The following is a 117,710-nucleotide window of genomic DNA, read 5'->3' on the forward strand; positions in this document are numbered from 1 at the left end:
TACTGTAAAGGAAAACATCGAATAATTCTTTTGAATAAAGCCAAGAAAATCAATAAATTAAATAATAAATGTGAGAGCGTTTCTACATACACCGAGACTGCAGGTCAGAGATGGCTGTGAGAGAATTGACAACCGGTTTCTCACGCAGGTGTGTGTAGAAGCTCTGAAAAGCGCCGAGACGAGACTTTTAAAATGATGTTTAAAACAACCATTTTAATCGCTAAACTGAAGTCAAAAAAGTTTCTTTTACTTTTTAATAATATTTCTACAAATTTTTCAATTTTTTCTCAGCTCCTTCGTTCTTTGCAAGCCGAGGAGAATTCTCTCACCGAAAATGCTGTCAGTCGCTGTCAAAGCATGCTTTCAGTTATTTTCTCAGCTGCATTCTCGGTGTATGTAGAAACGCTCTGAAAGAAGACATGTTGAAAACGCGACAATCCAGATTTTTTGTTGAATAAGTGCAACGCGCAAGAAGTCGATCCGCACATATGTAGGGGAAGGTAGGTAAAAACGGACACTGCGGGTAAGATGGACACTTCTCATAAATGCATGGAAAAGGTAATTTTCGTGTAAATTCAACAATGTAGAATCCTAACTGAAGGTAAAACAACACATTTGAGAAATTAGTTAAATTCACGAACAAAATAAAAATTTCAATCGTGCGCACCTTTGTGGATCTAATTTGATTATTGCGGATCTTAAGCTCTGTATCTTGCATTGTTTATATTTTCGGAAGTTTTATTACAAGAACGATTTGTCATGATGGTAAAGCAAAAAACTGGCGAAAGAACGAAAGTGAAAGCAATACAAAATCTTGTTATCTGATGGTTTGAATATCCTGACACCATAGCGGGAAAGACGGACACTTTGTCATAGGGAAAGATGGACACCGAATTTGTTGAGTTATTTTACTTCTTATTTCTTATATATTATTGGTGATAAAAATATTTCTTCAAACACCTTAAATAAGGGTATTTTGAAGATATAAACCATTACGCAACTAGAAAAAGTAATAAATAAGCGATAAATGACACCGGTCAAAATAGCAGTCATGCGTTATGATATTACTCGCTCGACGCTGATGAGGTTCTTCACGAAATCCAATATTTTGTCACGACTTGGACAACTTTGATAAAAAAAAGATTAAGTGCAGATATCAAATCGTTCAGGAATAGATGAGAGATTCTATGGGTTTACAGATATCAAAAACTTCAATCTTCAATGTAAGAAATGGCTGGACCTATTAACAAGTCCCTCAAATATACTGTGGTCGCGGACTTTCCGCGGAATAATTTCCTATAGCGAAGTTTTAAATTGTTGTTCTGTAAACTGGAGCAACCTCCACTGTTACTGCCCGATATTAAAAAAAAGATGACTTAGATTCTGCATTCTACATTCTATTAGAAGCGATGCTAACAATTCCTAAATTCACGGCTGAATGAATCGTCGTTGCAATTGGCCAAGAATTGGTTTATAAACGTACCAGGACGTGGAAAGCGATGGAATTTGTTAAAATACTGTAAAACTCTTCGCTTTCTAACCTTTTCTACAGGTGTCCATCTTACCCTTCATGGTGTCCATCTTTCCCATATCAGGTGTCCGTCTTACCCGAACATTTCAAAACTGGACGAAAAAAAACATGTTTTTCATTCTTGAAAAAAAACGCAAAAATCAATGGAAACTTAAAAGTTTCAACACATTTTCTGATAAAACATGAGTGTAAGATAATGTATGCATATTTTTATGGTCGTTGCACCTATATATCCTTAGATTTTGACCATTTCCCTTAACGTGTCCGTCTTTACCTACCTTCCTCTAAACGACGACAAAGGCTAAGCGGGACGTCGAATAAGCAAGAACGTAAGATATTTAATAAACCTCGTTCTCTTTTGTTTTAACCTTCAACCAGACAACACGTGCGTAAGAATCCTCTTTGAATCGACAAATATTTAACAAGTTATGGGCCCAGATCCACAAAAATGTCCGAAATCGTGAAAAATACCGGAATCGAACGACTGGTAGGACGAGAGAACTGGTCAACATGGAAATTCGCTGTGCAGACGTTTTTAGAAGTCGAAGACCTGTGGGACGCCGTCGAGCCTATTGTGAAAGCCGACGGAACAGTAGAGGCCGTGAATCCCGTAAAGGATAAGAAAGCGTGAGGTAGAATCATATTGCTGTTAGAACCGCATAATTATTATCATGTGAAAGATACACGAACGGCTCAAGAAGCGTGGAAGAAGCTGTGTGACGCGTTTGAAGAAACGGGCTTAGCACAAGAAGTTGGTCTGCTTTACAAGCTAATTAGAACCGACTTGGAGAGCTGTGGATCTATGGAACAGTATGCGAACAAAATGATTTCTACATGCCACCAATTAAACGCGATCGGTTTCACGATTGCAGAACGATTTGTTGGTGCGCTTCTCCTTGCTGGGTTGCCTGAACGTTATCAGCCGATGGTGATGGCATTAAAGAATTCAGGCACAGCTAAAAAGGGGGATTCGGTGAAAACGATTCTGTTGCAAGAGGAAGAAGATTCGACGCATGAAAAAATATGTGTCGTGAAACGTGATACACACAAGCTACCCGTAAAGAACCAGCCTAGAAGATTTGATCACAACCCAAGTGCCACAAATCCACTAAACGACCACTAAACGGCTTCTAAACGACTCAAGTTCTCTACCTAAACGGAATATAGAAAGACTTCGTTTAGCAGACGGCAAACGACTCATGCATTCTAAAAATAGAGAAAAAGCTGGTGGCGCTATCTGTTGGTGGGATACCCCAACCAGTTGAGCTTCATCGCTTGGAGGAGAGCTTTCTCATTTCCGCTGTACTGTTGTATGGTTTCGCATTGAAGTTATGCATCGCTAGAACTAGAACGGCGATACGATTGTTTAAATACTAAACTCCAACGGAAATCACCAGCACTGAAGCAAGTGAGATTTGAGTAATGGTCGTTGGTGTTGATACCCACGTATCTGACCACACGACCATTCATGTAGATTTTTGCTCAGAAAGTGAGAAGGCTATATAGGTCATGATTAGATGAAACTTGTCGAAACACATTGCAAGAAAAGGATAGCAATATAATGATGAGTTGTAATACGCCATCTATTGATGAAACCAATGAAGCTGTGGAGCTTTCATTTTTTTTCTATGGATATTCAATTTTCCAGTCGTTTAAGCCTAATCTGTGGCGCTTGGGAAAGGCCCTAAATGTTGGAAATGTCATAAATTTGGCCACATCGCTAGACAATGCGATGATCAATCTAATGCAAGATCGAATGCGTTTGGAACGGTTCTGTTAAGTGTTGGTGAAGGTGCAGAGAGCGATTGGTATGTGGATTCTGGTGCCACGATGCATATGACACGTAACCTCAAACTCTTGGAAGCCGTGAAAGATAGAAGCGGAACGGTCCTGGCTGCGAATAATAGGACCATGCAGGTCAAAGCATGTGGCACTGCAAAACTTTATCCGGCTAAGAGTAGAAAAGGGGGTATTCTACCGGTTCACGATGTTCATTATATTCCCAATCTTTCGATGAATTTGCTGTCGGTGTCACGAATAGTGCAAAAGGGGAATACAGTCGTGTTTGATAACGAAGGATGCCGAATAATGAATAGTGATGGCATTGTTATTGCGACTGGTGTGATGGAGAACGATTTGTTCAAGATAATCGAACGGAAATCGTTTGAACGAAATAAGGTACTGGCATGCTCAGATCATTCGATGGAAATATGGCATAAGCGGTTGGGCCATATGAATGCAAGCAACCTGAGAAAGATGGTCAATGGTGTCGTGAATGGTATGCGAATGAACGGAAAAGATTCGATTGGTGATTGTCGGATTTGTCCGATGGGAAAGCAGACGCGGTTGCCTTTTAGTAAGAGTGGAACGAGAGCTGATGGATTGCTGGAAGTAATACACTCGGATATTTCTGGACACATGGAAGTGTCATCATTGGGAGGTAATCGTTATTATATAACTTTTATTGATGATATGTCGCGACGAGTATGGGTGTACTTTTTGAAAAGCAAGTCAGCTGATAAAGTGCTAGAATGCTTCAAAGATTTCCATGTGAAGGCAGAACGTCAGAGTGAGAGAAGAATGAAAGTGCTTCGAACGGACAATGGCAAAGAATACATCAATGCAATATTTCAAAAATATTTACAGAAGCATGGCATACGGCATCAGACAACAAATGAGTACACGCCGGAACAGAATGGCATGGCAGAACGTGCAAACCGAACAATTGTGGAATCGAAGTTGCCGAAAACATTCTGGGCAGAAGCTGTGCAGACAGCTGTATATTTGATAAATAGATCGCTGACCAATAGCCATGATTTGTCACCAGAAGAGGTGTGGAGCGGCAAGAAACCGGATATTGCACATGTCCGGGTGTTTGGTACGAAAACGATGGTACAGATTCCCAAGGTGAAGCGACAGAAATGGGATCCTAAATCAAAAGAGTGTGTGCTCGTTGGATTTGAAGAGGACACCAAGGGGTATCGGTTGTACGATCCTGCTGCAAGGTGCATGATGAAAAGTCGCGATGTCATTTTCATCAATGAAGGTGGTGATACAAATGCGCAGATTCCCGAGCTAGATAGCACAGTGTTGCTTGATTTAAGTGAAGTACAGGGAAGCATCCACAATGATGAAAATGATTTGGAGCTGTTAGATGAAAGAATGCAGCCAGCTGCTCGCGTGCTCTCTCTGCAGTAAGCCGCTCTTACTGCAGTTGACGAGCCGTGAGCGCCTGAGAGCGATCGGTCGGGGTGGATCGTTCGGCTGCTGCGCGAAGAGCAGAGGACACTTCGCATCGGGGCAGCGCGGCGTACACAAGTTAACAATAAAGCATCCGTTAAGTTTATAACTGTATTTATGTTCGTGTGTGTATTGTCCATTCTCGCATATATCACCTTACGGACGTAAAAGTGGCGACGAGGATAAAGTTTTATAATATACCGCTAGTTTGCGTGTTTTTAACCCAATTTTAACGTGTGCATTTTATCTCGTGTGTCAATCGGGACCTTTTAACGTGTTCGTCTATTCGTATTGTGTGATCGCGTATCGTATGTGCGTGTGTTAAAATTCCTTCACCGCGTCGGAAACGTCGAAGGATGGAGACAAACGAGGTGAACTCTGGTGACGCTTTTGGAGATGCCGATCAACGACGATTGTCGCAAGGCCGTGTTCCCGTTCCTGTCCAAGCCGCGCATCCAAGCGGCCTGCTGCAAGGAGTTTTCTCAACCCAGGAGCAGTATAGTGGACGCCGGGAAGGAACTGCATTCGCGCCGCCGCCATCGCTGCCAGGTCCAGCGCCATCGTTTTTCACTCCAGCGCCATCGCAAGCGCCCGCGCCATCGCAGGCGCCCGCGCCATCGCAGGCGCCCGCGCCATCGCAGGCGCCCGCGCCATCGCAGGCGCCCGCGCCATCGCAGGCGCCCGCGCCATCGCAGGCGCCCGCGCCATCGCAGGCGCAACGTCTGGAGCAGCATGATGACCCGATGCTGAAAACGTTAAATTTGCTTCAACAGCAAATGGCCCAGCAACAGCAGATTCTGAATGAGTTTTTGCAGCAACGCGTTCTAAGTCACGGCGCTGCAACAACCAGTTGTAGTCATGAACAAATAATTGATTCCTTGTCTCGAAATATTTCAGAGTTCCGGTTCGATACGGACACGGGAATCACGTTCAGAAACTGGTACTCACGCTACGTAGATTTGTTCCAGAAAGATGGTGCTAGGATCGACGATGCTGCGAAAGTCCGGTATTTGCTGCGGAAACTGGGAGCTGCCGAGCATGACCGTTATTTGAGTTTCATCCTACCAAGCCGCCCGTCCGATTTTTCGCTCGAGCAAACGGTGGAAAAGCTGTCAACCCTCTACGACTACCACGAATCGCTGCTGAGTAAGCGATTCAGATGCCTGCAGTTAGTGAAGAAGCGGAACGAAGACCATCTAAGTTATGCCTGTCGAATCAACAAGGCGGCCGTTGAATTCGAGCTCGGCAAGCTCAACGAGGAGGACTTCCAGTGCTTGCTATTCGTCTGTGCTATGAAGGACGAGCCTGATGCAGACATACGAACGCGCTTGCTGGCAAAAATAGAGGACCATAGCATAACGTTGCAACAGCTAGCCGCCGAATGCAGTAGATTGGGAAATTTAAAAAAAGATAGTGCGATGATCGAGATACCGGGAAATGATCGAGTTTTGGCAGTGAACCTGAAAACGCCCTACCCTCAGAAAAAGTTTCCAAATGCCTCAAAAGCGAATCCCAGCAAACCATGTTGCCTCTGCGGAGGTACACACTGGGTGCATGACTGCAGATATCAAGCACACCAGTGTACGATCTGTTCCAGAACGGGACACAAAGAGGGTTTCTGCAAAACAGCAAATCGCCAGAAGTATAATAAGCCGAAATATAAAAAGCAAGGCAAAACGCAGACCAGAGTGGTTACGGTGAACGTGCATAGTGTTCAGAAACGCCGCAGATATGTCACTATTGCAATGAATGGCACGCCCGTCCGTCTGCAGCTTGATACGGCATCTGACATCACAGTCATTGATCGTGAAACTTGGAAAAAGATTGGCAGTCCGACATTATCACCACCAGCAGTGGTTGCACGATCAGCTTCTGGCACTAATTTGGCACTAGACGGGGAATTTGTATTCAAAGCCAGTGTAGGCAATCAGACCAAAGAAGCTACAATTACTGTTTCCCCGACACGTTTAATGCTTTTAGGTGCTGACCTCATCGATCTTTTTGCTCTTTGGTCTTTACCAATAGAAAATTTCTGCTGCCAAGTACGAGGTACTAAATACACGTCGCAAAGAACGTGGCAAGAACGTTTTCCTAAAGTATTCCAAGGAACCGGACTTTGTAAGAAAGGAAACGTCTCTTTTGCTATAAAAGAAAATAGTCGCCCTGTGTTTCGCCCTAAACGACCAGTGGCTTACGCCGTACAAGAAGCAGTAGACCGAGAGCTAGATCGGCTTCAAGCCATAGGAGTAATAACTCCAGTGAAGTTTTCACAATGGGCAGCACCGGTCGTTGTAGTAAAAAAAGCAAATGGTGCCATTCGCATATGTGGAGATTACTCCACTGGCCTCAACGATGCGCTACAGCCAAATGATTACCCGTTGCCTTTACCGGATGACATATTTTCAAAGTTGGCCAATTCAATAATTTTCAGCAAGATAGACCTAACCGATGCTTTTCTGCAAGTGGAAGTCGAGCCGCAGTACCGCCCACTGCTTACAATAAATACGCATCGCGGGTTATATCATTATAACCGCCTTCCACCAGGAGTTAAGGTCGCTCCAGCTGCGTTCCAGATGATCATGGACAAAATGTTAGCCGGTCTAAATAACGTTTCTGGATACCTGGATGACATTATAGTCGGGGGCACTTCAGAAAAAGAGCACGACGAGATTTTAGCCAAAGTATTCCAACGCATTCAAGACTTTGGATTCACGATTCGTGTTGATAAATGCGCATTTAAAATGCAGCAAATAACATATCTCGGACACGTAATTGATCGTCGTGGACTAAGGCCTGATCCCGCAAAAATCCAGGTTATCAAAAATCTTGCTGAACCAACAGATTTCACCGGTGTTAGATCCTTTTTGGGTGCAATCAACTTCTACGGGAAGTTTATACCAGACATGAGAAAGTTGAGGCATCCTTTGGATAATTTACTCAAGGCAAATACTCCATTTCATTGGTCGTCGGAATGTAAACGGGTTTTCAGAGAGTTTAAGACGATTTTATCGTCAGACCTACAATTGGCTCACTACGATCCGCAAGAAAAGATTGTGATCTCGGCGGACGCATCATCAATTGGCCTTGAGGCAACTATAAGCCATCTGTACCCCAATGGTCTCAGACGTGTAGTACAACACGCTTCTCGTGCCCTTACTGAGGCAGAACGTCGGTACAGCCAGATCGATCGAGAGGGACTAGCGATCATTTACGCAGTAAAAAAGTTCCACAAAATGATTTTTGGTAGGCATTTTACGCTTCAGACTGATCATCGACCTCTACTGCATATATTCGGATCGAAAAAGGGCATCCCAACATTTATTGCTAACCGTCTTCAGCGTTTCGCTCTTACTTTGCTGGCCTACGATTTTAACATTGAGTACGTGCGCACCGATGATTTCGGAAATGCTGATTTGCTCTCACGACTCATTAACACGCACACCAAGCCAGACGAAGACTGTGTTATAGCAAGCGTGAACTTGGAAGAAGACATTAAATCGGTGGCAATAAGCGCGCTTGATTCACTACCGCTGAACTTTGCTGATCTCGCCAGATAAACAAAACGAGACCCACTTCTGAAAAAGGTGTCAGTTTACATCAGCGAAGGCTGGCCCAGAAACGCAGCGTTTACCGATGAGCTTGCTCGTTTTAATGCCAGGAAAGATGCACTAACAACCGTAGAGAATTGCATTCTTTTCGGTGAGAGGGTGGTAATCCCCAAAAAGCTGCAGCAAACTGTCTTCAGCAGGTGCATCAGGGCCATTCAGGAGTGCAGCGTATGAAAGCGTTAGCTAGGAGCTTCTTTTATTGGCCTACAATAGATGCTGACATCGAGGAATGGGTGAAGACATATCACCCATGTCAAGCAGCTGCCAAATCACCCGCACATTCCGCTCCGGTACCATGGCCGAGGGCAGCAGGCCCATGGCAACGTTTACACGTCGATTTTGCGGGCCCACTAGACGGTGATTATTACTTAATTGTCGTAGATTCGTTTTCTAAATGGCCCGAAATAATCCGTACCAGTAACGTTACAGCGAAAGCTACTATAGCCATGTTACGCTCACTTTTCGCTCGTTTTGGAATCCCGAAAACGTTGGTATCGGACAACGGTACGCAGTTCACCAGCGAGGAGTTCGGACTATTCTGCGACCGCAATGGCATCGAACACATCACAACAGCCCCCTACCATCCGCAATCTAACGGGCAAGCTGAAAGATTTGTGGACACTTTCAAGCGAACAGTCAGAAAGATATCTGCGGATGGTACCTCACTACAAGAAGCGCTGGATACATTCCTACTAGTATAAAGAAGTTCGCCAAACCCTTCGTTAGGAAATGCTAAGTCACCGGCGGATTTCATGTTGGGAAGGCAAATGCGCACAACTTTAAACCTGCTCCGTCCACCAAGTCCTGAAACCATTAGTATGGAAAACGAACCGAAACCAAGCAGACAGTTCCAACTCAACGATCTAGTCTATTTTAAACGCTTCGCAGGTAACGGATGGAGATGGGTAGCTGGTACAATTGTTAAGCAAATAGGTCATGTCATGTATATGATTGGAACGGATGATCAGAAAATGTTTAGATCTCATATTAACCAGATACGCAAGCGCTACGAGAGGCATTATCACGTTCCGGCTTCGGTCACCCATCATAAGCTGCCGATAGATGTTTTGTTGGATACCTGTCAGCTAACACCGCAACCATCTACTGGCACGTCCCGCATACCACCACAGCCAGTCGACCCCGAGCATGTGGACATCTCTGTGTCCCCTCATCAGCCGTCATCCGAGACCAACGGTCCTTATGTTCCCGCTACATCGCCAGCGACATACACACGCCCGACGACACGACCTGTTCCATCGTGTGATTCGGCCCAGGTGCCACGACGATCTTCTAGAGTTAGAAAACCGCCCAGTCGGTTCGACGTGTACCGTCGGTTTTAAAAAGAGGGGGAGATGTTAGATGAAAGAATGCAGCCAGCTGCTCGCGTGCTCTCTCTGCAGTAAGCCGCTCTTATAAGCAGTATACTGCAGTTGACGAGCCGTGAGCGCCTGAGAGCGATCGGTCGGGGTGGATCGTTCGGCTGCTGCGCGAAGAGCAGAGGACACTTCGCATCGGGGCAGCGCGGCGTACACAAGTTAACAATAAAGCATCCGTTAAGTTTATAACTGTATTTATGTTCGTGTGTGTATTGTCCATTCTCGCATATATCACCTTACGGACGTAAAAGGAGCATATAAGCGACAGCACGGCGGGAGATATACCATCACATATCAACACGAATACTCCATCTACCAGCATAAGTGAAGTAGAACCTCAGGTGTTGAGACGCAGTAAACGTCAGCATAAGGTTCCAGAAAGGTTCAACGATTTCGTGATTGGCAATACAATCACACCTGGTTCAGTGTCGTCTGACGAAAGCAGTGATGATTATGAAAGTACAGAAGGTGAACCGGAAGGGGTTTCTGCTTTTCAACAAGAATTGTGCAGTGAGGAACCGAAGAATTATGCAGAGGCAATGGCTTCCTGGGATGTGTGGAAGCAAGCTATGGCTGAAGAGCTCGAGTCAATCGAAGCTAATGACACATGGACGCTAGTAGATTTGCCTCCAGGACGTAAAGCGATTGGGTGCAAATGGGTTTATAAGCGCAAAACCGACGCAGATGGAAAGTTGTACCGATACAAAGCACGATTAGTTGCTCAAGGGTTTAGCCAGCAGTATGGGAAGGATTACGATGAAGTGTTTGCGCCGGTAGTTAGGCAAATGACCTTTCGTAGTCTGATGTCAGAAGCAGCTAAGAAGAACTTGGCGGTGAAGCAGTATGATATCAAAACCGCATTCCTGTATGCAAAGCTGGAAGAAGAGATTTATATGCGGGTTCCATGTGGCCTGAATGCTGATGGAAAGGTCTGTAAATTAAACAAGGGACTTTACGGACTGAAGCAGGCGGCAAGGTCATAGAATCAGAGACTGGATGAGGAGTTGAGACGTCAAGGCTTCAACAGTTGTTTGGCGGACAATTGCTTGTATCGAAGGCGGCATCGAGGAAGCTGGTGTTCCGTTCTCGTTTACGTTGATGACTTGATCGTGACGGGAGAAGATCCCGGAATGATATCGTCGTTACTCGCGGGACTGCAGAAGTCATTCGAGGTAAATGTTATCGGTGATGTTTGTTTCTTTTTAGGAATTGAGATAGAAAAGGACAAACGAGGCGATTATTTCCTGAGCCAGAGGAAATACATAACCGATGTGATCGAAACTTGTGGCTTAGTCGACGCGAAGATATCATATATCCCTCTCGACCCCGGTTACGTTAAGCGTGAAGAAGAAGAAGTAACGCTAGCAAGTAACTATGACTACCAGAAGATGATCGGTAAGCTACTTTACATAGCGTTAAATACGAGGCCCGATATCGCAGCAGCAGTTTCAATTTTGAGTCAGAAAACGATTAGGCCCACTCAAAGTGATTGGAAAGAGGTTAAACGGGTGGTACGATACTCAAAGGGTACAATCGATTTTCGTTTGCGGTTGAGCAAAGAAGGCACAAAAAATGGAATTATAGGATACTGCGATTCAGACTGGGCAGAAAACAAACAGGATAGGAAATGCAACAGCGGATACGTATTTAAAGTGAATGGTGGAACAGTTAGCTGGGCATGTAGGAAACAAAGTTGCGTGTCACTTTCTACCACAGAAGCTGAGTTTGTAGCATTATCGGAGGCAATTCAGGAAGCGATTTGGCATAAATTACTTCTTAAGGAGCTCAACGATGAGGCAGAGGTTTTAATATATGAAGATAATCAGAGCTGCCTGAAATTGTTACACGGAGAAAAGTTAAGCAACAGAACGAAGCACATCGCTACGAGATATTACTTCACCAAGAATCAGATCAAGGAAAGAAAGATTAGTTGTGTATATTGTGCTTCGGAAAATATGATAGCAGATCTCCTTACAAAACCCTTGCCGAGGATAAGATTGCAAAAGTTAGTTGCAATGATAGGATTAGCTGGATATATTTAGGAGGAGCTAATTCATTAACAAACACGCGTTGAGGAGGAGTGTTGAATAAGTGCAACGTGCAAGAAGTCGATCCGCACATATGTAAACGACGACAAAGGCTAAGCGGGACGTCGAATAAGCAAGAACGTCAGATATTGAATAAACCTCGTTCTCTTTTGCTAAAACCTTCAACCAGACAACACGTGCGTAAGAATCCTCTTTGAATCGACAAATATTTAACATTTTTTTTATATTTCTTTCTAACCATAAAACAGACTAAAATATGATAGTTTAAACGTACTCGAGAACAGACGTACCATCAAGGAGACAAACATAATGTTATCCTAACCCCTTCAAGTAGGGCCATCTGGTTCTTTTTTTACTTGCATTTTTTAGCAGTCAATTACTTCAATTCATTTCGAACCTGTAACGGTTAACTTAGGATTACAGCATGCACGTATGTCAAGCTAGACCAACTCCGAGAAGCGTAGGAAAATTCTACATCCATTTTTCTCACGGCCGTAAAATTGTTAAACCTAAAAATCACTCAAACGCAGATGCGTTAATAACATTAACCAGATAAAGAATTCGTAAGGCAATAAGTTCAAGTATTTGTCAATGATGCGATACATCCGGAACATGCACCACAGAATTCAATTGTTAGGTACAGTCACGCCAAAAAGGGAAAACCACAACGCCTACAATCAATGCAACAATTTGTTCTCACCAGAGAAAGCAATAAGAAAAAGGGATCACATTTCCTTCAGGATAACGCTTGACATAAAACAGAACCAGCAAACCTCTCAGAAGAATGCGTAGGCGTGGCGAAAAGGGAAAAGGCTAGCGACACGAACATATGCGTAAAAGGAAGATAAAATAACCTTCCCACAATAGAAGAATAGTATATAAGAATTCATTTTGAATCTGAATAAACACTTGCTATTTAGATCTTAAAGAGAAAGGATCGGTGTGTCAGTGTCGGAAGTTCTTTTTTCCTCGTCTTTAAAAGGTGGTACTGCCAGCGCGTTGGCAACGGACTCGATCAATCGTCTGATCGAGCCAAAAAAGGTTTTGTAAACGCCTCGAAGTTTTACAAGACAGAACAATACTCTTGCCTTATTAAGCCGAAAATACACGGACCAGAATTTCGCGGCCGCGGAATTCCGCTTGCTGGAAAATGTATGGATATAACAGTTCGGGAAAGTTGCTTTTGGCACTTACTATATGGGTTTGACAGCAGGCGTAATTCCGCGGCCGCGAAATTCCAGTCCGTGTTTTTTAGGGCTTACACGTACGAGAGGCATTTTTGTGCCAAAGCCTAGGTTTGACAGATAAATGCAAATCGAGAAAATACAACATTTTCATCCGTCTAAGAAGGCCTTTACAGTAAAAATCTACTATGGAGCAAATCGGATTTGAGCATGCCGTATTCCGATTTTCCGACTGTCATCTATCTGTCAAACCCTGTTTGAAGGATAGATTCCAAAATCGAATGACAGTATTTTCCTCCGTCTAACAAGGCCTTTACTTTCCCCTTTTAGCACATAACAATGTTTATTCAGGCATACCAAAGAAAATCTTATGTGCATTAGAATAATCTGTCTACAGGTGCTAATAGTGGTAGCGTGACATGTCAAATTAAGTTTTAGGTTTTCTATATACATGCAAGGACTGTGTAGGAACGAGGCTCCGTATTGTAGAACGATTGACTAGTAGCCAAAAGTTCGTTACAGGCAGTTTGACATCTAAGAGCCCTTTCCGATTCTAATTTTATTTGTGATTAAAAAGATAAATCGGCCTGGTTATTGCAAGAAAAATGTTAATTGGTTCATACATTTTACAGGACGAGTATGTTTGCCTGTAGTAACAGTAAATGTTTGAGAGAATCATGAATTTTCAAGGGCATTCTGCTGGCAAATGGCATCCAAGATGGCCAATCCGATTTCGTCTAATATTTGACCTCGTTCCTACACTGTCCTTGATATACACGGTTTAACTATTCAACACAAGAACGACGGGCATTTTTTCAGCACATTAACCGCCTCGTGAGTCAATACTCGAGACTGCGGATTTGACTGCGATACCCTGTCTTAGGGCCTAAAACATTGGCGATTCCACAAGTCGAGAAAGAGTGCTTTAGTCATGGCATTGACTAACTCCCGCGGTATTGAGTTGTACCGGCCTTGTATTTGTAATAACTTCTTGAAAGATTAAGTTTTATCCTTAAACCCAGCTGTGTCAAACTCAATTCATAAGAGGGCCGCAAGTACAGATTTTCAGTGATTCGTGGGCCGCAAAGTTGAGAATAAAAAATATACCTCAATAATCATATAAAATACTGTTTAAAATCATTATTGTTAAACAAATTGACTTTTTGTACTCCTTGCTTCAAATCTGGAATAGTTTCTTATTTACAAATTTGCTATGTTTTTTTTATTGTGCACTTTTTTATTTAAAAAAAATGTTTAATGCACTTTTAAAGTCACATGCGTTGTTTTCATCCTTATTATTAAAATAGGAAATTTCTCATTAGTCGCGGTCTAACACGGCACTTCTGTTAGAAAATATCACTCAACCACACTTTTTTACTGAGGTAGGGGAAGTCTACCAGCTTGTTGCGGAACTTTTTCAAGCCATCCGAGCTATCCACCGCTGGATGAATAACAAAAATATTTGCATGCAATTTTTTGATAGATCAAAAGGAAAATTGTAAAAAAAACGTGTTTAAACATTATTTTTCGCTAATTTCTAAGTTTGAAGGGGTATATGGTGGTATATGGTGGTATGGTGGCATTTCTTATTACAAGAACCCGTATTTTACGAATATTTTTGTTAAATTACGATAATTTTATCTGACGAAGATTCGTGGTGTGTGATCCCATAAAGATTGGCAAATCTTGTTTTGCACTTGAAGGGAGATGATTCGCGAATTGAGGTATGGACTGTGTGAGCTAATCTATTAATAAGCTATGTATTGCAGGGCTTTGGCATTTCGATTATTTTAATCCTTAATCTAAATCTCTTAGTCTTAAGCGTAATCATATCATTTTGGTTTAGATTTTTGGGGAGGTTCAAAAGTACATTAATTCGTCTTGCAAAATGTGGGGTAGACAAAATTCCAACTTGGCTACAATCATATTTATTAAAATTGATGGTGGCATGATTATGACAAAAAAATAGAAGTGGCTCCAATCCAACATCAATGATGTAACATTATAAGGTTGGAACCGTGCAAATCGGAGAAATTCGGAGCCGAATGAATCCTTTACTCGGCACTCGGGCATTGAGATGGTCAAATTCGATGTGACCGACCGGATCCATTTCTCACTGTAGATTAGCCGCTCCGTGCAACAACCGATGACTCTAACGGTTCTGAATGGTTTTAAACGGCTCTATAGGCTTCGGACGGCACCGAACGGAACTTTTGGTTTGATTTGGCCCGATTCGAAGTTGCTATAGCTAAGATCGAAAATGGTTTTGAGCCGTGGATGCGATTCTGACAATCCATCATTAGTTGTTGCGAAGTTCCCAAGTGTGTGTATCAAGTTATTTTCATTACTTTTTCGTTGGTAGAAGGTCGCAAATCTATTTTTCCATATAGAATGTGCAATCGAGTGTGCACAATACTATGCTAATATTCAGAATTTAATCGAAACATAATACCGACTGAGTTTGCGTTCAATTCAATGTTTCTTAAGGGTCTCGATTGTTCTGTACGATTGTGTAGAATAAGTTTATGAGATGTTATGGGTACATTCATGTTAGATTCGAAAAATATGATCGAATCTGAATCTCTTCTAAATCTAAATGATTGTTCTTCTCTGGAAAATTAAATACACTTCGACAAATCGTAATAACAGTTTTTTGGTTTGGAGTGATTTTAGCAATTCTCAAAATATTCTCGCGGGCCGCATTCAGCATTGACGAGGGCCGCATGCGGCCCGCGGGCCGCCAGTTTGACATACCTGCTCCAACCGATAGATAATTGGATTTCCCAACGAATCATATTGTTTCTTACCAAATTTAACTCTGTATATAACTTTCATTGACATTCTCGATCATTTCACGTTAACGTCTGTGGGAAAGGAAGGGATTATAATATAGTATGTAAAAAGTGTAAAATATGGCTGGAAATTTTATTCACTTGTTGGGAAATGTAATAACCTAGCTTTTGATTATAAAATTTAATCTCTCAAATTATTCAGAAATAAATATGAGCTAAAACTAAAACCATCATTGTAATCTGCATGTAGTAGAAGTATGCTTGGTACATTTAGTACACAATTTAGCATACTTGTATGTTGTACCTTGAGTTCTCAATCGTAAAATTCATTAATAGTTCCGAAAGCATCTTGAGTTATGTTACTTAACACATTTTTTTATTTATTCGCACCATCTATTTTCAACGATTGATTTTCGATCATTAGATCCTTTGATTACTCAGAATAAGAATAGATTTCCATTAGATGATTTCATAATGGACAAGGTTATTCAATCAATTTTACAAGAAAATTTCCAATTTGAGATTGATCTTTGCATGTTTCAGTATGAAATCTAATTCCAGGTAAAATACCATGGCAATATAAAAAAAAAAAGATGAATTGTTTGGATCTAGCTCGTTATCTCATGGGATATTTCTTCACGTATATACACCTCCCTTTTGCTTATTATACATGCCATTAGAGTGATGTCTCCAGCTATGTTAGAGTATGGAAATAAATTAGCGACAGTTTTCCAGCCATTATCGGATCAGATATCTTTAATTCCATTTTTTTTTTTTCATTTAATGCATTTAAAAACTATTTACAATCTACTCAATAAGACAACTGCATGTGAGATGCGTTATAGTAGTTCATTTGTGTGTGACAAAGGTTTTGAAACTAAGTGCACGCTCGATAGTCCGCAACTTTTTAATTCGCTCTTTTGACAACTAAATTGGTGAGATGAAACACAGCTTCGATCAAAAGTGGTGAAATATGGTACAATGATAAATCCCTCTCTATTTTTTATAATATTGGCATTTAATGTAAAACGTGCGTATGTATGAAATATAATAATCAACTAATAAAACGCTCAAAAAATGATGTAAAATAACACATCAATACAACATTCCATAATCTGCTTTCAATCAAGTGCTAATTTCCGAGCGTACACTTTCCCCCTAAGCAGATTTTTATTTATACAAATAGTTTCAAATGTCTGGGTCTAATATTTTTCCACAGCATCAATTGTGTATAGTGCGTCAAATGTGCATATGACGACCCACGTGTTTTTAAATTAACCAAATTGTATAAAATAGTATAGCCAATTTCTATAAATCATTTAATTCAAGGAAAATTAGGCGTACCAAATTGATTGCAAAAATATCAGTTTTTATATGAATAACAAATGGTTACAGTAGACACAAATTTAATTATTTGCTTGTTATTCGTATCCCAGCGGTATGCGTACATGAGCACAAATTAATATGGTTCTGTTTATGCACAACTATGATACTGTATTTTAAAAAAACTAAAATTAAAGAAGACAAATCGACAGTTATGAATATACTAGAAGCTCAAAAAAGATGCAGATAGAGTGAGACAGAATGCACAAATAAGATATTTCTATTCAAACATCCTTTTTTGTAAGAACGTTACTTATTCTATCCATTATCAATTAAATTATTATTAGTTGAAATTACACAATTAGCAGTTTTTTATTCACATTATGTATATACTTTTCTAACTTTATCTCTCTAAGAGTAGAGTAGTGACCCACCATTGTTTCTTGTGCTAGAGAGATTTACTTGCACTAGAAGTAAAACATTTCGGTAGAGTGTAGATAGCTGCACCTATACGCTAGCTATCTTTTTTCTGTTGAACACACTCAAATGTTCTTCACAGTAATGATCAATAACCTATCTGAGTTCGTCTGTGTTCTTTATGTATCGTAATTAATAATAGGCTATTATAAAACAATTAAGACGGCAATTCCTGATTTATTTTCCTTTCTTTGCATCACACATCATTAATTCAGTGATAATACACGATAATATGTAGACGCAATCGACCGTACACGATTTGCTAAATTTGTCGAGCTGTACTGCGAAAAAAGAATATATTAAAGTAAAAGTTTGGTAACGCGGCAGAAGCTTTCACAATCTCTTCAACTTTCCTGAACAATTTGAAGCCTAATTTTTTTCACTCTTAGAAAGAGAGCAAATAATTCTATTGCACCATAGCTGCATGTCCAGAAGAAAACGTGTCGAGTGATATAATCCAAATTATGTTGCATTAAATTAATGTAGATAATTAATGAGGAATAACAAACAAAAACTGCGAAGCTGACCGCGACTAATAACATACTTGTTGAAAAAAAAAACATCGTTGACATCAAAATTTCATTCGTCAGTAATTGTGTACCTCCAGTTAGTAAGCCATTAGCTCATGCTCTTGTTCCCTTTGCTAGATTTACTCTCGTTGAGGAAATATAGAATTTTTGTTGATTTCCTGAACTCTATTGAGAAGCAGCAGATATTCATTTTCCTACTTATTTACTTACTCTTGCAAAGTTTGAGAATTGCTGCAGTGATGAACCAATGCACATGCAAAATCAATCGCACGCTGTACGCCACGAAAATTTGTAGAGTTGAGTGCATTGGATTTTACATTTGTCACTGAGAAACGGAAGGACTCTTTTTACCGCCCTCCGGACCACCTGAACCGGCGTTGTTTACTGTACTTCCGCCGCCTCCTCGATCCACCTGCCATGAAGTAGGTCCTCCGCTCATTGGACCTCCATCATTGTGGCCGCCTCCACCTCCGCTGCCGCCGCTAAATGCATTATGACCATCGTGCTCAAGATTGTTCGAAGCGTCGTATTGCGTGTTTTCAAGCCTAGTGATCAATCGTTCATCTTCATCCCCAAACTCACCTCCCATAAGAGATGGTTCACCCACCACCATGACATCCTTTGCACAATCCGATGCGATGCGATCGCACACATGACATAAGGCAGAAACATAGAAAATGAAATAAAAATAATCATGTGCATTAGAATTATATTACCTTATTAAACTTATAAAATTCTATCTTCTGGCATATCACAATGAAAAAAATCCAGAAAATCAACTCACTACCTGAGACGCCAGAGAAAAATTTGGGCCCGGTGATCGCTTCTTGCTGGGAACTTGGGGCCCGGTGTTCCCAGCTCCAGCACCAGAGCTAGAACCTTTACGTTTTCGTCTCTTATTTGCTGGACGTTGAGCATCTAAATTGAACGTGAAGAAATATTAAATTAGAATGTTTTTTAATAAAAACCTACCAAATATTAAATGTACCAGTATTAGCACAAGCGCGACTGGTCCATAGAAGACCATCAATAAACTACGCAACGCTAGTGGAAAAGTGAATGTATTTTCCAATGTTTGAAATTAAAAAAATAAGTCACTGAGGCCAGCGGTTAAGTTTTCTAAAAACATTAGAGTTAGGGTTAAACAAATTTATATAATTTATGATTTACAGTTCCAATTTAATTTTGTAATATCTGCGACCAATTGATACATCCATACTAAAATAATCAGTATGTCCAGTAATGGGAGATTCGACCCACATGGTATGGTACCTGCCATGTGATTGGATCGCGCTCTCGTTTTATTACGTATCGGTATAACATGAAAGTTGAATTACATGCTTCCTCAGTGTAGCTCGATGTGCTCAGTATCGTTAATAAGAATAATATTTTGAATAGTATTATTAAGGCCCATATCTATGAAAATGTTGCGGGAACATTTATTGCAAAATCGTCTGGACGAAGGTTGTGGGAACATTTTTCGGAGTTGTTTCCATATCAAAACGAATAGAAAATAATTTCAAGTTAATTTAAAAATGTGTTTGTGAGCGAATGCGTGCACAATTTTTGAAATAAACAGAAAAATTCCGAAATGAACAAATGTTGAAGCAACATGTTCATAGACCCCGAACCTAATGCTAATTAATTCTTCTATGAATATGATGTGACCCTAAGAATATTCTCTAGGCTGCATATGCGATTTGGCAACATCAATTCTCTAAGTAGATTTTTTAAATGACATTTTACAAAAATATTGGTCAAAAGAAGCTTTCATTGATAGTTTCATAGCTTCAACACTTTCATTAGTTTTAGCTAACCGTACGACCACACGGGGTGAAATATACAGCGAAATGAACTATTTATTATATATACCTGGTGGTCTCGTCCCATATAAATTGACTACTAATTTGTATATAAAAAAAAATCCTCCCTTGGAAGAACGGGTGAAACAAATTTACATATGAACCGATCACTTTTCTTAGCAGAGCACAACACACGTAATAGACATTGATCTCCTCATTGAATATATTAGTTGCGTGAATAAAAAAAGATTAAAATTTGTTCGGTTTGGTTTAGCTTACAATTTTATGTGTTTTGAAGAACTTTTAGAGCATGGAACCAAGATTTCAAAAGTGTTTGTGAATTCGTCAAATCGCCAGAAAGCTTGTTAGCATAAAAAGTTTTACCCGTGCTGTAAAAAAGAGACTTTCAAATTTGGTAATAAAAACATGCTATGAAACATCTGGTCTACATACACTTTAGTTCCGCTTCAGTAGATACTGTTTTTGATTGATTATCGAAAGCGGATGATATATCTCCCCCAACCCTTTAGCATTAGCTGTCAGATATTTCACCTGTCAGATAGCTTATTTCACTGTATATTTCACCTCGTGTGGCATTACAGTTAGATGAATATCTCTCTAAACTGACGGTCCCTTGAAGATTCGTCTTAGGGCGGAAATACACGAACCGATATCTTCGTGGTACTGCGAAATTCGCGCCTTGTTTATAACAGTTGTAGAACAGCTGGGCTGTCAAATCTTGCGCGTCTTCAATTGCGCCTGCTGTTTCGCAGAGATATCCAAACTTCGATATTGTTGAGATTTTCGCAGTAGCGCGAACCGATTATTTTTACTTTTTCTGGAGGATTCGTTTCAAAACTCGTGTCGAGATACGTATGTTGTATTTTTATTTCATCTTGGCACATTCAATCGTCAACACACCTCGGAAGAGCCCGTAAACGAACCGCGATTATCTCGCCTGTCTGTCAAAGTTTTTAAAAAAATTGACAGTACCAGCCATACGCAATTTTCACAGCATCGCGAAAATTTTGGTTCGTCTATTTCCAGCCTTAGAGAGATTTCACTGAAATGAGCTATTTGTTCTATATTAATGGTTTATTTATTTTGAGATACTTATAAGATAGGTTGCCTACATATAAAAGTAGAATGTTCGAACCTTGTCACATTATAATGGACTTTTCTATTATTATTGGCATTATAATGGACACAGACTATGCATAAAGAAGTACCTCCTTTCTTACCCGGCGGTGCGACCATCCGTTGCCATTTTTGGAACAATGTCGTTTTCAGGCAATCCCGGGGGCTTAGTGCATATGCTTTATGTCTAGACATCAACTCCTGCATTGGTTCCAGTATCACACACAACTGACGAATCGTAATGGTTATCACCAAAGTTGTTGTTCATAGCATCAATGAAATAGGGTGAAAAAGAAAAACGTAAATTGTACAGAATAAAATAAGTTTAAAAATAATTTGCTTCTGGTTAGGCCAAAGCGTAAACATTAACACTAAAGTTAAAGTTATATGTGTCACATAAGAATATTGATGTTGCACAATCAATTACCACAATTATTATTTCATGAGACTCAATTCTTTGTATTTTTACGAATTAAACAATTTTTACAAGGAAACAAATTGTTTTCTTTAACTGTGCATTTAGGAATACAATTATACCGCTGCAAGACACACCTAAAAACCACCGCAACGACAACTGAAAAGTAACGCTTGTTATTGTAAACAAACAAAAAGTGGGTTTTGTTTTCCTCAATTTTGAAGAGAATAATAGGAATACTTCGATTTAATTTGTGTTAAATTGATATTTGGCAATGCAGAAGCATGCTTACAGCAATTTCGTTAGGTTTTCGCTCGCCAACGCGTGGACCTGTCGGACCGGAAATCGGTCGATCGAAAAAAGAGCGTACAATGCGTTACATTTCATCTGTAATTTTTTTCATCACGCTTTTTTTCGGTGTGTCTGGCAGTTTCCTTACAATTTCGTGCCATGAAGCGTGAAGAAATAGTCGAAACCAACATGGTGGAATTTGATGAAGCACTTTAACGCGGGCTTAATTCGTAGAGTCCCAGTGAAATTGAACGTGAATTTTGAGTTTTTCTGGTATATTTCAACTAATTTTTATTAGAATATAGCTTATCGTATACCAACAGAAAGGAAAATAATGGTATTCGGGGAATAATGAGGAAATGAATTTAATTAATTATTTTAGCATGTATAATAGTCTCAATAGTTGAGGTATTGAATATCTTTTCTTTTGGTGTACTATAATCTATATTCTGATAAATATTCAATGAAATGTATCCAAAAAACCAAAATTTCATATTCACTTTCACGCGAAGTCTCAAGTGACCTTTACTTGTGTGCTTGCACATCCTGTACGGTGCGATGACATTCGATGAAATGCCATTTTTTTACACTTCGTGAAAATATTCACCGTGAAACAGATTATATTTGTATTCGACTATACGTCGAATAGCATCGCATTCCATCGATTTTGGCTTCATGCTGCAGTGCTCGATGCAATTTAGCATACCGCCTAAACGCATGGTAATCAGCAATATAATTTGTTATTTGTGTTTACCACTTCTTGAATTGTAATCATAAATTTAGTAATTAATGTAAAGTGCGCTTCTTCTTCTTCTTCATTAGCACAACAACCGTTGTCGGTCCAGACCTGCCTGTACCCACTAGTGAAGTGAGCTTGGCTTTCAGTGACTTATTGTTACCATAGCAGGATAGTCAGTCCTACGTATGGGAGCACTGTCTATTCGGGGCTTGAACCCATGACGGGCATGTTGTCGTGCAAGTTGACGACTGTACCACCAGATCGGCAGAGTGCGCTTATCGGCAATTAATTCACTTATGTTAGTAATGAATGTAAATTCAACCAATTATTGGCTGTTGCTTCAACCTGACAACATCCTTATAGCAAAAATGCAACTAAAAGAAATATAGGTATTCCTAAAGTAAAGGTAGGCAGAATCCGAATTGAATCAAGTGGCATATAGGAGTTCATGTAAACATCACCACTCACGCGCAGATAATTTAATGTTGAATTGGTGATTCCTTGTCTAGTAATGTTCTTCGACATCTGTTCAAGCATTGCAGGATCTGGTTGAGGACTGTGGAGAGCAATTACTGATCGGGGTATCAATTCTCGATGGGTTCGAACTGCCATGTGCCAAGATTTTATCCGCATCAAATCATCAAACGTAAATTCCAGAATAAGTCTTCCTTCAGTGAGTACCTGGGAAATAAATCATTGTAAAATAAAATCTTATTAGTGCATTTTATGAATAGTCATATTTTAAGAGGGTGCATCACTAATAAAAATTTAAAATTCGAAGCTGTATGTCCTTGGTGTACGATAATGTACCCGAAAAAGTGTGCCACAGTCTTGCGATGCAAATCCGCAAATCCCGATATCGTCTACCTTTTCACGTATCGTTCCGCAGTCCTACGATTGACTCACGTTGATTCATTAAAGTATCCTGCGGTCTTGAGTTCTAACGCAAAATCATGTAATTCGCCTGAATGTGTGAAATCCGCTTGGACGCAAATCTTGAAATTGCATGCAAAATTATTGAAAATCTCGCCTCAGTGGTAAAAAAAAGAATAAAATAAAAGAAATTTAAACACGTTGTTAAGGAAATTTTATTTTGGTGTTGCTACATGGAAAACGTGTTTTAAGTGTTTTCATTTAATGTTGTTAGTACAGTCAACTCTCTCTTATTTGAGAGACGATGGGACTGTCGAAAGAGGGGTATTTAAATTACAGCGATTGAAAGTGAATGAAAGGTCCGTACAAACATGAAAGAGACATAACATTTAGTAGGGGAAGGTAGGTAAAGACGGACACGTTAAGGGAAATGGTAAAAATCTAGGGATATACAGCGCCTACCACAACAAATGGACAGTCGTTTTTCGCGATTTGTGGAAAATCCATCAGAGATAGATAAAAACAGTGAATGTATGAGTTGTAAAGTCTTTTTAGGCCGTCCACAAGGACAGAAGAGGCGTGGTACGCCCAAATTGAGGTGGTAAGATGGCGTGGAGGCGTCCGCCATTAAGGCCGGGATAACGGACTGGAAGACGAAGGCGCGAGACCGTGAGCGGTTTCGGACACTCCTGAGGCAGGCCAAGACCGCAAAGCGGTTGTAGCGCGGGATAAGAAGAAGAAAAGTATGAGTTGTGCAGAATACTAGTTACAACTATAGTAACTATAAGTATTTGTAATGCCGGTAATTATATGTGCAAAGAGTAATACTCTAGGCCCATTGCAATTGATAATCGTGTTCGTCTGCACTTCCTCCAAAACATTTACGGGCGCCTTTTTAGTGGTCTAAGACAGGGGCCTCCAAACTTTTCAGCCCGCGGGCCGCATTGCTTAAAAAATCACTATGTTGAGGGCCATTTAATGTTACCTATAATTGATGAGTGAACGTTTAAATCTCATTTTTATAACAAAATACTAACGATTTTTTATTACAAAATACTAACGATTCGTGTTACTAAAGTTTGATTTTTGTCTAAGAAATGTAAAAAAATACAAATTCTTTTGAAAAAGTCAAAATAACCTAATATTAATTCTAAATCTGGCAAAGTCATCGGGGCCGCATTTTAAGCTCTTGAGGGCCGCATGCGGCCCGCGGGCCGTAGTTTGGAGACCCCTGGTCTAAGAGAACATCAATGGTGAAGAGGGTGGTGGGAGGAAAAATATATCAGACTAGGATTACATTCCTTAACTGTGTATGTAAAAATTCGTTGTTGAGGTTTTTGTGTCGCTTTTGTTTGATCGAAACAGTTTTGAACCGTTGTTCACAAAATTGATAAGGTTCTCATGGCAATTTGAAAATAATTTTTGAAAATCTTTTTACATACTTTGGTTTGCATTTTCAAAACAATCATTACAGGTGAAAAAATAACTTTTTTGTTAAATTTGTTGGTATTTAAAAAAATATTTTGATAAATACTCTTACAAAACTTATAAAACCTTCAAATAAGTTATAAAAACACTTTTTAAAAATTGTTCAAAAATGTATTTTTATAAAACCTTTCTAGAATATGTTATTTATATTTTTGAACGATTTTTAAATGCGTTAGTTAGCACATAAAACCTGTTTTTCAAAATGTCTTTATAGTTATGGTGCGACCATAAATTTGTTTTTTCGTCATAAGTCATGTAAAAACGCGTTAAAAAAAGTGAAAAAAATATACGAAGATGTGAAATAGTATTCTGCACAACTGATACATTCACTGTTTTTATCTATCTCTGATTTCTTTTTTATAAAATGTTTTATTAAAAACGTGCTTAGGTTCTATTTAACATTAATATTTACAATGAACAACACAGAACTTCTATGTCAATCACAGCATCATTGTTTCCAATGATGTGGATGACATAGTTCGCAAACAAACTTAGGATATGGCTGCGTTTGCCTGCACTAATGCCATTTAGTAAAGGCAAACGCAACAAACCGAACAATAACGTTGACTAAGACGGACACCCTGAAATTACAACGCTAACTCGCTGGTGCAGAATCTGCCAAGCATCAGCAACTCTTCTGCAGCCAGCGAATTTGAGTACCAGGGTGTCTATTGCAGGACAAAACGAACATGACGGAGATGGGAGGCGGTTCATTCGATGCAGCAGCTCTCCATGGCTGAGCTTGCCGTTTATCAGCAAGAAGAGCGTGCTGCGTTGAAGGGACGATAAACAGGAACGATGAATATTGCGCCAGAGTAGCCGCCAATTCACTGACGGATTTTCCAAGGCTACCTTCGGCTCAAGTAGCACTTCCGTCAGTGTTTGGCGAATCCAGCGTGTCGTGATAGTCTGCGCCTACACGCGAGGTCCAAAACAGCCGAGTCATACAAAATCATGAAAAAGTCTGCGCCCTTTTGTTCCGGTGTCCTCGTGAAGTTTACCGAGCCGAACCGAATAGTTGTGTTCGATAAACATGTGTGCGTATCAGGTAGCAGCATTTGTACTGCTTACTTGCCGTATGCCGCTGTGATACCGAGCGAGACGCATAGACAACGCATCAAAAGGACATGTGTAGCCGTGAGGAAATTTTTCTTTGTCTTTTTTGCCTTGTCCTTGCCTTTAGATCCTGATGAGTGAAGCATGCATACCTTTAGGGTACGTTCGGGGTATAAGCTCTGTCCCTCTAATGTTAATGGTGAAGATAGAATCGTATACCATCGGCTCTGCATTCGGGCGTGGGCAGGCCCGTGGACGCCGTCTGTTCGCACGCATAGTGTCTGATGGTGGTTGATAGCCAAGTTGCTGTATGACGATACGCAGACACGGGTACGTTGACAAAACAGCGGCGATGTTCGGAGGATTCCCAGCACAAGAAATGTGCTGACCTCCGACTCCTAGACACTCCTGTTCCGTAACATACCGGTTCGTCAACAGCGCCTTGGCCATGATGGCAGGAAGGTGACGGTTAAGTCCACCACGTTTGCGAGGCAGCGCCAGTTGCTGCAGTGGGACTCGGAAAACGACTGTCCATATAGTTGTGGTAGGCGCTGTATAAGTGCAACGACCATGAAAATGTGCATACATTATCTTACACTCATGTTTTATCAGAAAATGTGTAGAAACTTTAAAGTTTCCATTGATTTTTGCGTTTTTTACGTGAATGAAAAACACGTTTTTTTTTCGTGCAGTTTTGAAATGATCGGGTAAGTCGGACACCTGATATGGGAAAGATAGGCACCATGAAGGGTAAGATGGACACCTGTAGAAAACGTTGGAAAGTGAAGAGTTTTACAGTATTTTAACAAATTCTATCGCTTTCCACGTCCTGGTACGTTTATAAACCAATTCTTAGACTATTGCAACGACGATTCATTCAGCTGTGATTTTAGGAATTGTAAGCACCTCTTCTAATATATCGTGGAATGCAGCATCTAAGGCATTATTGAAATATCGCGCACTTACAGCTGACGTTGCTCCAGCTTACAGAACAACAATCTAGAACTTCCTTTTAGGAAATTACTCCGCGAAAAGTCCACGACCCCAGTATTTTTGAGGGTCTTGTTAATAGTTAATAGCCATTATCCACCATGTCTAAATTTAACATTTGATATTTGTAATCCCATTGAATTTCTCATCTGTTCCTGAACGATGTCGTATCAATGCCTCATCTTTTTATTGCTTAAAGTTGGCCAAGATAAGATATTGGATTTCGTGAAGCGCCTCATCGGCATCGAGCAAGGAATAGCATAACGAAAGGCTGCTACTTTGACTGATGTGCCGTTTCTCGCAAATTTCCATGCTTTCTCTTGTTGCTGATTGGTTTATAGCTTTGGAATACCCTTATTTAAGGTATTTGAAGAAAACGATTAATCATCAATTGAAATAAGTAAAATAAATCAATAAATTCGGTGTCCATCTTTCCCTACAACCAAGTGTCCGTCTTTCCCGCTTTGGTGTCAGGATGTTTAAACCACCAGAAAACAATAATTTGTATTGCTTTCATTCTCGTTCTTTCGCCAGTTTTTTTCATTAATGATCACGACAACTCATTCATTAAATAAAACTTCCGGAAATATAAACAATACAAATTGTAGAGCTTAAGATCCGTAGTAGTCAAATTAGATCCACAAGGGTGCACATGATTGAAAATTTTATTTGTTCGTGGATTTAACCAATTTTGCATATATTATGCCAACAATGTTCTCCAATGTGTTGTTTAAATTTAAGTTAGGATGCTGCATTTTTTATTTTTTCCAAAATTACCATGCATTTATGAGAAGTGTCCATCTTACCCGCAGTGTCCGTCTTTACCTACCTTCCCCTATGCATCCTTAAATGTTGCTATAGGAAACTGCGAACACGATTGCCAATTTGAGCATACATCTTTCAATAACCATGGCAACACCATACACAAATAAGAGGGATACAGATTTCAGAGGTTTTCCAAATTAGAGGGACAAAAATGTACTGGAAATCAAGGGATTGTGGAAAATTTTCAAATAAGAGAGGTTTTTCAAATTGGAGAGGTGTCAAATAAGAGAGGGTTCACCAGTTCAGTTCAAGTTATGAACTACCGCAAGCTGATCAACATCAGAACTAGACTTAATGATAAAAACACAGAACGCAGAATTCTTGCGCACTATGCTGCGATTCATTGTGCACTATGCTGCGATTCATTGTGCACTATGCCCGATTCATTCTTCACAAGGCCCGAATAGAAATGACAGTTCCCAATTGAGGGGTTACGTCGCCCGAAAAAGTATTTACGGCGACCTATAACGCTTTGACGATCCCAGATTGGCTAGGTAAACCATGTAAAGAAAAAACTCTCTTCCGTTACTGCATCCAAACGACTAAGACGTGTTTTTTCTCTTTGCTCCGAACATAACCATAGTAACTTTACAACAGGTTATGGGCCCAGACCCAATCCAAAAATAAGTGCTAGTATCGAATGAAAGATAAAGTGCCACACTCCACATCACCCGAACAAACAGTGAAACTTTGTGTACGAGAGATATGCACACGGAGGAAGCGAATTCCATAGGACCGAGCAGCGCAAGAGCAGCAGCACTAAGCGGCCACGCGGTCTGGAGCAACAACCTCGGAATGAACGTAGGGTTCGAAACGTTCAAAGGACGGGAGAATTACGTTTCATGGGCCTTCGCGATGAAGAAGATAATATGTAGAGAACAGTGCTGGGATACTGTAACGGCTAGAGACGATAAAGCGGTAGACAAAGACATGGACATGCGGTCATTGTCCACTATCGCGCTTAGCTTAGAAAAATACAATTACAGCCTAATTACAGCAAAGGAAGCTTGAACAAAACTTTAAGCTGCGTTCAATGATGAAGGTGTGTTTGGGCGTATTACAAAAGCTTGTTTCGATCAAGTTAGATATTTTTTCCTCAAAGGAAACATATGTTTATGCAACAATGTCTACGTGCCACAAACTTAAAGAAATAAGTTTCGAAGTGAGTGAGTGAGTGATACTTGGGTTTCGTCAATCCTGCTGATGGGATTACCTAAATATTACGCGTCCATGGTTATGGGATTGGAAGTAGAGTTATGTAGTGAGCAAAACAGCTTCCTTGCTCGCTCCGCCTATCTTAATGAGCGCGTACAATTCGTTCCGTGCGAAAAATCTGATAGCTCCAGAGTGATGAGCACGGTGAGGGATATGCGCTCAATTGAGCGGTGTGCGATATGCGCTCGATTGAATGCGCTCGGTGTGCGATACGCGCTCAAAAGCGCGGTGAGCGGTGCGTGATACGCGCTCGGTTGAGCGTGGTGAGAGGTGTGCGATAAGCGCACAATTGATTGGGGTGAGCAGTGTGCGAAATTTGCAGAATAGAGCGAAGTACGCAGTGTGCTATTTTAACACGAACGAGCGAGTTGTGTGAAGTGCACAGTGGTGTGCTCTTTTAGGCTAGGTTTTTATCACAATGTGCGTTGCGACATAATACTCAAATGTAATTTCATTACTAATAAATCGTTTCAAACAGCAAAAAAATCCTGTTCATTTACGAAAAAATCATTTACGAATAATATCATTCTTTCTTTCTTTTCGATACAGGACTGTTAATACAATGCGTGAAACTTAAATAGTGATACCACATATGTTTTGCAATAATTGTAGAATTTACTTTTTCAACTAAGATTTTTTTGTTCAGAATGTCAACATAACATACTTAACTCCACTCAAACACATTACTTTATTATATCCATAGGGTATTTTTCAATTATGCTGGAATATTATCCAAAGCAGGTGCGAAATAAAAATAGCAAAAATTTGACTTTAGATAAATGTTTTATTGCAACATATAAAACATATATTTAAAACAAATATTTAAACTTCTATGAATGAAAAAGACATGTCACTTATACAAATTAGTTCATCGAATGGCTCATTTACGGGTAAACATATAAATCACAGTCAGAAATACTCGATCTGTTCTAAATGTTCAAAAATCGGGATATTAGCATACTTAGGCTGTTGCCATTTACGTATTTTAAGCAATAAAATCCATGCTATTACCGACATTTTTATTTCTGAGAATAAAAAAGTAAAAACTAATATATCCATTCAAATTAATATTATTAGTTTTATCTTATCTTATTATTTGCTACCAGTAGGAAATCAGTATAAATCGATTCAAAAAGGAGTTGAGCTTTGCAAGTGTTTGTAGGATATGGTGCTTGTATTTATTCTACCATATACCAACCATATATCAACCATACATTTATTTATTTATTTATTTATTTATTTATTTATTTATTTATTTATTTATGTAATTATTTAATTATTTAATTATTTATTTAATTAGTTATTTTATTATTGAATTATTTTATTAATTAATTAATTGATTAATTAACTTATTAATTATAATTTTATTTAATTATTATTTATCTATTTATTTATGTATTTATTTAAAAACGCAGAACAGGCATATAAATACAAATATTGGCCAGAAAACTTTGTGAAACTAAGGCAGGGTCTATGAATATGTTGCGGCAACATTTGTTCAATGGCAACATTTCTGGATTTTCATATTTATTTCAAAAACTGTGCACAAATTCACTCACAAAAACATTTTAAAATTAAGTTGCAATTATTTTTTTCCGTTTTGATGTGCAAAAAGGTCCAAAAATGTCACAGATAAACATGAAACAAATCGATTTGTTTCTCTTGTAACAAAAATATTGCCGCAACATGAGTTTGACAGTTCGACCATACGATTTGGCAACAGATGTTCCGGCAACATTTTCATAGACCCGGGCCTAAATGTACTTCAATGCAAGAGTAATACTCAATAACTTTATGAAGAGCATGCCGATGTTTCTTTCCGTCAAATCTATCTTGTTGTTAGGATGATTACCTAATTATTCAGGAGCTTACTAGTAAACAACATATCTCAAAAAGATTATACCAGTGAGATTACTTTGAACTATCATTTAATACCATATCTGCAATACACACATTGTTTTAGTATCAAATATTAAGCAAATTTGATGTACTTTGAATCTTATTGTTTGATACACAAAGGGGTTTTATGTTCATTATTTGGTGCAGCCAAATTACAAGGGACATTACGGCAATAATTCCCAAATTAATCCTTGTTTTCCTTTCCTTTTATGTATTTTTGTTATGCCATTTTGAATCTACTAGATGTGAAAGCTACATCTAAAAACTCAAAATTCAAAAAAAAATATTTTTTTATTTTTTGACCACTTCCCTTACAGACCTTTTGCTCAACGATTGCAAAGCTGGGTTCAGCGCTGCAAAATGTCGTGAGCATCATGCAATGGTAACTACCGAAAACAAAGACCATCACGCTTTCGGTGATAATCATTACTGATAATCATTAAAAGCGCTTCATGATATGCCGAAGATGACGTTTTAGTGCCTTTGCCAAGCCTGTTAGTCAGACTGACAAAACTGAGCTGAATGCCCTCTCAATTATCACGCCGACCAAGCTTACCAAGCCTGTGCTGAAAAATATTACTAACACTCTCAACAAAACTCATGACTTAAAAAAATCCATGTCTGCGTCTGCGTGTTTTACTGTGATGATCGGAAGTGAAACATACACAGCTTATGTGATCGAACGGCCAGATATGCAATTGACAGCGATTTGCGAGGGCGAAGGCTCGCACGCCATACAAGTTCACAGCACCAGAGCCCTCGCATTAAAGAGCTGGCGAGCTTTGTCAGTTTTTTCGCCTCTAATTTTAGCAGTTATAACAATAGCAGGTATAACAGTGCAAATATTAGCATTAAGCACCTTAATTTTGACATTTTATTTTGAAAAAATCCACAAAAATTTAAATAGTCATGTTTTCGACGAATAACAATGCAAAAAATAATGTATGAATAAAAAATAAAGATAATTTAAAATGCCTCAAGATTTCGAGCAGATGATACTACTTGTATCAACCCTTGCAATGTTTAACGGGGGAGTAATATTTTTTCAACGAATTTTTGGTCAATCACTTGGTCGTGATATTTTGTCTGGCGGTGATGATCGCGATGATCATGACACGCTTGCGAGTGGTCCCATGCAACGAAATCAGAATGCCCTGGCTTTGCCTACTTCGTTGGGCAGAAGAGGAAAGCATGTTGATTGTCTAAGTTGGAATAGCATAGCCAGGGTAAAACTGTATGACGCTATGAGCTCTTTTGGAATCCCGGCCAAACGGATAAGGCTGGTTAGAATGACTATGACCAACGTCACTTTCCAGGTCTCATCAGGATGGAAAACTCTCAGGACCTTTTGCTACCACCAAGGGTCTGCGCCAGGGGGACGGGCTTGCCTGTCTCCTATTCAACCTGGCGCTAGAGAGGACCATCCGCGACTCGAAGGTGGAGACTACGGGAACCATCTTCTATAAGTCAACCCAGATCCTGGCATACGCTGATGATATAGACATCATTGGTCTGTGGCTCTCCTATGTAGCAGAAGCCTACCAAGGGATCGAGCAGGCGGCAGAGAACCTCGGATTGCAGATAAACGAGGCAAAGACCAAACTGGTGGTGGCAACATCAGCGGGCCTATCAATAAATAATCCAAACTTATGTAGGCGTGACGTACAGATAGGTGAACTTTTGAATTGGTTCCACAATTCACCTATCTTGGGTCAAAGGTCGGCAACGACAATAGCATGGAAGCAGAGTTGCTTGCAAGGATGCTGGCTGCCAACCGGTCATTCTACAGCCTACGCCTCTGAGACATGGACATTGTCCAAATCTGACGAAACCCTCTTAGCCGCGTTCGATTCGATGCTCAGAAGAATACTTGGCCCCGTATGTGGGGAAGGACAATCGAGGAGCCGCTATAATGACGAGCTATAGGAGATGTACGGTGACCTCACTGTCGTACAGTGTATCAAGCTCGCCAAGCTGCGGTGGTACGCATGTTGTACGCATGGAAACGGACGACGCAGTCCGTTAAGTCTATTTAGGCCGTCCACAATGACAGAGGAGGCGTGGTAGGCCCAAATTGAGGTAGCAAGATGGCGTGGAGGCGTCCGCCGGGATAACGGACTGACAGACGAAGGCACGAGACCGTGAGCGGTTTCGAACACTCCTGAGGCCTCAGGCCAAGACCGCAAAGCGGTTGTAGCGCCGGATAAGTAAGTAAGTAAGTAAGTATATATATATGGGCTATTGTGACTCAGAAGCATGGTGGTTAAATTTACTTCTTGAGAAACAGCAAGTTATTATTCACGATGACAACAAGAGCTGTTTGAAAATTTTAGGCAAAAGGTTGAATAATAGAACTATGCATCTTACAACGAGCTATCATTTCACAAAGGATGAAATTAAGAAAGGTCAAATGAATTGCGTCTATTGTTCAACAGAGGAAATGATCGCGGATCTATTAACAAAACCATTGGCTAGAATTAGAAAACAGAAGCTTGATAGGATTAAGTGTTTCACTATGAAATAATATAATTAATGAGTAAGGAAAATTGCGTTGAGGGAGAGTGTTGTTATGGACCAAGCAAGCTGATCAGCATGAAAACTAGACTTAATGATAAAAACGTGGAACGAATTTTATAGCAAATGGAAATAGAATTATATTGTCGATTTAGGAATATCCGACTCTTCCGTTATCCAAACGACTAAGACGCGTTTTTCTCTTTGCTCCGAACTAGAGGTGTGCTCAATGAAGCAGAACCGTGCGTTTCATTCAGTTCTCGTAAAAAATGAATGACCAGTTCACAAGAATAGAATGATTCTTTTGATAAATTGAAATAATAAAAAATGCGTACATTATCGTTTTGGAAAACATCTATAGAAAAAACCAACATCTGCAAGTTTATATGCAAAACAAGAAACGTTAGATTTTAAACTGCGCAATGCGTTCTAGCATCATTTAATAGATTGTCAATATTGGTTTACTGTTCAGGTGACCAGACCTACCGATTATTCTGTAGTTCTACCGATTTTCGAATATTGTACCGATGTACAGCTATTGCGATTTGTAAATGAACGAAAGAATCGAAATCATATTGACGTTCATTGTGATGAACGACTCAGTTCATTCACGTTCGCTTAAAATAATCGAAAAGCCCACCTCTACGCCTAACATAACAATAGTTACTTAACAACAGATAACAACACGAAAAGAATAATTAGGTGTTGCAGTAGACTGATGTTCAAATTAGGTATACGTTTAAACAAATTTGTTAGACCGCATGTCTTGGGCGTGGAACATTCTTTTCGAAGAATATGCCACAGTCTTGCCATTGTTTAAGAACGATTCGGAAAAATGTCCCAAAGTCTTGAAATAAAGCGCGAAACCCTATAAGCCAGTTTAACAATGAAAATTTACGAAAAACGCGTTATAAGAAATTCATGCCGCTTTCCGAAGTAAATCCCATTATTAACCGGTTCAGGGATGTTTTTCAACAGCTGTTTCATATTATATTTTCAGTACATCTAAGTCTAGATTATGGTTTTGCACGACAGTGCGTTACTAGTGTTTACGAAAATCACATTTAAGGGCTGTTGTAAATCATCTCGCGAGCAGTGAATAATGTTGTTCACATTGGACACTGACGCGGAATAACTTTTAATTTAATATTCTTCACATACATTCCAACTGTTATCATAATCTCACCTTAGTGTACATAGGTTTTCCGTGGAGTGTTTCCATAGTGCATTGATCACAATCCAGAGTAATCGAAGTATTATGAAACGATTCTTTTGAATGTCGCAAATTAAAGTACAACTCAGTTACGCCGCCTTCGAAGATACTTCGAAAATATCTTGGGATTAATGTGCGTCCTATAGCTGTAACGTAACGTAATAGATATAATCAGCTCTACAGTGCAATATAGTTGTGAATGATTCGTTTAATTTGTCCTCACTGTATCTTTTTGGTCCATCTTCCAAGCAAAATGTTAAAGTCAATGTGGCGTCATCTTCGAAAAACTCATTCGCAAACGAATCCCACCAACAATTATCACTTTCCTGAAAAAAAATAAAATTGAAAAGATGTATGATTTTACAGTTATATTATTATTTTAGTATTGGCTCATACTTCAGTTCTTTGCTGTAATCGTTTGTTGAGTTCATAGATTCTATAATCTGGTTGACCGAAATACGCATGCCTTCTGGGAACGTTCAATTGACTGTGAAATATTTTATATAATGACACATAAGAAAGTACAATACATAGCTTATGTAACAAAATAATAGAAATGTATATTCTAATTCTTACCTTTGATCCAATCGATCAACAGGTTGTGGACCTCCCATCAAATGTCCTTGTCCCATCGGACCACCCATATTCGAACCATTTGGACCATGGCCAAAAGGAGAACCTGGAGGTATGCCAAATTGAGGACCACCAAAATTTCCTGGCCCACTAGGTGATGTAAAATGTGGCCCGCTTCCGAAGGCAGATCCGGAACTTCCTGGCCGTCCAAACTGAGGCCCATTAGCAGATGGAGAACTAAATGGACCTACTGCTACAGGGCCACCTCCGACAGGGCCGTTGTATGGTCCTCCTGGCCCCGATGGCCCACCAGTATTTGGGGGAGGAAACCCGGAACCAACATTCTGTGGAGGACCAGGTCCTGGTGTGGACGACCCTGAAGGTGCGGGGGATGCTGTATACTGTGGCGTATTTGAACCAGTGCCTGGTGGTAAATTTTGATAACTATTCGAAGCAGATCCTCCGGCTGGAGAACCTTGACCGGCTGCTGGAAACACAGGACCTCCAAAATTGTTAGCTCCACCAGGACCACCAAAACTGTTCACACCGGGTCCTTGGACCCCTGGACCACTGGGGCCACCTGGACCACCATTACCAGCAACTCCAGGGCCGACTCCAGTTCCTCCAGGACCCGCACCTTGCTGCGAAGGGTCGGTTGGTCCCGAAGGTGTTCCTTTCCAATTGTTTGTAGAGTCCTCCAGTGTAGACGGTAAACTCAGTGACGGTCCTGCACTAACTCCACGTCGACTTAAACCTTATGTAAATGGAATAAAAAAAAAAGAAATTGCAGAGAAAGATATATTTTAAAGAATATATTGAAAAAAAAGTAAATAACAAAACTTTAAGCTTCGATTCAAAACTGCATTCGTCCCCTTTAATTTGATATCGTTTAAATTTAATTATCATTTGTATTATCGCAACCGAAAATGTTGCGGGAACATTTATTACCAAAGCAAATAGCCAAAGTTTCAAAATTATTACTCGGACAAATTGAATGAGAATTTAATCGATTTGTATGATGTCTATTTGCTACCAAAACATTTTAAGAGCATTTGAAAACAACTTAGTCACTCACTTTAAATGCAAATAGTACTATTTCTTGTGCCCGCAGCATTATGATGGTTTAAGGCCTAACAGAGGACGAATAAAATTTAATTCGAAATTCTCCAAATGATTACATTTAATAAAATATTTCATTCATGCGCTTTTTTTATCGAGTGCTATCATCGACAGTTAATCCTCACATCCAGTTATCAGTGAGTCCAGAGAATATTGTAGTCTGTTATTGTATTTTTTTCGAAACAGATAACAATAGCAATAACATATAAGGATTTAATTAAACACTTAGGCCAAAACTGATGAAAATGTTTGATACTTAACGTTGCGCGATTAATAAAAATGAAATAAATATTCGCTATAGACAATTTAAACAGTAAATTAACAAATAGTAGAATTATAGCTTACCTATCATATTCCAAAATTGCAACTACTAAGGAAGAATGTTAGATCCTAGAAGTGCGCAACCGCACCGTGTGCGGTACGCCAGCCTGCTCCGTACCTTTACAACACAGCACAACCAAACGGTAAACGGCACACGTCTAAACGGCTATTGGAGTACTATTGGTTTTAATAACAGCATGTAGCATTGATTCTCTACACGATTCAAATTGTCACAATTATTTTATCTTTAAACTGATTTGTATCTTTTTATCACTAGTTCGTTAAACAGCTAGTCGAACATCTTGAAGAAGAAAAAACAATTGTAACTTAAACTGCACATAATCTGTACTCCAAAGTAGGACGTAGAAAATGAAAAAAAACTTGTTAGGCCGAAAATACACGGACCGGAATTTCGCGGCCGCGTAATTCCGCTTGCTGAAAAATGTACGGATATGACAGTTCGGGAAAGTTGCCGTTGACACTTTGTATATGGGTTTAACTGGCGGAATTCCGCGGCCGCGAAATTCCGGTCCGTGTATTTTCGGCCTTGCAGGTCCTTGAGATATGCGATACCTCTTATACGCGGATGCTGAGATACGCAGTAAATTATACCGATTTGACATATCAATTGTTAAAAATCCACTTTTGGGGGCCTTCACGATTCTAGTTAGTTTTTTGTATGAAGTTTGACAGTTGGAGGCTGAAATCATGTAAACAATCCATACAAAACCACACAAAAAACTAGCCTGCGATTTTCAGTCTAGAAAATTTTAGCCTAAAAGCTAGAATTAGATTCGAGTACCTGTTCGAAAACACAGGTTTGTTTACATTTATCCCAAGGTGCATTAAAGAGATCAGGTGGTGGAATCTGGAATCAAAGTGTATGTAGTCCAGGTGGTCTCATAGCATTTTTTCATAGCCAATTTTGAACATCACTTTTTGACAGAACGAGTGAAAACTTTTGCTCCAACGAGCTTTCTGGAGGCTTGACGAATACTCAAAACACTCTTACAATCTTCATTCAGAAGCAGAAGCGATAAAAATCAGCCTTCTAAATTCATACACCTTGCGATAAGACCACCTGTATATTATACTCAATTAGATAGCTGCTCGAAAAATGCTATACAATGCAAACAGCTGACAGGCTGAAATTTCAGCATACGAATTTCAAACGGAAAGGGCCCCTTTGATGGACTTTTAAAAACTATTTAAAAAAGGTTCAACATTGTATTATTGAGTCAGAATCACGACAAATTATACAACTAGTAAGTGCATCCCACCACATCAAACAAACGTTTCTTGGGGACAAGCTGAATATGGACCAAAGTGAGTGCATATACAGTCAGAATTGAATAGTTGAACGCTTTTTAGTTGAATGCTCGATATTTGGCTGACAGTTCAATTAAAAAGCATGCGTTTGTATGGAAAACCCGGTTTTTGAAAAATTCACAAAAATCTCATGGCCTGCCGAGAAAAATTTCAGACATTTTTTGTATGGAGAAACGTGCCAACTAAATAGCACGTATTCAATAGTTAGCAGGGAATCGAAATGCAACCAGTGAGTTCAGACTGTATCAGGTGGGCTTATGGTGTTCTTCCTCACAAATACATCGAAACACAATTAAACAGTTTGTTCCATAACAAAATCTAGTATGCCTTGAAGTTTAAACAGTATCTCGCAGAAATGGTATGTGGTTTTACACAGGCGTAGCTCGAAGAAAGAAGCCAAAAAAATTACGTGACGGCCAGTTCTTGGAATAAAATGATGATCTGAAGATTACTGGATCAAAACAACACATTTTCCCAGCAACATTTGATATATAGGAAATAATTATTGAATCCGTTCAGTCAGCAAGCAATGAGCAGTGTACCACTCGAACCAAATACGGTATCATACTTAAAGTAAGGAACTTATCAGGGTGCCCTTGAATACATAATTTTGTTTCGTTCATAAGACCTCCGATTGTTCTCAAATATCATGTAAAATTGTGAAAACTTGGGATAGACTTAGAAAAAAGTTTATGGAACAATTATCAAAGCACTCAGTTTGTTATGGATTCAACTGTCAAACCTTGTTTTCTTCCTATTTTGGATCCCACCTGATATGTCAACTCACTTTGGTTTTCCGATAGAATTCAAGAACGCGGCACTTTGATAAATCGGCGAGAGTCAATCAAGATCTATTAAGGAGAACAGGTCGATGCAAAACCATGAACAGTTTCATGAAAAAGTGTTGGTGACAAACGGCTAATAATTAACGCGAAAAAGTGGACGAATTTACTATTGGTTAAATTTCTAGGGGTCAATCACTTCGGAAGAATAAAGGAGAAGTAATTGCAGTGTAATCTGTACTCAGAAACATTGATAACCTTTTTCATTGTTTGCCATTCCGTGACCACGAATCATTACCGTTTGCAACGGTACTGCTGGAAGAACGAAAAGTTTAACAGGCATAAAAAAGCACAGTACAGGTTCCAACTGGGTAGCGGAATTTGGGGCAAGTGTGCCATACGGGGCAAGAGTGCCACCAAGCATTTTTCCTTAAAAACTTAAGTTTAATGATCAACTGTGTATACAGTTGGTTGCTTTCCAATGACTAGGTATACTGAGCCGAATTTCATACAGAGCGTTTCTACACCGAGAATGCAGCTGAGAAAATAACTGACAGCATGCTTTGACAGCGACTGACAGCATTTTCGGTGAGAGAATTCTCCTCGGCATGCAAAGAACGATGGAGCTGAGAAAAAATTGAATTGGCAGTTTATAGCGATCGATCAATTATAGTCTGCATTTTTGCCGTCTAATAATCGTAGATATATTATTAAAAAGCAAAAGAAACTTTTTTGACTTCAGTTTAGCGATTAAAATGAATTTTTCCAACATCATTTTATAAGTCTCATCTCGGCGCTTTTCAAAGCTTCTACACACACCAGCGTGATAAACCGGTTGTCAAATCTCTCACAGCCATCTCCAGCTGCAGTCTCGGTGTATGTAGAAACGCTCACAGATCAATCGATATTTCCCATTGTTTTGAACTGATTTGTGTTGAGTTTCAAAATTGAGCAGAATACTATAATTTTTTTAATCCAACCAAATAAGCTCTCACAAATCATGCGAACAATCAACCGAGAAAATATTTACACCACCGTATAGCTGAGAAAACGTGAAATTTTTTGTGGGGTTAGTTGAAAAAAAAACTTTCTTTTTGTCACTGAAAAATTCAATTTCAAAAAAGTTACAACTTTTGGGGCAAAAGAGCAATCTCTATCAAGGATAATGTATTTAGAAGGTTGATTTTTATCGCTTTTGCTGGGCGACATTGTGGGGGACATCTGTCACTCTCTGCATACAAATTTCATTATCCCGCACCAGCCCTCCCCGATTTTTATACCGGAGCCCCCGGAAGAGAAATGTCAAGTCGAGAAATGTCATTTTGCTCTGAACAACTTCACCTTGTCATTTATAACACCTTGATCTCTATTTGGGGCAAGTGTGCCACCATCTTTAGGAATACATACACTATGTACATGTACATGTAGGAATACATACACTAGTGGTACAAACGTAATAATTTCCAATTATCAAAGAAATACGGTAATTTTAACCAGGTGGCCGTCTTGCCCCATACGAGTGACACTCTTGCCCCATAGCCCAAAAAACAACGTCTTTTTGGACCCTTTTAAAAACGCTTCAAAAACTGTTTTGTTTGCACTTTTTTCAAACGAAACTCATTTATAAGTGAGGAAATAGATGTAAAATGATTGTGAGATTTAAATCGGCTTTTGGAAAACACGTTTTAGTGAGTTCTAACTTGAAATGCTTAAGGTGGCACACTTGCCCCAAATTCCGCTAAAAGAAGCCCTATTTACTTTCTATCAAACACTGAGAGTAAAATGATACATCGAATCGGCACACACTGGTACAATATGCACACCGTCCTTTGCTTATAACCCGGCGACGAATGATAAAAGAGATCAGCCATGTAATATTCTAATTGGATTATAGTTCTTATAATATTCTAAAAGGAAAGAAGTGCAAAATGCTGAACAAAACTCTCATTCACTCCATAGAAACGTCCATCGCTAAACATAAACAATGTTCAGTTTAACTTTCAAAACTTTCCAATGGCTTTCTGTCAATTTACTCTCAACGCATCGACCTGTTCTGTTTCAAAGACCTTAGGAGTCAATCGCAAGACTGCGGAAGGATACGTGAAAACGTTGACGATACAGTCTTTCCCCGAGTTACGCGAATAATGCGTTCCGGAGACATTGGCGTAACTCGAATTTTCGCGTATGTCGAATATCACGTTTTACAGCCCAAATATACTTGATTAATAATGATTTTTTATTCAATTTAGTTCACAATTTATTACATATTTCAAGTAATTGGTGTAGAAAAATGAGATATTTTTGTTTTTAAAAACTATGATTTAAAACTTTTGAAAAAAAATGAAATTTTTTTACCATTTGACAATTGATAGAAAAAATTGTACTGATTTGACATCTGAACTGTCTGAACTGAAACGCGAATTTTTATTTCTGCGTAACTCGAATTCGCGACTCGACTCGAGTGTCGCGCAACTCGGAAAAAAACTTTACAGGTGTCCCCCGAGATACGACTGTATTTTAGACCGAAAAAATGTCCCAAAGCAAAGCGTAAGTCGAAATAGTCGTATGTCGAATATCTATGAATATAAATTTTTAACCGCAATTGAGGAGTCGGAATCTATGAAATCGTATATTTTATTTAAAATCGAAATCGTATGCAAATCGAAATGGTATGCATGTATACAAAAAAAATACAGGTATTCCCCGATATATGCTATTCATGCCGACCAGAGGCAATAGCGCAACTCAAATATTAACGTAAGTCGAATTCCGAAATTTTCATTCAAATTATTGCTAATTTTCGTTCAACTTTGCTTGAAGTGGTGTGTTCTAGACCCTTAATTCTTTATTTGATCTGATTTCAACTGAACATTATAATTTTATACCTTTTAAAATGGTTTTGAAATTTGACCAAAAGGGAATTTATTTTGCATTCAACATTTGATGTGTAGGCGAAAGGCCATGAGAGTGACAAAATGCTGACAATTTTTTCAAAACGTGAGCTTTTGTCACTTTTTTGAGCTTTTGTCAAAATTTTGTAACCTGGAGCAGCCAGGAAAAAAAGTTGACAAAAGTTGACAAAAAGTGACAAAAGTTGACGTCCGCGAAGAAGCGTAAACAAACAACTATTTGGCGCAGTTGTGACCCATTGCTACGATAATAGTGCTAAAATGCATGATTCTAATTGATTTATGTACCTATTTCGTGCTTCTTAAACAAAATATCGATGATTTTCAGATGTTGGAGCTTTTTGTCGTTCTTGTGTATGTTTTTGGTGCGGCCACGAGAAAAGCTCTTTTTTGCAGTTGACAAGCAATTTTGAAAAAGTTGGAAATTTTTTCAACATTTTGTCAGCTCCGTGGCCACGCGCTATGTAGAATCAGTACAGTTTGTTCGAATAGCTGTCAAATTAACAACATCGCGTACCTTTGTACAGGTAGTTACCTTCGTGCAGGTAGTTACCTAGTTACCCGAAATACATTGTGGTACCTTTGATACACGGATTCGGAGATACGCGGTTTTCTTAATTTGGGCCCCTTTCCGTTTTCAGCTTCTCAGCTGTTTGCATTGTATAGGAGATTTCGAGCAGCTTTCGACGTATAGTATACAGGTGGGCTTGTCCCAAGGTGTATGTATTTAGAAGATTTTAAATGCTATTGCTTCAGAATGAAGATTTTAAGAGTGTTTTGTGTATTCGTCAACCCACGTCGCACCCCATGGACATATAACTTGACAGCCTACATTTTTAATTATTTTTATTTTGAGCTCCCACTGTTTAGGGCTTGGAAAAGTAATCTGTAATGGCTTTTTGGTAAAAGTAAGGCTTAGCCCTCTACGTTACGCTAGCGTTACGCGTAACGCCTGTTTATCACAAACCCAAGCAACATTTTTGAACGCCTGTTTTAACCGCCGTGGATGAGCAAATTAATAGATTATCATGTCTTAATATTGCTTATTTTTACATGATAGGGGGCCCTCACGATTCTAGTTAGTTTTTTGTATGGAGTTTGACAGTTGGAGGCAGAAATCATGTAAACAATCCATACAAAACCACACAAAAAACTAGCCTGCGATTTTCAGTCTAGAAAATTTTAGCCTAAAAGCTAGAATTAGATTCGAGTACCTGTTCGAAAACACAGGTTTGTTTACATTTATCCCAAGGTGCATTAAAGAGATCAGGTGGTGGAATCTGGAATCAAAGTGTATGTAGTCCAGGTGGTCTCATAGCATTTTTTATAACCAAATTTAAATATCACTTTTTGACAGAACGAGTGAAAACTTTTGCTCCAACGAGCTTTCTGGAGGCTTGACGAATACTCAAAACACTCTTACAATCTTCATTCAGAAGCAGAAGCGATAAAAATCAGCCTTCCAAATTCATACACCTTGAGATAAGCCCACCTGTATATTATACTCACTTAGATAGCTGCTCGAAAACTGCTATACAATGCAAACAGCTGACAGGCTGAAATTTCAGCCTACGAGCTTCAAACGGAAAGGGCCCCATAATTAAAAAAGCAACAATTTTTGAACAAACATAAAAAAGAAAATCAATTGCTAATAAAGATAACACTCATTGATAATTCATGAGTATAAATAAATTAAATTATAGGCTATCATTTTTAACAGCAATCAGAGTTGTAGAGCAAATTCACGTAATATAATTATAACAATCTTACACATAAAAAATGGTTACTTATAAAAATGATTATTTATTTATTTTCCCAGCTATTGATAAAGCAGGATAATGAAATACATACAAGTATTTACTACCTTAATTAACCTCAATTTAAAAAAGAGCCCTCGCACCTAAAGTAAAGTTTATTCAAAATAGTCGGAAACATAGATTGAATAGGTAATAATTATATTTCATATACAACATTAATTTATTAATAATTTTAATATTTTATACTTTCTAATCATAGGAAATGTTACTAAAATTGAAAGCTTTTGGGGTGTTTATGAACTTCCTTCTTTCAGACTATTTTTCATAAATCATAGTGCAGCAATGAAAAACATTAAAACTCTAATTATTTAAAAATGAAATCTCGTAGAAATCGATTCATCTTAAAGCAATTAACTTGTTTTTCAACGCAGTTTAAAATATTTTTTATTCAAATAATGCACACTGGTCGGTCGCGTGGATGACAAAATCCCGTTTTCAAATCGTTTTCAAGCATCGTTTCGCAGTCTTGCGATTGACTCCTGCAGATTCATCAAAGTGTCTCGCGGCCTTGAGTTCTATAGGAAAAACCTGTAAAAAAAGCTGACTAGAATCCTGAAGGGCCCCTTTGATAGTTACAGTCTGAACTCACTGGTTAAACTTCGATTCCCTGTCAACTATTGAATATGTGCTTTTTGTTTGGCACGTTTTTCCGTACAAAACTTTTCTGAATTTTTTCTCGACAAGCCATGAGGTTTTTGTGAATTTTTCAAAAACCGGGTTTTCCATACAAACGCATGCTTTTAATTGAACTGTCAGCCAACTATCGAGCGTTCAACTAAAAAGCATGCCAACTAAAAAGCGTTCAACTATTGAATTCTGATAGTATTTGAGCAAATTGTACTGTCTTGACACATCGATCATCAAATGCAAAATTAATTCCCCTCTGGTCGAACTGCATATTTTTTTAAGAACGTTTAAAATTGTAACATACAGTCAGAATTATATCTAATAATTGCTAAACCTTATCACGCTAAGCAAAAATGCACGAAAATAAATAATATTTTGGCGGAAAACGTGAAGCGTGAAATTAGACTTATGCGGAAAATCGAGATACGTGGTATTTCGTGACCGTTTTCGGTCCCCATTAACCGTGTATCTCGGGGACCGCCTGTATAGCGAAATCGCGTATATCGGGAAACACCTGTAAAATAGAAAAAGTAGCATCACAAATAAAATGGGAGAGTATGATGAGAAATAAGAGAGACACAAAGATACATCGGAAAGGAATTATCGAGACAGGGACAGGGAGAGCCACATTGGAGAGCTACGAGAAGAAGTGAGCCACATGGGCAGTAATATCGATTCAGTACGAATAAGCGAGACATACTGTTTGTTTAGAGGCACGATGGTTTTAAGATCACGGAAAGACATTCCGAAAAAATATCAGAGAGCATATATTTATTTTTCTAGGGGTTAACAGAAAACCAACGTAACACAATTTTTATATTAAAAAAATATTATAAATTTACCTATCGCATGGAATTTGCAGAAAGAGCTCAAACGTAAGAGCACGAATAAATAGTTTTTTTTTTGTACTGAGACTCCAATTACTTCATTCGCCTTTGAACAATACTTTGTCATTTGATTCACTGATAACATACACATTCATTTATATCTATCCAACCGTAAAATAACCTTTTTACCCTATAAACGGTGTGCCTATTTTTGCTCTGGTGGATATTACCTAGTTTTTTTTATAAAAGGGGCGCAACGCAACTTTCAATCGAGCAAAGCAAGCGCCGGTACAATTCAAACAATTTTGACACGCACACTATGACACAGGCACGCAGTAACATTAGGCCATCCATAGAAACACATGAACACAGGCGCACCCACCGCTCACTCAACAGTATTTTCACGCACATCATTACCAAATGACTGAAACGCGGCATGATTGACGAGTCGAATGCAGCGCGGATATTGTTTTCTCATCGTGGCGTGCACGTTTGATTTTGTCTGTGTAGGTTCATTATGATATTTCTCTCACTTCACAGCATGAATAGGAATAAAAAAATACTGTTCTTGAACGATACCCTAGCAATCACTCATCCGGGCGGTGGTACAGGCAAGAAGCGAAAATCGAATATCATACGCGTCTCTAATGTTGATACGTACACCGGTTTAATATTGCTAACGCTCTCAGCGGAACGATGTGAACAAATGTCCTCAACATAAAGTTTGAACCAACTCCAGAACATGTATGGCTCAATTTAGCTACTTTAGCCTGATTGACCATTCACAATAACAAAACAATTACGAATAAATAAATTTTATACTTAATTGATATATGGAATAAAACTCAACAGGATATAATAACAAAGCATAATAACTACCCGATACATGATGAGTGCAATGTACAATTCCGACTCCAAAAAGTTGATAGATACGGACGAGTCGGAAAGTACGTTGTTCTATAAAAAAAAAAATTGGAATCGGTAGAATATTTTATTCGTCATGCTACTGAACTAATTAAAAACAAGAGAAGTTGATTCTTACATGCGAAACCAGATCGAAGCATTCTTACGAAATATACGCGGAATACAAAGCACAACTATTACCGTTCATCCTCTGTAATTCTTTACATCAATAATATGGAATGTTTCCTTTTTAAGTTGCACTGATATTAACTTCACTAAACCCATATAAAAAATAAAGTAACACGGCATAACTGCACTTAATAATATTGAATTTGGCGAACACGTAAGTGCCCAGTTTAAAATCACATTTTACCTAAAACTCCCCACCTCTTTTGAAGCCAACAAGCATACGCTTCACTATCACAAAAACTCCGTGAACTTTTATCGAACTGTGAACCGATATAGAGGCTTGATCCTCTAATAGCTCAATATCGCTAAATTACACATTTAACATTAATTCGTACAAATATGGTCATTCACGGATGTTTCAAATGATATTTTCACATATTATCATTATTACAATTTTACTCACAGCGGACTTGCCAACATAGACGCCATCAATTTTTTTCAACACTGGCAGCCATTTTGAAAAAGGTTCAGACAATATATGTCATTGAAACACACAGAGAACACATATGGTCAACACTAGGACGTTTCATGATTCACACTGTGCCGCTGATCTTGATAGGGTCATGTCTATGCTCAATTCCCACAACCAAATTCAAGCAGTCTACGAGATCGTCTCAGAGATCCCCAGCCAGACAAATCGGACTAAAATAATCCCTATCCTTTCGCTACATTATTGGTAATTTAAGAGTAGGGTAAACAGTTTTCGGCACGCTAGTGCATCAGTTTCACAAAAACTGCTCACAAATAAACATTTTTTTATTATTTTTCATGAAAGTAATGTTATTCTGGTTGATAAACTATCAAAATATGTTACACTATTTTTTATTTGCCGGTTCAAAGCCCTTTTTCATAAATACAGGCGGTCCCCGAGATACACGGTACCTCTTATACGCGGATTCGGAGATACGCGGTTTTCAAAATTTGACAGTTCTTGGAGCAAATTGTACTGATTTGACACATCCATTGTGAAATACCAAATAATTTCCGTGTTGATCGAATGTAAAATGCCATTTAAAAAGGTTTAAAACTGTTCAATTCATTAGAAACATATCAAATAATTAATTTGGTTGCTAAAACCACCCCCTACTTGCAAAATTGCACGAAAATTAGTGATATTTTGGCTGGAAATCACGAGATTCGACTTACGCGGAAATTCGAGATACGCGGTATTTTGCGGCCGTTTTCGGTCCCCAATAACCGTGTATCTCGGGGACCGCCTGTATTCGTAAAATGCAAACATTGCTTTTGCTCCTAGGGTAACTGTACAGGCGGTCCCCGAGATACACGGTACCTCTTATACGCGGATTCGGAGATACGCGGTTTTCTAAATTTGACAATTCTTTGAGCAAATTGTACTGATTTGACACATCAATTTTAAATTGCCAAATAATTTCCGTTTTGATCGAATGTTAAAAACTATTTCAAATGGTTTAAAACTGTTATATTCAGTCAGAATCATATCAACTAATTCATAAAGTAACTATAACCTCCCCCTACTTGCAAAATTACACGACCATTATTGATATTTTAGCTGGAAACCACGAGATTCGACTTACGCGGAAATTCGAGATACGCGGTATTTTGTGGCCGTTTTCGGTCCCCATTAACCGTGTATCTCGGGGACCGCCTGTACCAGTTTTCGGCAGTGTAGCTATTTTCGGCAGGGTAGCTAAAAACGTGAAATTCTGCACAAATGTGGTAAAAAATTTCACAAAACACAATTTTGTAGTGAAAGTGTAATTATTTGATATTCACATACGAAGTTTCACACCATTTTATTACGTATTTTTCAAAATATCAAATAAATTGTGCTTTTTTCGGCAACTTTGCTGTCAGCCAATGGTTCGGCAAGTTTTGTGATTAAGAGAATCAGAACAGTAAAACAATGAAAAAGTGGTGTATATTAAAGATTTTATGCTTATTTAATTTATTCTAACTGGTTCGGAATTTTAAAATCACGATAAACAAGTTATTTTTCACTTTAAATGCTGCCGAAAATAGGTACACAGTAAATGTTCATTTTTGACAGCTCAATGTTGTGGGCTCCTGCCGAAACTCGAAACAATAACACACCTTGGATTTGGCTGAATATTTCTTTAAAAATTGATCAGAACACTACAATGCGTATATCGACACATAATATGACCTTTCTTGTACCAAATATCACCAATTTTTCGACAAACAATGCACTAACTTAAGAGAAAAATAAATATTTGTAAGCCAATTCGCACCGTACGCTATAACCATCAAACTGTCAATGGCTGCTCTGTTTAAACGTCGCATCAAAATGGAAATCAAAACGGGCCAAAATAAGCAACATAAAATTATTAATTAAAGTGCTTTTTAACATCAGTATTTGGAAAGTAAGAGTGTAAAATTGCTTTAAATATTTTTTTGTACATATTTACATAGATAATAACATTTTCTGACCCGTATTCGCGCTGCCGAAAATAGGAACACAACCTGCCGAAAATAGGAACAAACTGACGAAAATAGGGTAACTGTACCAGTTTTCCACCAGGTAACTGTACCAGTAACTGTACTGTTGTGTGAAATTTTTTACCACATTCGTGCAGAATTTCACGTTTTTAGCTACCCTGCCGAAAATAGGTACACTGCCGAAAACTGGTACAGTTACCCTCCCAAATATCCAGCTCGTACTTTATAGCTGATTTAGGGCTGTTTAACGAAAAATCGTTCCGATGTCGTACTTTGTGGCTGATTAAGAGATAGACGGTACTTTGCGGAACTATGGAGCTTTTTAACAGGCACATGGTACTCTTTGGAACTTTGCGGCTGATTAATACTATGTGTAGGGTTCATGATGGAACTTTAAGGCTTGTTAAGAACGTGTACCGAACTTGGTGAAACTTCATAGCTTTTTAATGCATGACATCGGTACAAGGTGGGTCTTGTCAAAGTGTCGAAGACTGACGCCGTCAATCATCTGCTTTGCTGCTGTACAAGTTAGATGAGTTCTTTGAAGAAGGGATTTTGAAGGAAGTGATTGTGATTGTTCATTAAATTGTGATACGTTTCGTGTAATTTATGAATATTAAGGGTTTAAAAATATACACATGTACACAAACAAAACAAATCCTGTTGTTTATTTCATCGATGACACTTGCTTGAAAATAAACCACAAAGAAAAATAATCCCCGGCACCGTAGCTTAAGGAAGCTGCTTAGGCGCTATTTAGAAGGACCGCCTGGAACTTTGATGAAACATTTAAAAGAACCTCGGAAACCGAGAGAACGCACCGTGTGTTTCATATGGGAGCGGGAGAGAACCGTGGTACCGATTCTCTCCCCTTTTTTAAGCCTAGGAAATCTTACATCGGCTTGATTCTAGGTTTTTACGCACACCATGATAAAAATTACCCACTCTTTGTTTGTAGGGGAGTTACGCGGTTTCTGCGGTCCCGACGAATCCGCGTAACTCGAATATCCGCGTAAGTCGAATTTCACTTTTTTGTCTAAAATACTATTGATTACTCGCAGTTTTTTAAATTTAATTTAGTACTTTTATACACTTTATCACTTATTTGATATGATTAGTGCAGAAAATTATAATATTTCTGGCTTTTAAGCGGTTTCAATTTGCTAGCATAAATGCAATTTATACCGAACTTGACGCAAATTGCACTGATTTGACATTTAATCTGTCAAATTTAGAAAACCGCGTACAGTAGAGCGTCGATTATCCGGGCAGCACGGGACCGGACGGTTGCCGGTTAATCGATTTGCACGGATAATGGTCCAAGAAATGTCAAACGCATATAAAACATATGAAATTCATTATTTTTATTATTAATTCACCTAGAATCAATCGATTAATCGTTAGTAGAATATTATTTTAATCAATAGCTGTAGGTTTAACAACTGTTCATGAACTTAAATGAATTTCGAAAATACCCTTAGACACTACAGAGCTGCACAAGAACCCAATTATCCCAATTGATTATCGCTGCAAATGTGCACCGTACGTATGAACACCTGTCAGATTTATGCGCACGGTTAAGCCGCCCGCCGGTTTATCCGTCCCCGGATTAATTAAAACATTTACCGACCCGTATTCGCGTTGCCGAAAATAGGACCAAACTGCCGAAAATAGGAACAAAAACAGTGTTTGTATTTTCATGAATATCGCTAGAAAATGCATTTAAAACGGTAAATAAAAAATAGCACAACATAATACGATAGTTTATCGTTCAAAATAACGTCACTTTCATGAAAAGTAATAAAAATTGTAAGTGTACAAGCAGTTTTTGTAAAACTGCTGCACTAACCTGCCCAATACTGGTACATTTACCCTAGTTATTGAATAAAATAATATTCTACTTGTTGTGGGCAGCCGTGCGTACCGACCCCTGGACTTGCCGTGGCAGTTCCGCTGCCACCGGTCAACGTCCAGGGGGACAACAGTGTGTACACGCACACTGTCGCACACACTAAGCGTGCAAGGCTTAGTGTGTGCCGAGCGCCGAGGCAGAGTGTGTTTGCGAGCCGATCGAGCAGGAGCTCTCGGCAGGGGCGCTCGGTGCGGCTGGCGCGCGGCCTACGTTTTAACGTGTTTGTATTTCGTGTATATTATTTATAATGCTAAAGTTTTAATATATGTAAATAAAATAATAAGTGCAAAGAGCAGTTCACAACACTACCAACATCTATTAATTCAAAGTGAATTTATCATAAAACTATTGAATTTTATAATTTTTATATGAATTTGACATTTCTTGGACCATTATCCGTGCAAATCGATTAACGAGTAACCGTCCGGTCACGAGCTGCCCGGATAATCGACGTTCTACTGTATTTGGATGATTTTAATAATATAACGATTACGAAAAATTAAGTTGAGATTGTTCCTACACACTTAAAAATATTTCACGACCTCGGTTAAAAAAAACTGCCGAAATCCGTCGGCTCTTTCGATTCTTGCTGATATGTCAGTTGAAAAAACCCAGTAGCCGAAAATCAGTACCATTTAAAACTGAAATATCAGTTAAAAAAAATTTGAACCGAAACTCGGCAACACAACATGCCGAGCACATACGTTCAAAGTCCATATAATACAGAGGTCGATGCATAGCTCGATTTTGGTCCACCATTTTGAAAGCTTATTTTTGACAGTTAGATGAAAAAGCGTTCACAAACGATTTCAAACAACCTTACACTTTTCAGGCCTAATTGTGCATTTTGTGCTCAAAACTTAGTTTAACTATACATTTCTTTCTCATGAACGTGGCATGGAGTAGTTTTTTCAGTAATTCAACACTTAAAAATGACCACAATCAGAAATCTGGCCTCTTAGCTTTGACCCTCTTGAGCTGCACAAGATTTCGTCGTAATTTCGGGCACTGATCTTGTTGTAATTGATAATTTCACTATAATTCTATCTTTTCTTGATATTCGTCAACTTTTTAAAGTACAATATTACAAACAAACGATGTAAAAATCGCCGAAAATGCTTTCAGACCACTGCATGCACAACAACTAAAGCCTCAATGTATGCTACGATGAAACTATTGAAGCTTTTTCATCCAGCTGTCAAAACTTTCCCACGCTTTTTGATCAAATGTTCTGGACGACTCGACCTCTGTATTATATAGACTTTGACATACGTTAACACTGCTGTCACCGAGATAATCCGTCAAAATAACCGAGATTTCAGCTTTACTCAAGGTGGAATGTATAATGAGGTGTAGTTATAGCGGTTTTGGCGATCCCCCCCTGGGCTCCGATTTTGACAGATGGTTTTCCGCTTGTATATGTATTGATGGATTATTTACGTTTTGCATGGTCAATATTTGGTGGAGATCAATTTGGGTGAATATCTTAGTTTATTAGAACACAGTCCGTGATTTAAAATGGAAATTTTCCTTCGAGAACTTGAAGCGTTCGCCAAAAGTGGAAAACTAACTGTCAGTTTTCTTCGTCAATTCTTCTTCCACCTAGCTGTCAAAACGGGCTTATAACTTGACCTGATATCTTTACGGTCCTTGGCTTTACTACTTGGATTAGCCGAGGCTCGGTATTCTATCTGTCATTCGCCATTCTGTTAATCTCGTGCTAATGAAACGAAAACCTTTCGGAGTGATGTTGTGATCCCAAGTGCCACAAATCCACTAAACGACCACTAAACGGCTTCAAAACGACTCAAGTTCTCTACCTAAACGGAATATAGAAAGACTTCGTTTAGCAGACGGCAAACGACTCATGCATTCTAAAATTAGCAAAAAAGCTGGTGGCGCTCTCTGTTGGTGGGATACCCCAACCAGTTGAGATTCAACGCTTGGAGGAGAGCTTTCTCATTTCCTCTGTACTGTTGTATGGTTTCGCATTGAAGTTATGCATCGCTAGAACTAGAACGGCGATACGATTGTTTAAATACTAAACTCCAACGGAAACCACCAGCACTGAAGCAAGTGAGATTTGAGTAATGGTCGTTGGTGTTTTTGATACCCACGTATCTGACCACACGACCATTCATATAGTTTTTTGCTCAGAAAGTTAGAAGGCTATATAGGTCATGATAAGATGAAACTTGTCGAAACACATTGCAAGAAAAGGATAGCAATATAATGATGAGTTGTAATACGCCATCTATTGATCAAACCAATGAAGCTGTGGAGCTTTCATTTTTTTCTATGGATATTCAATTTTCCAGTCGTTTAAGCTTAATCTGTGGCGCTTGGGATGTAAAATAAAAAATGTAAAAAAAGTGAAAATGAGTCTCTCAGCGTGAAAAAAACGAGAATCAGTAGCGTGCGCTCGAGCACAGGTATGGAGCGGGGTTGGGGCTAGGAAACTCCATCAACGCACGCAACCGGTGCTCTTCAGAGCGTCGCTCGGAGCAGTCCCTAATTAAGGATCAGATGTGGAAGCTAATCCGGTTGGTTCAACCTTTGCCAGACCGTTCAGACTTCCAGGATTCATTTCCGGTCACCTACACGAGGTAAGTATCAACACTCGATCACAAGAAATCTATAAAGGGTTCATTCAGACTTGTTTCACTCTGCCCGCTTTACCGTGCCTGTACCAGTGTCCGCTCCTTGTCCGGCTCATTTTCCTGCACCGGTACCACATCCAAACGCTGTGCCCCATCCGGCGGTTGAATCGGCGAATGTCCCAACGCTTTCCATCACATCAAAAAAACCCATTTGATACGCAAATAAAATCACTAAAATAAAAATAAAATGTTTTTATATTTAGCCGAAATCTCGATGTGCTCCAAGGTGTGTTTATTAAGGAGGTGAATTGTTAGCGCGTTTTCCGGGCGCCATCATTGAGTATTGTTATGTCAAATCGCATACAATTTTCTATACCCCCCTCCAGCCCTCCCCGATTTTAATACCAGAGCCACCAGTATTGTTATGTCAAGTCGTGAAATGTCAATTTGCTCTGAAGCAATTCACCTCCTAATATCCATACACCTTGGATGTGCTCTACGAAAATCTCGGTTAAACGTAAACGTCAAAATAAAATGACATTAACCGAGATGTCGGCAACAGAAATTTAACCGAGATCTTTGCCGAGATCTCAGTTGTGAGAAATTAATTTTTTTTATTGCGTCGTTCGACGAAATCCCACGTCGGAAGTTATCTGTCAAATTCCATATAAATTTTAACATGTCTATCCATAAAATCGCATCCGATGGAGCAAGGCAAGGGCTTTAGGGTGGTGGCAACGCTCATCGGATTCGATTTTATCGGACGCGAATTATATGGGATTTGACAGATAACGTCGGACGTGCGATTTCGTCGTCCGACGTTATCTGTCAAATCCCATATAAAAATTGACAGGCCGTCCGAAAAAATCAAGGATTTAAAAATATCAGGGTGTGGCCTCTAGTGCATTTTGACAATTCGTCACTTGACGTAAGGTCCCCAGGATTCAAACTTTGTTTACATTTATTAAATTTGTTCATATAATTTATCTACCCCATTTTTTCGATTAAATATTCTTTAAAAATATATTTTGCACTTTGCGAGTTCTTATTTAACATTAAAACATGGATTAAAGTGTGTTATTTTGTGATATTCCATGAATTTATTCTATAATTCATTGTGTTTTCAACATTTTTGATGATAAAAATTAAGAAATCATTATTTTTTTAAATTTTCATATCAATTCCTCACTTTCTACGAGCCGCATAGACAATTTACGTGAGATTAGAACTCTTACTCAAATGATTTTAAATTTCATGCATAAACAAATCATCAAATCTTTTGTTGATATATCTCATTTTTTCAATAAAATCAAAAGACACACAAAAATGCACATAATAACAAAGAAATCTGTTCTATTTGCTAAGCTTTGTGTGCGAAAACCAATGGTTAACGGTTTTAAATTGACGTAAAGTCCCTCAACTATGGCGACCCCCCAAAGGCCCTAATCCACCACCTGATATTTTTAATCCACCTTGGATAAAATCGCATGCGAAAAAGCGTTGCCACCGCCCTTACCGTATTAATACACGATGCGCAGTATCAGATTGCGCATACAGGCGGTCCCCGAGATACACGGTACCTCTTATACGCGGATTCGGAGATACGCGGTTTTCTAAATTTGACAGTTCTTTGAGCAAATTGTACTGATTTGACACATCAATTGTATATTGCCAAATAATTTCCATTTCGATCGAATGTTAAAAACTATTTCAAAAAGTTTAAAACTGTTATATTCAGTCAGAATCATATCAAATAACTCATAAAGTGACTAAAACCGCCCCCTACTTGCAAAATTACACGAAAATTAGTGAAATTTTAGCTGGAAATCACGAGGATTCGACTTACGCGGAAATTCGAGATACGCGGTATTTTGCGGCCGTTTTCGATCCCCATTAACCGTGTATCTCGGGGACCGCCTGTATATTCGTTTTATCAAAACATAAGTCATTTCGCGAAGCCAACCCTGAGCTATAAACGTCATTTCCATACAATTTCAGATTGCACCAAGATCGCGCATAAATTTTCAAGATTATATGTCCGAGATATATAATTTTTTTTTTTTGACATAAATATATCAAACCGACCCGTTTGACAGATAAATATATGCGCAATCTGAGATTGCGCATCGTCTATTGCTACGGTTACTCAGAGCTGTTGTACAATTAATCAAGGTGGAATATAGAGGAGGTGTCTTCTTAGCGTTTGGCATGTTGCCATTTTGAGATTCAGTTTGACAATAGCCGTTGATACAGGTAGTCCCCGAGATACACGGTTAATGGGGACCGAAAACGGCCGCAAAATACCGCGTATCTCGAATTTCCGCGTAAGTCGAATCCTCGTGATTCCCAGCTGAATATCACTAATTTTCGTGTAATTTTGCAAGTAAGGGGTGGTTTTAGTCACTTTATGAATTATTTGATATTATTCTGACTGAATATAACTGTTTTAAACCTTTTTAAATAGTTTTTAACATTCGATCAAAACGGAAATTACAGTCATTATCCCATATACGCTATCGTACGGGACCGAGCGCAATAGCGTATCTCGAGTTTTCGCGTATAGCGGATTCCTATGGAAAAATAGTTTACACTACCGGTTCGAGGGTTGAAAAATATCGCCGCAGAGTTTTGCATTAAAGTTTTTTGTTATAAAATAGGTATCTTTTGCACAAATTTAATGCAAAATGCATTAAGAACATTAAGGAAATTCAAAAAGAGCATAAAATATTTCAAAAAATTAAAATATTTGCAAAAAACACATCGAGCTGTCAAATTTAGAGGAATCGCGTACTGCGAATTCGCGTATATCGAGTATCGCGTACTGCGGATAATTGCTGTATTTGGCAATTCGCAATTGATGTGTCAAATCAGTACAATTTGCTCAAAGAATTGTCAAATTTAGAAAACCGCGTATCTCCGAATCCGCGTATAAGAAGTACCGTGTATCTTGGGGACCGCCTGTATTTGTTTACAGGCAGCAGCTGCATTATAACGTGTAAAATGTCGATTTATGGAGTGTGGATGCAAAATACGAATTTTTAATGGTAAAAAAATGTTTATTAAACGAAAACAATTCATATATCATATCCAAATACCAGCAACATTCGTCGCATTTGACAACTGCCGTCTATCCTGGATTTGTGCTTTTTTCTAAAGCCTCGATGCCCAATTGTTCTACATGACGACACCTCCTTTCTACCCACTTTGCAATTTATGGTGTTTGGCAGCCCTGTTTTTCAATAAGTGACTTAAGCAATTGCAGGTTCAGACAACTATAGTATACGACCAAGGTGGCTTAAAAATAGCAGGTCGTGGAAAAGGACCTTGAGGGCAGTGTGGCCAGATTTTTTGGCGGTTTTCGGTAGGCGCATCAACATTTTATCGGTAGTTTTCGGTAGGGGTTTTAAATTTTTTCGGTAGTTTTCGGTAGGTTTTGAAGTGTTGAACAAGGAGGGGGAAGGGGTAGATTTGGTTCATAGCAGTCACATAAGGCCTTTCTGAAGTGTTGATATGAAAATTGTACTAGGGATTCTAACCCAACGAATGATTGAGAAGCATATTTGCTTCTTAACTTTTAGGACTCCCTTTTTTTGGGGCTCCAAGTAGCCTCATAGGACATTGCTAAATCGAATGTGCTGTCAGCAGCTATGCCCATTATTTGGATGAATTGGTAAGTGTAATGATAACAAAACATAATAAGAGATTGTTTCTACAAATCCTGCATAATTCACTCTTGAATTGATTCCATCGTATGAAAAAATCGCACGTCTTACATTATATGTCAAATCCTAAATAACATTTTACCAGCGCGTCCAATATCATCGCATCTCATGAAGTACATACACGAGTCTTGGTTGTCTCTTTTGAACTTCTGGTTCTGGTTGCTAGTGATTTCCATATGGAGTTTAATGCATTCAGTGATTTGGGAAATGATTATATGACTGTTTGGTCAGTATTTCGACGAGTATTACGAAATCTGGGATTTTCGAAAGGATAAATGAAAAATCGGTAGTTTTACGGGGCTCATCTGTGAGTCGGTAGGCATGTCCAAAATCGGTAGGAATACAGATAAATCGGTATTTCTGTTCACTCTGCTTGGGGGTCGCTATAGTTGAGGGACTGTACGTCACCGTTCAAATAGACATTAGGCGACAACGTCTCGTGCGACAAAAAGTAGCTCAATTTTGCAAACAGAGCAACTCGTCTCGTACGATATATCTGCTTCATCCAAAATAATCGAACTATCAAGTTTTTTTAAAAGCCAAATTAAAGTCATGTTTTTATGTTTTAAACAAAAAGCATGTAGGTTGACTGGGCCAAATGAGCTACTTTGATTTACGTGGAGTAAATTTTTTAGCTACTTTTTGTCGCGCGCGACGTTGTCGCTGTATGTCTATTTGAACGGTTATTTTAAAACCGTTAACCATTGGTTGCACACAAAGCATAGCAAATACAGTGGAGCGTCGTTTATTACACTGCTTTTAGACGACCAACTTTTGTACCGCGACAAATTTTCTGCGAGCTCTTTGTTCTAAAACAACATCTCAGTTTTAGAACAAAATTAGAGGTAACCGTGATTGTCGCGGGTTTGTGAAATTTTCACAAAAAGGCAACGCTCGCGTTTCGTGACATTACGATCAAAGTAAGCCATACATTCGTGCTAAAAGAAGAACGGTTTGACAGATAGAAAGTGTCGCAAAAAATTGTCGCGGAAGATTTTTTGGGTCGTCTAGAAGCAGTGTTACAGTTCGGGTACCTTTTATCCGGATTTCCGTTTATCCGTGCTGTTAAAAAATGACAATTCAATACAAAAATGACATTGCGTGCTGAAGAGGATTTTACAATTCAGAGCACATTTTCTTAACCAAAAGCGTTATTATTCATGGCACATTTCGAATATTATTATCGGAAAAAAACATTAAGTTAAAAAAACTGGCAAGCTTTTACCAAAACATAGAATAAATTTCTAAAACAAAACAGGAATTTGTGATCAAATAAATACTTTGACTCATTATCCGTGTTTTTAAACTATCCGTGCGAGGTAGAGCCCCAAGAGCACGGTTAGTCGGCGATCGACTGTAATCGTTTGTATAAGTTCATGAAAATGATGAAATATGACCATTAAACTATAATGTAATACATTTCGTGTTATTAACTAACAATTCGGCCGAAAAAATAATAAAATAAAATAGCGGAAGGAATAGGATCTATCAAAACTGCTTGAATAAGTAAATTAACGACTGCTAATTTACCATTAAATTACTATTAAATTACCTATAATTTAGCGGAAAGATAGGCCCAAATAGCCAAAATTATTTAAGCAGCCAATTTTGGCAAGCTAAAGATCGCTGCTTGAAATCACCTTTTGTAGTAGAAAAACAGCATCAAATTTTCAGCTTGTCCTTCTAAATAGCGCCTAAGCAGCTTCCCTATGCCAGGGGGCCCGGGTTTTTTTTCTTTGTGTTTCATTTTCAAGCAAGCGTCATCGATTAAATAAACAATAGGATTTGTATTGTTTTTGTACATGTGTATATTTTTAAATCTTTAATATTCATGAATTATACAAAATGCCACACAATTTACTATACAATCACAATCACTTCACTCAATATTCCTCCTTCAATTAACTTATCTAACTTGTGCAGCAGGGTTCATGATGGCATCAGACGTTTGACCGCACCAGTGGATTTTTTTTTTAACAAAAAGTTCGCTAACTGGAGCGATTCTCAGTTGAAAAACACATGAATGTCAAAACATGAAACATCCGGAATCTTACGAAGATAAATTCATAGCAAATGTAGATTTTTCTCACAAATTTAAACTCTCAGTTAGCGGTCACCTACTGTAATTAAAAACCCACACAGAGGATAATCTAAGAAATCTCAGATTTGAGAAAGTTCCCTGTAGATAATTCGACAGTTCTGGATGAAACAGCAATTTCACGTGATGCGAATAGCTCTGTTTGTAAAATTGAGCTACTTTTGTAAAATTTTGCGGAGGGAATTTCTCCTCTACGTCTATTTGCACGGTAAGTTTAACAATTATGTCATATAAGTTCTAGTAAATGTCCTTTTTTACCACTGTGTTCTGCATCGAAACTGGTACACATACCACAGTCAAGTATTACAAAAGAAAACCAAGATGGCCCCTGCTTTGCTCATCGTGAAATAATTAAACAAGAAGATAGACAAGAGTTGGAGAAAAAATTGTGTTTTGTTGCTTTTAAAGAAAAGTCACTTAACACTTTGTTAGATACATTTGTGAAAAAAGTGAAGTTCATTTAAAGATGAAAAACATGTTTTAACCTCTATTAAAAACTTTATCTTTGCTGCTACCGTAACCAATACGGAATGAAGTAATCTTCGTGTTTGACCAAATCTAACACACCATAATTGCTTTTTGTTTTATCAACTTTAAAATTTCATAGTATTCATTCGAGTAAAAGCAAAGTTATACGAAAAAAATTGGCAGTGAATGGACTTGGAAAAGTATTGCTACGAAATGTTTGTGGCAGTACAGAAAATAGCTTAAAAGTAAAACCAAACATTACCTACATGTGAAATTGTAAGTGACGATAAGTTCATAATGCATGATAATATGTTTGTATATGCGTAATTTGAAGGATGTTATTTCATATTCCGCATAGGATGTGCTATTGGAATTTATTCTTGTTGTAAATTGTCACTGTTGAATTTTGGTAGTCTTCCTAAATAAGGATTGTTAAATGAAGTGAACAAATTGCGATAAAGGGCATATCTTTCTGTGTATATGTGTATGTGCGCGCGTGCGTGTGAGTGTGTGTGTGTTTTTTTTAATTAAAGATCAGTGAAAACAAATTGTTTCACTCGTAAATTGATGTTGATCGAGCAAACGGATATATGTGTGTTTTCTAGTGTTACGGCTGTCATTAGATTACCGTACATATATTTTAACAAACAGCATACCAGTGATAGTTATGACCAAAACTACACATTTTTTTGTAATACATGATTACTTTTTACATATAGTTAAATTTTTCAATATTCGGGATTTTTTATAAGATTTGGAAACTGTCGAAATAATTTACGACGGTAATATATGAAGATTACATCTTGTATATACATAAATACCTAAATAAATTATACCTATAGATATATAATGTAAATGTAAATGTATATGTAATGTAAATATATATATATATATATATATATATATATATATATATATATATATATATATATATATTTATTATTTATTTATTTATTTATTTATTTATTTATTTATTTATGTGTTTATTTATATATACTATGTACTGTTTTTTCTACAGAAAAAATGATACGCTTCCTCAATGATGAACACGGACAGTCGGATGTAATGGCTGAACACAGCAATCTGCGAGAGATTACCAAGGTGCAGTCCTTATGCAGTCTACGAGAAAATATTTCTACTTCTAACAGCAAACGACCAGCATCACCAGCTAAAAGTTATGCACTGAAAGTTCCAGATATCCAAAGTGAACGAAGGACCTCGCACCGTCTTTTGTCTACAAATCGTTCTGATATTGTTGATGCTACAACCTCCCCACGTTTGATCAATCGACGGGATATGCACGGTTTTGAGAGCAGTGAAAGAAGAATGTCGGCAGTAAAAGACTCTTCTAATACTAGTATCATTTGTCGCTTGCCGTTGAACCGATTAGAGTCAATAATAGGATCGTTAAAAAATATGAAAAAAAGATCTGATCATATGGCTACTACTTTGATAGATATAGACTCGATTCCAGAAGAACCGGATCAAATCAATAGCTTTGCAGTAGGTTTGGACAACGTAAAGGATGTGCCATCTACGAACAATATCGCGTACAAAGTGTTATGCTTGTATTGTGATCGAAGTTTTAGTAACCATAAACTGATGATCAAGCACACGGACCGGATTCATCGAATAGCAAAAGAACGACGAAGTAGTGCCCGTGTACTATCAACATTAGCGAATGGATCAGACGTTTCGACTTGTTGCAATTTTTGCCATAAAAGTAAGGCGTTAAACCTGATATCAGACGATCTACAAACATTATTTAAACATCTAATATCAGCTCATTCAGACCGCTATTTTGCGTGTGAGCGTTGTACTATGCGTTTTCCGAATGATGCTGCACGAGACGCGCACATGGATGCTTTCCATCCATCTTCCACCACTAGGCGTCCAAAATCAAAAGCTGCTCTTAAAGCTTTCAGTCATACCCAAAACAGTACTTCTCAACATTCACAACAACTTGTCACGAATGCTCTTAACATTAAAATGCATAAAACAGGTGTGTACAGTGAAATTAATGATCAGGTCGAGTTTAACTCGGTTCGTCAATCAGTATCCAGTAGTCTGTCAAACAGCAACATTAAATCAGAATTAGCAGCTCAAAACATTTGTCTGCGATCTTCGCTACGTAATTCTACGGCTCCTTCACCACAAAAGGTTACCGATAGTAACAAATCAAAGACAAAGGCCTTCAAAAAGTCGGAACGTTTACTAAGACGAAATTCTGAACCCATGCTTCTTTCTCGATTGGGTATCACACAGCATAGATTACCACGCCAAAGCCGTCGTCTTATGGCTGCAGCCTCATCGTCTGCCAATGTCACACTTTTATCATCTGCTACTTCATCAACATCTACGACACAATCAATACATTCTACAACAGTTCCAGCATGTGCAAAATTTGCAACAAAAAAAAAGAGTCTGGGAACGGCAAATGAAGAAGGACAGTCGTTCCAGAATTGCTACAATAAAATAATAAAATTGAAAACGATTCGTTCCTCGTTGACCGCCAATTCCGTAGTTTGCGATCCTTCGATGACTGAAACTACGGAAACGAATAAGACATTAGCAAAGGGATCAGATGTTGCAGCCCTCGCGAATATTGTTGTTTTAAACACCGGATCATCTAGTGATGTGTCGGTTGGAATTTTTACCCGTGGTACAAATAGTAGTGTTTTTGTGAGCAATAATGATTGGGGAAACATTACAGCAAGTACAGGAAGTAATTCGTGTAACGGGAACAACTTATTGCAAGTCAACAATAGTGGCGTTTTTGACGAAGATTTCTACGATAATGTTACCCGAAATGTGAAAAATAATCTTTGTTGCCATTTAGATGGTAAATTAGAAGCTCTAACTCCCAATGCGCCTTGCCCGACGAGTCCAGTTGCTGTTATACCAACTGTGAGATCAACAGTTGTCAAGAGTCCAGTATCAAGCGATAGTAAAATTCATGAGGCAACAAACCTGCCGGCTATCTCAGCCATGTTTCCTACTTTGTTAACGGCAGAACAGTATGGTCCGGAACCGAGACAAACGACGACTAACTCATCCATAATATCTTTATCGTCGGCTTCGTCAGTGAAAACAAAGAAACCAGTCACAAAGAATTCCTGGAAGTGGAAATGGGACTTTGTTAAGAAATACACCTACGTCAATGAAAATGGGCGAATCGTAAAAAAAATCAAGCAGCCTACAATAGGATTGCGCGATCTCTCAAAGCTTGACATGTGGACTCAATTGACCATGCGTACGAAACATGAGCTATTTCAGCATCAACGATCGAGTGATAGTCGAAATCAGTTTCAATTATCGAAAACAAAATTTGGGATATCTGACGAAGGACATTCGATAACAGTAGCGGATGTTGGGGCTATTTTGCGGGACGAAAAAAGAGCAATGGTCGAACAATTGGATTGCCTATTGGATGCACGATTATTACCGCAAATAGATTTAGAACAGAATGAACAGCGAATAATAAAAATTGAACCAATAGATCAAGACAAAACGACAGAAGAAACTTGTTTTGTAGACGATCAACTTCCTAATGACACTGTATCGCGAGAAGAAAGTTCATCGCTTGTACCTTGGACGGATAAGAAAAACTCCAGTGAAGAATCCAAAAGTTTAGATTTTCTGCAAAATCTGCAGCTCATGCAGCTTAACAGTAATGATCTACAAACACGTGTCGTGTTAAGTGGAGAATGGGCTCGACCAAGATGTTACATTTGTTATGGTTGTGGTGCAAAGTTTAATTCTCTTAAACAAGTAGAAGAGCATCGTATTTTTCGACATCCTCATGTACATTCCACCTTTTATGAGATAGTCGGAAGAGAACTCATTGAAAAGAGATTGTACAAGCATTTTTTCGTTCCTTTTATGGCACTGGCCATGCATCATTTATACTTTGTGCGACTGAGCAATAGCGAATTATTTTTGAATAGTTCTATGTTCTCGAATTCTCAACACAAAGGGGAGTATAGAATAAACAATCCTGCCGAAATTAAGAACGAAGATTCCTCGTCGAATGAAGCTACCTCGTTTTCCACATCAACAATCGCATCGTCTTCTTCATATCGTTACTCAACGAATAGTTCAGTGGTCACTCTGATGGATAATTGTTCGAACGGTACGAATACGCTTACAACATTTAACGATTTGGCAAATCATGATGTTCTTGAAAATGAAGGAATCGGTATTCGCTCAGCGACTTGCAGTAAATGTCAAAAGGAATGTCAGAATCAAATAGTGTTGTATGCACATATACTCCACTGTTCCAATGATTACGTTTGGCTACAAGCGAAAAAACGGATGAAATATCGTCGTGCTAAACGGAGAAGAGGTGGCAATAGAAGCGGCGGAAATTGTGCATCGTCTATGTTAACAGTGCCGCGAATAGCCCAACATCATCAGAATGCTGTGGGAAAAGAGGAATCAGCAGTAGTCGCTCCGCTACCTTCTTTAGTGGATGAAAAGAGTATTTTGAGCGTAGGTGCAGTATCTAGAACTATCATCATCGGCAGTAAAGACAGCTGCTCTAATAGCAGTTGTAGTATCAGCGGTAGCAGTTATAAGAACAGCAATACAAGTACCAGTAGCATTAGCAGTGTTGGTTCCGTGATCGATAATGAAATTTCCACATCGAATGGATCACAAAAATATAACAAGTCACCTAAACGAAAAGAAAACGATAGTAAGTAGTTAAAAAATATTGTGTTTTGCTACCATTGCACGTTATTCAAGGATTTTCATAATATCACGTGTTATTGTAAAAAACTGATATATTTTTCAATTCTTCCAGGTGACATAGTGAAAAGGCTACTTGCAAATCTTCCAGCAAAACGGATTTCCCGACAGATAAATTTGCAAACAACGAAACAAATCAGCAAACGATCTATGACACCAGCAAAAAAGTTTTGTTCTGAAGCAATGGTAGTAACTCCAAAGGTAAAAGGCCAAGGCGAACTTGAGAAAAATGATGCTGTAGTAAAACATCCATCAGAAGTTTGTGGTGAGCATGTAGCTGTTCAATCTACTGCATTGAAAAATGTTGCAGTCACGAATGGTAATAGTATTGGTGGCATTAAAAAAATAACATCTTCAATTTCTTTATCAAAACGGGAAAAAGTCTCTACAAAATTGAGATCTAAGCAAAGTGCGGCTGTACTGCCTTCTATGAACAACACAATGCATGTCTCGACTAAACAAACACAACAAAGTATGCGCAAAAAAAATAATACTATGTTTCAACCTACTTTAGGTGTAGCGAATCATAAAAGAAATTCAAAACATTTTTCAAATCGCGAAGAAAATTCAGTTAAATTTAAAGGAAAAAAAATGGAAAAGGTTAATCGTGTAGGGCTAATCAATAAGAATAGAATGATGTTGTGGAAACAAAGCCAGCGTCAAATTATTAGATTAACCACTTCCAACGGCCACCATCGAATACTGCGTAGTACTGGGAAACGTTTGCTACCGGTATCGATATCAATATGCAATCGTGAGCATTCCTTGCGATTAGGCAGGATGAATAACGAGATTAACAAAAACAGCATTTTGAATGAAAATTCGTTGAAAAGTAAAGACGAAGCATTGGATGAAAATGGATTTGTAATTTTGGATGATCCAGGAAAAGAAGCAAAAGTATGCAAAAATAGTACTGAAAAAAATATTTTTAATAACATGGAAACAATGTCAAAAAAAGCTTCAATAGAAAAAAATAGATCCTCTAATCAGAACAATGATATAGACAAAAAAGTAGACCAGTCTATTAAAATTAACGAACGAGTTCCAACTGTTGAAACGATTGAATATGAAAACTCTTTGAATATTCCATGCAATCCATTGCAAGTAACGCCAACTCAACCGATTAAACCCCAACACTTGAAAGATCCTCCATCCACACCCATTAAAAATAATGACATCATTACCTTTTCACAAATCATAATCCCAGAGACGTTGTCCTCAGTTGCAACAGTTTTAGAACCTAGCAAACCATTGACTACACAATTAGGTAATCAACCAATGGTATGCAAAAGCAAGAAGAAAAAATTAAACGATTGTATTGCGATGCTTACGGGAAAACTTTCAGAACGGTTAGGAGTCGATTTTTTCAACAATGAAAACGATGTTATTAATAGCGTTGAAACACCGCAAAACAAACTGAAGGATTCTTTATCTCTTTTAAATCTTGTCCAACCAATCAAATCAAATACTTCTACAATAGTTTCTGATGAATTCGTAAACAAACCGAAGGGGGCTGAAAGTTGCCAGACAAAGACACAATATTCTTCAATATGCTCATCGCTTCCAGTGGCTGCAAATGATATTACCATTAATTCTCCAATGTTGTCTAACAGTAATATCCCAGCCATGATTTCATTACACTCAAAAAATCATCATAACCATGTAAAATATGATGATGTGGGATCCCTATCGCATATGCTACCCCCAGCGATGTCACTGGAACAGTCTGTGTTGAATTTAGCAGAAGAACACATTTCTGACGAACCCTTGAATTTGTCCAAATACGGTCTTGTTGAACGGGTGAATAAGGCACATACAAAAGATTATAGTAACATTTTGAATATGACAGTGCCGCAGTCTGAACATGAATCTTTGATTTCATCAAATTCTACTTCGACAGCACTCCAAACTAATCATTTAAAACAAGTAATTGCATCGTGTTCCCAAAATACAAATCGCTCGATTGAAATTACGGCAAATATGTATCCACAAAATGTGAGTAAATTAAAGGTGGTGCCACCTACAATGTTAGATACCGTCAATACCATACCATCTAATGTAGGTGGTGGTAATATACCATCGTTAAAACTACCACCAGGGCTAATAATCGAGAGAGTGGAATATAAACAAGCACGTCCAATCATCACTAAGGAAGCTCCGTCTGTGACAATTGTAGCACGTCAACGTACGGTACCGGTTCAACCGATGATGTCGGAAAATAGTGCTACTGATTTAACAATCGAACCTTTGAAATCTGTAACGCAAGGTTCAAATTTCAATACCACCTCCAGCAATCTCACTCATTTTACGAAGTCTTTGCCCAACCGTAGTTCATTTGTTCAATATAAATCTGATTCAAATCACTTGAAAGTCACAGGTAAATATACTGTTGCAAATATTATTCCACGACGGTCTGAATTAACTAAAGACCATTTAGTGCCGACTTGTAACACCTCAGATTCGATATCTGGTGGAGGATGCGGAGAAAATCATATATCTGTTACTATTACTGAATCGAATACACCTTATCATGAGCGAATTTCTGATACTGCAAATCTGCAAGAAACCGTTGATTTGAGTCCTGATCATAATCAAGTGGTTTCATCAGGTTGTTTGCCTTCACGAAAAGCATTGATAAATTTGACGACCAAATCACCAAATCCACCTTGTAAATCATCATCAATTGCACTATCACCGCTGCATACAACATCAATTAGCGGAATCGGGCATATGGTTGGATCAGTGGAAAAAATAACTCAGGCTGTTCCAACACTAATTATACCGCAAGTCCCTATGCCATCGCTTAGTCAGGCAGCACATCCGACAAAGCGCGCTCGTCGTAAAAGCGTGTTTGTACCATTGCCTGTACCATCCGTAGAACCTAAACGCGATGCTATGACTAAATATTTGATCCATTCACATCCATCTGCAATTACTGCAGCCTCATCAGCAATATCCAATAACGCTAATTTGTTATCGTCTATGTCGTTATCCTTTGTTACGCCTGGTTTATTGCCAGTAACGACAACACCAATGTTAGAGCCTTTCAATGCCCAGCGACTTGCTTCTATTAAACTTCCAGCTCATCTTCAACCTCCAGTGATACCACCGTTGAAAATACCAGATACGGCAGCATCCTCTACAGCTTTGTTGGAAAAAATTTTTCAACCTACACACAGTGAAGTATTATCAACTGGACTAGAGTTGAAAAAAGATTCACAGTGTGTGAATACGAAACAGTTATCCTTACAACCCTCTCCAATGCATACAAAAGATTACAACAAAACTGTCGAGGAAAATTCGAATTTTATTTCTTTTCCAATGCCTACAAATTCAAACATAAATGGCTTGTCAAAACAGTTTGAACAAGTGTCCAAAACAAACACTGCATTATGTATGAGAACTGAAGAAACAAGATCATCAAATATGGCTATTAAATCAAATGCTTCGTCTGGAATGAGTAAAAGCGGTGGTCGCATAATGAAACGTAGAGCGTCTGTAGCTGATTTGCAAAGAAAAGCGCTGATGGAACAAATTTGGAATCAGTCAATTTTGGATAAAATGATGCATGAAAAAGACACACGATTTGTAAGTGAAAAAGAAAATGAACAGGAAGTAGTTAAAATGCAAAATCCTCCAATTGGTACTGTGATAGAAAAATCAAATAATTTGAAAATTTTAGATGAACAAATGAACCTTACAATCGGTGAAAGTACTACAATTCCACAGATTAATCTAAACAATCCTTCCAACTCTGCTAGCGGGTCAAATCCCAAAAAAAAGGAGAACCAAACTATAAAAGAAGCATGCTCGCTCGAAAACGATATTTTATCAAAAACAAATGTTATTGCACCGGTAAAACATTGCAAAACAATAGCGAATCAGAGTATCGAGATTTATCATCAGCTGCAGAGTAGTACAGTTATTACACCAACAATGGTACAGGAAGAACGAAAAGAAATAACTAAAATGCCCCAAAACACACACATAGACTACAATCAACAAACTAACCACATAGAACAAGAAAAACAGAACTCGTCGATACAATCTGGCTGTACGTTAAAACATTCGCAACCAACTGTTGACAAAGAGCAATGCGTATTATTGACTAATGAGATAGAACCAGCTGTTCTTACACCATCGATAAAGGATGCTAGCAATATTAGGTCTATTGACGGGGTCAAAGAAACGCAGGAAGAGAGTTCTGTTAATGCATTTGTCAGCCAGGTAAAAGCATCTCCGACCAAAATTATACGAAAACGTCGAAAAAATGAACTAGCATCAATACTCTCAGACCAGTTGTTGGAAAGCTTTAAAGAAGTTGATAAATCGAGATTGGATGATCTTAAGCTGTTGCATGATTTAACCTGCGAAACGCCAGATGTGAAATTTTCTCTTGAACAAATCCCCCAATTAGCTAAGCGTAAATCAAACCCCCGAATGCCAGACTTGTTAATTCATGATTCATCGAAAACAGTAACTTCATCAAGCACTGCACCAAAGAAAGTTTGCTCTTCTAAACGACTGACTAAAGACAAAGAACTAACGAGATCAGAATTATCTGTAAAAGAAGCGAATAATAAATCCACGAATGAAATATCTACCAGCATTACAACCTCATCCAGTAAGGTTAAAGGCACCCAGACAAAAGAAGGAAGTCCAGACTTAATCGCAAACAATTATGAATCTTTAAAATATTCCTCTACTGATATAAAGTGTTTGGCAAACTTCAGCTCGAAAGCAAACGAAAAAAATACGACAAATGAACGTTGTGCACAATTCAACATCGAAAAAAACACATTGGCCGAACAGTTGGCAGGTAGTAAGACAACTCGGTCAAAAACACAATATTCATGTAATTCGACGAAAACGGTCGCAGCCTGCTTACAAAATAAAAAAACAGAGAAAATCCAAGGTTGTAAAACAACAACACCAAAATATCATAAACCAATTGATTCAGTAATTGGAAAAGCTCGTGCTGGAGACAACAACAGCCTTCTTAAAGACAATTTGGATACCAGTACTACAAATTTAATAGCAAATGACCCAAAAAGAATTATGTCTCGTCGGAAATCGATTTTTGTTGACTGCGACTTGTCTCAGTACGTTGAGAAAGAAGAGTGGAAAAACAAAATAAAATCAAGCAACTCGTCTATTAAAGATGATATTATGTTGACATCTCGGCCAGGTACACGTAGCCAAGGCCAGTTGGGTCTAGATTTAGTGCAGAGCTTCGTTGAAGCAACAATGAAACCACGTGATCCTCGTAGACGGATTTTACAGCAACGTCGCGAGGAAGATTTTTGTCCGGTTAAATCCGATGGAACAAAACTAAGCATACCCAAACAAGTGAAAATTGCTGGAAAAAATATTACGGAGCAAGAAGAAAACATGGTTAAATTAACAGACGAATATGGTGCTGTCGATGTCATACCAAAAGATATTGACAAAAAGCAGACTCCAGTAGCTGAAGTAATAGAAAAAAATGCTCCTTTGCGAAGAATCAGTGCTCGGAGGGCTTCTTTATGTGTACGATCAACTATGAGTTTGATAAGTTCTCAAGAAAAGTATAGTATAGTCGCCCCTCCGGTGGAAGTAACATCTAAGGAAGACGAGCACCTGCATGATATCGGAAATGAAGTAAAACGTATTTACAAACGTCGAGCTTCAATTTATCAGATACCAAATGAATTCCAAGAACATGGATTGGGTAACTCGGAGGAACTGAACCCTCGAAAATCGACATTGCACAGGGAGGAAAATACTTTGAAGAAAAAAGATATTTCATCGAATAAATCCAGCAACCGCCGCTCTAAAACTCCAGTACCAACAGATTGGAAGCGTCGCAATCAGCTCCCGTTAAATGGCACCTCGGAACCGCTAATTGAATCTTTACTGCAGTTCGCACCCAGTATTGAATCCAGCACTCCAAAACGAAGAACAACGAAAAATAGTCAGATCGCAGAAACTGTTTCAAAACTTTTTAACATTCAGGAGGAAATTATGTTAATAGATAGTTCTAGGCGGAAACCTAGAAAAGTAAATTCTTCAACAGTACCCTCTAACAATACATCAATAATGTCTTCAAACCAGGAATCATGCCAAAAGACAATAGATAGGACAAATTTTAACGCATTCGAAAATCAAAAGAGCGAAACAATGTCTTTGTATGATACTTCAGCAGTACCATCAACTCAGAAGCCAACAAAATCATCTTCATTTTCCAATGATAAGGACGAATCACCAAAAGGTATAAAGAAGATAGTGGAAAATACAATCATCAACACGACAAACTCATCAAGCGGTTCAACTGATTACTCTGATGATGATAACATGTCTCTTGCTTGCTTTGCGGCTCGTAGTAATGCTGTTCAACATCAATCGACAGATATGTTTGCTAAACCTTCTAAAAGTATACAACTGTGTATTACAGGACGTGCTACGTCAGTGATAGCCGATGATGAAAGTACAACGAATACTGAAGCCTTTGATGAAGACATCATGAGTGTTTCTACTGAAATTCCCACAGTAACTAACACATCAAGATTGGGCAATCGTGGTGTAAGAAGCAAACGGCGAAAGTCACAAAAACATTCAACTAGCAAGATTAAACGCCAACAAGTAAAGTCACAAATGCAAAATAGCAAACCAATTCAATCTTTCAATTGTGAACTTTGCCGAAAAGTATTCAAAAAACAAGACGCATATAATAAACACCGCATGACGTTGTCACACATCGCAAAGCTATCAGAACAAGAATATCTAGTGGCTCAACAAAATCAGGGACCAGATCATTCTTTGCACCTGGCCAACGATAATTTGCTGCACGACCCAAAAACAAACCAAGGAAAGCTTATTACAAAAGAAACAATTGAATTAAATGAAAAACTATTGGAAATCCCTGCGGTGCCGACGGCTGCCCCCACAACTTTATCAACAATGCCATCATTAGCAAAAACCTTGATAGAGAAAATCAAAGATCACACTGAAAAACCTGTAAAAGAACTCAGTCAAGAAGAAAAACTGTTCTACGAATGTTGTTCAATGCTAAAGGAGTCTAATTCGAATGAAAATGATAAGTTAAAAAGTGTAACCACCATGTCCTTGAAATCAAATGAAGCGAATCTTTCGGATATGTCAAGCATTATTCACATAAATGAAGTAAATAATACATCAACTCCTGTTCTTTCTACTAATTTAGCATCATCCATGGAGCAGAATCCGATGCGCTTATCGACCGTTAAATGTAGTGTGATGGACGAATTTGAAACTACTCACAATGACGTCACTCTTACTCAAGAAGAACCAATTAATCAAAAGAAACAAAGAGAGTTAGATGGGAACGTACATTTTATGACACATGCGTATGTTATACCCAACCAGTTAGGAAATGATTCAGCACAAATCTCGATGCATACCTCGATGGTTAGTGGTACTAGTGGTGGTAGTAATAACAATGGCAGTAATGCAAAAATTAAAACTAAAGGAGCACTGAAAGGATATGACAATTTCAAAGTATCAATACCAATGTCGGGCTTAACCGTGATGTCAGCTAACGCAACAAACAACTGTATCAGTATTGGCAAAGAGTCACGCTTGGATACTCTAGCCGATGTTGCGTTGTGTGGTGACATCCCCAAAGAATTTGGCATTGTAGAACAAAGCGAAGAAATCATCTCTACTTCAGTTAAAGATAATGTAAACGCATGCCCTGAAGCGCGTCTTAGGTTTCCCCTGATTAAAACGGTTTCAATGACAAACGATCAAGCACATGCATCATCTCCAAGATTATTAGAACCGATTAAAACCGAACGCAATATTGAAATGAAAATTAACAAAATCACAGCAAGGCGTACAGGCATTAGTATGTCAAAATCTGTGAAATTAAATAAGACTGGCTTTTTAAAGAACCGGGAATACACTATAAAATCGGCAAAAAAACCTTCCTCCAGATGGGCTACAGGGCCATATCGAAGAAGAATGTATAAAAATAATCCTCCTCTCAACACAGTTGCCGATGATGAAGAAGATGTGTATGCTTTTCAAGACTCTCCATGTGACGGCGTTTTACCTTCGTCCTACTCATCTAAGAAAATTATTACATCCATACAGAATCAAAATTTGATGAAAAAGGAAGAGGGATCTAAGCTAAACCTAAAGCACAATTCATCTACTATTCAAGCACCAACGTTGGAAGATCACGAAGATAGTCAGATGTCAAGTTTGAGTTTTTCTGATCGTGATGATTTTGTCTATGGTACAAATACGATGAGTGAAGAAGAAGAAGAAGAAAAAGAAGAAGAAGAAGAAGAAGAGGACGATAAAAACAGTAGCATCAGTAGTAGTGAACAAACCACGCCTAAAAAATTAACAACTGCTGATGTTCAAAAAAAAAGTCTTATTATGGGTCGTATCTTTAAAAAGGGTGGAGCAAAAGATAAGCTTGTAAGTGATTCAGGGGTGAGAAAAAAATCAACCAGCGTTCCAGAAAATATTGTAATCGAGCCGGCAAAGGATGCAGGAACAGCAGCAAACAGTTCAAAATCGTCATCAACAGTCAAGTCCCCAGCAAAAGACTTTGATAAGCTATTTGACACATTAAAAAATGCAGCTGATCCATCATGTCAACATAACAGTAATGAATCCGCTAGCGAATATGATAATCTGCCCAAAGATTCGTTTTGTGCGGAATTATTTGAAACTTCTGATAATAATATCGAGGTCAAAGTATCCAAACAAGATGTTAATACACGGCAGCAGTATCGCGTGGTGCAACACAAGCACGAATCGAAAAAATACGGACCAGATAGATTACGTCGCCAAAGAGCAGCTCATCAAAAAAATCTAACGGAAACGTGGGATTCTGAGGAGTTTGAAGACTTTCAAACTGATGACATCATAAAATTAATCAACATAACTGAAGATAATGAAGTAAATGATCATATATCATCTAAGATAAAGGGTCCTGTTTCTCGGTTAGCCGAAGAAGCCATCGTTACTCAGTCATCACTTATAAGGGACATATGTCAAAATGAAAGGCAGCTGCGAAATACAGAAAACATCTCCGAAAAGCATAGTGGTTTGAAACGGGGAATGCAATCCTTCAATGAAAAAAAAACTTCCAAATTAGACACTGCGGTTACGGATGACACTATTCGGAAGGTTATGGAAAGTGTCATATTAGAAACAATGGGTAAAAGTTGTAATATAACCAAACGAAAGCCCATTGTAGCCATTGGCACGACTCACAGTATAGAGTTGAATAATAAGCCACTTCAACTCACATGTAATAATGATAACAGTGTCCATAACTGTCAAACGCCAAACGTGTCTACAGAAGATGTTTCATTAGCCTTAGAATTAACATCTCTAGAAGAGCATACTTTAGAATCCAGCGTAGTAATATCTTCAAAAACGATAACAAGCAAGTTCAAGCAAAAACTAAATTCATCATTGCATCATAATCCAAGAGAATCTGAACCGCAAATTTCATCTGGTGAGAAGGATAAAGATCACAATTCAATAGAGCTAAACCACCTGATAAACGAATCGTATTATACAGCCGATGCTCTCCACGATTCAAACATCAAATCACTCACTGTAAATAATAATAATAACAATAATAACACCAATAACAATAATGATAGCAAAGGTAATAAACTAGCTTCAAAAACACTGAAAGTAAATAAGAGTAAGAGAAAACCAAAAACTACACAAAAAGAGAGCATCAGTAAAATTTCTTCGATGTCAGCTGGAAAACAACGCAAAGCCACTCAAAAAAAAATGAAAAACATTGCTTACGACCCGGATAGTGACTATGAGCAGAGCATCAAGTGTAAAAAGGTAAAAAGTAAATTATTGGAAAATGATATTGAAGCTAACTTGAAAATAGAACAGCTTCAATCAACGTTGTTCAATTCTGATGATAATGGCATTTTGTTAACGACGTCTCGCCGTAAGCGAAATGCTGGAGATATGTTGTACTATTGGTCATCTAGCAGCGAGGAAGAGTTACATGTAGAAGGAAAAAATCTTGTTGGTGGAGCGAAAGATTATGACGACATTAAAAAAAAATATGGTCGTCGTCGCTATTGTAAATCTGTGACCACTAATTCTTCGTTAGGGAACAAACGTGGTCGTAAAAAGAAACGATGTGAAAGCTCAAAATCAATATCGAATGTAGGTAATGCCAGTGATGATGCTACTAGCGCCCAAAATGATGAAACTGTATTGAAAAAAATGCAGGTAAGCTCGTCAAGCAAAGAAATGCGTTCTTTGACCACTGTTGAAAGATCAAAGCCATTAACATTAATGTCAGCAAGCAAGACAGGCTGCAAAAAGCAGCTACTTACAAAAGTTGAAAATGACAACTCATTGTTAGTACAGAAAATTCCTATGCAAATAGTAGAAGAAACATCTACTACCAGCAACGAACAATTGCAGCAGCATGGTTGGATAATGGGCGATTCACATAAGAAGCTCGTAACGATGTTGGCACATGCTAAAGGAAAACATGATAGTCGAAAATTCACGAACAATCGTAAAAAGTAAAAGAAAAAAATTGATAGCTAATTAGAGAAGTATAGTATAGTAAGTATGTCCTCATATGTTCAGTTACGTATTATACACTGCAATTTGACTCACGGTAGAGTAGACATAATGTGTGATAGTAACAATGTTTTGATGTTTATCAACATGTCAATGACTGTCTAAATCAAAATATAAAAGATGCATTAATGATCAGAAGTTATTATAAAGCCAAGAATCTTTTACAGTAGCATGCAAAAATATACGTTGAAGAACGATTTTAATAGTTTCTTCTCCTCACCAATATCGGATTACTCACGGATTACATAACCGAGACGTAATATATGACTATGATTTCGAATGTTAGTAAATGGTATCATGAAAAAGCAAAATGTATTATGTATACTAAAATGAACTATTAATTTTACTTCGAATAAAGCAACACTGTATATTCTTAGGTATTAAGTCCTACTTAATCGAGCATAAGTCGCACATAATAATTTTACACACATTTCCGCGATAACAAAATTTATGTTTGCTAGTTTTGAAAAAATCACAACAAAGATAAAAAATGGTAGATGCGAAAGAAATAGAAATTACAGCATAACAGAATCAATATTCTGACAAAGCATGCGTGTAAAATTGAGATGTACACACAAAAGATTTATAAAGCATTTTGTTTTAAATAAAATTAACAATACTGCAATATTTCCTTCATTTCCGTTAAGGTATACATGATATGGTGAAGCATTTAAAAAATATTGCATACCATTCGAGTAATAACACAGTATATTCCAAATGTATCGAATGTGAGATGTGTAGCATTGTACAGTACTTTTTAAAGATAATACAATCTAAACGTAACACACAACAAAATATGCAATAATCATAAACTCCATCATGTATATTAAATCTGTACTCATGCCCGTTGTATGAGCTTTGGCTAGGAAAATTAATGTGCAAAACAGATACGTATTTATTAGTTTAAGTAAATGAAACAGGAATCTTGTAAAATTTTGTAAGACGTGGATTTGATTTTGAGCCTGGAAAAAAATGTATGTACTTATTCTTGTTTGATGATTTATTCATTTTATTATATTGCATTTGTTGTAGCTAATTCTTCAAGCAGGCGAATGATGTTATGATTCATTTTTATTTGTTTGATACATATTATGGATTACAATTAATGGCAAAAAATGACTTTCACACGAAATATATACGTTTGGTTATACCGTGTTGAATGTACATCGGATATGAGGTATTTGGTTTGATTCTTCTAGTTTGTAATCACAGTAGTGTGAGGATTTAATGTTGAACCGAAACTAATAAACAAACACAAACATTTTATGTAAAGATAACATCGTATAAAATATTTCACTAATGTAGCACTTGCAAAAAATCACTATGTATAGTTGAGCATTAGTATACTTGTAGAAAAATTAATGTATCTTAAATAATGTTATATGCAATGACGAATGATCTCAATGAAGGCAAGTAATATGGACTAATCAGACGCAAGAGATATGTGACGTATCACTGTAACATTTTAAACCATTTGTGTGGCAAACATGGGCAGCATTTGCGTATAACTAATCTTACAAGTAGTAAGTCACGTGCTTTAGGTGGAGGTACACTAAAAGGCATAAATCAATATTTTATGTATAAAATAATGTTATAAAATCAATAAACATTAGTAAATCGGAATCTGTAGTTTCAACCAAGAAATAAGAGTATAAATATTTTTTTTACAAAACATCAATATATGAAATAGAAACAATGAAACATACAAAGGATGGATGAATTGTGAATCTGTGTCTAATTAACATTAAATTGTCTTTGTAGAACAAAAACGAACAGCATAGTAATTGAAAAATGCAAAAATCCTCTCAGAACTATATTTTACGACTGCCATAGAAGTTTAGTTCATAAGGCGTTATTCTAAAAGTACAAGTGAAGATTAGGATGGTGCTGGTTAAGGGCAGAGTCTTCACGACTAAACAGAAGCTACAATTAGTGCTTACAATTATGCTTCTATTGTTTAATGTACACAATCATACATAAATAAGTGACATCCTCATCATATAATCGCATGGATATTATTCTTATCCCAATTGAATAGTAAACGATGCCTCTATGCTAAGTATTATGTTATGTGTTAATCTTCAATAGTTGTTAATTTCTCGGTACAATCTTGTTTGATGACATTACTCGAGAATATAGTAGAAAATGTCTCTGCTGGTGTAGGTCGTTTCGTCAAACAGAATAACTTTTGCAAAGTCCAGACCAGCAATTTTTTTCCTGCAAACGCAATACCCTAAATTTGCCCCACAGCATGTTATGCCGGATACACTGCTGCAGAACCTAGACATTGGTAACTGTCGGAAGTAGCCACATAACAGCACCACCTTATCACCGAACGTTTGGCGATTTCCCATAACGTCCTGCAAAGCGTGATCGAGGGCGCGAGCTTCTATAGCAGGGGTCTTCAAACTACGGCCAGCGGGCCGCTTGCGTCCCTCAAGAGCCTTTAATGCAGCCCGCGATGACTGTGTAAGGGTTAAATTAAATAGCTGTCTTTTCTCACCGTCCAAATAGACATAGCGCGACAACGTCGCGCGCGACGAATAATAGCTCAAAATTTCACTAGGTGTAGATCAAAGTAGCTCATTTGAGTCAGTCAACCAACTTGTTTTTTATTTGAAATCACACAAAAATAGGTTAAAATGTGTTCAAATCTATTTTTTTGCGTTTGGTATTAATCTGGCTTGTAAAAAAACTAGATAATTCGATTATTTAGGATGAAGCAGAATTGTCGCGCGCGACGAGTAGCTCTGTTTGCAAAATTGAGCTACTGTTTGTCACGCGCGACGTCGTCGCGCGCGACTTTGTCGCTGTATGTCTATTTGGACGGTAAGTGATTTCGCGTAGCCAACCCTGAGCTATAAACGTCATTTCCATACATTTTCAGATTGCACCAAGATTGCGCATAATTTTTCAAGATTATATGTCCGAGATATATAATTTTTTTTTGACAGATAAATATATCAAACCGACCCGTTTGACAGATAAATATATGCGCAATCTGAGATTGCGCATCGTCTATTGCTACGGTCATAGCCTTTCGCCTATACAGAACATTTGGCCATCAAGACTTTAGAAAAAAACACAAAACCAGGTTCGACGGCAGTTGTCAAATGCGAAGAATGTTGCTGGTATACCAAGGATAATGTATTTAGAAGGTTGATTTTTATCGCTTTTGCTGGGCGACATTGTGGGGGACATCTGTCACTCTCTGCATACAAATTTCATTACCCCGCACCAGCCCTCCCCGATTTTTATACCGTAGCCCCCGGAAGAGAAATGTCAAGTCGAGAAATGTCATTTTGCTCTGAACAACTTCACCTTGTCATTTATAACACCTTGCTGGTATACGGGTACGATTTTTTTTCGTTTAACCCTATTCCAGGCAACCGGCTACCCGGGTAGCCAAATCGATTTTGATTGCTCATTTCTCTGATTCTAGGAATCCGATTGACTTGAAATTTGGAATATGTGTGTAATCCACAGCCATCTTTCACTGGAATTTTTCGTAGAATTTTTTGAGTATAATTAACCTGTTTTTTAGAATTAAATTTTTCAATACCCCTATTCCAGGCAACCGGGCTACCCGGGTAGCCAGGAATTTTGGAAGCTTATAACTTTTGAATGCATAATCCAATATTGATGCAATATTCTGATGAAAATTAAACAAACTAATGCAGTTTCTATAACCGTGCATAGATTGGTTCAACTCGCTACCGTTTTTTAGTTATTGCTTTTCAAAGTTGGCAGAATTTTTTTGAAAATAATTACAAAATGTGAAAAATATTTTTTTCAGTACTTTACAAAATTTTCACTGCAAAATGGCTCCAAAAGCTTTGAGAACTGTATGTTACACGTATTGTATTAATTTTTCAGAATTTTTCTATGAGCGATAAAAAAGATAAAGGAGTTTTGATTTGAATAAAAACCGTTACATTATGACCCTTGCTGGTAGAAAAACACCAACATCAAATAAACTTCACACTAATAGTTTTATTTCAGAGTCTTCACAATATATAATCAACATAACTTACCAATGGAGACCATTTTATCAAGTTTTTGCATTTGTCGCAGATGTGCATTTTATAAAATTATTATGCCCACTGTATTGTAACGGTTTTTATTCAAATCAAAACTCCTTTATTTTTTTTATCGCTCATAGAAAAATTCTGAAAAATTTATACAATACGTGTAACATACAGTTCTCAAAGCTTTGGAGCCATTTTGCTGTGAAAATTTTGTAAAGTACTGAAAAAAATATTTTTCACATTTTGTAATTATTTTCAAAAAAATCCTGTCAACTTTGAAAAGCAATAACTAAAAAACGGTAGCGAGTTGAACCAATCTATGAACAGTTATAAAAACTGCATTAGTTTGTTTAATTTTCATCAGAATATTGCACCAATATTGGATTACGCATTCAAAAGTTATAAGCCTCCAAAGTCGCTGGCTACCGGGGTAGCCCGGTTGCCTGGAATATGATGTATTTTTGGTTGCCAGTGAAAGGGTTAATTAATACAGTGGAGCGCCGTTTATCCGGGTACCTTTTATCCGGCTTTCCGTTTATCCGTGCTGTTGAGAAATGACAGTTCAATACAAAGGTGACATTGCGTTATGAGGAGGATGTTTAAAAAAGCGGTTATAAGAGCTCATTATCATAACAAAAAACACTATAATTCATGGCAAATTTCAAATATTCTCATGGGAAAAACATGAAGATAATAAAAACTGGGTTATTTTTTATATAAAAAAAAGGATTTTTTTAAAGAACTAATCAGAAAATGGTGATAAAATATATCATTTGACTCATTGTCCGTATTATTCGCTTATCCGGTCGAGGTCAAGTCCCGAGAAGCCCGAATAAACGGCGCTCCACTGTAGTTGTATAGCACTAAAAACTTATGCAGTAGAACGTCGATTATCCGGGGGCGGATTAACCGTCGGGCGGCTTAACCGTGCGCATAAATGTGACAGCTGTTCAAACGTACGGCGAACATTTGCAGCGATAGTCAAGTGGGCAACCAGTTTTTTGTGCAGCTCTGTAGTGTCTAGTGGTGTATTCGAAATTTATTTTTGTTCATGAACAGTTGTTAAACCTATAGTTATTAATTAAAATAATATTCTACTAACGATTTTTCGATGGATTCAAGGTGAATTTATCATAAAGCTAGGGGATTATTTAATTTTTATATGAATTTGAGATTTCTTGGACCATTATTCGTGCAAATCGATTAACCGGCAAACGCCCGGTCCCGAGCTGCCCGGATAATCGACGTTCCACTGTATTTTACATCCACACTGTATAAATCGGCATTTTCAACGTGATATTCCGGCTACTGCCTGTATACAAATGGCTGTTGTCAAACTGAATCTCAAAATGGCAACATGCCAAACAATAAGAAGACACCTCCTCTATATTCCACCTTGGTGCCGAGGATTATTTTTCTTTGAGTTTTACAGTGGAGCGCCGTTTATCCGGGTACCTTTTATCCGGCTGTCCGTTTATCCGTGCTGTTGAGAACTGACAGTTCAATACAATGGTGACATTGCGTTATGAGGAAGATATTTGAAAAAAGCGGTTAAAAGAGCACATTGTCATAACAAAAAACACGATAATTCAAGCAAATTTCAAATATTCTTTGGGAAAAACATGAAGTTAATGAAAACTGCGTTACTCATCCCAAATAGCCAGCTCGTACTTTATAGCTGATTTGGGGCTGTTTAACAAACAATCGTTCCGATGTCGTACTTTGTGGCTGATTAAGAGATAGATGGTACTTTGCGGAACTATCGAGCTTTTTAACAAGCACATTGTACTCTCAGGAACCTTGTAGCTGATTAGCCTGATGTGTATGGTTCACGATGGAACTTGAAGGCCTTTTAAGAAAGCGTACCGAATTTGGTGGAACTTTATAGCTTTTTGATGTTTATTGTTGTGATATCGCCACCCTTCTATCGAATACAGTTGTTACAACTACACCATCCATTCACTTGCAAGGCTCAACGAAAAGTGCCGGGTTTTATTTCTCATTTCTCTCCGTACAGTTACATGCTATAATATGCTATAATCTAATCTAATCTAACCTATAATCTAATCTTAAATCTATAATATTGGATATTTCAACTCTCCTCTGTGGTATGTGAGAGTAGCAGTGTGGGTGTGCGGGCAGTAGGAGGTTGGACGGAATAAAGAGCAGACGTGTGTTACTGTAGTTCCGGTGTTTTCGATGGAATATCACATTGGCGATCCTGCCATGATGAATAAAAGCGCTCCTAGGTTGAAGAAAATAAGGAGTGATATAAAAAAAAAAGGAGAGGAAGAATAAAAACAGGCGATATAAAGGATAAACCGAGTGGTAGCCTGGTGCATCTCATGGCCCCTCCAAAAAGGTGTAAGCCCGAGTGGTAGCCAAGTTCAGCTCATGGCCCCTCGAAGAATGTGTAAGCCAGAGTGGTAGCCGAGTTTAGCTCATGGCCCCTCGAAGAAAATGTATACGCGAGTGGTAGCCGAGTTCAGCTCATGGCCCCTCGAAGAATGTGTAAGCCAGAGTGGTAGCCGAGTTTAGCTCATGGCCCCTCCAAGAAAGTGTAAGCCAGAGTGGTAGCCGAGTTTAGCTCATGGCCCCTCGAAGAAAATGTATACGGGGGTGGTAGCCGAGTTTAGCTCATGGCCCCTCGAAGAAAGTGTAAGCCAGAGTGGTAGCCGAGTTTAGCTCATGGCCCCTCGAAGGAAATGTATACGCGGGTGGTAGCCGAGTTCAGCTCGGCTGAAAAAAAAAAAAAACATAAAGCGGTATATCGTTTTTTTTTTTGTTTCGCGTTCTTCTTCTTCTTCTTTTTCTTATTTATTTCAGCCAGCAGAACCCGGCTGACCGGTCTGGTACAGCTGCCCGATATTCAACAATAACAATTCTATGGAATACAATGGATGGTCGGTCACTGGTTTGCTTAGATGGATTCAACCGAACCCGGCTGTTGTCCGGCGTGATGGCGTGCCGTCCAAGATTTGGCAAAAACAATTCCATGGAATTCAATGCCATGGTAAACAAGTGTGATTGTATAAGTGACGATCGCACACATAGCATTGCAACGGGTGGGCTGGTGGCAACCTGAGCTATCAGGATCAGTCGCTTTTGGTGTAGCAAGCGGACAGCATCGTCACAGAACAAGCACGGAAGTGGTTTAGAAAGATGGCAGGTTGGACAGTTGAGAACAATTTGGAGTGTGCCCTGGAAGTGCGTAGTGAGAGCAAGGAAAAAGATTACAAGGGGGATTTTTTGGCCGGTTCTTGGCCGCTTAAACCATTTTCGGAAGAGCTTCCTATCCACGAGCGGAAAGCAGAGTGGGCGCGTTTTAAAGGACAATATGAGAGAATAGTGATGTGTAAAGGAAAAGTGAATTCGGAAATGAAGTTGATAGCTTTGAAAGTATTTGCTGGAAGCTATCTGCTAAACATTATAGAAATGCAGGAAAGACGAGTGAAAAGTGGTGAAGGGGACGTGTATACAGAAACAGTGAAAGGGGTAGACGATTTTTTCAACGGCATATGTAATGAGGGAAAAGAAAGGATGAAGCTGAGAGAAATGAAAATGGAAGCTGATGAAACATTTGGTGATTGGGTGTTAACACTTTAAGCGCCGTGTCATATAAATTCGCATGACGGTTTTGCTCACCGTTCAGCTTTGCATCTGACGCTCAGTGATTCTCTCGAGAACGAATAAGGTAGGAAAGAGAGAACGAGAATGACATGTGCTACGCCGCTTATCGCCATGAAACAAAAGAGTGATAACAATGGCACGACCCAAGCGGCATCGCTGAGAGAGAATTGAGCTTTTCCCGTTGTTTCCCCCCCTGACATACCCACGAACGGTGTGTTTGTTTCTACGCGATGCGTTATTCTCTGTTGTTGTTGTTGCTTTTAACACTGTTACCACAAGAGCTTGAAGCAAGAAGCGTTTCACACCATCACCGTCTCACCCAGACTTTGGTGTTGTGATGCGTTTATGTTCTTCTTACCCGTACCGCGCACCCCATACATTCTGACTTAGAATTCAAATCAAAGCGAGATGGTCTAACTGAATTTGGAAAAGATGAGTGATGGATATTTCATAACGAATCAGATCACATATTTTAAAACAAAATTAACAGAAACTTGTACTAAAATTTTATGAAAAAATTAAAGGTTTCCGCCATCGGTATAATGATATAAAAATAATAATATTAACAACTTATATATAGTATATTATATATATTATAATATTATATACTATATGAATAAATGTATATATAAGTATATATATATATATATATATATATATATATATATATATATATATATATATATATATATATATATATATATATATATATATATATATTTATATATATATATATATATATATGTATATCTATATATTTATTTATATTTATATTTATATATGTATGTGTGTTTATATATATGTATTTATATATGTTTTTTTTAAACAAACTTACATGTTTTTATTAAAAAAACCTTATCTTGAAGAATTGAAAAAGGAACAGAGTAAATTGTCTGTTTTACTTAATAACATTCATATAGGGATCACAAAAAAATTATCAAATAATTACACACGTGCATGAACATGCTTACTAGTTAGGTTATCGTTGTACATAAATGTAATAAAATACATTTTAATCATTATTAAGTATATAATTATCTTTCTGATTATTTAAAAAAAACACGGATGTTTGTTTTAATTTAAACCGCTTTGAAAATAGCAATATATATGATACAATTAGAACTCGCTAATTGCATTTATATCATATGTGTACAAAAAAAAAAGATAGATTTTGTTTATTAGAAAGAAATTTTGTAACACGACTAATGTCTGCGTATTTTGTCATGTTTGTTATTTTATACAAACTGGATAAACTGACTTTTTCTCATATTTATGTCAACAACTCGGATTTTTTGTATTCAATTGAAAAAGCAGACTTGCAATTGGCGAGGTTTGAATGTATTTCACTTCGTCACATGCCAGCGCGCATATCTGTCAAGTCAGAAACGTAAACAAACACGGACAACCGCCCGTAAAGATTGTGTGCAGAATAATCGTAAAATTTTATGTGAAAACTCGGGAAAAGGTAAGTGTTCTGTGCATATTTCAGTAAATAAACTATCTTTTAATGTTTGAACACATTATTCCACAGGAAAAACATCATTTCATCCCGAAATTTGGCAACATTCGTCCGAGTATGATCGAGCAGCTGTGTGTGTGTGTATGCCGACGAAATACGACGCCGGTAAGATGAAATGTTTTACTTTTTCACTTTTACTTTACTTTTTCACTTTACTTTTTCATGAAATCACAATGAATTGTAAAAATAATGCAGATTTAATGATATTGATCATTGTTACAGTTTCTACAACAATCACTAAAGCCGGCTGTGATCGTGATCGGCACATTCTCAACTGGACCAACACACCGGTCGTTGTGTATCTTCAAGCAAACCAACGTTGCCATACACCACAAAATAGCATGGAAAGGAAAGTATTATAAAATAATGTCATATTTGAAAGCATTCTAATCTTTCATTGTTATTTTTCCACTGCAAACAGGACATTGGATCACCGCATCGACAAGTGGTTTTTATGTGCAAGTGTTGTTAAGAAGTGTGTTGTACGGTGTATTATGTGTTTTACTTTATTTGTATCGCTTTGCAAGTGGTACAATTAGTGCGTTTAATCGTTGTGCTACTGCTAACGAAAAAACGACCCGAGCATTAGAAGCGGCAACAATACATGTGCTTGACGCAGAGACAACAACGCCGTCGGCATCAGTTGATACCATCCAAAGTGATGGTTGAAATCGTATATAAACGTGTAAAACCATATATTGGGGCATGTAAGTATTGAATAATAGTTAAATAAAATACATTTTATCGTTGTACTGGACAATGTGCATCGAAATTTTAAAAAAGTGTGTGTGTTTTTGTTTACATCCGAATACAGAACCCACAGCGTTATACTGTGGTTCGTGCACTCGCTAAGTAACGCTTGAGCTTTGAGCTTTCATTGAGCTTACATAGAATGTTACACGCTACCTGCTCACTAAGGACTGCTATCGAGCAGTGTTATGAGCAGGTAGCGAGCAGTAACGCCTCCATACAAAAATCGCGAAACGTAACGCTCCAATGCTATTTGGGGAGAAACAGCCCAAGCGGCATCGCTGAGAGAGAATTGAGCTTTTCCCGTTGTTTCCCCCCCTGACATACCCACGAACGGTGTGTTTGTTTCTACGCGATGCGTTATTCTCTGTTGTTGTTGTTGCTTTTAACACTGTTACCACAAGAGCTTGAAGCAAGAAGCGTTTCACACCATCACCGTCTCACCCAGACTTTGGTGTTGTGATGCGTTTATTTGTACCCCCGCCCCTATGTTCTTCTTACCCGTACCGCGCACCCCATACATTCTGACTTAGAATTCAAAGCAAAGCGAAATGGTCTAACTGAATTTGGAAAAGATGAGTGATGGATGTTTCATAACGATTCAGATCACATATTTTAAAACAAAATTAACAGAAACTTGAACTAAAATTTAATGAAAAAATTAAAGGTTTCCGGCATCGGTATAATATGGTATAATATAAAAAATAATTATATTAACAAGTTATATGTAATATATATAATATAATATATAATATACCATATGAATAAATGTATATATAAGTATATATATATAAACACACACATATATATATATATATATATATATATATATATATATATATATATATATATATATATATATATATATATATATATATATATATATATATATATATATATATATATATATATATATATATATATATATATATATATATATGGTAAATTATATTATAATATGTATAATATATTATATATAACTTGTAATATATATATTTATTTATTTCTATATTTATATTTATATATGTTTGTGTATTTACATACATATTTATATATGTTTTTTTAAACAAACTTACATGTTTCTATTAAAAAAAACCTTATCTTGAAGAATTGAAAAAGGAACAGAGTAAATTGTCTGTTTTACTTAATAACATTCAAATTGGGATCACACAAAAAAATATCAAATAATTACACACATGCATGAACATGCTTACTAGTTAGGTTATCGTTGTACATAAATGTAATAAAATACATTTTAATCATTATTAAGTTTAAAATTATCTTTCTGATTATTTAAAAAAAAACACTGATGTTTCTTTTAATTTAAACCGCTTTGAAAATAGCAATATATATGATACAATTAGAACTCGCTAATTGCATTTATATCATATGTCTACAAAAAAAACAGATAGATTTTGTTTATTACAAAGACATTTTGTAACACGACTAATGTCTGCGTATTTTGTCATGTTTGTTATTTTATACAATGTGGATAAACTGACTTTTTCTCATATTTATGTGAACAACTCGGATTTTTTGTATTCAATTGCAAAAGCAGACTTGCAATTGGCGAGGTTTGAATGTATTTGACTTCGTCACATGGCAGCTCGCATATCTGTCAAGTCAGCAACGTAAACAAACACGGACAACCGCCCGTAAAGATTGTGTGCAGAATAATCGTAAAATTTTATGTGAAAACTCGGGAAAAGGTAAGTGTTCTGTGCATATTTCAGTAAATAAACTATCTTTTAATGTTTGAACACATTATTCCACAGGAAAAACATCAATTCATCCCGAAATTTGGCAACATTCGTCCGAGTATGATCGAGCGGCTGTGTGTGTGTATGCCGACGAAATACGACGCCGGTAAGATGAAATGTTTTACTTTTTCACTTTTAGTTTACTTTTTCACTTTACTTTTTCATGAAATCACAATGAATTGTAAAAATAATGCAGATTTAATGATCTTGATCTTTGTTACAGTTTCTACAACAATCACTAAAGCCGGCAGTGATCGTGATCGGCACATTCTCAACTGGACCAACACACCGGTCGTTGTGTATCTTCAAGCAAACCAACGTTGCCATACACCACAAAATAGCATGGAAAGGATGATTATAAAGTAATGTCATATTTGAAAGCATTCTAATCTTTCATTGTTATTTTTCCACTGCAAACAGGACATTGGATCAGCGCATCGACAAGTGGTTTTTATGTGCAAGTGTTGTTAAGAAGTGTGTTGTACGGTGTATTATGTGTTTTACTTTATTTGTATCGCTTTGCAAGTGGTACAATTAGTGCGTTTAATCGTTGTGCTACTGCTAACGAAAAACAGACCCGAGCATTAGAAGCGGCAACAATACATGTGCCTGACGCAGAGACAACAACGCCGTCGGCATCCGTTGATACCATCCAAAGTGATGGTTGAAATCGTATTTAAACGTGTAAAACCATGTATTGGGGCATGTAAGTATTGAATAATAGCTAAATAAAATACATTTTATCGTGGTACTGGACAATGTGCATCGAAATTAAAAAAAAAGTGTGTGTGTTTTTTTTTACATCCGAATACAGAACCCACAACGCTATACTGTGGTTCGAGCACTCGCTAAGTAACGCTTGAGCTTTGAGCTTTCATTGAGCTTACATAGAATGTTACACGCTACCTGCTCACTAAGGACTGCTATCGAGCAGTGTTATGAGCAGGTAGCGAGCAGTAACGCTTCCATACAAAAATCGCGAAACGTAACGCTCCAATGCTATTTGGGAGTCGCTCTCATCGCTCTCTTGCCATGCGCTACGTGCTCACTCAAAAACTGTGACGTCAGGCCGGCGGTCAAAGTGTTAAGATTAGAAGCTCAAGTGAAATTCTGTGGTCTGCCAGAAGAACAGAAAACTGAAGAGTTAGTGCAAGCTGTGTTGCGACGTTCGGTTCCCCAGATTGCCGAAAAATTGTTTGAAATGACAGATTTATTTGGGAATGAATTGGACAAATTAGTAAAGCATGGTAAACACCTTGATTTCGTAAGAATGGAAAAGAGAGAGATAGAACAAAAGCTTGCCAAAAGCACGACAAAATAATTTACAGATAGCGATAATTATGTAGCGGCAGTGACTTCGTGGATAACGAAAAGGGAACGATATGAGCCGTACGAACAACAACAAAACAAGAGACTATCGGGAATGCATCCAAACGGTTTTCGGAACACGTATAATAAGGGAGCAACGAAATGCTCAAAGTGTGACAAAATACATGGCTGGGGGAAGTGTGGAGCATCCAGATCAAAATGCTTCCGGTGCGGTGCCATAGGACATCTGGCAATTTGTTGCAGAACCAGATTGGGATCAAATCGATTTCCAAATGTGGTGAAGAAGCAGACCGAGGACATTAATCAGGTGGTAATAGGAGACCCCGCTGCAGAACGGTACCAAAAAAAAAAAAAAAAAAATATATATATATATATATATATATATATATAAAAAGAAATAAATAAATAAATAAATAAATAAAAAAAATAAAAATTAAATAAAATAAAAAAATTAAAAAAAAAAAATAAAAAAATTAAATAACAACAACAACAACAAAAAAAAACTTATTATCATGCTATATATGTATATATATATATATATATATATATATATATATATATATATATATATATATATATATATATATATATATATATATATATATATATATATATATATATATATATATATAGCAAGCTGAAATTGCTATGAAAAGTTCATGAGTGTGTGGGCAAAAGTGTATTTTTGATTCACTTATCTTATTTATTTCGTTTTATTTTAATTTACTTTAACAGTTTTCCGGCGAACGAGGAAGGCATGCAGTAACCGACGATCCAAGGCGCATTAACTGCATGATCGGAAATGTGCCTATCATTTTCTTACTAGATACTGGGGCATCGGTGAACACTGTTACTGCTGAGAGTTGGTGGCAAATAAGGACACACGCCCAGTCGAGTGTGCGTGAATGGCAGCCACACCCTGAAACAACGCTGCGGAGTTATGCGAATAGTGCAGTTTTGGACGTAGAATGCTCATTTAAAGCAATAATATGTGCAGGTGGAACTAATAGAACTATGGCAAAAATTTTTGTGGTAAAGGGAGCTGAAATATCCCTGTTAAGTTTTAACACAGCAGTCAGCTTAGGTTTAGTATGCATAGGACCTGGAAAGCATTATATGTTGCGTAACAAAACACAAGAGACGACAGTAAAGGATACATTTCCTAAATTGAATATTGGTGCGGTGAAATTTAGAATAGACAAAACAGTCACACCCAAACAAATAATACGTTATAATATACCTAAAGCATTTGAGAGAGCCGTGAATGAGAGACTAGAGGAAATGGAGCTTAACGGTATCATTGAGTATGTAGACAGCGAGGATGCGGAAATATCTTTTGTGTCACCTATGGTGCTAGTGCCGAAAGGAAATAAGGACTTTAGAATTGTTATTGATTATAGAGAAGCGAATAAGGCTATCATACGAGATCCGTACCCCATGCCATCATTAGAAAGAATTTGGACTGATATCCCCAACAACGATGGAAAGATTTTGTTTTCTAAGATAGATTTGAAAGACGCATACTTTCACATAGAATTACATAGTGAGGTGCGCCATTTGACTGCGTTTATGACGATGAATGGATTAATGCGGTTCAAGAGATTACCTTTCGGGCTATCTTGTGCACCGGAGATTTTTCAAAAAGAGATGGAGAAAGTTTTCAGAAATTGCAAAAATGTTCTTATATACCTAGATGATATTTTGATGTACGGTAAATCGTTGAAAGAACTAAAGGAAATAGAAAATATGGTTAGGGAAGTTATTAAAAAAAATGGACTTACCATTAACGAAGAAAAATCGTGTTATGGTCAGGAAAAAGTGAATTTCTTAGGATTAACACTAGATGGAGAAGGAATATTACCGATGAGGGAAAAAATGACAGCCATTCAAAATTTTGACAGACCTAAGGGCGCAGGTGAACTTAGAAGTTTTTTAGGAATGTTGACTTTTATTGGCCCATTTATCAGAGACTTTTCACATAAAACTAAGCCGTTGAGGGATTTGATAAAAAGAGATAAATTTAAATGGGAAGAGATGCATCAAAATACGTTTGAAGAATTGAAAAAGGTTGCTATGGAAGACCTTATCAAAAGGGGTTATTTCAATGAAAAGGATAGGATCATACTATATACTGATGCATCACCTTGGGGCTTGGGAGCAATTTTAGCCCAAGAAAAATTTAGCACGTCCGAAATGCGTATTATCGCATGTGCATCCAAAGGATTGACGGAGACGGAAAGCCGCTATCCGCAACTGCATAGGGAGGCTTTGGCCATAGTTTGGGCTATGGAACGATTTGCTTACTATCTATTAGGAAGGAAATTTTTGTTGCGATCAGATAGTGAAGCGTTGAAATTTATGATTAAACCGGCTAAACAAAAAGATATAGGAAAGAGGATTATGTCCAGGGCAGAAGGATGGTTCATCAGACTGGACCATTATGATTTTGATTTCGAACACGTTCCGGGAAACGAGAACATAGCCGATACTGCGTCTAGGCTGTGCAGATCTAAAGAGGATTACCAATTTGGGGTTGCTAAGGAGCCTCACGAACTATGTTTGGTTACTGCGTGCGTAAACCAGGTTAATGAAACACTATTGGCGTTAACCACGGAAGAAGTAGGAAAGGAATTAGAAAAAGATGTTATATTAAACAAGGTTATTGCTTGGTTAGATAAAGAGAATGAATGGCCACAAGAAATTGCAAGGTATAAAGCGTTTCAGAGGGAGCTGTATGTGGAAAACGGTTTCCTATTTAAACAAGAAAAGATGGTCCTCCCGCATATACTTAGGAACCGAGCGTTAACATTAGCTCATAGAAGCCACCCTGGCATGTCCACGATGAAAAATGTTCTGAGAACGGGACTTTGGTGGCCCGGTATGGACAAAGAGATTGAAGCTTTTGTTAGAAGCTGCCCAGAATGTCAGCTAGTGAAAACGACAAATACGGCGGTACCTATAGAATTAACGGAGCTACCGGAGAATCCATGGGATTATGTGTCAATGGATATTTCATCTACCACAGATAATGTTAAAACATTGATGCTTACAGATAATTACTCGCGATTTCTGATAGCCGTCCCTCTAGAGCGAACGGATGCGAATAGTATACAAAAAGCATTGAACAGGATATTTTTAACATACTATGTACCTAAGAAATTAAAAGCAGATAATGGACAAATACGGCGGTACCTATAGAATTAACGGAGCTACCGGAGAATCCATGGGATTATGTGTCAATGGATATTTCATCTACCACAGATAATGTTAAAACATTGGTGCTTACAGATAATTACTCGCGATTTCTGATAGCCGTCCCTCTAGAGCGAACGGATGCGAATAGTATACAAAAAGCATTGAACAGGATATTTTTAACATACTATGTACCTAAGAAATTAAAATCAGATAATGGACCCCCGTTTAATGCGGTAGATTTCAAAAGATGGTTAGCAGATGTATGGGGGATAAAACTCATAAATAGCACGCCTCTAAATCCTACCGAAAATGGGTTAGTTGAGCGTGGAATGCAAGGTATAAATAAGATTGCAGCCATTGCACGGTTAGAAAAAAAATGCTGGAAACAGGCCCTTGCGGAATATGTAGCGGATTATAACTCATGGCCGCACCATGTAACTAAAATAGCACCAGCCGAACTAATGTTTGGTAGAGCTATTAGGCATAGGTTACCAAACCCAAAAACGGATACTAGACAAGCGAACGATGATGAATTACGAGACAGGGATAAAATGGCGAAATTTCAGCGCAATCAAAGAGAGGATACAAGGCGTGGAGCTAGGCCTCTTAGCATTAAACCTGGGGATACGGTTTTAGTTAGAAATCAAAAAGCAGATAAGACAGACTCATCGTACAAAAAAGAATTGCATGAGGTACTTAAAATTTGTGGTGCTGGCAGGGTAACGGTGAAGGAAAAAAATCAGGAAAAATTTACGATCGTAATGTAAAGCACATAAAAAAATTTTTCATGCGAAAAGCGGAAGAAGGGTTGACAAGTGGTAGTAGTAGTTCGGAGGAAGTAGCAGGGCTAGTGAAAGAACGACAGGCTAGGCTGATTAAAAAACCAAAACGATTAATCGAATATTAAAGAATTTGTAGCCTTATTCCTCAAGGGGAGGATGTGGTATGTGAGAGTAGCAGTGTGGGTGTGCGGGCAGTAGGAGGTTGGACGGAATAAAGAGCAGACGTGTGTTACTGTAGTTCCGGTGTTTTCGATGGAATATCACATCCTCCCCTAAGGAAATTATAGATTTAGCCTTTGAGGCGCTTTCCTTACTCTTGTTGATCTACGTAAATATTCTGTGCTATCTGTTGGAGTCTCGTTTAGGGGTGTGTCTCTTGTTCGTTGGTTGGTTGTGCTGATGTTTTGGGGTATATTGTTTCTGTTATTGGAGGGTACATATCGAAAGGTATTCTTTGCTGTGAGTTAAGATTATTCTCTTCCCACTGCAATCCTGGTCCGGGGCTCAACTGATCTATATGTCGTTTCCATACCCTTCCGTTGTCTAATTGTACTTTGTAATGGAGTGTGCCTATTTTCTCTAATATTTTTCCAAACCTCCACTTCTCATTATTGGACATAAAATCACGGGCTGATACCCTATCACCCACATCAAATGATCTAACTGTTCTTTCTCTCTCTTTATCTGATGTATGTTGTTCGGATCCGGGAATCATTAGGTCCAATTTTGATATTAATTGCCATAACGGCCATAGCAGGGCTTTTCCCGGTACTGGGATGTGCCGTCCTACAATATGCCCATAAGATATTTTGTAAATGTAGGTGTACCTCGGGTCTAGAGCATGATAGCGCTTTCAACTTCTGTTTAAATGTTTGAACAAACCTCTCTGACTGACCGTTTGTTGCCGGATGGTATGGAGCACCCATTCTGTTTAAAATTCCGTTTTTCTTTACGAACGTTTGAAAACTTTCTGATGTAAAATGTGTACCTCTGTCTGACACTAGCATGGCTGGTAACCCAAATGTAGCAAAGAATTCTCTTAATTTTTCTATCGTGGTTTCTGTTGTCGTGTCTGATATTATTTTTACTTCCGGCCACTTTGTTCCTGCATCTATAATTATTAGGAAATTAAGAGCACTGATTGACCTATCCTTGAACGACAGCCAACTCATTCATGTGATGCAGACGACTACGGCAAAAGAAATGTGGGGCACTGAAGAGCTATTACGAGCGATCCTCCCTTTCAATCCATCCCAAGCGCCACAGATTAAGCTCAAATGACTGGAAAATTGAATATCCATAGAAAAAAATGAAAGCTCTACAGCTTCATTGGTTTGATCAATAGATGGCGTATTACATCATCATTATATTGCTATCCTTTTCTTGTAATGTGTTTCGACAAGTTTCATCTTATCATGACCTATATAGTCTTCTAACTTTCTGAGCAAAAATCTATATGAATGGTCGTGTGGTCAGATACGTGGGTATCAACACCAACGATCATTACTCAAATCTCACTTGCTTCAGTACTGGTGGTTTCGGTTGGAGTTTAGTATTTAAACAATCGTATCGTCGTTCTAGTTCTAGCGATGCATAACTTCAATGCGAAACCATACAACAGTACAAAGGATATGAGAAAGCTCTCCTCCAAGCGATGAAGCTCAACTGGTTGGGGTATGCCACCAACAGAGAGCGCCACCAGCTTTTTCGCTATTTTTAGATTGCATGAGTCGTTTGCCGTCTGCTAAACGAAATCTTTCTATATTCCGTTTAGGTAGAGAACTTGAGTCGTTTAGAAGCCGTTTAGTGGTCGTTTAGTGGATTTGTGGCACTTGGGATGTCATGCGCTAAATGTTTGCTTCTGTAAAACCTCGAATTTTACCAATTTGAATTAAACGTTCAAGTTATAACAAAGGCACAAAATCGCAAAGTAGAAGAATAAACAGAAGGCTGAAGGTGTTGTCAGTACAACGATCTGTAAACGAATGATCTTTATTTTGACATTCAGTTTACAGGGTTTTCCAATTGAGTTTAGACTAGCCGCATACTTTTTTTGAATAGTCGCATTAGATTCTTGACTAGCATCCTCTATTTTTGATTACGAGCAATGGATTATTGACTAGGAGCAATTGATTTCAACAGACCGGTTGCTGGCGCGGAGTGACCAGATTGTTTTTAGAGGTTATCGGTAGAAAATCTAAATCAAATTCGGTAATTTTCAGTTTAAACAACTTTATATTCACTCATAAATTTTATTAAATTCCAATTTTATGGTTGAACGGTCAATACAGTAGAGCGTCGATTATCCGGGCAGCTCGGGACCGGACGGTTGCCGGTTAATCGATTTGCACGGATAATGGTCCAAGAAATGTCAAACGCATTTAAACCAATGATATTCACTAGTTTTATCATTAATTCACCTAGAATCAATCGATTAATCGTTAGTAGAATATTATTTCAATCAATAACTGTAGGTTTAACAACTGTTCATGAACAAAAAATGAATTTCAAAAATACCCCTAGACACTACAGAGCTGCGCAAGAAATTGGTTACCCAATTGATTATTGCTGCAAACTTTCGCCATACGTATGAACAGCTGTCAGATTTATACGCACGGTTAAGCCGCCCGCCGGTTAATCCGCCTCCGGATAATCGACGTTCTACTGTACTTAGAAAAATATTTGATTTTTGGTTAGAAAAACTGAGTTTTAGTGTGCTCAATTATAAACCGATATTCGATCGAAAATCGATAGAACTACATATGGTCACTCTGAAAAACTTGCTTAACTAGCTTTTGGTTAGGTTATGCCTGTGGGTTCACTACTGCATATTTCAATTCAGCCGTTAAGTGCTTTTGTGTTGTATTGTGCGTTAATAAAATCAAAACAATAGCATCAAAAACCTATCAGATAAAATATATCTTATTTTGTGGACGATACAGGGTTTTACAATTGATTGTAGATTTCCTGCTCATTTTTTTTAAATTGTCGCTACCCCAGTGCCACAAATCCACTAAACGACCACTAAACGGCTTCTAAACGACTCAAGCACTTTACCTACACGGAATATAGAAAGACTTCGTTTAGCAGACGGCAAACGACTCATGCATTCTAAAAATAGCAAAAAAGCTGGTGGCGCCATCTGTTTGTGGGATATCCCAACCAGTTGAGCTTCATCGCTTGGAGGAGAGCTTTCTCATTTCCTCTGTACTGTTGTATGGTTTCGCATTGAAGTTATGCATCGCTAGAACTAGAACGGCGATACTGTTGTTTAAATACTAAACTCCAATGGACACCACCAGCACTGAAGCAAGTGAGATTTTAGTAATGGTCGTCGGTGTTGATACCCACGTATCTTGACCACCGACCATTCATATAGATTTTTGCTCAGAAAGTTAGAAGGCTATATAGGTAATGATAAGAAGAAACTTGTCGAAACACATTGCAAGAAAAGGATAGCAATATAATGATGAGTTGTAATACGCCATCTATTGATCAAACCAATGAAGCTGTGGAGCTTTCATTTTTTTTTCTATGGATATTCAATTTTCCAGTCGTTTAAGTTTAATCTGTGGCGCTTGGGTATTGATTTCTTACCAGCAGCATATAATTTGGGTTGAGCGCTATAGATTTTTGAAAAGGTGCAATTGATTTCAACAGGCCATTTTCTGACAGCTTTACCAGAGGCGCGTTTAGAACCCCTACAGTGAAAGATCGATATGCTGTAGAATCGGTTACTGTTTTTAAATGCCGTCTGTAATTAGTGTAAAGCAATAAATTTGCTATGAAAATCGATTATTTACTTAAATACTGATTTTACAAATACATAACGCAAGTTGTAGCAACATTAAAAAAATAATATCATATAAAATAAAAATATCCACCGGTGTTTTTCAAATTTGAAGATATGGAACTAGGCACATAAACGCAGATCACGAAAACGGAATCGCGCAATCCGCCCCACGATCACCAAAACACACAAACACAAAATAGAAACAAACGTGTTGCAAACAGTTCGCAACTATAAATTTGATCATATTGATACAACAGTGCCTCGTCGTGTACCAATAGGTATGTATTTCACAACAAAGTGGATGTGCAACATACTCATCCCAAGCGCCACAGATTAAGCTTAAACGACTGGAAAATTGAATATCCATAGAAAAAAATGAAAGCTCCACAGCTTCATTGGTTTGATCAATAGATGGCGTATCACAAACTGATTATTATATTGCTATCCTTTTCTTGCAATGTGTTTCGACAAGTTTCATCTTATCATGACCTATATAGCCTTCTAACTTTCTAAGCAAAAATCTATATGAATGGTCGTGTGGTCAGATACGTGGGTATCAACACCAACGACCATTACTCAAATCTCACTTGCTTGAGTGCTGGTGGTTTCCGTTGAAGTTTAGTATTTAAACAATCGTATCGCCGTTCTAGTTCTAGCGATGCATAACTTCAATGCGAAACCATACAACAGTACAGAGGAAATGAGAAAGCTCTCCTCCAAGCGATGAAGCTCAACTGGTTGGGGTATCCCCACCAACAGAGAGCGCCACCAGCTTTTTCGCTATTTTTAGAATGCATGAGTCGTTTGCCGTCTGCTAAACGAAGTCTTTCTATATTCCGTTTAGGTAGAGAACTTGAGTCGTTTAGAAGCCGTTTAGTGGTCGTTTAGTGGATTTGTGGCACTTGGGATGTTAACGGTTTTAGGTGCGTCAACAGTATTTATCTTCCGGACGGGATTTGATAGCAGTTGTAGCAGCGGTCTGTTGTAGGTAGTTCTAGTTCAACTCTATCGTTGTCCCAATTTTAAATCATGCAAACACATGTAATGCACGTATTTGTTTATATTGTTTCAGCAAACATGGATGCATCAGTTGCCGCACCTCGACGCCGAAACAAGACTACTTCTAATGAAGACAGGAACCGGGTGATAGTAGCGTTTGAAAACGGAACATCCGGAAAAGATATCGCCACAATGTTGAACATGAATCGTGGAACTGTTTATAGTATTATAAAAAAGTTCCAAAACACTTGGGAAGTTGCGGCTGCTAAACGGGGTGGCAATCGTGCAAAACTGTTATCGGAAGAGGCTGCTCAAAGCATTCGTGCTTGGATAGACGAAGACTGCACTGTCACGTTGAAGGCATTGGTAGAAAAGGTATACGAAAGATTTAACGTGCGTGTGAGTACGACGACAGTAGCCCGCGAAATCAAAGGGTTTAATTATTCGTTTAAAAGAATTCATAATCTTCCCGAACGGCGTAACACGGATTCCACCATCGAAGAACGTAGGTCGTATGCTTCGATGTTTTACCAAATATCGATGGAAAATCCCGATACAGATATAGTATTCTTGGATGAGGTAGGATTTAAAGTGAGTATGCGCACGTCAAAGGGTAGATCGCTAAAGGGAACAACTCCAACGATTGTCGTGCCTCAATTGCGCTCAAGAAATATTTCTATTGTTTGCGCAATGAATAAGAGTGGCATTGTTCATTACCTGTCGCATAACAGAGCCATAAATCGCGAACTGTTTACGCAGTTTATTTATGAGCTCAAAGAAAAATTGAGGATGCGCGAAATTCATCGAACATTTATGGTCATGGATAACGTGGCTTTCCATAAGAGTAGCGAGGTGAAGGAAGCAATAGGCTACGACGAAGATAAACCAGTTTATTTGCCTCCCTACTCGCCATTTCTAAACCCGATAGAAAATCTTTTTAGTAAGTGGCAAAATTTAGTGAAAAGAGCCAACGCACAGAATGAGCAGGAATTAATGGAAGCTATCACAAATTGTGCTAACCTTGTCACTTCCCAAGATTGTGAAGAGTACTTTAGGAATATGGGGGCTTACTTGGCTCGTTGTTTGCGAGGTGAAGTAATTGAGGATTGAAAAGCTTCTTTTCTTTTCGATTCTAAGTAGTCTTGATAATTGATTTGAATTATTTTTGTTTTCTTTTATTAGCTTTAAACTGATCTGATCTTGAATTTATGTATGAACAACTGTGATGTAATGAACTGTAATGAAGTGATAGAGATGAACTCCCTAGTTACGTTTAAATTGTTTAATTATTTTATGAATTGATCCTGCCTTTAATTAATACCAAAACCAATAGCTGTTAAGATTCTTTGAACTGATAAGGGAAAAATAAACCCATGGTATCATGCTTTATTGATTATATAGTTCCTTATTATTTTTATATTCCTAATAGTTTTACTGCTATCCAGGAAATAATCTCTTACCGGCTAGAAAATAGAACAACTTTATGTAGATACAACACCTGTTAGTAGAGTGTGCTATACTGTTACTGCCGCCACAACAACGTGTTTGAGTGGAAACTGGCGCACTGAGTAACTACGATGGAAAAGTCTAACGTAAGCCTCTGAACGTAAGGTACAGGATGATTCTCACCAATCTCTGCAAGCGGTGTGTCAAAGTTGAGACTAAAAAATGTATGAATTTACCAAAAAAACCTAATATCAAATTGACACAAGATGACCAAAGTCCGTGAGCAATTTCCTTAGGAGAATCTTTTTAGTTTCGGCGTCGAGGTGCGGCAACTGATGCATCCATGTTTGCTGAAACAATATAAACAAATACGTGCATTACATGTGTTTGCATGATTTAAAATTGGGACAACGATAGAGTTGAACTAGAACTACCTACAACAGACCGCTACTACAACTGCTATCAAATCCCGTCCGGAAGATAAATACTGTTGACGCACCTGTAGAGAATGGAAATAGCATAGGAGGAGCAAAAGAAGAGAGAACGTAAAACTTGTACTAAAAACATCAAGAAAGTAATTAATTTCACATAGAAGAACGTAACCGGCTTTGCGACGTAACAGAGATTTCAAATAGCCGGCGAATCAGAAGGAGATGGAAATGGAGAAGCAGAGAGAGATAGCAATATCAGGGCGAAATAAAACCCAAACGTAGGAAACGTCAGGCAAGTAAAATGAAGAAAACGTCAAAAGAAGGAAACGAGCAGTCTTGTGTTTAGTGAAGTCGAAGACAGACGTAAAGCAAGAACAAGCTAAATATAATTTAAAGAACCTTTTTAATTAGAAGGAACTTATTTTAAATAAAAAAGATGTCAAAAAGAACCTTAAATCACGACAATGGCGCAACTCGGTAAGTACAACCTACAGTAGACTGTGCGTGGAATATTAATCGATGAGAATTGGCAAACACGACTAGTATGAGAGCGTGCGAATTCGCACATCAGCCTGGCAGCCATTTTGCTGCAGAAATCAAAAGAATTTTATAGAAAATATTACAAGACTCAAAAGTGTATACGCTGATTCGGTGAAATAAGGTTGTCGGTTGTACCCATAATAAGTGAAATAGAAGTGACATATATATATATATATATATATATATATATATATATATATATATATATGTATGTATGTGTGTATGTGTGTGCATATATACGTGTGTATGTGTGTATATATGTATATATATATATGTATATCTATGTGTATATGTGTGTATATATGTGTGTATGTATATATATATATATATGGGAAAAAAGTAGGAAGAAAGCGCTTACGCATGTAAATCGTGCGTGCGAGTTTTTTTATTTTTTTCTCGTGATCAAGGAACGCTGCGCTAACAGTACAGGAGCCCGGCGTGAAAAACAGAAGAACAGAAAGGTTTATGTCCAGAGCGAAGGCTTCTATATGGGTGTTCTTTTCATTCAACAAGTCAGCTAGGCAAAAAAAAAAAAAAAAAAAAAGGTCTATGTGAAAGGTGCTAAAGTGGAAATGGTGAAGCGCTACATTGAGCTGCCAAAGAGGCGCGTACAGAAAATGGCGTCTTCTAAAGAGAATAGCGTTGGATCGCATTTACCGGCTCGTACTCTGCGAACGGGACTTTGCGAACGGGGCTGCACTGTGGGCCGCTCCCGACTCATAATCGGTGTCCACGAGTGGACACAAAATCGAACAAAAAATATTTATATAATTTAAAATATAATATAATGCCCTAACTAATAATATATAGTATATATCTTTAGAGGCGATTACAATTACAAAGGCTAGAATCCTTAAAAATTTATATAATTATATTAATTCGCTATTTTTTATATGCGAATTAAACGGCATGGACATATGAGAGAAATATGCTTACGCTGTGTAAATCGTGTTAACCGAGAATTTTAACCGCAAACACACGATGAATTATTTTGTAAAAAAAAAAAAGAAAAAGCAAAAGAAATTTAATTACAAAGCGATACACTGCATTTTTTTGATCAAGTACGCCTAGAAAATGGTGACTATTATAGAGAATATCAATGTTCTTTAAGGACTAGTCGTACTCTTCGCACGGGACTTCACGGACGCACAGTGGGTGGCTCCTAAATCATGATGTTACAGTGAGCGTAAATAAGAACTATTTTATATTTTGCATAATAAAAAAAAAATAAATAAATAAATAAATATGGTTCGGTGTCTCCGAGTGGACGTAAACCGATAATTACCGCAAAAGATAGATACTCCCCGAGTTGAGAATTCAAGATATCAGGGAGGATAGCTTAATATCGGTGTCTCCGAGTGGACATAAACCCGAAAATAATCTTAGAATTTGTATAATTAAATTAATCAAAAAAAAAACATTGTTTGGTGTCCCCGAGAGGCTGTAAAACCAATGATAATTATTATTATACTAATAGTAAAAATAAATATAACAAATAAAAATACTCCCAGAGTGGAACATTCACGAACCCTACGAGAATATGAAGCCATCGGTGTCCCTGAGTGGACGTAAACCCGAAAATAATCATATAATTTAGATAAGTAAAACAACACAAATTAACTGAAAAATCGGTGTCTCCGAGTGGACGTAAAACCGATAACCTTAGAATTTGTATAATTAAATTAATAATAATAAAAAAAAAGAAAAACATTGTTTGGTGTCCCCGAGTGGACGTAAAACCAATAACAATTATTATTATACTAATAGTAATAATAATTATAGCAAAGAAAATTACTCTCTGAGCGGAACATTCACAAACCCTACGAGGACATCAAGCCATCGGTGTCCCCGAGTGGACGTAAACCCGGAAATAATCATATAATTTAGATAAGTAAAACAACACAAATTAACTTAAAAAAAAAAAAAATCGGTGTCTCCGAGTGGACGTAAAACCGATAGTTACCGTAAAAGAGAGATGCCCTTCGAACGTAGGATTCAAGATACCTGTGATGATAACAAAATATCGGTGTCCCCGAGTGGACGTAAACCCGATAATTATAACAAAAGAGAGATTCTCTCCGAGTGGAGAATTCGAAATCCCCGTGAGGATATTAGGACATCAGTGCTCCAGGTGGACGTAAACCTGAAAATGTACCTAAAAATGGAAAATTGGAGGAATATTGTTCGGTGTCTCCGAGTGGACATAAAGCCGATAATTACTGCATAAAAGAGATAATTTTTTTTACCACAATTTACGACCCCTAATAATAACATAAAATCAATAATCATCGCATATAAGTGTTATTTAACACATTTTCAAAAAAACATTTTTCTATGATATATCCATGATTCGTTATCTACGAAAGAACACAAGTTCGAAATTACTAATGTCTTACAGTCATAGCGTGTGGAACCTTTCGGGAATATTTTATTTATATATGTATACGTATTTGAGAGTGTAAGTAGGTGTATGTATATATTTATATAGATGTATATGGTTTAATGTATATACATATATGTATGTATGTATATATGGATATATGTATATAGGCAGCAAGTATAGTTCTTTAGAGCTAAATGCTCGTTAATTACCCTTACAATAATTACATTAAAAAAAAAAAAATTCCGTATTACTTATAATTATATAAAATTACAAGAAAATCAAGATCGTATTAAAGAAATACTTCACTGTCTATGATAATATATAATGATATGTACATGGGTATGTGTGTTTGTGTACGTGCATATGTGTGGATATGTGTATTTATGTATACAGATGTACATATGCATTTATGTATACATATGCAGTTGTATCCATCAATACGCGTCTACATATCTTACAAAACGCAATATGATAAATTCTTCAACATATAATTTTAGCAAAAGTAACAAAACAGCACCGGACGTCGAAGCGTTAGTAAAGGCTCTGCGAGAAGAGAAAATGCGTAACGCTAAATTGTCCTCACTATTGGCTAAAAAATCTACGCAGGCGAGTGGTTGGCTAGAAGAACCGATTGAAAGTTCTGGGTTAGGAACATCATCACGGGCAGCTCCAACCCCACTTCATGATCCATTGCAATTTTCTAACGAACCATCCATAATATCAACAATGTCTTTCGCTACGCTTCAAATATCCGAGTGTAAGCCCAAAGAGGGGGAGGATGAAATCGATAAGAAAACATTCGTTCGTTGGAAGGATCAATTCGAAGCAGGAATGCATTTCGCTGGTATTACTAGTGAATTCATGAAAATAAGCGCTTTCAAAATGAAGGCAGGAAGTAAGTTGATAGATATGCTCGATAGTATTCAGTCTAACATCAAGTATGCAAACGAAGAACTACGTCCATACTCAAATGCGATTCAAAGATTGGAGACGCATTACAACTCACGTGACTACATATTCCTGCGGAAGCAAAAACTACGATCGTCAACTCAAAATATCGATGAATCAGATTTGGCTTACGTTAAAAGAATAATCGAACTTGCTAAGCTATGTGACTACAATGACGAACAAATGACTGAAATAGTAGCAGACGTGATTCAATCGCATGCTTTGAACGTAAGGATTCGCGAAGCAGCAAGGAAAATTGTACGTAAAAACGGTACTATTACAAACTTAATAGACAAGGTGCGGGAATGCGAGATCGAAAAGCTAAACGAAGAAATATTTAAAAATAACCATCAGCAAACCAGGGCTCCTGCAGAAGTAGCGGCGGTATCACGCAGACCCCAAACTGGTTACGGAGCTCGATCCGAAACAATAGAGCGGGATAACTGGAAGAACATGTTCGGACCTCAAAGACCTTATCAACGATCGGGGAGTATGCAAAAAGGCAGAGGCATGCATAGAGCTAATGCAGATAAAAATTCAGGCACACGACGACCGCAGTGCTGGAGATGCACGAGCTTTTTCCATACTCCAGGAAATTGTCACGCTATCGACAAACGCTGCCGTCGTTGTCAATCCATGGGCCACATCGAACGCGCGTGTAACAATTATGCAGGAACAAAACGCCGCCCAGCAGAGGAAGAAGGACCGCACCATCCAAAAATACGGAAGATCGCAGCAATCACAAACGGCGAGGACAATGTGAACGTAATAGCGGATGAGGACAAAGAAACCGTAAGTCTGTCCGAAACAAACAATTAGGGATGTCATTTCATCGTATAATGTTTTTCGTATTATCCTTAAACGATATTAAAATTCTCATGGTATGTTTCCAATTTACTTAATAGTTATTGAATGGTACAACGAACTCCTTATTATACAATCTTATTAACGCTGAAATATAATCCACATTTTCAAAAATTAAATAACATCCCAATTAATCTAGTTCAACAAAACAACTTGCGACTGTGAAAGAAAGAAAAAAGTTAGGAAAATGAATGTCGCTTGATAAATTCCATACACTCTTACTCACACATTTTTTTTACAGGCAGAAGTAATGGCAATCGATAGCCAACAATTCTACGCTTCATTTTGTTACGAAAACTTAAACAAAGCAATCATTCGAGGCTATGTTGCGGGAATTCCCGTGGATTTTTTAATTGACTCGGGAGCAGACGTGAATACAGTCGACGAGAATACCTTCACCCAATTAAAAAATAGCGGCGCTACCGAAGGAATTATATTTAATTTAAAAGGAGGCTCAGACCGACCGCTAAAAGCTTATGGAATGACGGGCGAAATTCCAGTTGTAGCCTCGTTTGCGGCTCAATTACGTATTACTGAGGAGCGTCCCTGCTATATGGAACAGTTTTACGTTATACAACAAGCTAGACCGCTACTAAGCAGAAGTACATCATTGAGATACAGTGTACTACAACTCGGAATAAACGTTCCAATTAATCCTCCTCCAGGAAGATTCACACCAAAAATATCACCAGGAGAAATATTCGTTTTATCTACGACAAAGGAATTTCCAAAGTTCAACGTTGCCCCCGTCATGATTTTCTACGACAAAACCGCCGCACCATCAAGAAATATTTTTACTAATATTCCTCCGGCATTTAGAAAAGAAACCGAGCGACGGTTGGAGGAGTTATTATCGTCAGGAATTATAGAAAAGGTCACCAACACAATGGAGAAGTCATTTTGCTCGTCGCTGTTAGTCGTCCCAAAAGGAAAGAACGACATTCGCTTAGTGGTTGATTTAAGAGGGCCCAACAAGAACATCATACGGACACCCTTCAAAATGCCAACGCTCGAAGCAATTCTAGCTAAACTAAATGGAGCATCCTGGTTTTCTACAATCGATCTTACGAGCGCTTTCTTTCATGTGGAATTACACGAGGATTGTCGCCACCTAACAAACTTCTTCGGAGGAAATGGCACATATCGTTTCAAAAGATTACCATTTGGGCTGTGTAATTCACCCGACATATTTCAAGAGCTACTTCAAACCGTAGTTCTGGAGAATTGTCGGGGGGTTCTAAACTATCTGGACGATATTCTAGTTTACGGGCGTTCCAAACTAGAACATGATGAGAACTTGCAAGCAGCTCTTAAACGTTTACGTAGTCATAATGTCTGCCTTAACACCAGCAAGTGCGTATTCGCAGCCCGTTCCGTCAAATTCCTCGGATTTAAGTTATCGGGAGACGGTTGGAGAGTCGAAGAGGACAAAAAGAAGGCAATTGCAAATTTTCGCAGACCCGAAACACTATCGGAGGTGAAAAGCTTTTTAGGCTTAATTAACTTCATTGAAAGATTCGTCCCCCATCGAGCAGATAAAACAATAAAATTAAGATCATTAGCTAAATCTGACAACTTCTACTGGTCAGAAGAGGAAGAAAATGAATTCGGTTATCTTAAACACGAAGCACTCCAAGCTGTGACAAAACTGGGCTATTTCGATATCAAAGATAACACAGAATTATTTGTGGATGCATCACCAACGGGTCTAGGAGCAATCCTCATTCAATTCGATGAAAATAATACACCTCGTATTATAGCATGCGCATCAAAAGCCCTCACACATGCAGAACAACGATATCCACAGACACAAAGAGAGGCACTAGCTATCGTATGGGGCGTTGAGAGGTATAAGTACTACTTAATTAATAAATCATTTATTGTCAGGACGGATTCCGAGGCAAATCAATTCATATTCGGCGGGCAGCATCGTACAGGCAAGCGTGCTATGACCCGCGCGGAAGCATGGTCACTTCGGCTACAACCATACCAGTTCAGTATTGAAAGCGTACCGGGTCGCCTAAATGTTGCAGATGTGCTATCAAGACTAATACACAGTTCACAAACGGATGAACCCTTTGATGACGGGGACGATAAACACCTCTTGTACGCTTTAGATGCAGCAGATATGAACATTACGTGGACCGAAATACAAACCGCGTCGGAGGAAGACCCTGACCTGATAAAAGTACGTAAGGCACTAAAATGTGGAAAATGGACTAAGGAATTACAGCGGTACGAATCAGAATCAAAACATCTTCGTACTCTGGGACCGCTAGTGTTCAAAGAAGACTTAATTGTGCTGCCTGGTATCCTTCGGCCAAAGGCGTTTGAAGCGGCACATCGCGGACATGTCGGATGCGGGGCGACGAAACGAATACTTCGCGAATTTTTCTGGTGGCCAAATATGGCAAAGGAAGCAGTGAACTACGTGGGCGGTTGCGAAACGTGCTCAATGATAACGAGAAAAGGTCCACCGATCCCATTATCCAGTCGTCAGCTCCCTAACGGACCATGGGAAATCCTCCAGATAGATTTTCTATCGATACAAGGTTGCGGAAGTGGTGAGTTTTTAATTATTGTTGATACGTATTCTCGATATTTACAGATAATCGAGATGAGACAAACGGACGCCAGACACACAAACAAGGCATTATGCAGCATTTTCTCCACTTGGGGCTTACCTTTAATACTCCAGAGCGATAACGGGCCTCCGTTCCAGGGCACAGAGTTTGTAGATTTCTGGGAGTCCAAAGGGGTGAGAGTACGTAAATCCTTACCTCTGAGTGCACAATCAAATGGAGCTATTGAGCGACAAAATCAAGGGGTGATTAAGGCCATGGCCGCTGCTAAAGCCGAAGGAAAACACTGGAAGACTGCAATGGATGAGTATATCCATACTCACAACACGAGGAAGCACCATTCTCGTTTAGGCATCACACCATTTGAGCTGTTAGTGGGATGGCGTTACCGAGGCACTTTCCCGTGCCTGTGGGAATCGAGGCAACCGCTGGACCGCTTGGCAGTACGAGAGGACGATGCGTTTGCGAAACTAGTTAGCAAAACGTATGCTGACAAACATCGGGGGGCAAAAGATAGCAATATTATGGTCGGCGATAGGGTGGTGGTAGCAATTGTACAAAAAACAAAAACCGATCCCACATTTTCAAACGAAAGGTATACTGTACTAGCCAGAGATGGGGCAAAAGTTGTACTAGTGAACGAAAGAGGGACAAAGTTAACTAGGAACGTAAGCGATGTTAAGCGTGCTCTAGAGGTAGACGATGAAAAAGAAAGGCAACAGCATAGCAATAGAGAGACATTGGAATACTCTGAACCAAAAATTGTTACACAAACGGCCGAATCCATTAGTAATAGTCGAACAAAACGAGAAGTTCGCTTACCAGAGAGGTTTAAAAATGCAGTTTTGTATAATATTAACCAGTAAAGAGTAGGAATCAATTAGTCACTGAAAGCCAAGCCCACAAGTGGGTACAGGCAGGCCTTGACCGACATCGGTTATTGAGCCAAAGAATAAGAAGAAAGAGTAGGAAAGGAGGAAGATGTAGAGAATGGAAATAGCATAGGAGGAGCAAAAGAAGAGAGAACGTAAAACTTGTACTAAAAACATCAAGAAAGTAATTAATTTCACATAGAAGAACGTAACCGGCTTTGCGACGTAACAGAGATTTCAAATAGCCGGCGAATCAGAAGGAGATGGAAATGGAGAAGCAGAGAGAGATAGCAATATCAGGGCGAAATAAAACCCAAACGTAGGAAACGTCAGGCAAGTAAAATGAAGAAAACGTCAAAAGAAGGAAACGAGCAGTCTTGTGTTTAGTGAAGTCGAAGACAGACGTAAAGCAAGAACAAGCTAAATATAATTTAAAGAACCTTTTTAATTAGAAGGAACTTATTTTAAATAAAAAAGATGTCAAAAAGAACCTTAAATCACGACAGCACCTAAACCCGTTAACATGAGTATGTTGCACATCCACTTTGTTGTGAAATACATACCTATTGGTACAGGACGAGGCACTGTTGTATCAATATGATCAAATTTATAGTTGCGAACTGTTTGCAACACGTTTGTTTCTATTTTGTGTTTGTGTGTTTTGGTGATCATGGGGCGGATTGCGCGATTCCGTTTTCGTGATCTGCGTTTATGTGCCTAGTTCCATATCTTCAAATTTGAAAAACACCGGTGGATATTTTTATTTTATATGATATTATTTTTTTAATGTTGCTACAACTTGCGTTATGTATTTGTAAAATCAGTATTTAAGTAAATAATCGATTTTCATAGCAAATTTATTGCTTTACACTAATTACAGACGGCATTTAAAAACAGTAACCGATTCTACAGCATATCGATCTTTCACTGTAGGGGTTCTAAACGCGCCTCTGGTAAAGCTGTCAGAAAATGGCCTGTTGAAATCAATTGCACCTTTTCAAAAATCTATAGCGCTCAACCCAAATTATATGCTGCTGGTAAGAAATCAATAGCGACAATTTAAAAAAAATGAGCAGGAAGTCTACAATCAATTGTAAAACCCTGTATATATATATATATATATATATATATATATATATATATATATATATATATATATATATATATATATATATATATATATATATTTGTTTTACTACACAAACACGTTAAACTAATGAGCGGATGAAATTAAATAATATCCACAGATTATTATTCAAGTCGATATGTCACACCGAGTGTTATAAACGCGACGCTCTTAGGCTGTCACCGTATAAATACAAGATGCGCAATCTCAGATTGCGCATATATTCGTTTTATCAAAACATAAGTCATTTCGCGTAGCCAACCCTGAGCTATAAACGTCATTTCCGTACATTTTCAGATTGCGCCAAGATTGCGCATAAATTTTCAAGATTATATGTCCGAGATATATAATTTTTTTTGACCGATAAATATATCAAACCGACCCGTTTGACAGATAAATATATGCGCAATCTGAGATTGCGCATCGTTTATTGCTACGGTCATGCAAGGACCTGCTGAAATCAATTGCTCCTAGCCAATAATCCAATGCTCGTAATCAAAAATAGAGGATGCTAGTCAAGAATCTAATGCGACTATTCAAAAAAAGTATGCGGCTAGTCTAAACTCAATTGGAAAACCCTGTATCGCACAGTTGTCACGGTGATGGTCATATTCTGATCCGGCATATTGGGCACTATGGTCTTATCAGGGGTCAAATCTCCAGGATATTACACTTCCAAGATGCCGGAAGGTGGAAACATAGATGAGCACTTGAAAGAGTTATCAACGTTGCGGCTCCGACTGATCGCATTGGGTGAGGAAATGAAGGATCCTTCTTTTGTTGCTTTGATGCTATCTGTAGCATATTACTTTATGTATACACCTTTGGCGTTTACATTGACCTTATGAAATTGTTAATTGGGTTGTCGAACCCCGAGACACACACACGGACGAGACGCACGAAGACACGACTGACAAGATTATTCATGTACGACCAAGGTGTTATAAATGACAAGGTGAAGTTGTTCAGAGCAAAATGACATTTCTCGACTTGACATTTCTCTTCCGGGGGCTCCGGTATAAAAATCGGGGAGGGCTGGTGCGGGGTAAAGAAATTTGTATGCAGAAAGTGACAGATGTCCCCCACAATGTCGCCCAGCAAAAGCGATAAAAATCAACCTTCTACAACCTTATCCTTGTGTACGACGACCGACAGCAGCGGACACGCTACCAAGGTGTGTTTATTAAGGAGGTGAATTGTTAGCGCGTTTTCCGGGCGCCATCATTGAGTATTGTTATGTCAAATCGCATACAATTTTCTATACCCCCCTCCAGCCCTCCCCGATTTTAATACCGGAGCAAGGTGTTATAAATGACAAGGTGAAGTTGTTCAGAGCAAAATGACATTTCTCGACTTGACATTTCTCTTCCGGGGGCTACGGTATAAAAATCGGGGAGGGCTGGTGCGGGGTAATGAAATTTGTATGCAGAGAATGACAGATGTCCCCCACAATGTCGCCCAGCAAAAGCGATAAAAATCAACCTTCTAAATACATTATCCTTGTACCGGAGCCCCCAGTATTGTTATGTCAAGTCGTGAAATGTCAATTTGCTCTGAAGCACTTCACCTCCTAATATCCATACACCTTGCACGCTACTACAATCTGGCGACGAGGATTTTGGAAATTAACGCAGAAAACAAGGAAAAAAGATGAGGAATATATAATGTTCTCCTAAAGTGAATAAAGTTAAGAGTTTTATACGTGAAAAAGTGTATAATGAAGCTGTAATCGTAATGGACAAGTTTGGAACAATAAGCGGGAAAAAAGTGTGGTTATGTGAAGCGTCGCTTTTGCTAACACACAAAATGTCATCGAACCCATCGTGGAAAGGTTAGAATAATATGGATTATTCTATTGTGAAAAGTTAAAATGAGCAGCATCATTAGGTAAAGCGTCATTCTTACCAACATGAAGTGGCGAAAACTAATAGTTTTCCAGGAAATGTGCGAGAATTGAATTAGAATTCTCCAGGGTTGCTCAAAGGAGGTTGGCGGAAATCAATGGATTTCTCCAGAAGTAGTGCGAGAATTGTTTCAGAATTCTCCATATTTGTGCAAAGGAGGTTGGCGGAAATCATTGGATTTCTCCAGGACTAGAGCGAGAATCGTAAGAGAATTCACCATGGTTTGAAAACGGAAGTTGGCGGAAATCAATGGATTTCTCCAGAAAAAATGCGTGAATTGTAAGAGAATTCTCCATGTTTATTACAGGCGCAAAGAGCTGAAAAAACAATGGATATTCCCAGTGTTAGAAATCGATAGTAAATTTCTCCATGCTACGGTAATTTCGGGAATGTTCGGGAAGTTTTCTCAGGAAATACAGAGACGATGGATAGAATCTTAGGAGTATGTGGGTTTTGAATTATTAGAGTTGGTAGCACTCGAGAAGAGGAAAGATATTTGTGGTTGCAGATTGATTTAACAGTTGATGTTAAGACTGACCTGGACACCAGTAATTAAGTTTCTGGTTGATGAACACAAGATTTATTTAGTTTTGTGTTTTATTCGTTTTTGTTCTTGTATATGCAAGAAATGCAACCAGTACCAATGTTCCTGTGCGATAAAATCGAAACTGCTAAACTCGTAACAGAATGGAAAATTTGGAAGGAAGCGTTGGAATGCTACTTTGCAGCGTACAACGTAACGGACCAAACGGAGAAAAAAGCAAAACTACTACATCTCGGAGGACCGGCACTACAGCGAGTGTTTAAAAATTTAAAAGACCATGATCATGTGTTTTTGGTTATGTTGGAACCGCGCTGGTATGACCAGGCAGTTGAAAAGTTGGACGAGTTTTTCGGACCGCAGTATCAAGCTACAACGGAGAGACGCAACCTGCAAATGATGAAACAAAAACCAGGTGAACGTTTTGCGGAATATTTGATTCGTTTAAAACAACAGGCATCTCAGTGTGGATTTGACAAGTACAGCATAGAAGTAGCCTCAACACTAGTGATGTGCTGTATGGAGCGCACCCACGACTCCGATCCGACTCCGACTATTGTTAGTTCGATTCCGACTCCGGCAAAATGGAACCACTAGATCCGCCCGGAGTCGGAGTCGTTCGGAGTCGTCCGGGGTCGACCGGAGTCGTGCGGAGTCGCCGACTCCGAACGACTCCGAACGACTCCAGATGACTCCGACTCTGGGCGACTCCGGGCGACTCCGTACGGCTCTGGACGATTCCGAACGACTCCGGATATTGCAGCGCGGACCTACCTTCCGGAGTCGATTCCGAATTTATCGGAGTCGGATCGGAGTCGACTCCGGATTTTTGCCAACTTTACCCATCACTACTCAACACTGCGGTACATTCAACTTAACAGATGCAGTAGTTGAAGGATGTTCTTCCAATGAAGTCCGACGGAAAATTTTGCAGAAAAATTTGGAGTTTTCGCAAATCGAAGACATGGGAGTTGCGCAAGAGAGCATAGATAATCAAATAGCTGAAATGGCAGCTGGACCATCATCTGAAAAAGTGTTTAAAATCGAACACGGCGGAAGAAAAGGAAATCCCAGAGCGGAATACAAAGGATCCAGACAAGTTGAAAACAGGTGTACTGAAAAGGCTTGTTTCAATTGCGGACGTGTAGGACACTTTGCGGCATCTTTCAATTGCCCTGCTCGCGGGAAGGAATGTAGAAATTGTAAGAAACTTGGTCATTTTGAACAAATGTGCCGAAAGTTTATGGAGAAGGGTTCAACTAAACGTCAAATAAGAGCAATTGACGAATCATTAGAGGCAAAACAACCGAAAACTGAGGAGGAAACAAATGGTTCGAAAGTATATTATGCATTCTATTCAGGGAATGAGTCAAACGTAATATCTTGTATGCTTGGAGGAGTTTCTCTTGAAATGATGGTCGATTCAGGCGCTGATGCCAATTTAATTCCTGGTGAAATGTGGGAGGAATTAAAAAATCGGAACATAGCGGTAGTTTCATCAACGAAAGGAAGTTCGAAGATCTTGAGGGCATACGGAAGCCAAAAACCACTCATAATATTAGGCACTTTTGTTGCGGAGGTTGCTGTAGGGGGCCAACGCATTCAAGCGGAGTTTTTTGTGGTAGAAAAAGGACAACGTTGCTTACTGGGTGACAAGACGGCTAAGCAACTAGGTATTTTGAAAGTCGGGCTAGACATAAACAGAGTGCAAGTAGATCCGTTTCCAAAAATGAAGGGCATAACAGCAAAAATCAAGATGAACCCACAGATCATCCCGGTCTATCAGCCGATGCGACGAATTCCTTTGGAGGAGTCAGTAGATCGGAAGTTAGATGGATTGTTAAAAAGGGATATAATCGAGATAAAGACATGCCCGACGACATGGGTTTCGCCATTGGTCGTAGTGGGAAAGTCAAACGGAGAGCCTCGTTTGTGTCTTGACCTCAGAAGAGTCAATGAAGCGGTATTAAGGGAACATCATCCAATGCCTTCGGTGGACGATTTTTTAGCGAAATTAGGACGCGGACAGCTGTGGAGTAAACTTGATATTAAGGAAGCATTTCTTCAGATCGAATTAGACGAGGATTCGCGAGATGTGACAACTTTCATAACCCGACGAGGGTTGTACCGTTTCAAGCGGCTGCCGTTCGGTTTGGTAACTGCTCCAGAGTTATTTCAAAAGGCGATGGATGAGACTCTATCTGGTTGCGAAGGAACAATTTGGTATCTCGATGACGTGCTAATTGAAGGTCAAAATTTGCAGGAGCATGATGAACGGTTGAATAAGGTAATGGAATGTTTGAATTGAATTGAATGTAACAAATTTATTGAATAAATGGTTCTTTTCTATGCAGGTTCTTAGTCGATTAAACAACCGTGGAATAGAATTGAACAGGGAGAAATGCCAATTGCGAGTATCGGAGATAGAATTTTTAGGACACAGTCTTAATCAAGTGGGAATTATGCCATCAAGAAACAAAATTCAAACTATTCTATCGTTCCGTGAACCGCGATGTGAAACAGAAGTTCGTAGTTTTCTTGGGTTGGCAAATTACATGAATAAGTTCGTACCGATGCTAGCCACCCTCGATGAACCCTTACGGCTATTGCTACATAAGGACACCAGATTTGGATGGACAGAAGAACACGCAAAAGCATTCAATGCCATAAAGAAAGCAATGGGGAATATTGATAACTTGGGATTTTATAAAGTCGAGGACCGAACTGCCATAATGACCGACGCTAGTCCGCATGGATTGGGCGCTATCCTTATTCAGTTCGATAATAGTGACAAACATCGTGTTATCAGCTTCGCTTCCAAAGCATTAACGGACACAGAACATCGTTACTGTCAGACTGAAAAGGAAGCACTAGGTATTGTTTGGGGCGTTGAACGTTTCCAATATTATTTACTAGGAAAAGAATTTGACATATTCACGGATTGTAAGGCATTAAGCTATCTCTTCTCGAAAAGATCAAAACCGTGTGCGCGCATAGAAAGATGGGTATTGCGTTTACAAGCATTCGACTATAGGATCGTGTTTATGTCAGGGAAAATAATGTAACTGATGCATTATCTTGGCTTCCAGTACAAAATGCGACACCATTCGATCCATCAGAAGAAATATTCGTAAGAGAAGTGGCTACTCATGCGACAAATTCTTCAGCGTTGAACTGGCGTGATATAGAAACAGAAAGTAGACAAGACGTAGAAATTCAAGAAGTATTAACGTTATTGAACACGGGAAAAACACAAGAGATACCTATCGAGTACCGTGTGATTGCCAATGAATTATGTGAGCTAGGAGGAGTTCTTCTTAGAGGAGATCGGATTGTCGTACCATTGGCTTTAGGGGATACCCAAGTGCCACAAATCCACTAAACGACCACTAAACGGCTTCTAAACGACTCAAGTTAAACGGAATATAGAAAGACTTCATTTAGCAGACGGCAAACGACTCATGCATTCTAAAAATAGCAAAAAAGCTGGTGGCGCTCTCTGTTGGTGGGATACCCCAACCAGTTGAGCTTCATCGCTTGGAGGAGAGCTTTCTCATTTCCTCTGTACTGTTGTATGGTTTCGCATTGAAGTTATGCATCGCTAGAACTAGAACGGCGATACGATTGTTTAAATACTAAACTCCAATGTAAACCACCAACACTGAAGCAAGTGAGATTTGAGTAATGATCGTTGGTGTTGATACCCACGTATCTGACCACACGACCATTCATATAGATTTTTGCTCAGAAAGTTAGAAGACTATATAGGTCATGATAAGATGAAACTTGTCGAAACACATTGCAAGAAAAGGATAGCAATATTATGATGAGTTGTAATACGCCATCTATTGATCAAACCAATGAAGCTGTGGAGCTTTCATTTTTTTTTCTATGGATATTTAATTTTGCAGTCGTTTAAGCTTAATCTGTGGCGCTTGTGTAATGTGCTGAAAACGGGCCATGAGGGACACCCAGGCATCACTATGATGAAAAATCATCTAAGATCTCATGTTTGGTGGCCAAAGATGGATGGACAGGTGGAACAATTTGTTAAGAATTGCTGAGGCTGTACACTTGTAGGGGCACCAGCACCTCCGGAACCCTTACAACGAAGTAAATTACCTGTTTCTCCTTGGCACACAATTGCCTTAGATTATCTCGGTCCTCTTCCAGAAGGACAACATCTCCTAGTAGTAATCGATTGCTACAGCCGATTCATGGAAGTGTGTGTGTTGGCTAAGAGAATACGGAAAACGAACAAACTTGATACGGAGTTCAGTAACGAAGAATTTATCGTCCGTCATAAGACAGGTACAGACACAATTATCAAATCAAAGGAAACAGGGAAAGAATACAGGAGAAGCTCCGCACATCTCAAAAAGATAAATGAAGCTTCTTCAAGCGGATTATTGCGGACAGATTCATCTGCAGATAACATTCTTGGTTCGAGTAGCATTTCGCCTAAGACGTTATCAGAGCCTGGTTCATCCAAACGGGTGGTCCAACTTCCAGTAAGACATCGTGACTACATATCATATTAGCTCTTTCGCTATGATACATTTACCGTTATAAATGTTACACCTAAAGGACAAATAAAGGGCAACATGGAATTTCCACATTATAATTATACACAAATAAAAATTTATAAAAAGGAGGGGATTGTAGCATATTACTTTATGTATACACCTTTGGCGTTTACATTGACCTTATGAAATTGTTAATTGGGTTGTCGAACCCCGAGATACACACACGGACGAGATGCACGAAGACACGACTGACAAGATTATTCATGTACGACGACCGACAGCAGCGGACACGCTACTACACTATCCAGTCTGCCAACATCGTACGACGGTTTGATCGTTGCGTTGGAGAGTAGGCCGGATGCTGACCTTACAGTGGATTTCGTAAATGGAAAACTGCTTGACGAAGGACGACGTCGTGCGGATGGTTCGGATGAGGAGAAGGCGCTACTGTCTGGCAGAGACAGGAACAAACGTGAAAAGAACAAACGAAAGCAGTGTCACTATTGTAAGAACGATGGACACATCCGTAAAGAATGTCGTACATTAATGGCCGATAAAAGAAACAACACATCCACAACTAACCAAAACGCAAATTGTGCAGTCAATAGCGAAGACTTGTGTCTGTTTACCGGAAAAACACCGGAAAAACGATTGTGGTGTTTTAATTCAGGAGCAACTGCCCACATGACAAGCGATGCGTCCATTCTGGTAAATATTGATGAAACGAAAAGATCGGCGATTTCGTCGCCCGACGTTATCTATCAAATCCCATTTAAAAATTTGACAGGCCGTCCGATAAAATCGCATACGAAAAAGCGTTGCAACCGCCCTAAGGCTCGTGGCAACGCTCATCGGATGCGATTTTATCGGACGAGATTTATATGGGATTTGACAGATAACGTCGGACGTGCGATTTCGTACGGGGGCCGCGCACCAGCCGCACCGAGCCCTGCCCCTGCCTGCCGAGAGCTCCTGCTCGATCGGCTCGCTAACACACTCTCATTGTGCGCTCGGCACACACTAAGCCTTGCGCTGCTTAGTGTGTGCGACAATGTGCGTGACACACTGTCGTCCTCCTGGACGTTGACCGGTGGCAGCGCAACTGCCACGGCAAGTCCAGGGGTCGGCACGGCTGCCCACAACATCCATTATTGTAGATTTAAGATTAGATTATAGATTAGATTAGATTAAAGCATATTATAGCATGTAGCTGTACGGAGAGAAATGAGAAATAAAACCCGGCACTTCTCGTTGAGCCTTGCAAGTGAATGGATGGTGTGGTTATAACAGTTGGCGACAAGGCGGTCAATACATTAAAAAACGAATCGATAATGACTACATTTAATATCGAGCCGTTTGTGCACGAGACTTGGCAAAGATGGGTGAAGCGGTTTGCTGGTGCTGCTAAAGTGTTCAAAGTGGATCAAGCGGACATGCAGCAGACGCTCCTGCATTACATGGGTAGTGAGACTTACAACGTGCTGTGTGACTTACTCTCGCCGGACGAATCGGAGGCGAAAACGTACGACCAGATCGTCAGCGCGTTAGACGATCATTTCGACCCCAAACCATTGGAAATGGTAGAGCTGTGAAAGTTCCGACAAGGCACACAAAAGGAAGCAGAAAGCATCACCGAGTTCGTGGCGGCGTTACAACGTGAAGCGAAAAACTGTGCGTTTGGTGATTATTTACAGAAAGGGCTGCGAAACCAGTTTGTGTTCGGTTACGTGACAAAATGATACCCGCGACGTTACAAGGCGAAAAAGACTTAACGTCCGAGAAAGCAAAGCAAATCGCATTCTCGATGGAAACAGTCAACGACGGTGTCGAAATTTTAGCCCAACGGGCTCAGTCAGTTAACTTTATGGAATGATATCCAGCGCCAAGAATCAAGCGGTATTGTTTCCGATGCGGCAGTTCATCCCACTTAGCGAATAAATGCGAACACAAAATGAAAGTGTGTGCGTTATGTAAGAAGGTCGGTCATTTACAACGCGTGTGTTTCAAAATGGGAAAAGCACATGGGATGAACAATAAGAAACGAGTGAGTAGGACAGCAAATCTCGTGGAGCAATGCTAGGATAGTGACAGTCAGGATAAAGAAGAGGATCAAATTCATAAAATAGATATTTTCCAAGTAGATAATGTGAAAGACAGCAAAAAAAATTTTGTGAACGTACAAATTGGAAAATCACCAATTAAGTTCGAGGTAGACGGTGGTTCACCAGTTACTCTAATTAACGAACACGACAAAGAGAAATATCTTTAAAATATCAAGCTCGTACAAACAGACGTAGAACTGAGAAGTTATTGCGGTGGGAATATTTCTGTCGCAGGAATGGCTGATGTGTAAATCAAGTCAAAAGAAGGAATAAAGAAACTACGATTGTTCATGGGGGCAATAAGCAACCATTGTTGGGTCGCGAATGGATGAGAGCTTTAAATTACGATTGGAATAAAATCTTGCATGGTAAACAGTACACAGTGGATAAAATTATTGAATCATCGAATACCCAAAATGGTTTAAAAGCAATATTAGACGAATTTCCTGCAGTATTTTTGGACGCAATAGGAAAAATAGAAGGTGTCAAAGCATCTTTGCATTTGAAAAATGGGACAAACCCAACGTTTCTTAAAGCGAAGAGGCCGCCTCTTCCATTTTCTATTCGAGATACAGTGGAAGAGGAATTAAAGAACATGGTGGATAAAGGCATTGTTTACGTTTTTTGTTATTGTTGCGTTTTGACAGCTAGGGCTACGTTCATCCAGCATATTGTGTGCGTATTTTCACTGGGTGAAGCGTTAGCGTTCGTTTGAATTGTCTATGTATTAGTGTTAGGTCCGTTAGGCTAAGAACAAAATTGTCAACCATTGTCTTAAAAGGATTCGTAATATACTGACGCGTACGCCAAACGGTCACCTTTAAACCCTAAGCATTTTTCACTTCACTTTAACATAAAATATCACAACGTAGGGCCGATCACGAACATTTGGTGCCGTGACCAGGATTGGTGTATTGTGAAGTGAAATTGTTGCTCGTTTTTTGTGATTTTGCTGCGTGTAAAAATCTGTTGACTTTACGTTTTTTCGTCACCGACCATAGACAACGAACAGTTTCTTTCGAAATTCGTTGTCCAGTGCTTGTTGCGTGTTGTGACTTGATTGTTGAACATTGTGTAATTGTTTGATTGGTGTGATAATTGA

At 38.3% G+C, this 117,710-nt stretch overlaps 3 protein-coding genes and 1 long non-coding RNA gene across 14 annotated transcripts; 3 read left to right on the top strand and 1 right to left on the bottom strand.

Annotated features, from left to right (window-relative positions):
• Positions 1-16,133: 16,133 nt before the first annotated feature.
• Positions 16,134-46,494, bottom strand: LOC120947970 (LIM domain-binding protein 2). 9 transcript variants are annotated; one of them, XM_040363860.2, is made up of 10 exons: positions 46,366-46,494; positions 36,604-36,880; positions 35,143-35,893; positions 34,963-35,053; positions 34,790-34,892; positions 34,540-34,712; positions 22,962-23,174; positions 21,141-21,276; positions 18,894-19,027; positions 16,134-18,728 (listed from the first exon to the last, which is right to left on the bottom strand). In XM_040363860.2, the coding sequence occupies exons 2-10, from the start codon at positions 36,608-36,610 to the stop codon at positions 18,432-18,434; spliced, it is 1,905 nt and encodes a 634-aa protein (XP_040219794.1). In that variant the 5' UTR covers positions 36,611-36,880; positions 46,366-46,494; the 3' UTR covers positions 16,134-18,431. The 9 variants fall into 9 exon arrangements, with proteins under 9 accessions (XP_040219794.1, XP_040219793.1, XP_040219802.1 ...); XM_040363859.2 differs by lacking the exon at positions 46,366-46,494 and adding an exon at positions 46,147-46,359; XM_040363868.2 differs by lacking the exon at positions 46,366-46,494 and adding an exon at positions 46,147-46,356 and having other exon boundaries at positions 18,897-19,027; positions 21,153-21,276.
• A 7,576-nt stretch (positions 46,495-54,070) lies between these two features.
• LOC125906690 (uncharacterized) lies at positions 54,071-93,297 on the top strand. The gene is made up of 2 exons (XR_007452060.1): positions 54,071-54,832; positions 91,462-93,297. It is a non-coding gene; the product is annotated as an uncharacterized LOC125906690 (long non-coding RNA).
• On the top strand, positions 58,991-76,620 carry LOC120953719 (uncharacterized). Of its 3 annotated transcripts, none has more exons than XM_049606498.1 (3): positions 58,991-59,477; positions 60,220-63,897; positions 64,006-76,620. In XM_049606498.1, exons 2-3 carry the CDS (start codon positions 60,225-60,227, stop codon positions 74,499-74,501), a joined length of 14,169 nt encoding a protein of 4,722 aa, XP_049462455.1. In that variant the 5' UTR covers positions 58,991-59,477; positions 60,220-60,224; the 3' UTR covers positions 74,502-76,620. The 3 variants fall into 3 exon arrangements, with proteins under 3 accessions (XP_049462455.1, XP_049462457.1, XP_049462456.1); XM_049606500.1 differs by having other exon boundaries at positions 58,991-59,268; XM_049606499.1 differs by lacking the exon at positions 58,991-59,477 and adding an exon at positions 59,494-59,983.
• Positions 83,507-85,102, top strand: LOC125906676 (uncharacterized). Its single transcript, XM_049606543.1, has 3 exons — positions 83,507-83,681; positions 83,748-83,840; positions 83,958-85,102. Exons 1-3 carry the CDS (start codon positions 83,553-83,555, stop codon positions 84,123-84,125), a joined length of 390 nt encoding a protein of 129 aa, XP_049462500.1. The 5' UTR covers positions 83,507-83,552; the 3' UTR covers positions 84,126-85,102.
• Positions 93,298-117,710: the final 24,413 nt, after the last annotated feature.

This window comes from Anopheles coluzzii, chromosome 2 (assembly GCF_943734685.1).
Source record: "Anopheles coluzzii chromosome 2, AcolN3, whole genome shotgun sequence".
Classification (NCBI taxonomy): domain Eukaryota; kingdom Metazoa; phylum Arthropoda; class Insecta; order Diptera; family Culicidae; genus Anopheles; species Anopheles coluzzii.

What these genes read in the sequence shown, in the direction of transcription:
- LOC120947970 (XM_040363860.2), bottom strand. An exon ending in GTTGATCGATTGGATCAAAG is followed by an intron (nt 35,054 to 35,142) that starts GTAAGAATTAGA and finishes AATATTTCACAG; the next exon opens with TCAATTGAACGTTCCCAGAA. An exon ending in AGATGGACCAAAAAGATACA is followed by an intron (nt 34,713 to 34,789) that starts GTGAGGACAAAT and finishes GTTACGTTACAG; the next exon opens with CTATAGGACGCACATTAATC.
- LOC125906676 (XM_049606543.1), top strand. Translation starts at nt 83,553, where the DNA reads ATGTATTTCACTTCGTCACATGCCAGCGCGCATATCTGTCAAGTCAGA. An exon ending in ATGTGAAAACTCGGGAAAAG is followed by an intron (nt 83,682 to 83,747) that starts GTAAGTGTTCTG and finishes ATTATTCCACAG; the next exon opens with GAAAAACATCATTTCATCCC. An exon ending in GCCGACGAAATACGACGCCG is followed by an intron (nt 83,841 to 83,957) that starts GTAAGATGAAAT and finishes TCATTGTTACAG; the next exon opens with TTTCTACAACAATCACTAAA.
- LOC120953719 (XM_049606498.1), top strand. Translation starts at nt 60,225, where the DNA reads ATGATACGCTTCCTCAATGATGAACACGGACAGTCGGATGTAATGGCT. An exon ending in TAAACGAAAAGAAAACGATA is followed by an intron (nt 63,898 to 64,005) that starts GTAAGTAGTTAA and finishes CAATTCTTCCAG; the next exon opens with GTGACATAGTGAAAAGGCTA.